Source organism: Ochotona curzoniae, unplaced genomic scaffold (assembly GCF_017591425.1).
Source record: "Ochotona curzoniae isolate NIBS_2020 unplaced genomic scaffold, NIBS_Ocur_1.0 scaffold_4701, whole genome shotgun sequence".
In the NCBI taxonomy this organism is placed as follows: domain Eukaryota; kingdom Metazoa; phylum Chordata; class Mammalia; order Lagomorpha; family Ochotonidae; genus Ochotona; species Ochotona curzoniae.
The window spans coordinates 38,959,653-39,063,380 of NW_024467122.1; the positions used below are offsets into that span (position 1 = coordinate 38,959,653).

Consider the following 103,728-nt stretch of genomic DNA (forward strand, 5'->3'; position numbering starts at 1 on the left):
ATTGGTTTATGTAGAAGATGGGGCTCGAGGCAGAACTGACCTAGCAATTGCAACCACCAGCATATGCATAGGCTGATTGGGGCGACAGTCTGTGCTGGACCCCGTACTAGCAAACTCACACAAGAATTTGGTGTGGGATCACCTCAGACAAAGTTCCTTTGTGGATCCCCCCCAATAGAACTGCTGATCTCAGAACCTCAACCATGAAGAGAATTACAAGTTCCATGGTCTGGCCTTGGAGTGCTTGTGTCAAAGCTGAGCCTCCTCAGTGGCACAGACAGAGCAGTGGACAGCATATCCAGGTGCACATGGAGGATATGGCAGTCCATTGGAGCCTGCACAGGATACCTGTTACCACAACAGAGGACAGAACAAATTGATCAACTACCCCAGCCAAGTGTTGGCAGTGAAATTCTGGGCAAGTGGAGATGCTAACTTGAACTATGTCAGCCAGGGGATTCTGAAGAGATTTCATCTTGGAATTGTGAGATTGGAAGTTGAACTATGGAAACCACTTGAACAGTGCCGTCAGAGCATGCCCCACAACAGGAACTCTGGGATGGTTGGGAAGGTGGGTATGGCTTCTCCCTTTATCTCTCCCCTTTCCAAAGATACAGGAAGAAAAAAAAGACTATGTGGAAACAACAGCCTTACCCAGTTTCCTGTAGCCCTTGACCCTTTGAGCCCTAATCAACTATGTAAAGATCATCAACATTTTTTTAAAAAGTCTTAAATATTACTATTTTAAAAAGAGAGAGAGAACTCATGGCCAGAGAGGAATCAAGTCCTCCCAGCCATTCCAACTGGCCCAGAGAGGACTGCGCTGTGGGAGGAAGGCTCTGCCGACTGGGCCAGCAGACCCATGTGTGTGCCCAGCTGAGACCAATGGAAGACCCACCCAGTGATAATCAAATCGCAAGATAAGTGAGCCATTGTGACTTTAAGCCACGAAATTGGGGTCAGGGAGGTGGTGTGCACAGAGAACAAATGCCGTGCCAAGCAGACATCTCAAGCCCTCAGTTGGTCAACTCTTCAGTGTTTTAAGTGTGTTAAGCAAACGTGTCTTAATGATTTAGATATCTCAGTACTTAGTCCTTAATCTTTTGTGGACAAATAAACTTAGCTATGGGATAAGCTCCTATCCCCCACTGCAGCACCCTCGAGGGGAGGGTTTTGTCTTACATGCGTTTTGAATCTCAACAAATGCTAGCACTTTGTCCTGCATTTTACACAATCCTGTAAGAAGCAGAATCATGAAAGGCACTGTGGTGCAATGGATTAGGCCACAGCGCACGAAGTCATTCTATCAGTGCCAGGACTCCATTCTCATCTCCACTTCCTGCTAATGCACACTGATGGCTCAGATGCTTGGGCTCCGCTACCCACATAGGAAACTTGGATAAAGTTCCAGCCTACTGATCTTGGCTTGATGGCTTGACCTAGCCCGCTATCTGGAGCATTGAGGGACTGGATCAGCAGATGGTAGATCTCTCATTCACTCTGTTTCTCACTCCTCTCTTCCTCTTCCTCTCTGCCATTCAAATAAATAAAAACTTTTTTTCTTTCTTTTCTTCTTCTTCTTTGTTTTTTTTTAGGAGAAAGTTTGGGGTCCAGCACAGTAATCTAGAGGCTAAAGTTCTTGCCTTGCATGCACTGGGATCCCATATGGGTGCCGGTTCTAATCCCGGCAGCCCCGCTTCCCATCCAGCTCCCTGCTTGTGGCCTGGGAAAGCAGTGGAGGACAGCCCAAAGCCTCAACCTGCGCAGGAGACATGGAAGAAGTTCCTGGCTCCTGGCTTCAGATCGGCTCAGCTCTGGCTGTTGCAGCTGCTTGGGGAGTGAACCAGGGAATGGGAGATCTTCCTGTCTGTATCTCCTCCTCTCTCTCCAATAAAGATAGATAAATCCTGAAAGAAAGAAAGAAAGAAAGAAAGAAAGAAAGAAAGAAAGAAAGAAAGAAAGAAAGAAAGAAAGAAAGAAAGAAAGAAAGAAAGAAAGAAAGAAAGAAAGAAAGAAAGAAAGAAAGAAAGAAAGAAAGAAAAAGTTTGCTTAGGGCCAGTGCTGTGGTATAGTAAGTAAAGCCTCCTCCTACAATGCTGGTATCCCATGCAAACACCAGTTCAAGTCCCAGCTTCTCCACTTTGAATTCAGCTCTCTGTTAGTATACCTGGGAAAGCAGTGGAGTACAACCCAAGTGCTTGAGCCCCTAGACTCGTATGGGAGACACAGAAGAAATGCCTGGTCCCTGCCTGACCCAGATTTAACTATTGTGGCCATTTGGGAAAGTAAACCAGCAGACAGAAGACTTCTCTCTCTCTCTCTGCAGTTCTGCCTTTCAAGTAAATCTTTTTCAAAATTGCTCAAATGAAAAACCTTTGTTCAATGATGAATTAATAATGCCTACTGAGTAATAAAATGGAATTTTGGGTGGCTAATAAACACTGAACCATTGAGAACTTAGATAACAACCTGTTACATGCTGGGTGACTAAGAGAAGACCATTTTGACCAAGCATCACAAAGAAAAAACAAGGAGTCTTGATGGAGACAAGAAATATAGCTATACACACTCCAAACTGGGAAACCCCACAGCAGGCAAGTTATGAATAGTTAGCCAATAGTGATCTAAGTTAGGAAATGATAGAATTTTCAGCACAGGGGAAATAATGAGAAACAACCCAAAATGAAATAGAAGCGTAACTCCTCTGCTTTGGCAATCCTTTCCTGCTCATGTTCTTGCCCAGGTTAGAAATGGGGTAAGGGCCCAGCACAATGGCTCAATGAATAAATCCTCACCTTGCATGCCCTAGGATCCCATATGGGCGCCGGTTTGTGTCCCAGCTTTTCCATTTCCCATCCAGCTCCCTACTTATGGCCTGGGAAAGCAGTCGAGGACAGCCCAAAGCCTTGGGACCCTGCAACCATGTGGGAGACCCAGAAGAGTCTCCTGGCTCCTGGCTTAGGATCAGCTAGCTCCAGCCATTGTGGCCACTTGGGGAATGAACCAGAAGATGGAAAATTTTTTTCTGTCTTCTTCTCTCCATAAATCTTATCTACCTTTCCAATAAAAATAAATAAACCTTAAAAAAAGTAAGGTGGTACGTATTTCAACACCTGGTGGAATCTAAGGCCATGGTTTCCACTCCTCAGCCTCAGGTGGGAAGATGGCCAGAGACCAGGGCAGGTGGAAACCTTGACCCTGACTCTTCTCTGCCTTTTACCATCAGAGGAAACATAGGATGATGAAGACTGTCAGCGACATACTTAAAGAATCTAGAGGACAGAGTGAGGAATGGGAGTTGGTGGAACCTGAAGACCAACTCTGCCCTTAACTCTATCCACACTCGGCCCTCAGGTGGGCTGGACGTGGACACCTGTATTGTGTATGCCATCCTCTGCAGGCTCCTGAGCACACTGTCCTTCTGTGGCAGATGCTGCTAGAGTGGTAATATGGGAAGGGAGCTTGGGCATTGCTTGCCCAGTCCAGTCTGATGCCTTCCTTTTACTACTATACAAGTCAGCAGTGAGTGGACATCATCACTCAGTAAGTTAAGCCATTTGGGATGCCTGCATCCTGGCCCAAAGTCAAACTATTTGTACTTCTAACCCAGCTTCTTACTAATGCACTGAATGTCAGCAGAGGTTGGCCAAGTCTGAGGTTCCTACTACCCACATGGGAGATCTAGATGATGTTCCTGCCTATTGGCTTCAGCCTGGACCTGCCTAAGTTACTACAGTCATGTGGGCAAGGGCCAGCAGATGGAAGATCTCTCTATGCCCCTTTGCTTTCAGATAAATAAAATCCTTTCTAGAAATATTTATTTATTTATTTATTTGAAAGGTGAGGTGACAGAGACAGAGATCTTCCACCTGCTGGTTCAAAAGAGAAAGATCTTCCATCTACAAGAGAGAGATTGATCTTCCATCTGCTGTTCACTCCCCAAATGCTACAATGGGTAGGACTGAGCTAGGCTGAAGCCAGAAGTCGGAGCCAGGAGCTCTCTCCAGGTCTCCTATACAGGTTGTAGGGATCCAGGCATTTGGGTCATCTTTTGCTGCTTTCCTAAGCCACCAGCAGGGAGCTGGATTGCAAGTGGAGTAGCCAGGACATGAACCAGTGCTTTTAGAAGAGCAGGCTGTGCCACATTGGCCCCAAGTACCACACTGGCCCACATTAAAAAAAAAAAAAATAGTGCATAGTATCCAAATGGGACAGGACTCCCAGGATCTTTGACCTGAAAGTCCAAAGTTTGCTCCTGGGTTGCCAGGCTGCCTCTTGTGAAGGTTGCCCTGAATGTTGACTTTTAACCTGGTTTCACCTATTTGAGAAGGAATCAACCATAATGCTGGGGGAGCGCTTGCCAGTCCCAGCGTTAGGAAAGACAGATTTTCCTATCCCTGCCAGCATTCTGGACATAATTTAGACCATGTAGCTTCAGTATCCTCCCCTGTGCCACGGGTTATAACCTCAGGATTGCTGGGAGAGAATTCCCAGAGACTAGCTGAGGATGCAGAAGGCTCCCTAAGGCTCCTGGGAAGAGGGGCACTCCTTACGTGCTATCCCTTTGCTGCAGCTCTCTAAGACCTGGCCTGGGAATGCAGCAAACTCCGAGAGGAGGCGTGCCAAGCACTCCTCTCCACACAGCGCAGCAGTGGCTGCTGGCCTTACCCACTGTACAGTCTGCTTTTTAACCTTGCAATCTGTTGGGAGAGACAGGCCAGTTCCCCAGGGGCACTGTCATGAAAGATCAAATAGCAGGTGATTCTGGTGGCTCATCTGAAAAAAAATGAGCAAGAGGACAGAGAGTGGGGAACCCATGTGGGAAAGGGGTATTTCTCTTTGATTCTGATGTTCTCAGAGCAGCCTTCTCTTCATCTATCTCCGAACTGTCATGGCTGCCTCCTGTTGTCGGTCGTTGGTCCTTCTTCCTAGCACTCCTGGCTGATAGCCTCTGGAAGCTCTCCCGGAGTGAGGTTGAGCCAGGGCTGCTGGGAAGCCAGTAAGGGTCTCTTTTGCAGATTTTCCATCATGGAACGGCCGGAGTGCACAGCCTAGCAACACCTGCGCCCAGAGTGTGAGGCCTGGAACCCACCCCCAAATGGAAACAGAGTGCAGTCTCCTGCCCAACCCGAGCTCTGTGAGCCTGCCAAGATCTCAGGCCTCAGCTGCAGGAGGGATTGCCATCGCCACTCCATCCCCACCCCACCAGCAGCTACAGCTCCTTTCCCTTGCAGCTGTCCTTCTCTAAATGGGGGAAGAGGAGTCAGCTCAGGTTGTCGCACATCACAACAGTTGAAATCGCAACACTTTTTAAAGCATTTAGTATAGACTATATATAGATATTTCTATATGTCTATGTAGAGATCACTAGATGTTTACATGCAATTAGAGTTCTAGATATCTGTATGGTATGTGTGTATGCACACACAGATATTAACATAAACACGGTGTGCATACGTAAGGCCAGTGCATAAACATATTAGCCAGTATGGACACTATGTTAGCAACAAACACACTTAGCATCCAGATCTCACTTTCTTGGGTAATTCTTGAGCTAGGGCAGGGAATATACAAGATAATTATGAAGGAACTTGAAAAGCCAGATAGCAAGGATATGCTTACAAAGGGCAGAAGGGATGGTGAGAGAAGCATTGGGCTTAGTGGTTAAAACATCAGTTAAGAGGAGGCAGGCATCGTGGCTCAACAGGCTAATCCTGTACCTGCAAACACAGACATCTCATGGGTGCCAGTTCATGTCCCAGCTACTCCATTTCTGACTCAGCTCCCTGGTTATGGCCTGGGAAAGCAGCAGAGGATCGCTCAAGTTCTCAAGAGCCTACATCCATGTGGGAGACTTGGGAAAATCTCCTTACTTCTAGCTTTGGACTAGCCCAGCTCCAGCCATTGAAGCCATTTGGGAAGTGAATCAGCAGATCGAAGATCTTTCTCTTTCTTCTTCTCTCTGTAAATCTGCCTTTACAATTGAAATTTAAAAAAAAGTCAGTTATGACACCCATATATGACTCCTGACTCCAGCTCCCTGCTAATTCAGATCCTGGGGGCAATGTTTCTCCGAGCTTTCCTCAGGACTGCCACAAGGCATGGCTGCAGGCACCAAGCTAACATGGGAGCCACATCCTCACCTTCACCTCTTGAGGCCCTTTACCTTTATTTAACTTTCCATAGCACAACCAAGATTTCAATGGTTGATGAAGTTTGGCAAGAAAGTTGTTACAGGGCCCAGCGAGGTGGCCTAGCTGCTGAAGTCCTTGCCTTGAATACACCGGGATCCCATATGGGCGCCCCGTTTCCCATCCAGCTCCTTGCTTGTGGCCTGGGAAAGCAGTCGAGAAAGGCCCAAAGCCCTGGGTTCCTGCACCCTTGTGGGAGACATGGAGGAAGTTTCTGGCTCCTGTGCTGGAGTCCGCGTGATGGATGTGGAAGACAGAAAGGTATAAAGAGTATTGTTCCATTGCAGGCAGGGTCGCAAGGAATTTCCCGCTGTATGGCAGGACCCGGCAGATCAACCACCTAAATGCAGCTCCACCTCCCTTTGCTTGGACACCAGACAACCCCGCTGAGAATTCTGCAATCTATTTAGGCATTGTCTACCAACGTGAGCTTGGAAGTTGATGTTGCTGATACCGTTTTTAGCAAAAGGGCCTTTCATTATTGCTGTCTCCCATTGACCATATGCTAATCAAGGGTGTTCTGTCCCTGGGTATATTCTTTCCCTCTTTCTTTGATCTTTAGGTCCTGCCTTCTGTGATGCCTTTCCTCACTTAACTGATTCAAGACTAAGCTGTAGAATGAGGATTGTAGTAGGAATATGTTACTGATTGATATGTGCCGTCTATTGAGAACTTCCTAACCACAGTGCCAGGATGGATAACATCCTGCTCTAGGTGAAATAAACTGCAGAATTATCCTTAGAAACACCCACTTGACCATGACATAAAAGTCTGCGCCAGAGTTCGACTGGTTCTGTATAAATAAAGCGGATAGCTTTATTGCATTGTCCACAATGATCACGAAATCCTAGTGGTCTGTCTCTCTCTCTTTGCACCGCATCCACGCACCCTTCTCGAGTTCTGAACTCAGCTGGAGCTGGACCCCAGCACTCCTGGCTTCGGATCGGCGCAGCACCAGCTGTTGTAACTGCTTCAGGAGTGAATCATCGGATAGAAGATCTTCCTCTTTGCCTCTCCTCCTCTCTGTATATCTGACTTTGCTTCGACTGCTTTCCCAGGCCACAAGCAGGGAGCTGGATGGGAAGTGGAGCTGCCAGGATTAGAACCAGCACCCATGTAGGATCCTGGCATGTCCAAGGCAACGACTTTAGCCATTAGGTCATCGCACCGGGCCCTGTGGATAAACTTTTAGAGAGAGGAGATGGTCTGTGTTTCTTCTCTGAACGCCTAAAACCCATAGGACTCCAGCACTGTTGTACATGGTCCATAAGCATCTGCTGCCGAGCTTGTCTCATCCTCTGCTTGTTCTCCTGGTGATCATCCAGAGTTAGCTCATGGCAGGAAGTGGGTAGATGTTGGTTGGTTGAGCTGAGACCTTTGCTCTCCTCTGAGTCTCTTCTTGGCTCAGCCTGCTGTGCTCAGCTGTGAGTAGAGTCCCACCGTCTCTGATCTGAACTCCTGTTAAGACCCTACTTTGTGGTCTCCCTGCTACCTCTTTACATAGCTTCTCATTCTTCAATCACACACCCTCCATTTGTCCTCTAACAAATGAGTGATTAACTCAGACTTCTTAGCACACCCTGTTAGACCACTTCTGGTTCCTCCCCACCTGTCTGGCCTTGACATCGTACACTTTACTGGCAGGTACAACCCACTCTCTCATTGCTATCTTTTTACATAGGAAATAGTTTTCCTTTATAATCTGTACCAAAATCACCTGCTGCTATGACATGTTCTTGGACCCCTCCTCCTTGGGCTCAGATCCCAACATTTCCCTAGTGACATATCACTTCCAGTGCTCAGATCAAAACATTCTCAATCCAACATGCAGGCAGGAAGCTCTCCTCCACTAGTGGCAGCATCATCCACTCCTCCCAACCAAGGCCCCAGTGATGCTGTCCACATCCCTCACTGCTTAACACAAGACTTGGCACAAAACAGGAACCCTGAAGGGCTTTGTGGAGACTTTGCTAAGAGGTTGCTAAAACTGGCTCCCAGAAAAGCCATCAAAATCCCATTTGCCCTTTGTATCCACCCTCTCTGAAGTATGTGATACCCATTCCATGCAACCTTCTTCTCCATGACTATTTGGAAAGGCCAGCAGTGAGCTCAGAGCATCACAGAACTTGCTCCAAGCAAATCTCAGAACCCAATTGCGAGCCTACTCTGGGTAACCATGACTGCAACCAGAGAAGTAGTTCTAATGACAGCTGCCTCTGCAGCTGGGCTCCAGGCTGCAACCAAGACCAGACAGTGATCAGATGATCTGAACAGCTAAGAAAGCCTGTCAGAGGAGAGGTGCGTCACTCGGTGAGGAATGTATGCATCCTTCCCCTCCCCTCAGCTGACTAGTCCCGGAGGTGGAGCCTCCGGCCTGCCCAGCCCACACACGATTCAGAGAAGGGGCACCAGAACTCTTCTGGAATCTGGACTAGAGAGGAGTGACACTTACTTGGCAGATGATTCCAGTTCTTAAACTTTCCCAGACTAAGGAATCTTCAGAATGCAGATAAGGGAGTAGGTGTTAGGTATAGTGGTTAAACTGCAGATTGGGAAACCCCCATCCCACATCAGGGTCCTGAGTCCTGGGTTCTAGTCCAGGCTTCACTGTTCATATGCACCCTGGGAAGCAACAGGTGGTGGTTCAAGTACTTGGGTCTCTGCCTCCTGCATGGGAGACCTGCTCTTAGACCTGCTCTTCTGTACTCCTGGTTTCCTTGTGCTCAGTCCAGCTGTTGGGCAGTGAGCGAACAGCTAGAAGATCTCTCTCTTTCAAATAAATTAAAAAATTTTAAAGAATGTGATAAGAATAAAACCTAAATTTAAAAAATGCAGATACTCTAGCCCTGCCTCCCAAGATTATAACTAAGTCAGGGTTGCATAGGAACATGTATTTAAAGCAAACGAGGAAAAAAAAAGAGAGGGAGAACCTGTGTGATAGCCTAGTGGTTAAATCCTCACTTTGCATGCACTGGGATCCCCTTTGGGTGCTGGTTCGAGTCCTGACTACTCTACTTCCCATCCAGCTCCCTGCTTGTGGCCTGGGAAAGCAGTAGAAGATGATCCAAAGCCTTGGGACTCAGCCCCTAGGTGAGAGACCTGGAAGAAGCTCCTGGATTAGCTTAGCTCCAGTCATTGTGGCCATATGGGAAGTGAACCAGCTGATGGAAGAGCTTTCTGTCTCACCTTCTCTCTGTAAATCCGCCTTTCCAATAAAAATAAATAAATCTTAAAAAAAAAAATGCCTCCCTAAGGTCTGATCAACTATCTGTTCAAGAAATATTTTCCAAGTTGAATTGGAATGAGTTGTTTACTTATTCTTGCCCCATGATGCTAGGAAGTTGTCCAGGACTCACTGGCTGACATGTACCAGTTACTCAATAAATCTTGACAATGAGCAAAGGGCTGTGTCCCAGCACAACATGAATAACGTGCAGTCTGAGGCCAATGTTGTGGTGCAGTGGGTAAAGTTGTCTCTTGTGATGCCAACATCCTCCATATGGGTGCCAGTTCAAGTTCTAGCTGCTCTACTTCTAGTCCAGCTTCCTGCTAATGTGCCTGGAAAAGCAGCAGAGGATGGCCCAAATCTTTGGGCCTCTTCACCCATGTGAGAGACTCAGAAGAAGTTCCCAACTCCTGGTTTTGGACCAGCCTAGCTCTAGCCATTGCAGCCATTTGGAGAGTGAACTACCAGATGGAAAATCTTTCATTCTGCCTCTCCCACTCTCTGAAATTCAGTCTTTCAAGTAAATAAAATAAATCTCTAAAAATAAAAGTCAAGTGCCCGGTGCAGTAGTCTAGCGGCTAAAGTCCTTGCCTTGTACACGCTAGGATCCCATATGGGTGCTGGTTCTCATCCTGGCAGCTCCGTTCCCATCCAGCTCCCTGCTTGTGGCCTGGGAAAGTAACAAGGATGGCCCAAAGCCTTGGGACCCTGCACCCACCAGGGAGACCTGGAAGAGGCTCCAGGCTCCTGGCTTCTGATCAGTGCAGCTCTGGCCATTGTGGCCACTTGGGGAGTAAATCATCAGACGAAAGATCTTCCTCTCTGCCTCTCCTCCTCTCTACATATCTGACTTTACGATAAAATTAAATAAATCTTAAAAAAAAAAAAAGTCTACCTTGAGGGTAGTTGAATCTCTCTCACCACAGTTTTTCATCCACACATACACATACCCACAGACCTTGGGTTAGGGTTAGGGTTACAGCTGAATAAGTCAGATGTGCAGGGTGCCTTCTGACCAGGCACCCAGGGGAAAAAAAAAAAAAAATTCTGACTCTGGGGTAGGGGCTTGAGGAATCTATCTTTAAGTAGCCAAAACCCAAGGAGCTGGTAACTTGGCTTACAGAAGTGTACGGGGCTCATCCTCCAATCCAATACCCAGGAATGCTTCAGCATTCCAGGGTACCCACCAGGGCCAGGCAAACCAGCTGGGCACAGCCCAGATGGAGGCATTTTCTTCACACTTGACTCACTGAATGTCTTTCGGGTGTGGCCAACTCAAGCCAGTGGTACTCTGTGGCCACATGCTGCAGACTCCAGCTGAGCTGGGGTGGGTGGGGGTCGGGTGTCAGTGGTGATGGGTGCACCATCCCTTCAGAAGGCCAGCACAGGACACGTGCACACCAGGAAATCATACAATGCCCAGTCTCCGGGCAGGTGGCTGGCGGTGTTGCTGGAGAGGCCACCTGGCTTCCCTCTGAAACACAGATCTTTCCAAAACATTTTCATCATCCGCGATGGTGGGCCAGATCTACCCTCATTGCAGGATCCCAGGCCTCCTGGGTCATGATGTCTGAGGGTATTTAGGAGGCAGCAGCTCAGGGACACAGCCCCAGCCTGCTGATGGTTAATCCTGTGCCCCTGGGCAAGCCCCTCTCCTGGACATTTCTCTTTGTAAGGGAAGAAGAGTGACTACACAGGGTTATCTCACCTTGGCTATGAGTCACAATCATACAGGTAATGTTGAGGGTAGGGAAGGGAGCGACAAAGATCACGAGACAAAACATTGCTTGGCTTCATCCCAAAGTTCCACAAGGCTTCGACGCTGCCCGCCTCTCCCCCCCACCCCTCAAAGCCTACCGAGGTCCTGACCTCCAGAGCCCCTCCCGCACCGCCCCAGCCTCAGCCCCAGACACTCCAGCAGAAGCACAACAACCTCGTCTCCGGCTACAAGCTACCCACTCTCCCTGGTCCCTGCCCCCTTCCAAAGAGCTCTGGAGCCCAAAGCACTGGACAGAGCATTTTATTACCCACCAGTCTGCCCTTGCCTCCCAGCACCAACGCCTGCACAGCCTGGACCCTGTGTTCAACCCAGGCGTTCCTGACACCCAGCCGGTCTCCACCCTCCTCCACGCCACCAGCCCTTTGAGACAGCACAGGTCTGGAGGCGAGTCGCACCTCAACCGGGGGTAGGAAAGGGAGACTGGGGAACAGGCAGAAGCTGGGGAAAGAGGAGCCAGTGGAGATCCGTGGTCCAGACTTCCGGAGCCGCTGCTCCAGGACAGAGGGAAAGAGGGCGGGGCCGAGCCGTGGGCGGAGCCGAGCCCGGTGGCAGGGCCCAACCCGGGCCGGGCTGAGTCGGGGGCCGAGGTTGCCAAACGATATTTCAGGCAGGAGGTTCGTCTCCAGGAGGCGCAGGGAAGCCACTCAGGTCTCGGCCAATGATCTCACTCACTGAAAAGGAGGCGCAGGTGAGAGATCTGGCTAGGGAGTGGCTCCATCCTTTTCCAGAGACCCCCCCAATCCATTGCTGACAGGCCTCAGTTTACAAAGCCCCCCGCCCCCGCCAGCTTCACTTTGCCACCTGCTCTCCTATTCGAATCCTGCCCTCATTCCATTCCTGTGAGCTCCCACGCCCCTGGCCCAGCCCACTCCTGCTGGCTTGGCCTCCAAGGTCAAGGTAATCTGTGTCTTTCACAGGTGGGTGGGGCCAGAGAGAGAAAGGAGAGGCAGAGCCGGAAGGCCCCAACTCTCAAGAGCTCAGCGACCAAGTTTAGGGGAAGGCTGGAACAAGGGAAAGAACACTCGAGTGGGACCTCAGCACGACACCACCCTTCTGGGAAACTGTGCGCCCGAGCCTGCAGCTTGAGAGAGCTGACTGGGATGACCTTAGGCTGTGGAATAGAGGGCAGAGGCAAGAAAAAGGTGCCCTTTGGAATAAAGGTCTCACGTGGCTACACACACTGAGCTCTTGCTTCCTGGGACAGGAAGGATTGTGCCTGTGGCTGCGGAATCTCTGGGCAGCCAAGCTCCAGCCCTCAGCAAACATGCAGAGCCACCTCTCACATGCACACACACACATGCGTGCTATCCCCAGGCCCACACCCACCTTCCTCCAGCGTGATGCCCTGGACAGGGGCACTGTCTCGGAAGCCGCTGCTGTAGCCACCCCTGGATTTGTCCTGCTCCGGAGCCCCCTCCCCAGGCCCATAGCCTGGCCCTACCTCATCGTACCCCTCAGCAGGTGGGGGATGGACACCACTTTGAGGAGGGAAGGGGCCTTCAAGTGGTGGGGAGGAAGGTAGTGGAGGTCGAAAAGGGGCTACAGAAGGGAATGGAAGACCCAGGGAGAAAGAGGAGCCGCGCCCTCCATACGGGTCACTGGGGAAGGGACGGGGAAGGAAGGAGACTGTTGGGGGACGGGCACAGCCTGTGGTACCCGCAGTCTCAGGGAACATCCGCAGACCTGGTCTGTAGGATGGTGGGGGCCCCGTCTGGGGATACAGAGGGGGCGTGCCATAGCCAAAGCCTTCCGACACGTAAGGAGTTTCATAGGCAGGGTCTTCGTGGGAATAGGAGGGGTAGGGGGGCCTGGGAGGTGAGAAGTCCATGTCAGTGCCAAAGGGGGGGCCCGGTGCAGAAGGGAATCCTCGGAGAGACGCATCTGGCAGGGGCTCCTCCTTGAAGATCACTGTGAGCAGGGAGGCAGGACACACAGTGAGAGGTCTGGCCATCTTTGCAAGTCACACCTTCCAACCACCTATGCACACCTATGCAGCTCCTTTGCTAGCCTCCCACCCCCACCAAGGTTTCATGCATCCCACTTGCTCTTGCTCAGCTCTCCACAATGCCTGCCAGTCCGCCACATGGGCTGTGCCAGAATGTACCGGGCAGGAACTTGAAGCTCTGTGTAGGGCTGCGCTTCCTTCTCCCATTGGAGACGTAGAAGTAGACCTGGACTGGCCGGGACACCCGCTTGTTGCTGTACTCTGGGACGGTCAGGGTCAAGGTCAGCTGTGGAAGAGCAGAGGGTAAGGCTCTTCCCAGCTTTCCTCCTCTCTTCTCCCATTTGCTAAGGAGCCAAGTTCATTTCTTAGCAATGAACCTGCATCCACAGTGGCCACTGTAGAAAAGGAAGTAGATCTGGGGTGCACTCTGATGGGCAAGGGGTCCCAGCTGAGACTTCTCTGCATCTCCCCGTCCCCCTTCCCAGGACATCCACCCAAGTGGCCCTGGTACCTCATTGCTCTGCAGCCGGTTCACGGTGGCCTCCTCCTCCCATTGCAGCTTTCCATCTGTGGGTAGGGGTCAGAGGGCTCCAGCCCAACTCCAAGGCCCCTGCCCTCTGTCCCAGTCCTTCTCACTCCCGCCAAACCCTGGGCCAAATTCAGAAGGTCCCCTGAAGGTCTGCTATGCAGAGACGCCTGTGGCAAGTTCACTTGATAGAATGGAAAAGGCAGAGTTTAACCTGCTTCCCAAGCCGCAGGAAAACAAGCCGAGATGGAGGGAAATTGGCAGGGCCAGCCCAGGAACCAGGGGCAGTCAGTGACTTAGAAGCAGCTCTGAAACCCTTCCACCCAATGCCGAACATCCCTTTCCGTGCAACCCCATGGGTAGGATGGTGGGGGTCATGGTGGGAAAAGGTCGCAGCATGGAGGGAAGGCATGTGGCTCCTGTGACTCATCACCCTCTGGAGATGCTCTGCTGTGGCCCGGGCTGCTAACTGTGGGACCAGGAGCTGGGTCTTTCTGGGAGCAAGGCTAGAGAAGGACAGAAGCCTCTCTGGCTAGTGGCTTTGCCTGGATAGCCGGCCCCCACTCCCTTTCTCCGCCTGCAAAATTCCATCTTGGAATATCTTGTGAGTTCTTGTAGCTATAATGCAAGGGGCCTTGGGGGAACTTTAAGGGTAGAAGCCACCTTTGTCCCCTCTCCTTAAATACCCTACCAACACAGGGGTTAAAATAACTCAAAGCTGACTGCTCTCTGATAAACACAATGGGCATTTCTCACACCTGCTGAGCAGGCCCCATGTTTCAGCTTGCTGTCATGTGTCACCCCATTGGAAGGGTCACCAAGAAAGAGACAGGGGCTCAGTTGGCTGGACTAGTGACAGCAGTGCCACAGGTCTTTCCTGGGCTGGTCCCAAGGCATTGCGACCTTCCGTCCCTCCCTGGCAGGCACTCACCTGGGCCCCTCTCAATGAACACCACCTTGGAGTCTGGCAGGAAGTTGGAGCCAGTCAGTACGAGCTCCTCACCTCCTCTCACGGAGCAGGCACTAGGACTGTAGGCCTCCACCTGGGGCAGTTCCTGGGCTGAGCGCTGGGCTGCAGGGCCATATAGAGAAGGCCTGGCTGGGGACTGGGTGTGGAGGGAGCCTCTCTCCCTGCCCTTGTGAGACAACTGCCACAGGCCCCTGGGGTAACCCTCTTCAGCAGTGGACATAGAGGTCAATCAACAGGATCCCTGGAGTCGTATGGGGCATAGAGGGGTACAATGCAGCAGGACATGGAGTTTCCCCAGCAAGTGCACAGGGGCCACCCCAGGGGTTGGTAGGGTACAGGGTCAAAGTCAGAGTCTGACAGACACAGATACCACTAGAACAGCAGACCCTGCACTCCCCCAACCACAGTATAACAAAGGACTGAGTCCCCTGTGGGCTACTGGGACCAACAGGGCACAGGACACCACGCGAAGGAGACAGGCAGACAAGCCAGACACACACACAAAGCAGGCCACAAGAGACAGAGGGGTGATGTGGGGTCTTTTTGCTCACAGCACTCGATGGGCACTGATGCTGCCTGCACGGAGACCACTTTCCCGCCGCCCTGAGGCACGTGTACCCGGAACACCAGCCGTACTCGGGTGTTTTTGCGCCCGATGTCTGTCTCACCCTTCCGTAACTCAATGTCTGAATTCCGCAGCTTCAAGATCCCAGCACAGTCGATGCTAAAGGCAAAGGCAGACGGCAAACCCTCCCAGCTTGGCCCAGAGGGGAGCATATCCACCTAGAACAAAACTCCCGCTCTCCCTCCCAGATCCCGGCTCCTGGGGATGACATCTGACCAACTCCAGTGGGAAGAGGAAGTCGTGTGTCCAGTGTGGGCTCAGTGGGGCAGCCTGAGGATGAGAGGAGCTGAGTGGGTGGTACTCACTTGGCTGCCATATTGTTCTCGGGGAGCAGCGTCATCTCCAGCACCTTGGTACCACTGACGACAGCCTCATAGCTGGCTGTGGCCACCATCTTGCCCGTGATGCGGTGCACCTGATAGAAGGCATGAGGCCGCAGGTTCCTTTCATCTGCTGTGCCAATGAACATCTGTAGTGTCAGGGGCTTCTCGCTGTAGCCTAGGAGCTGGCAGATGGAGGGAAAGGGGCCACTGAGTTGAAATCCCTACCAATTTCCCCTTTATCCTTTCCTGGATTTTCAGTCCACCCATGGAGGAGAGGAAGGGGGATGGTGAAAGATAAAGGACATCCTGGGAGGGATTCTCTGGGGGAATCAGGCACCAGTCCACCAGTCGTGGAGAACATGTGGCCTGGAGCTCACTGTTGTTCTTGGAATAAGGCCCAAACTGGGCTGGGCAGAGGGGAGAGAAGCTTCCAAGAGACAGGCCCAACTCAATACAGAGAAAGCCTGACTCCCAGTGACCTCTGGCTTCAGCCTGACCCCTCCCCCACAACTGGCAGGCCATCATTTCCCAGAGCCCACAGGAGGCTGCAGTCTCAGGGGATGAGTCGAGTGGGGGTGGAAAGCACAGAGGAGCAGCAAGTATATCCGGGTGCTGGAAGGGCACCCTCCTCCCCCAGGCTGTCTGCCTGCAAGGGTCAACGCTGAAAGGGAGTGTGGGAAAGGGCAGTGCCATGGGGCTACTCAGCTACAGTAGCCCCACAGGGAGCTGGGATGGGGAAATGGATATCAGGCTGGCTCCTGGTCCTGGCCCCTTACCTTGACCACAGGGTGGCCACCTGGGGCTGCTTTGACAGCTCCACGACTGCCCTCTGTTTCATAATGGGCCCGGTGGTGGGCTCTGGGCTGCACCTCGATCCTCAGCTCCAGCTGCTCATATTGGCTGGGTAGGGGCCAGTCCAGAGGGGGCAGTGCAGAGGTCCTAGGGGAGGGGAGAAAAGAACACTGACCCCATCCCAGCCTCAGACCCCAGGTGGCAGGGACTGCGTGACTGCACTCTGGGAGGAAGCAGAGGGTGTGTGTGAAAGAGGAAAGAAATGCTAGCACCAAGAGCAATGGCAGGTGGGGGCAGAGTCCCTTGACATGAGCTATGGGAGAGGACGGCAGGCCTGGGGCTCCCTTTTGTCTCAGCCCTGAGCACAGGCCAGGATGGAGGGAGCTTTTGCCTGGGTGCAAAGGAACCCCAAGCCCCTCCTAACCCCTAGACACTGAGGAGAACTATAAACAAGTATCATTTTAGCCCATAAAGGGTTTCAGGCATGAACCCCTTTGTTCTACAGATACTAGGCCAGCAGCCACAGGTCCAACTGAGGATGGCCCATTCGGCTCCCAGGCACTAGTGGAAGCTGAACATTTCCAGGGAGCTGAGGGGTTTCTAATGGGGTGGCTCTGTGTTATGTTCACGGGTACCCTAAGCCAGCGGATCTCTCCTGGTAGTGTTCCCCTTGGTGATCTGTGACAGCCTGGGGACATCTTTGGCTGTCACAATGATGGGGAGTGTTGTATCTCATGGCAGAGGCTGGGGGGAGGGCAGGTGCTGCTAAATCATCCTTCAATGCCCATATCTGCCCAGGGAAGCCCAGGGCACCAGTGTTACACAGCTTCTTCCCCTACTCATGTCTCTCTGGATAGAGTCTGACATCTCAAGATTCAAGGGTGGAAGAACTGCCAAGTTTTAGGACCAATTCTTGGACCTACAAGATATATGCTAGTTTATTCAAATCAGCAGTTCCTCTTTCTTAAACTCCCTTACTAGTAGAGGCTGTAGAGTTTAAGAAAGAGGAACTTCTTGTAACAGAGCAGGACCTATGAAAAGACTGGAGCAGAAGGTAGACACACACAGCCCACATGCCCCCAAGCAGCCATGGGCCAGCCCACGGCTGGGAGGGGGCACCCTAGAGAGACCTCCTTGCCTGACCAGGTCCCATAAAACAGAATGGGATAGGGTAGATTTTCTCTAATTGGTTTCTATGGAGCTATGATGTCCCTTAGCAAGAATGGGTGCATTTATTCTCATTTAAAACGTGGGTGGAAAGGCTTACTATCTTTGGAAATTTTTAGATCTTTCTTCAGACCCATCTCTTGTTCCTCTCCTTGTTCCCCTGTAGAATGATTGGAGAGAGCCGGCGGTGGCAGGTGCACAGTCCTCACCTGAAGATGGGGCTGTGTCCCCCAATTCGGGCCTTGGACCATGCCAGTGGGGAGGGCACCGCCAAGTAGTCCATGCCAGCTACCTCCTTCCGGGAACCCCCAGGGGTAGCCACGGCCTCCTCTGCTCCAGATGGCAGCTTCCCGTTGCACGCAGCTGACTCCTCAGGCCGAGGCAGAGCCACCGCCTGCTCGCTGGAAGTCCGCCTTGTCTTCTGCGGAATGCTCTCAGCTGGCGGGGCCCCCATGTAGTCAAAGGGACCAGGGGAGCCAGGGTCTCGGGCCACAGGCAAAGGGGGTGGCGGAGCTGGCTCAGGGCCCTCCTCCCCCAAGCTGCCCCGGCGGGACAGAGCCGGGGATGCTGAAGATGGGGTGCCAGAGCTGGAATAGCGCCGCTTGCCACAGGGGGAGGCAGGCCGTGGTGAGGTTGGGGTGGGCCCCGGAGCGCTGAGCAGTAGCCAGCTGTCCTCCGGCCCGCGACCTCCAGGGCTGGGGCCATACAGGCTCCAGGGATCCTCGGGGGTCCAGGGCCTAGGGGAGGCCCGAGGTGAAGGCAGCGGAGAGCCCAGGCCGAAGCGTGAGGCCGCCTCGTTAAGCTCAGACTCCACTTCGTCGCAGGCCGCGTAAAGGGCCGCCTCATCAGAGGCGTCGGAGAAGAAACTCCACGACGACAAGCTGCTGCTGCCGGGACTCGGGCTGAAGAAGGCACCGCTGCCCTGGGCCCCAGCCTCTCGGTAGCCCCCAAAGCCGTCGGGGGGCGGGTAATCCCTGGGGGAGCCGTCTCCCCAGGCGTCGGGGTTGTCCTCCAACGGGGCCGGCGGGTCGGGCGTGGGGGAGATGGAGGTGATGCGGATGCTTGGACACTCCAGCACTCGGCCGCCCCCCGCACCCCCGGCCCCCGAGCCCGGCCCCCCGAGCCTCACCGACCTAGCGGGCTGGCTCTCCCAGGTGCCAGGTGACGGGGCCGGGCGCGGCGGAGGGGAGTGCATGCCGGGCCGAGGGGGCGGAGGCCGAGGGATGCCAATAGGGGCAGCGCCGTAGGGAGGCGGCTCCCCCAGGGCCAAACGACAGCATGGCGAGGCATCCTCTGGGTCAGGTTCTGTCAAATTGGGGATGCGGGGGTGGGGGGAGAGCGCGAGAGATACGCTGGTTAGACGTCTTCAGAGTGCTTGGGGATGCAAGTTCTGCTGTGACGCCCTCTCACCCCCTGCAAGCAACGGGTCTTAGAGCCAAAAGTGAAAGGGCGGATGCAGGAGCTCCGGTCCCTGGCCCATCCGCAACGCCTTGCACTCGTGGCCGGTGGCCTCAGCTCCCGGTACAGGCCCCGCGTCGGTCTTTAGGTGAGGGAGGTGGGTTGGAGAGGGAGCCGCCGCTAGGCCTTAGAGGCGTGTTTAGCAAGGCGCTGGGCTGGGCTGGGGGCGACTCACACATGAACCCAATTAGCAGCGGTTCCCAAACCCCCAAACGGGGCTGGCAGGAGCCCCAGTTGCCATCGCAACCGTGACCAAGGGAGGGGGGCCGCCAGCGCTGCGGTGACGCGGGAAGGTGGCTCCTCCTTCGCTTCCCCCACCCTACCCCCCAGTCTGGGGCCAAGGGGGCTGGTGCGTGCCGGGCCCAGCCGGAGAGGAAGGGGGGTGAAAGTGGGCAGCGCGGATTCCGTGCGAACGGCGGCCGCCGCCCCCGGCTCGGTCCCCGCCATCTGCCTCTCATTGCGGCCAGACGGCGAGGGGGAGGGGCGCCCCGGCGCGGCCCGCGAGTGCCCCGGACCCCCGGCGTCCGGTCGGCCGGGCCCGCACGGGACAAGTTTCACAGCCCGACCTCCCCTTCCCTCGCACAGCTCCGGGCTCTTGGAGCCTCCGTGCCCGCCCGCTTCCCCATCGCAGTGACAGTCGGCCTGGCCGGGAGGCGGCGCGCGGCCAACAGCACCCCCACCCCCACCCCAGCCACGACCTAAAAAGGAGAAAGTGGAGCCCGGGCCCCCAGCCTCACTTGCGCAGACCAGTGAGCTCCCCCCAGACTCCCCTCAACCTCTGCCTCTCTCATCCCCCAGCCAGGGCTCAGTGTCCCCAGCTTCCCCAGACTTGGGTCCCCCACCCTCCTCTCATTGACCCCAAGACCCCCGAGCCCCCCAGCCCCGCACTAACCTTCCCCCGACCCCCCCGCGCTCAGCGGGGGGGCCTCCTTCTCCTCCCCGAACACCAGCTTAAATTCCAGCTCCTCATCCTCGCAGCTCGCCGCCCCCATGGATCCGACCAGAGCCCCCGGGTCCCGGCCTGGGTGGGAGGGGGGAACTCAGGAAGCTGCTGTCTCTTCACCCGAGTGGCTCCCTCCCTCCCTTGTTCTGAGACGCCCCCTCCTCCGCCGCTGTCGCCTCCCTCCGGACGCCCCCTCGTTATTATAGAAACTTTTCCAAACTTTTTTCCCCAAACTCTTCAAAGCGGGGCCCCCCCACCAGCCTGTCCCTGATTGGCTGCCCAAGATGCTTCAGCCCCTCCTCCAGGGATGAGATGGGAAAACCACGCGCCCCTCCGTCCTTCCCCACCCTCCCTCCTCCTTCGCTCTCCAGTCCCTCCCCCTAAAAAAAAAAAAACCTGAATTGAAAAACAGTCCCTCCAGCGTGATAGGACCGTAATGTTGCCTATTGGCCCTGAATCCTGACAATCACTGTCCACGGGGATCCCAATCCCTCCTCCTCAGCGTGGGTTCCGAACTCCGGGTCCGAGCGCCTTAAAGGGGCCACATTCTGAGTCCCAAACGTGGATGGTCCAAGAAGACTTTTCAGTTCCTAAGACTTTTGTAGTCATCATCTAGCACCGAGGAACCACGTCTCCTCCCCTTTTCCTCCAAGCCTGAGGTCAGGTGGGCTCTAGACTGCAGAGTGGCTCCAAGATGCTCTGAAAAGAAGGCATTCCTTCCTAGTCCCTAACCTGGGCGACCTTCTGGAAAACCTTTGTTCTGCTGAATCAACACCTGTCCTGCCCCAGTTCCCCCATCCTTCCTCCTCCTCCTCGTCCAAAGGTGAATTAGATTTAGCTGGCCTAGATCTTGCTCAGAGTAATCAGAACCTAGAAGGAACTGTCCGTAGCTTCCCACCGCCCCTCGCCCGGCCCAGCCCCTGATGGGCATATATCATGACCAGGCTTTGCCACTGCCTGTCGCAGCCACCCAGAGGGCCACGGGAAGTCAGCTCCCTCCTCCCCGGAAAGAATCAGGTTCGGGGGTATCTGGCTCCCACTCTCAAGAAAATCCTGGCCAGGTTCACCAGGCGTTCAATAACCCAGCGACCCGGCGGGTGTAAGAGCTGGACACCTGTCACCTGGGCAGTGGGATGCGGGAAGACCCGGACTGGAGCTTCCAGGAAGGACAGGCATGGAGGGGCCCAGGTTGTGTTAGACTGGAGCTTTGAGATTCCGAAGGAAACTGCTTGGGGAGGGGGGCGGTTGCAAGTACCACCCCCAAACACACACAAGTAGGCTTCAAGGTCCTCTGAGAGGTCGCAGTGATTTCCAATCTCTAAAATCCTCGTGGTCGAGCCCCCACTGGGGTCAAGCCCAGCACTCGGAGGGTTAAACGACGTCCCTCAGGTCAGACGTTTACAAACACTCGGGAGCCGGGCGGGGACCGCGCCCATTACTCTAATGAGAAACAGGCTCCGAAGGGCCGGGGGACCGGAGGAGGGAGGGCTGGCCCGGCGGGCCCGAGCTGCGCCGCGGCGGAGGCGGCCGTCTTCTGTCCCCTCCCCTGCGTCCTCCCTCGGGCCCGCTCAGGAGACCCCTCCAGCCCCCGGGGACCCCGATGACGCGCGGAGCTGCCCCGGCTCCGAGCCCAGGACCGCGACGCGGGGTGGGCGGGACAAGAGGCCAGGCCGGCGGCGGGCAGAGGAGAATGTTCTGAGGGGGAGCCGGAGAGGCGGCCTGGTTTAGATTTTTTTTTTTCTCTTTTTTTAACCCCACTCCTCTTCCCACCTCTTTGGTTGGTCTCCTCTGGTTACATTTCCCTTCCAGTTTCATCTCGGAAATAAAGGAAGGAGGGACTCCCGGGGAGCTAGGCGCGAGGCACACCTCGAGGCCGCGGGGGAGGGTGGCCCGACGACGGCGGCCGGGGGCTGGGGACCCCGAAACCCGGCCCGGCGCCCCCGCGCGCCGTCCATGCCCGGCCCCTCCCGGCGCAGCACGAGCAGACGCGCACATTCTTTGCAAATGTCATATTTCCTTTGATCCTGGGCACTGTTTCTCCATGTGTCTGGCCCCCGCTCCTGCCCAGCCAGCCGCCTCCCCCTCACCTCCCTTTGTTTTCCAGGAGAACCCTCCCCTCCTCCCAGCATCTGGAAGGCCCCGAGGGCTGGCGTGAGCCCTCCCTCTTCCCCTACCCCCAACTCCCCGTGACTCTGGACTCGCTTCTCGGTGACTCAATTTCCCCTCTGCGGGTATGCCTGTGGGGGTGGGTGGGGGTGGCGGTGGGGGGAGCCGGGGGATTGAGTTGCTTCAGCGGCAAGGAGAGAGCCAGAGAGTGGCGTGTGGATTGCCAAGCTTCTCCCGCGGCGGGGAGGGTATCCCTGGGACCCCGATCCCCCTCTCATTCTCCACACCTCCCCCCCCCCACACACACACACCCGCCCGCCCCAGAGGGGGATGGAACATATGACTTTGGGAAAAGTCCTGCCTGCCAGGCGGCGTCGGAGAGCGCGAGGCGCGCGGCGCAGCAGGCTGACGGGGACCCCGCGCGTCTGCCCCCTGGCGCCCGCGGAGGCTCCGCCACTCTTCCTCCGCGTTCGCGCGAGTTCTCGCGCTGCCGGGCCGTGGGCTGAGCTCGGCTGCCCCCTGGCGTGTACACCCCGGCACAGCGCGGCTGGCTCACCTTGGCGGGGCCCGAGAGGGAGTGCAGCGGAGCTGAGACACAAGTGTGAGTCAACGGCCTTGGAGACATCTGTTATTTTTCAGACTACACAAGATGCAAACTGTTATAGACGTCTCAAACCACACAGATGTGTAGTGAGTCCTGGTTGATAGTTCACCATTTTGTGCGCATTTGCTGTCACAGATGTACAAGCATTTTCCTGGGCTTGCTTCTTTCCCTCGCCACACGTAAGAAAAACAGTGATCCGTGGCATGGAAGCACTCAAGTTTCCTGTCGATAAAGTGGCGTTCTTGTACTATCAGTAACGGTTCTGAAACCCAGGACCCCGGAGTCGGGTCCATATTCAGGGTTTAATTCATTATGCTCACATTTTATACTGTGGGATTCTGTCTCGGATTTTCCCCAACAAAGGCAAAGCCTGGAGCCGAGAATGAGATGCAGGTGGTTGGCAGGTGGAAAGCGATTGATTGTCAGAGGATGAGGGGGCCAACATAGTGAGTGACCCCACAAGACTGCAAAAAAAGAAAAAAAGACTGCAGCAAAGAAGCCTATGAACACAAGACAAAAAGGGAAAAAATAAACAGGTTGTTTGTTCATCATTGAAGCTTAGCAGCAGGCCCAGCACAGTAGCCTAGTGGCTAAAGTCCTTGCCTTGAACTGGATCCCATATGGGCACCAGTTCTAATCCCAGAAGCCCTGCTTCCCATCCAGCTCCCTGCTTGTGGCCTAGTAATGCAGTCGAGGATGGCCCAAAACCTTGGGATCCTAGACCCGCGTGAAAGACCCAGAAGAGGCTCCTGGCTTCTGATCAGTGCAGCTCTGGCCATTGTGGTCACTTGGGGAGTGAATCAACAGACAGAAGATCTTCCTCTCTGTCTCTCCTCTCTGTATATCTGACTTTACAATAAAAATAAATAACTCTAAAAAAAAAAAAACCCAAAGAAATTCCCATGGTCCTTTGCAGGAGACTTCATTTCCTATGCACCCCTCTGTCCCTCTGTCCCTCTCTTCCTGTTTGTTTCCAAACTTCTGGCAGCAGCACATGTGCTCTGTCTCTGTTTCTCAAATCCTGCTTGCTCAAGATAAAACAGAAGCTCTTCTGGCAAAGGCAGCAAAGCCGTCTTAACTGTGAAACACCACCAGCTACATGAGTCCTCATCCTGTTTACGAACCCTGACAGATGGTGTGCTCACACAGAACACTCTCGGGTTCTGGCTCAGTTATAGATCCAAGGGAGTGTGACTCATGTGCACTGTCGGCACATTATCTCAATTCTATACCTTGACCCTAAAAAAAAAAATCTGTTTATTGGAAAAGAAGAGTTACAGAGAAAAAAAAGAGAGAAACCCAGTGAGAGAGAGATCTTCTATCCTCTTGTTCACTTCCCAAGTGGCCACAAAGGCTGGTGCTGGCCCAGGCCAAAGCCAGGAGGCAGAGGCATCATCCGTGTCTCCCACATGGCTGCAGGAGCCCAAGCACTTGGGCTACCTTCTGCTGCTTTCCCAGGCACATTGGCAGGAAGCTGGATCAGAAGTGCAACACTCAAACTGTCATCCATTTGGGATACCATGCTGCAGACAGAGGCTTAATGTGCTGGACCATAGTACCAGTCCCTGTAGTTGACTTTCACATTGCTCCAGGCTTTGTATTAGGGTTCTCAGAGAAGCACCAACATGATGTATACAGAGACAAAGATGTGCTCTAAGGAATTGGCTCTCATGATTATGAATACACAGAAATATAGAATCTGCAGTGCAAGACTGTAGACTCAACACTCAAGAAAGCCAATAGCACAGATAAAGCCCAAAGATTGGGGAGTAGGTAGAGAAAGATCCTTTTTTGCTCCATTATGGCCTCCAACAAATTGTATGAGACTCTCTGCTATACTTAAAGTTGGCCAACCTAGTTGTTTGTTTCCTTCATGTTCAAAGCTCTTCAAGTTTACATGTGACATGAACTTCCGCAAGGGTTTCCCACATGCCAGGGGCTTGCTCACCACACCCTCCTTGCCAGCTCTGATGCAAACACAGCCCAGACAGGTAGGCAAGTTAGCCCACCTGCCCAGATGCAATCCTCAACCAATGAATACAGACACTGACAGAGAGAGGAGTGTTTCAGGCTCCCATTTTTTCGTGTGGCTAGTTCTCAAAGACATTCCCGAAATTGGAGCTTCTACTGGGCTGAAACTTCCATCAGCTACAATCTCATGAAACACCGTTTCCTCCTTCCGTATTAACTCTGTTTCCCTCCACTCCTGCTTTCTGAAGTTCCCTTCCCCAAACATACCTGTGTGCAAATCCACTGTCGGGTGACTTCTCTGGAAAACCTGGATTGCTATGCTTTCTCAGTAGTTGCTGATAGATGGCCCTCTCCTCCCCTGGCTAGCCTGGGTCTGCCATTGCTGCTTCAATTTCTCTCACTAGTTTCTCTTCTACAACCTGAGCTTGAAGTCAAGGCAAGGTTTTCTGTCCTCCAACTCCTTCCCTTCTCCAGCCATAGGCCTTCCTGGTTAATTCTACTCATTCCCTGCAACTTGATTCTTACCCTTCTCCTTGTTCTGGTCTCACACTTTCTCCTTGGAGGGCGGGTGGGAAATTCCCTCCAGGCTTCCACACACGTCTCTCACTCAAATACAAACAGTCTCCAACAAGTTCATGAAAGATATTAAAGTATAAGTTTATTTTGAGGTAGACATTTTGGAACTGCATGCATAGTTTTCTCAAAACACACATTTTCCCAGGACTTTTTGAGATTCCCCGGTTCCTAAGCTATTTCCATACCATTCTGTATCACAATTTATGGCATTGCCATTCTCTCAGTGTCCCAGAATAGAAACTGTTCATGCTTCCTCTCTCTCATCTCCAGATCCTTCTATTAATATTTTGGAAATGTCTCTGCGCTGGCTTTCTTCCTCTCCAGCCTCACTGGCATGAACTCTGGAGCCCCATCATCCTCCAAGGAGTTACACTGACATCGTGCGCTCTGGTCTTCCCCTCCTTCACTTCTCCCATTAGGTCTCTTCAGCATTAGCTCTTTTCACTTTGCTGCCACAAGCCGAAGCACCAGACACAGCAAGCCACACAGGAGGTTTTATTCCATCAGGGAAGATGGAATGGAGGCAGAGAGAGACTGGGAATGGAGGCAGAGAGGGAGAGAGAGAGAGAGAGAGAGAGAGAGAGAAGAGAGCGAGGTCTCCTGCCAAAGTAGCAGGAGGGGACTGCAAGAGAAGAGAGAGGGGGAGAGCAAGAGGAAGGTGGCCCCCACACACCAGGAGTGTGCCTTTATGGCTGGGGTGGGTATCACGGAGCTGTAAGGGATTGGTGGGTAGGGCTGTGGGCAGGTCATGAAGAATTAACAGATAGGGCTCTTGGAAGCACAGATTGGTAGGTGCTGGCGGTGGGTGAGAACTAGGGGGAGAGGCCGTGAGGGATTGGTGGATAAGGCCATCAGGTATGGCACCAAGAGGTACAGTGGATTGGTGGGAATGAGGTTACAAAGTAATTCAGACTGATGGAGAAAAAGGTTGCTAGATTCAAAGGATTGGCAGACAACAAAATTTATTTTTGCCTTTTTTTTTCAAGATTTATTTTGGGGGGAAGTCAGATTTACAGAGAATAAAAGATACAGACAGAAAGATCTTCCATCCACTGGTTTACTCCCAAGTGGCCACAAGGGACAAAGCTAAGTCAATCCAAAGCCAGGAGCCAGGAGCTTCTTCTGAGTCTCCCACATAGGTACAAGGTCCCAAGACTTTGGGCCGTCCTTGACTACTTTCCTAGGCCACAAGCAGGGAGCTGGATGGGAAGTGGAACAGCCGGGACACGAACTGGTGCCCAAATGGGATCCAGGAGCATGTAAGGCAAGGATTTAGCCACTAGGCTACTGTGCCGAGCCCAGACAACAAAATTTGAATCTAGGGCCAGGTGCGGTGGCCTAGTGGCTAAAATCCTCACCTTGAATGCGCCAGATCCCATTTGGATGCTGGTTCTAATCCCAGCAGCTCCACTTTCCATCCAGCTCTCTGCTTGTGGCCTGAGAAAGCAGTGGAGGACGGCCCAATGCCTTGGGACCCTGCAGCCACATGGGAAAGCTGGGGGAAGTTCCTGGCTCCTGGCTTCAGATCACCGCAGCACCAGCTGTTGTGGCCGTTGTGGTCACTTGGAGAGTGAATCAACAGGTGGAAGATCTTCTCTGTCTCTCCTCCTCTCTGCACATCTGACTTTTCAATTTAAAAAATAAAATAAAATCTAATTAATCATTCCTTTAAAAATTGTTTGAATCTAGAGGATGTGCAAATCTTAAGGGAACCAAGACCTAGAGGAAGAAAATCCTTAAAATGGTGCCGAGTCAAATTGGCAGGGGTCTTTGGGTCTATCATTTATTTGAGTTACACCTCACAACCCCATCTTTATCCATGCCACAAGCACCACTGGCTCAGTCTTCCCAAATCAACCGGCCCTACACTATTTTTTTTTAAAAGATTTATTTATTTTTTACTTGGAAGTCAGAATTAGAGAGATAGAGAGAGATCTTCCATCTGCTGGTTCACTCCCTAGGGAGTCACAAGGCCAGAGCCAGATATGGGTCCAGAACCAGGAGCCAAGAGCCTCTTCCAGGTCTTTCCCATGGGCACAGGGTTCCAAGGCTTTGGGCAGTCCTCCACTGCTTTCCCAGGCCATAAACAGAGAGCTGGATGGGAAGTGTAACAGCCGGGACTTGAACCAGTGCCCATTTGGGATTTTGGTGCCACAAAATTTCTGTGCCCTTGCTTCTCTTTCTGTTCTCTCCCTTCCCCCCTCTCCCTCCAACCATCCTAACCACAAAGAAAAGAGGCAGGCTCCTTCTGGTGCCAAGCAGACAGAGACGTGAAGGTGCCTAGATTAGACGCCCCTCTGTAGTCACCCAGCTCGTTCAGGAAGATCTGAGGGGTGAGTCATTAAAGGGGTCTCCCAACCCCCCACCACTCCATGAAGGGTGGGAAGAGTAGGGCTGGGAATTGATCTGGAGAAGGAAGGGCAGCTATTTCACACTGAGTCCTTCAGTTTGTTTTCTCTGCCCACACATTTGTGAACTAGAAGTGTTCAAAATCGCACTTGTCACTTACTAAGCATGCAACTTGCATCAGGACCAGAGCATTTTCTTTCTTTTTTTTTTTTTTTCAGGGCTTTATTCTACTTTTATTTGAAAAGCATAATTACAGAGAGAAAGATCTTCCACCTGCTGGTTCATTCTCCAAATGATTGCAACAGCTGGAGCTTGGTTAATCCGAAGCCAGAAGTCAAGAGTCATATGGATGCTAGAGCCCAAGGACTTGGGCCATCCTCTGCTGCCTTCCCAGACCATAAGCAAGGAACTAGGGCAGAAGTGGAGCAGCCAGGACCTGGAACTGGAATGGATAAAAGACACCCATGCTGCAGAGGGTTAGGCTGCACCACAGCACTGACTCCAAGGGGCAGGATTTTTTCAGGCCTTATTCTATCCTGTTCTCACAATAACCCCATCTAGGAGATATTTCATAAACCATTCAAAAAGCCTGGGGAGGCTTGCATTGTGGCATGGTGGGTTAAACTGTCACATACAACATTGGATTTGCATCCCATATTGGAGTACTGATTCCCAATTTCTCCCTGCTAATGCACCTGGGAAAGCAATGGAAGCTGACCCAGATGCTTGGATCCTGCACCCACATGAAAGCACACACACACACACACACACACACTCACAAGCACACGCATACATGCACACACACATTCACACATATATAACACACACACTGCAAACTCAGGCTTTGCTCTTCTGACAAGGCATTCCATTATTTCTGTATGTTACATAGGTATGCCTGGCGCAGCAGAAACCTGTAGTGGCATCAGCTAGAACCTCAGCACAGCTGTGTGAGAACTGAACCCTAGAGCCATAAAGCTCACCTGGCAGGTGTCTGGCTGGAGATCCCCTGGCAGTCAGCAGTGGGTGTCTGGCCTGGAGGGACTCCTTTCGTGGCACCCTCATTGCCCAGCTACACTTAACCACTGCCTAGGGAGACTAGGAAGTACACCTCGAAAGAGAAAAGCGCTAGTTTTCCTTCCGCCTGGTCCGGGCAGTAGGGGCGGGACTGTAGCTTACAGAGAAGGAAGTAGCTGAGTAATTCCCAGCAGCGCGGCAGGAGGGAAGGGGAATAAGTGCTTGACCTTGACTTTTGCAGACCCCCTTCCTGTCTACCCAGAACCCTGGCCGCCTCATCCCCGAGGCTCGCCACCGGCTCCTACTGGCCTGATGTCTTCCGTCAAACTGTGGTGAGTAGGAAGGGGCCTGAGGGTGCGCCTCACGCTTCCCGCCTCGCCGAAGACACCGGTGCTTCGCTGCACCGGGGCCAGTCCCCTCACACCGCGAGTGGGAGGCTGCCGGGAGCGCCCTCAGCCTGGAGCAGTGGAGGAGCCACCGGCACCCGGGTGGTGAGGGATGGAGACTCGGGCTGCTCGTGGGCTCAGACTCTGACCGCTAGTAGGCGGCTAGGGAACTAATGAACCTCCTCTTCTCAGGCCCAACGGTGCCTCTGCCCCACTGGTGGCTCTTGAGGAACTGGAGAAGACCGCGTTCATTGGCCAAGGCGGCTTCGGCGCCGTGTTCCGGGCGCAGCATCGGAAGTGGGGCTATGATGTGGCTGTCAAGATCGTGAACTCGTGAGTGACCTCGGCTGTTGCCCCTTGTCTGGCCTCGGAGGAAGGCGAGGCTGCCGGGCTCTGGGGACTCCAGGCGGGAGAGGACAGGTCCTTCCCTGACCTAGCGCAACCTCAGTTCTCTTTTGGAGCGCAGGGAGAAGATATCCAGGGAGGTGAAGGCCATGGCTGGTCTCCGTAACCAGCACGTGCTGCTCCTGCTGGGGGTCACGGAGAACCTGGAGTGGGACAATGTGTGCGGACCGGCGCTGGTGACCCAGTTCATGGAGAATGGCTCACTGGCAGAGCTGCTGCAGCCCCAGTGTCCCCGGGTCTGGCCACTTCTCTGCCGCCTGCTGCACGAAGTGGTGCTCGGAATGTGTTACCTGCACAGCCTGAACCCGGTACTATTGCACCGGGACCTCAAGCCCTCCAATGTTCTGCTGGACTCGGAATTCCACGCCAAGGTTAGCCCACCCCCCACCCCTGCCCAGAGTCCCCGCCCAATGGTCACCTTGTCTGATGAACAACCTTAGCTTCTGGCTCTGGTCCTAGGGCTACCCAGGGGCCCAAGGTGCAGCCAGGAGTTTGAGCTTCTGCCATTCCACGTGATATATGCCCTGTAGCATTCAACTGCCCCAGCCACCCACCAGGTTCTCCACAGGTCATAGCTGACCTAGCTCCACCCCCCAGGGCACCTAGACTTCCCACCCCAAGGACCCCCTGATTCAACCTCCATGCCCCTGCCCCATCTTTAAGAAATCAGATGGGCCTGTTCTTGGGTCATTTGGGGAGGAGAGGAAAGAAGATTCTGGGCCCTGCCCATCTCTTTCCTTGTCTCCATCTCTTTCCTTTTGCAGTTGGCAGATTTTGGCCTGTCCACATTCCAGGGAAGTTCACAGTCAGGGGTAGGGTCCAGTGAGCCACGGGGCACCCTGAACTACTTGGCCCCGGAGCTGTTAGCTGATGTAAACCGGAAGGCCTCTATGGCCAGTGATGTCTACAGGTAAGACAATCTACCTGGACACAGAGCCCAGCTGTTCACGCTTCTCTGGGCACTTCTCAGAGGGTGGCACGTGACAGAGGTATAGAGCCAGGGTTGGGCCAAGCCTCAGCTTTGTGTCTCCCGCAGCTTTGGGATCCTAATGTGGGCAGTGCTGGCTGGAAGAGAACCTGAGTGTAAGCCTCTACAGAACCTGGAGGGGTCCTGGGCCCCAAATGTCTCTCTCCCCCAAGCTCTCCCTTACCTGTTCCTCCCCTTTGCCCAATACCCCTGCGAGCAGCGTGGCCAATACTCCCTACTCTCCCACCCCAGGGGTGGGTCCCACGTCCCTGCTGCAGGAAGCCCTGTGTGAGAGGCACAACCATCCTCCACTGAACGAGATACCAGCCTCCGGCCCGGAGACTCCCGGCCTGGAGGAACTAAAAGAGCTGCTACAGCGCTGCTGGAGCCACGAGCCTGGAGAACGGCCCTCCTTCCAAGGTGAGCTGGCCATCGTCCCTGCCCTGGCAGCTGGGGAGGTTGGATCCGGTGGTGGGGGTGGGGGAGAAATTCTACTCACCTGGGATCCACTGTCCCTCAGAATGCCAGCCAGAAACCCACAACACCTTTCGTTCGGTGCAGGACAAATTGGACACTGCTGTCTCAATGGTGAGTGCCCGATGGCTGCCCCAAACCCGGAGTCAAGCCATACCAGTGCCTGCCCCACTAGCTCCCCCTGTCTCCGCCACAGGTGAAGGCATTTCTCTCTGAGCAAAGGAGGCTACCTACGCCACAGCCAGGCTCAGGAGGGACACAAATGGGCAAGCCCTGGGGGACCACGGGAAATCAGTGCTCCATGATTTATGAGCTGGGTAGCCTGACTCTGGAGGAGCCACTTACCTCGAAGCTTGAAGCCTACGCCAGCCTTGCCACAAGGGAACAAGAACAGGCTTGGCCGCCCCAGACAGCAGGGACGTCTCTGGACCCAATGGTCCAGCCATCCCAAACCCCAGACAAGCCAAACTCCAGTGGGACTGAGCCCCCAGACCTGCACCCCCAAGGACAGCAGGTGAGACCCTGGCAGTGCCGCAAGACCCTGGGACACCTGCGCGTTCTAGCCTCTTCCTTAGGGTGAACTTGGAACTGAGCAGGTGAGCATCTGAGGAGCCAGACTTTATGACAGGAGGCCTATGTTGTTTGCAGGAACACCACATGTTCTCCAGGAACCCAAGGGCATATCCAAGAGCAGGTACCCAAGCCTCACCCCATCCTTTTGGCTGCTCAATTCTTCCAGCAGCTTCTTCAGGTTCAGTATGTGTAGATCCAGGATGCCTCAGAAGGGAAATGGGAGGAAGGGTTCGGGATAATCTAAACCAAATAAGAAGCTGAGCCCCTCTGGGAGAGGATCCTGCTGAAGTCACCCTTCAATGCCTGAATTTACACATGGTTGCCTGACACTGCCCCCACCCCCAGCACTCCATCTGTGAGCCCCTAAGTTCCATGGTCTCTAGATTGGTCCCAACAAAAGAACAAAATAAGTGCCAGTTGCTGCTCCTTTTGAGCTTCTGCAAAACTAACTCTGGAGAGGGAGGGACGGGGCAGGCATTGCCCATGGCAGAACCACTGCCAGGCTGAGACCCCATACTTGCACTTCTCCCAGGTGAACACAAGGGGCCACTGTTCACCTGCCCTGTGGTTCCTGCTGCCTGTCTCTTCCTGATTGCTCAAACCGCCCCCTCTTCTCCTCCCAGGGGCGCCGTGTATTATCTTAGACAACTGTTCTGCAGTGCAGATTGGAGACAAAAACACACTGACTATACAACAGACAACACCCTTGCCCAAACAGGGCTCCACACCCTCCCACATGGGTAGGGGCTGGCAGCATCCTCACAACTAGATCAAAAGAAAGCCAGAAGCTGAAGGCTGGAGTGTATGTTGTAGTGCAACAGGTTAAGCCACCAGTTCGAGTCCTGGCTGCTCCACTTCCGAGGCTGCCAATGTGTCAGTAAAGCAGTGGAGGATGGAGGATGGTATGAGTGCTTAGGCATCTGCCAATCCAGGCTCCTGACTTCCACCTGACCCAGACCTGGCTGGGCCTGTTCTAGCCATTTCAGGAGTCAACCAACAGATGAACAATCTCTTGAGCTCCACCTTTCAAATCAATAAATCTTTTTTTGTAAAGATTTATTTATTTTAAAAAAGATTTATTTATTTTTATTGGAAACGCAGATATACAGAGAAGAGACAGAGAGGAAGATCTTTCGTCTCATGAGTTACTTCCTAAGCAGCTGCAATGGCTAGAGCTGAGCCAGTCCAAAGCCAGGAGGCAGCAGCCTCTTCTGGGTCTCCCACACGGGTGCAGGGTCCCAAAGATTTGGGCCGTCCTCAACTGCTTTTCCAGGCCACAAGCAGGGAGCTGGATGGGAAGCCAGGCCACTGGGATTAGAACCAGTGCCCATATGAGATCCCACTGATTCAAGGCGAGGGCTTTAGCCATTACGCAATCGTACTGAGCTCTCAAATCAATAAATCTTTATTAAAAGAAGACTAGAGAGAGCCTGGGGCCAGCTTTCTCTAAACTGACTCTAATCTACACCTAGGAGGGAGGGAGAGGGCAAGGATGCACAAAATGGTGATGGAATTTTGGGCCTAAATGTAAGTTTGGTGTCAGCCAGAGGGATGGAGAGGGGAGGGCCCTCAGAGCTGGCAGCCCTGGGAGAAGAAAGCACCATGGGGTGGAGGCAGGAAGTGTGAGGCCAGGGAGGTCAGTGGGTGGCACCGGGGTCAGGGCACAGCTGTGGCAGGAAGGAATCCCAGATGCCTGGCTCCCAGGGGCGCTCTAATCTCAGGGTGGAGCGCTTCCCCTGGAGCCCCGCCTGCGGCCCTAGCTCTTTCAGCAGAGGCTGTGGCCCTGCAGCACCCTCCCCACACTTCTCCTAGGCCTCAGAGACTGGGCCACAGCCAGGTGTGGGTGAGGGGGGCTGCGAGGGAATCCATGCCCCCATGCCTTCACCTCCCTCCACCACCAGCTCTCACACAAGGCCGTCTGATTCTCTACTGGTGTCCGAGAGTGAAAAGTGAGAGGTCCTCAAAGTCAAACACACACACACACACACACACACACACACACACACACACACACACACACACAGAGGTGTCCCCATATGCCAGTGGCTAGGGAAATGGTGTCCCTTGTCCAATCTAAATCCCTGTGCCATCCCGGCATCAGCACCCACACTCTCTCCTCCAGATTCTCACCTAGCTTCTCTCAGGTCCTTGTTCAGCCTCCGCAGGTGCAAGGCTCCCCCACGAAGGGCTCCCCATTCGGCCCACCCAAGCCCCCTCGTGCTGCTCCCACGGCCTACATTCCCCTTCTCAAGAGGGGCCGAGAAACCAACAGGATGGCCTTACGGGAGCTGATCCGAAGTGAGGGAGGCGGCCCAGGGAGTCAGACCCAGCACGGGAAGGGGCCGGGCTGTCTGCTGGGGGAAGTGGGAGGGGGCCGTGGCGCCGGGAGGGAAGCGTCTGTCGCCCAGGGCACTGGAGCCACTCGGAAAGCAGACCACCCCAGCTTCCTAGCCGGCCTGGGCCACCAGGCTGCTGTGGCGTCGTGGGCAGTGAGTTCGGGAGCAAGGGGGAGCGGGGCTGCTGGGTGCCACTCAGCCAAGTCTCGCCCCCCTGATGACGGGGAGGGTTGGGGGAACTAAGCTGGGTGCGTTGAGGGGGAACCCCTCACCACCAGCCGGGAGCCGGCTGGGAATGGGGCTACGTAGCGCGCTGCACACGGGATGACATGGCTGGGAGCAGGTGAGGGCTGCGCGCCCTAGGGCCTCTCTCACTGGGTGGCGGGCCCTCCCCAGGCCGCGGCGACCATGGCGCGCCTCTTCAGCCCCCGGCCACCGCCCAGCGAAGACCTCTTCTATGAGACCTACTACAGCCTGAGCCAACAGTACCCGCTACTGCTCCTGCTGCTGATGATCGTGCTGTGCGCGCTCGGAGCGCTGCTCGCCGTTGCCTGGGCCAGTGGCAGGGTGAGCTGGGCGTGCGACCACTGCCGCGCAGGGAAAAAAGCTGGGAAGGTCCCTTCCAGACATGGGGTTGGGGAACTGGGAGGGGTGTGTCAAGGGTTCGGACCGGTCTTCTTGATCGTGTTTCTCTTTGCTGGGCACGAAGTGTGGAGCCTCGCTGCCAAGAGCGGAGTGACCCTTGAGACGTCACTGGCAGCTCCGGGCCGGGTTCTCCGCATCTTCAGCGAGGGTCCCGTAGATGCTCCTGTGCCCTCCTTTCTCTCCGGGGGTCTTACAGATCCTGTGAGCTGCTGTGGTCCACCGACTCTAGAATTCAATCCAACACCGGATTTTCCAGCTTTCCAGAGGGGAAATTCTACTCAGGCCCCGGGGGAATTCATTTCCTGGCTTTCTCTCCCTAGTAGGGGATGTGGGGCAGTTGTACCCGAAGTATGCCCGAAGACGCCCTCATCCCACTCCCCTACAGTCCCTTTGCAGTATACATTTGGGAAGGATGGAGCTCGTATATTTCATTTCTGGAAACATTTTTTCTTCCCTCCCTTCTCCTAGCCCTTGGAGACAGGGTGTGTGTGTGGGGGGGGGGAATATATCACCGGGCGTGGCCAGTACTTGTTGATTCACCCCAAAGTCCAGGAAGAGGGTAGGAACGAAGGGCGGGGACGGCGGTGGGAGCACTAAGGCAGCGCCGAGAGCAGGTGGCGAGGTCGCGGCCCCGGGCGGCCGGAGACGCGGCGGGTGCCTGGCGCCCTCTGCTGCGCGAGCGCGACACTGCGCGTCCCGAAGCTGGGAGCCGCCTACCCCCAAGAAGGGCCCTGGTGGTGGCAGGCCTCCGTTCCTAAGTGGATTCCTGTGAGCTGAGGTCCATCCTCTTGCCTGGGAGCCCCACACTGGTACTGTGGTTCCCACGTGACAGAAAAGTCATGGAGTCACAAATAATTGGTATGGGATCTGCTGCTATTCTTCCAGGTAGACGTCCCAGGTTGGGAATACAAATCAGATACAGGGTGAACCACAGGAGCCCCCCCGACCAGCAAAGTGTTGACCTCAGGGGAATGGAAAACATAGCTGGACTTGGGACTTTTCAGAATCGGCCTGGAGGGGCTATCTGCTTCCCTCCCAGGCACTACGTGCCTTCTCCCCGTTGCGGGAGCTCCTGGCCCCATACTGCCTCACGCACCGCCTCCCTGCAGGCGCTGGTCTCAGAGCCGAGCTTCCTAACCACCGTGCTGTGCGCGCTGGGCGGCTTCGCGCTGTTGCTGGGCCTGGCTTCCCGCGAGCAGCGACTGCAGCGCTGGACGTGGGCCCTGTCCGGTCTCGTGTGGGCCGCCCTGCTAGCGCTGGGCCACGGCTTCCTGTTCACAGGGGGTGTGGTGAGCGCCTGGGACCAGGTGAGAGGGGGCACCGCGCAGGGGGTGGGAGGGCACGGCCGCCCCACTCCCCAGCCAGCCCTGGAGAGGCGCAACGCCCACCCCGGCCTTCAGCCTTCCGCTTCTGGCCCTCCCCAGGTGTCCTTTTTCCTCTTCGTCATCTTCACGGCGTACACCATGCTGCCCTTGGGCATGCGGGTCGCCATCGCGGCCGGCCTGGCCTCTTCCCTCTCGCACCTGCTGGTCCTGGGGCTGTACCTTGGGCCGCAGCCCGACTCACGGCCCGCGCTCCTGCCGCAGGTGAGCTCGCATCCTCAAGGCCTGGGCTCCTCCTCACCCTGCGCCCCACCTCAGCGCAGCCCCTCTGCGCGCAGGTAGGGCCATGGGGGGAAAGGCCGGGCGCAGGACACCAACCCAAACAGCCCCGCTGGTTCCCGAGACGGTTGAGGAGCCCAGAAGAAGGTTCTGGGCCCCTAGGGAAAGGAAGCCGTGGCTGGCCAGGATGGGGATGGGGTGTCAATATGTGGGTGACTGGGTGATGGAACCTCCACGGGTAAAATCGGAACTTGGGTGGTTCTGTGCGGCGGGAGCGGGTCGGGAAGGAGGATGGTGAGAGGGAGGGCTAAGAGGCCACGTTGGCACAGCGACCGAGAACGTGGAAGATGGGCACCCCTCGTCCCACAATGCTTAGGACCCTCCCTGGCGAGCGGCGTCCTCCCCGACTGCAGCCCCATCCCCACCCAGTCCCGCGCGCTGCGCTGAGCTTGGCGCTCACCCGCAGCTGGCAGCCAACGCGGTGCTGTTCTTGTGCGGGAACGCGGTGGGAGCGTACCACAAGGCGCTGATGGAGCGCGCGCTGCGCGCCACCTTCCGCGAGGCACTCAGTTCCTTGCAGTCGCGCCGGCGGCTGGACACGGAGAAGAAGCACCAGGTCAGCGGGGCGGGAGGCGGGGCGGGAGGCGGGGCCGGAGGCGGGAGGCGGGGCCGGAGCCGGGAGGCGGGGCGGGAGCCGGGAGGCGGGGCTGGAGCCGGGAGGCGGGGCTGGAGCCGGGAGGCGGGGCTGGAGCCGGGAGGCGGGGCAGGATTGCGGGGTGGGAGGCGGGAACAGGGAGGCGGGGCAGGAGGCGGGGCAAGAAATGGGAGGCGGGGCAGGACCTGGGAGGCGGGGCCGGAGGCGGGAGGCGGGGCTGGAAGCGAGGCCGGAGGTGTCAGGCAGGATGCGGGGCTGGAGGCGGAGCGGATTGAGGGGAGGGATGGGAGGCGAGCAGCAGAGAGAGCTGCCAAGGTGACACTCCTCCGCGCGTGGGCCGGGCTTGGGGCAGACCCTGGAAAAGCGCCATCAGAGAGCAGTGAATGGCTTGGGGGGACTGGGGTTCCTGGCTTTCGATCTTACAGTCACCTTCTCCAGGAGCACTTGTTGTTATCCATCCTTCCTGCATACCTGGCCCGCGAGATGAAGGCTGAGATCATGGCTCGGCTACAGGCCGGCCAGGGGTCACGGCCAGAGAGCACCAACAACTTCCACAGCCTCTATGTCAAGAGGCACCAGGGAGTCAGGTAGGAGGCAGGGCTGCTGGAAGGATTGGGTGGCGGACAGAGCTGGTCCCCGCTCACTTGGCATGTCCTGTGCTTGCAGCGTGCTCTATGCCGACATTGTGGGCTTCACCAGGCTGGCCAGTGAGTGTTCCCCCAAGGAGCTGGTGCTGATGCTCAATGAGCTCTTTGGCAAGTTCGACCAGATAGCCAAGGTCAGGCCTCCCCCGCCCCCTGCCAAATGCCAACCCACTGCCCCTCAAACACGCTAGTCTAGAGAGCTCCTTCCCAGAGAAACCCCCACCTTGAAAGAGCCTCTTCCAAGCTGGGTACTGCAGCAGACGTAGGAAACCCTCCCAAACACCGGCTTCACCTGCTGCTCATCCTAGCCTCCTGTCTGGAGGGACCTTGCAACATCTCTGCAGCTGTCCCAACCCTGGGCGTCTCTGGACTCTGCAACTGAATCAGAGATTTTCAGCTGCCCTCGGCAGCCCCAGCCCAGAGCCCAGGGCTGCCTCTGGGCAAGCTATTTTTGTTCCCTCCCCCAGAAACCGTTTCAATCTCGGGCCACTTCCACTTCCCCAAATCTAGGTACCCCTTACCCTGCCCCAACACACACATACACATACATGCCCAAACCGGGCAGTCACAGAAGTATCTCCTGAGAAAGATGTCTCTATGGAAGACTCAGTCAGCCCCGCGTCAAGTTAAAGGAAATCCCAGGCATGCCCAAACTAGAAAAGCCTTCCACACATCCCTCCCCACTTCCCCACCTTCTGGCCTCTAACCAGTTTCAAATTCCTACACACGGGCACACACGCATACTCCCAGGAGCACGAATGCATGCGGATCAAGATCCTAGGCGACTGTTACTACTGTGTCTCTGGGCTGCCCCTCTCGCTGCCAGACCACGCTATCAACTGCGTGCGCATGGGGCTGGACATGTGCCGGGCCATCAGGTCAGCTGACATGGAGAGAGAGGAGGAGTATAGCGAGATGGAGGTGGGAGGGGCAGGAAAGGTGGTGGAAGAAGCTGGTGGTGAGGAAGGGGTGTGGCCTAGGAGGGTGGGACTGGAGACTACTACTCATTTGGTTCCCCCCCCCCACCCCTACCCCCACTACCACTCTGCTCAGGAAGCTGCGGGCAGCCACTGGGGTGGACATCAACATGCGTGTGGGCGTGCACTCAGGCAGCGTGCTCTGCGGAGTCATTGGGCTGCAGAAGTGGCAGTACGACGTCTGGTCCCATGACGTCACGCTGGCCAATCACATGGAGGCAGGCGGTGTGCCAGGGTAAGGCCTAGGGCCCCAGCAGTTGCCCCAGGAAGCCACCCAGGCCTCCTGCCTGCTGTTGCCCTTTACGCAGCTCCTCAGCAGAGTACAGCCCCAGGAAGATTCTGAAGGCATGGGGTGGGAGGGGGGTGTTTCTTTAAGCCCCTGCCCCCTGCAGAAATGAGAGGTTGGGAGGTCCATCCCGCTGACTTGCACCACCCCCTCCCTTCAGACGGGTACACATCACGCGGGCCACCCTGGCCCTGCTGGCGGGGGCTTACGCAGTAGAGGATGCAGCCATGGAACACCGGGACCCATACCTTCGAGAACTAGGGGAGCCTACCTACCTGGTCATCGATCCCCGGGTAAAGCCTAGCCTGGACTCACTCCACCCTGACACATACACCAGGCTGGCCCACACCAACCAGCCCACAGACAACATACCTGATCTCTTCTGCCAGAGAAGGGGTCTTGGCTCCCAGGGGGCGCTGGGGATGGGGAGCAAATGGAAGGAGATGAGCCTCCGCCTAGGCGTGCAGGAACTGAAGGGCGCCTGTGACTCCACTGTCCCCTCCCTGTGCTGCAGGCTGAGGAGGAGGAGGATGAGCAGGGCACTGCGGGGGGGCTCCTGTCCTCTCTGGAAGGCCATGAGATGCGCCCGTCGCTGCTGATGACCCGCTACCTGGAGTCGTGGGGCGCAGCCAAACCTTTTGCCCACCTGAGCCACGTGGACAGCCCCGTGTCTACCTCCACACTGCTCCCGGTAGGTGCTCCTCCACCATGAGTGCAGGGAAACTTCCTGTGTGGCCCTCAGGCTCCACCCCAGGCTCCCAGTCTCTGCCACCCTGGAGGCACTGGCTTCCTTTTTGACACCTCAAGATCATGAACTGTCCAGCTGCCCCAGGCATGACTCCAGCCCTTCCCTCCGGAGAGAGAACAAAGATGATCATCCCCAGCTTGGTCTGCACAGACACCTCCATCCCCCACTAGACTAGCAGAGCTGCAGGCCCCAGTCAGGCCTCTAACTGAGGCCTGTTGCACTCATGCTTTATTACACTCAGCGCTGGCAACAGCACTCTCTCTGGGGCCCTAGACAGAATCTCCCCTGCCAGCTGGCTCCTGCCAGATCCCTCCTCGCTTCATACAGGGACTGGGGTTCTGTCCGCAAACACAGGTCGCAGGATCAGGCCCAGTCCACTTGGCCTGCTCTCCCCAGTCTTACTCAGTCTCCAGCCAGCACTCCTAGACACTTTCCTGCAGATCGCCACAGAATCTTGTCTTCTGGGCACAGCTGGTTAGTTTCTCCATGTCCCATCCTCTTACACCCAGCAGGCAGTAAGACCAAAGATTAGCAGATGCTGGGGCACGGAGGGGCAACTAGAGCGGCTTTGGTAGTGTTGGGGCAATGAGGTCTTTAATTCTAAGCTCAACAGGGAGTTGGGGAGAAGCAGGGAGGTTAGGCTGGTGGGTGGGACAGAAAGGAAGAACCCAAGGCCCAGCAGACTATGGCAGGAGGGAGCCTCCAGGGTGGGGTGACTCATGTATGGAGTCCCCCATGATCCAAAGGACTGTGATGTGACCTGGAGTGCCATTCCTCCTGCCACAGCCCATGCCAGACCTCCCTCCACTGCCACGTGGCTGGGGCACACTGGGATGAAGGGAGAAAGCCTGGCTTCAAGGGTGTCTCCTGGGATAGAGTGTGGCCAACATACGTGTCACATCTCAGCCCCTGGAGGGTTCAAGCTCCAGAGAATCACCTCTCTCTGCTCAATAGCTGGGCATTCTGGGGAACAGTGTTGGTGGCCATATCGGGGATCAGCCACTCACCCTTTTCATGTCTCGTGAGCACGCACTCCGGGGAGGCACTAGGCTAGTTTTTAATGGCATAGAAAGGAGTGAGGTGTTTTCCTTGCCTCCATATACCTTACAGGCATGGGGCGGGGGCAGGCAGGTGGTTTGGAAGATGTTAGATCTAGGCATAACTGCACAGACAGGCTACTTGGACAAGCCCTTCCCTCCCAGAATTCCTGCTCCTTCTCCCTTCCACACACTCCAGATCTTAGATTTGTGGGTGATGTGGCCCTGGGACACCACTTCTTCCTTCATATGACCCAGAGAGATCTGGGATGATTCCCTATGGAAAAGTAAGTAGGACACTCCAGTGAAGTGATAGAAACTGAAAAAGTAAATGGTATAGACCAGTCAGTGAAGACTGTGGGCAGGATTTGGTAGGAGAGAGAAGACACAGAAGCAAGGGAGGCAGCCAGGTCAGATGCCCATGGTTAAGGGTATGTATAAGGCCTGAAGTGTCCATCTCACAGCAGAGGCAGTGCACACCGGCTCCCCCTCAACACAATGTGCTTTCCCAACAGGAGAAGGCCTTGGCTTCCTTCAGCCCCCAGTGGAGTCTGGATCGGTAGGATGCCATGGTGTCCTTGACAGTGGGGCTGCCTGGGTTACCCCCTCCACCCTCCCCGAGCCTGCTGCTGCTTGGCCAGATGCTTCTGAGGGTCTCCGTGTTGACAGGCTTGGCTGTCACTGTGCAGGAGCCGTACCCCACGCGGACTAGATGAAGAACTGGACACTGGGGATGCCAAGTTCTTTCAGGTCATTGAACAGCTCAACTCTCAGAAGTACGGAAAGTGAAGAGAGCTGGGAGAGCTGGGGGTGCTTTGCAGGAGGGACACGAGGGGCTGCTGCACTGACCCCCCTCCTCCTGCCCCCGCCCTGCTCTCTTCCTCTTGGTGCCGTCTGTCTGATCACCCACCAGACAATGGAGGCAGTCAAAGGACTTCAATGCCCTGACGCTGTACTTCCGGGAAAAAGAGATGGAGAAAGAGGTGGGCTATCATCAGGGGGTGGGGAGCAGCAGAGGATTCCTCAACTTGGCCCTGGGCACAGGACGGTCCTGGAGTCCCTGCTCACCAGACCTTGCTCCCTTGGGTTTCTGGGGTTATGCCTCTCTTTCTCTGAATGGAAAGTCACCCTATAGGCTAGGTTCTCAGGTTATGGGAGGGCAGCTCCTTGGAGAATCTGACCTGGTGTTGGAGGGAGGGGGAAGCCCTCTGATTGTCCTTGAAGGCTTGATGCCCCTAACCCCCTCCCTTCCAGTACCGACTCTCAGCACTCCCTGCCTTCAAATACTACACAGCCTGCACCTTCCTGGTTTTCTTCTCCAATTTCATCATCCAGATGCTCGTGACAGACAGGTGAGGTCATTTGCAGGTGTTAGGAGGGGTAAGGACTTGTTCAGAACCCATCCAGGTAGATGAGCAGTGGTGGTCCTAGGGCCCAGAGAGCCACTGCTGTAATTTAAGTCATCCTCAAGGAGAGTCCCTTCTTGACAGGCTTCTGCTTGTCCCCATCACTGTCCTAGACCCTTCAGCATTTCCAAGTTAACAGGACCTTGTATATTTTGTCAGCCTGGATCCTAGGGCCACTCTCTTCCCATGCCATTTCCCAACCAGATGCCACAGCACCCGCCAACACATAGGGTACCCCAAGGCCTCCCTCTTGTCTCCTTCTAGGCCCCCAGCTCTGGCCATCACCTACAGCATCACCTTTCTACTCTTCCTTCTCCTCCTCTTTGTCTGCTTCTCAGAGTACCTGACGGTGAGTTGGGATGGGGGTGAGAGTGGTAGGATGGGGAATGAGAGTGGTGGGATGGGGGATGAGAGTGGGGGGATGGGGGGTGGGAGTGGTAGGATGGGGGGTGGGAGTGGTGGGCTGGATCTGGAGCTGTGGCCCAAATAAGGCCCCTCACCTCAGACACAGGGCTATGACCTTTATATTCCTTCTGCAGAAGTGTGTCCTGAAGGGCCCCAAGATGCTGCATTGGATGCCTGCACTATCCAGCCTGGTAGCAACACGCCCTGGCCTTCGAGTGGCCCTGGGCACTGCTACTATTCTCCTTGTCTTCATCATGGCCATTACCAGCCTGGTGAGGATTCAGGGGAGGGCCACGTGGGACCTGCCAGGGACTAACAGGGGATACCTTAGGTCAGGAGAGCAGCTGGACTAAGGCCAGGAGAGGCTAGACATGTTCCCAATCCAAGAAAATGTCATTCAGTGTCTACCATTCTAATGGTGGACATCTTTTCCATTGCTTTCTGTGCAGGATTTTTTTTTTTGGTAGGCATTTTTTATTTGATTTGCGTAGCTGATTCTTTTCTAAACTTGGGACCATTCCCCTAATTCTAACCCTGGAAGGTTCCTGGCACTCATTGCCCAGCCAAGTGTAACTTGAACAGGAAGCTAAGGGACTCTGGCAGCACTGAGGCTCCCTTCTCCATCTGAGTTGGCACAGTCTACCCCAGATTGAATGAAGGAGACTGGCCCAAACTTGCCCCTGGCCTGGCCAAAAGCCAGCCCACATCTTCTTTTATCCTCTACAGTTCTTCTTACCAGTGTCGCTGGATTACCTTGCCTGGGCTCCCAATGTATCCTCCATGACTTTCAACCTCTCCTGGGACTGCCCTGGTGCCCTACCTCTTGTCAGTGTCCCGGTAAGTGTTCTTGCACAGAACCTGAAACTCTTTCCCCACACTTCCTTACCTTCCACGTGCATCTGTGTGAGAGAGGAAGACTGCCTATTGCCCAAGGCAGGCCCTGAGAGAAGCAGGCAGGGAACCCTTGGGGGTGCCTGACCCCTGCCTGAGGGGCAGGTGGCAGGTGCACGCCTGAGCACCTTGCCTGGTGCCCTAGTACTCCATGCACTGCTGCGTGCTGGGCTTCCTGGCCTGCTCCCTCTTTCTGCACATGAGCTTCGAGCTGAAGCTGCTGCTGCTCGTGCTATGGCTAGTGGCCTGCTGCTCCGTCTTCCTGCACTCCCACGCCTGGCTATCCGACTGTCTTACTGCACGCCTCTACGTGGGATCCTTGGGGCCCAGGTAGGTGTGGCTACAGCACAGGCCCTCGGGAATGGGTGGGTAAGAGGGCATGTGGCAGAGCCCATTGACTCGAATCACCTGCAGGACAAAAGTGGAGGGAAGCTTGGTGCTGGGAACAGAGAGGGGACAGCAGAAAGGGGCAGAGCAAGGGACAACCCTGGTCCCTGCCTCCATAGGCCGGGAGTGCTGAAGGAGCCCAAGCTGATGGGAGCCATCTCCTTCTTCATCTTCTTCTTCACTATTCTTGTCCTGGCCCGGCAGGTGAGTCACCCAGCTCAGTGGCTACATCCTGGCAAGTCTTTCCTTAGGCACAAGGAGTTGGAGTCTCCGCATTTGGGACTAGGGTTCCTGCATTATGGACTCAGCCACTCTTGTCTCCAGGGCAGAACCCAAGTGGTAGGGTCAATAGAATCTTCTAGGCAGGCATGCCTGCTCCCTTCTTGGTCCTTCACTCCCCAAAGAAATCTGCCCTGCCCTCTCTCCAGCCATCCTATCCCCATCTGGGAAAGTGTGCCCAGACTTCAAGGTCTGCAAACCCTAATCTGGATCTTGCTTCAGGAGCAGTCTCTCACCAAGGACAACTGCCCCCCCATCTTTTCTCTAAATTGGAGGGGGCAAAGGCTGGGAGGGGGGAGATGCACCCTCCATGCACACACACACCTGTCATGACATTCCATAGAATGAGTACTACTGCCGCCTGGACTTCTTGTGGAAGAAGAAGTTGAGGCAAGAGCGGGAAGAGACAGAGATGATGGAGAACCTGACGCGGCTGCTCTTGGAGAATGTGCTGCCAGCACATGTGGCCCCCGAGTTCATCGGCCAGAAACGGCGCAATGAGGTGAATGCAGACCCCAGGTGCCCAGGGCTCCAGATGCTCTGGGATCCAGTGCAGATCAAAGCTGAGACCCTTCACTCAAACTCTCTGGACCTGCCCCACCCCCCGACCCACCATGGGACACAGGAGGCTGCCTCAGCCTCTGCCCTTGTCGGGTACTCTGTTTTCCCAAGACCCCAGGCTCTGTCTCAGGGTTGCTGTGTTTCAAGGTTACTCTTGAAAGGTGTGTTTTTCCCTTTTTCAATTTAGCTATCTGAAAGGCAGAAGGAAGTAAGTAATACCCAACTGGCCAAGGCTGGACTAAGCTCCGCCAAAGCCAGGAGCTTCGTTTGGGTCTCCCATGTGGTTTTGTGGGCCCCAGCACTTAAGCATCTTCTTTTCTAGGCCATAAGCAGAGAGCTGGACTGGAAGTGGAGCAGCCAGGACTCAAACTGGCACCCACATGGTATGCTGGCTTTGTCAGCAAAGGCTTAATCTGTCACACCACATCACTGGCCCCAGAATGATTTTTTCCAGCTGTCAGCCGCTTTGTACCTTTCAGATGCCTAGTCACCTGTAGATGAGAGGTCATCTGTTCCTCTAGACTTGTGCTATGCAATATGGCAGCTACTAGGCAGGTGGCTACTTGAGTTACTTGCAATAAAAAAAAAATCCAGTCCTTCAGTGGCACTTGCCACACATTTCATGTGCTCAGTAGTCACATATGGCTGGTGGCCACCATGTCAGCTGCACGTTTATGAAGCATCTCCCTCATCACAGAGCTTTTCACTGGTACTGCTCTAGACCCTGAACAACTTGCTCAAAGTAACTTGTGTATTTGGCTATCTCATTTGCACCACCCTACCTGGTGATTAGTATGGAAATGTCCTATCCTGAGGGATACTACAAGAGAAACAGCTGGTCACAGCCTTGCTACCACACTGCCTGCCATCTGTGCTCAAGACCTGTATTTCCATTCTCCCAGGTTCTTCTCTTACAGACCCAGGGACTCTTGTTGTTGCCATGCTGTTTCCTCTCCACATTGATTGGCTATTAGAAATCTCAGAGCTTGGGGCCGGCACTGTGGCAAAGCTGGTAAAGCTGCTGCCTGTGGCACTAGCATCCCTTATGGGCATTAGCTCAAATCCTGGCTGCTCCACTTCCAATCCAGCTCCCTGCTAATGCGCCTGGGAAAACAATTGAGACTGGCCCAAGTTCTTGGGCCCCTGCATCCACATGGGAAACCTGGATGATGCTCCTCCTGGTTCTGAACTGGCTCAGCTCCAGTTGTTATGACCTTAAGGGAATGAATATGCAGATGGAAGAGCTCTCTCCCTCTCTGCAACTCTTCTTTTCAAATAAATAAATCTTAAAAAAAAAAAAAAGCTGAGAGCCAAGAACTAAAGCTCAAGAGACTTCATGGGCATACATATTATAAATTCATGTCATGTCTCATTCCATCTTTATCACCCTACCCTTATTTTTCCTCTGCTTGATTGGACTGTGTAAGCTGATTTAACATCCCTCAGCAATTCGAAAGGATATAAGAAGCAACTCCTATCAACACGATCACAGTTGTAGGCGTGACTCCTTTTCTGTGTCTGTGAGGTAGTCCTAGCCCCAGACCTCCAAGAATCACTATGAGACCTAATGTTTGACCACTGAGCCACAGTCCTGGGGTATCCCAGCCCTCCTCCTGTCTCCCCTTTCCAGTCATTCCTCAGCAGGGCACTGGGAATGTGGAGATTGGGAACGGGGAGATGGCAGCATGCAGCCCTCATCCCAGCCCCTGCTGCCCACCCCCAGGACCTCTACCACCAGTCCTACGAGTGTGTGTGTGTCCTCTTCGCCTCCATCCCAGACTTCAAGGAGTTCTACTCAGAATCCAATATCAACCATGAGGGGCTCGAGTGCTTGCGGCTTCTCAACGAGATCATTGCAGATTTTGATGAGGTGACTGATGTCCTGGAGTCCAGGGACCTGGCTCTCCTGGCCAGTCCTCCCCTCTCCTTCTCTGATGCCCCCAGTTGTGCCCATCACCATCCTTTTCCTTCCTGCAACCATTCCTAAGCCCAAAGCCTGATCCTTTAGCTCCCAGGTTACCTGTTGCTGGGAGGGGATGGGGAAAGAAAGAGACTGAAGGTTCAGCCTCTTTCCTGCACAGCTGCTTTCCAAGCCCAAGTTCAGTGGGGTGGAGAAGATCAAAACCATTGGCAGCACCTACATGGCAGCCACGGGCTTGAATGCCACCTCTGGGCAGGATGCACCACAGGGACAGCAGCCGGTATGCATATCCCCATACCCACCGACCCTACCACTTCTGGGCTCTCACCAGTGGTTCCACGGTGGGACCCTCACTAGTGTCCTTCCTTCCTCATGGGCAGGCCCATTGCCAGGAAGCCGAGCGCAGCTGCAGCCACTTGGGCACCATGGTGGAATTTGCAGTGGCCCTGGGGTCTAAGCTGGATGTCATCAACAAGCACTCGTTCAACAACTTCCGCCTGCGCGTAGGTGAGGGCCCTCCTCTGCTGGGCAGTCTGCTGCCTCCTCCCCTCCGCAGGCTCTACCCACTCCAGATCCTCTGTGGGCTGCTCCCAAACCCTTCCCGGACACTCCCCTGCAGATGGGCAGGCAGCTGATGGGCCAGGAGCCTCACAGCTCCCACATGCTTTCCCCCAAGCCACACCCCAATCCAGCCCCAGGGCACCCGGAGGTCCTCTCCTTCCTCCCAATTCCTTGTGCTTCCTCTCCTCTTCCTGCCCTCCTCGGAGCTGCCCCCACCAAGGCTCCCTTGTTCACCACATCTTTTGTCAGGGTTGAACCACGGACCAGTAGTGGCTGGAGTGATCGGGGCCCAGAAGCCACAGTACGACATCTGGGGCAACACGGTGAATGTGGCCAGTCGCATGGAGAGCACAGGCATCCTGGGCAAAATCCAAGTGAGGGGCCCCTGCTGGAGATCTACCTGGAATGGGGATAAGGGCAGGGCTCCTCCCAGGGCTCACTCAACGTCTTCCAATCACAGGTGACCGAGGAGACAGCCCAGGCCCTGCAGTCACTGGGCTACACCTGCTACATTCGGGGCATCATCAAGGTCAAAGGCAAAGGGCAGCTATGCACCTACTTCCTGAACACAGACTTGGCACGAACTGGACCTCCCTCGGCCACCCTAGGCTGAGGCACCGCCTCCTAGATCCTCAATAAAAGGACACTGAGAGGTGTGAAGCCAGTTGGTGTCAGAAGCTGCTGATCCAGCTGGAAAGCACCTTCCCTGAGCCAGTCAGCAGGGCGGCTTTTTCCCCCCAGGCCCAATGAGTGTGTTGGAAGAGAGCAGTCTTTTCACAGGCTCCAGGGAGGGCCTTAGCCTTCCTGCCAAGCCACTTCCTGTCTCGTGCACCCTGGAAGAATAAAGGGATTTGGCTACAAACTCAAGAATCCATCCTCTCCTGCTCCCTGCCCACACAGCCCAGAAGGAAGCTCCAGGGAAATTACTTTTATTCATTGGGCGAACACTGCAGAAGCACCTAGCATAGGCTTGCTATGCAAAGAGACCAGAGGCATGGGGACAAGCTAGGTGCCTGCTCCCACAGAGTACACCTGCTGCTTTCACAATGGCCAAGCATGCTTTCCAGTAAGGACCTGTAGCTGGTGTGGGTGTCCTTTGCTTTGTGCCTTTGTGTACAGATCCTGACATGGGACAGAAGTCTTGAAGCACAGATGTTTCCTTTTCACCTGCTCCCACTTTAGAGGTCCATGGGAGATAACTTCATACCAAAGTTTGTTGCTGTGCTTGCTTCAGTAGCACATATACTAAAACTGGAACGATACAGAGAAGATTAGCATGGCCCCTGTGCAAGGATGACACATAAAGTTTGTTGCAAATGCTGCACATGAACTTCAGTTTTGGTCTTCTGACTGCTTTTCGCCACCCCCCTCATCTCCCCACTCCTTTTTTTTTTTTTTAAACAAGAAAGCTCTCTATCATACATTGTTGTCACTGTTGCCACCTCTTCCTAAAAGGTCAGCACAGGGATGGGCCAGAGTTCTCCAAGGAACAGGAAGCTGTGAATCATCCCTCTCATTCTCCAAAATCTTCATCTCCTGGTGATGACAGTGTCCACAGCAAGGTCCCCAGCCCCGCCTGTGCCAGGGTGTTTCCAGGGACTGACAGATGTCCACTAATCCACTTGTGTGCTGTGTTCTAAGGGATAAGATTTGATGGCCTGGTTCTCTAGAAAGCAGAGGCAGGGCAGGAAGCAGCACAAAGGTGTGAGGGTTGCAGGTCGGGGGCTCAGGGGTACTGAGCAGGGTCTAGAGCACCAAGCACCCCCAGAATGGGAGTCTTCTTGATTTTTTTTTCCCACACCTCTGCTCTGGCTTGAGGCAAATCAGATTGCTAGGTCTGTGTCCCCTCCACAACTGTGACTCATGGGGATCTAAGCGATGTGACACAAGCCTCTCAAGAGGTAGGACACCCACAAGCAAACTCAGCACTACCCGCCCCCCTCCACCCACACACGCAAGAAAATGCCACACCCTAAGGATTGAATTTGATTTTCAGAGAAATGCTGCCAGGCCAAAGCATGCCCTTTCACACATGGGCACAAATCGGTTAGGCCAGCTAGGGCTGGAGGGGGCACACATTTCACCCATTTCCCCACCCTCAACCTTCTCCCTTCATTCCAGAGGGTTAGTGGAGACAGTGGAGCTTTCCACAGGGACGGGCTCTGGGGACATGGGGATATTCTTCACAGTGTGATCCAGGGTGCCCCCACGACGGGAGCTGCCCGCCTCAGAGCCCGTGGCCTCCAGCATCTTGGCGACGAAGCCCATGCCAGTTGAACGCAGCAGGCGAACACTGTTGCATGCATACAGCACGGGGTTCACGCTGCTGCTCAGGAAGGCTAGCGCAATGAGCACATGGCGCGCCAGGTACAGCCGTTGGCCCGTAGGCCCCGTCCCCATGCCCAGGCCTGCCAGCGCCCGGAATGCCTCAGCCACATTTACAATGTGGTAAGGCAGCCAAAAGGCAGCAAATGCCAGGATAATGAGCACCACCAGGCGACCGGTACGACGGCTGCGACGGAAGTGCCGTGTCTGCAACCGGCGCCCAATGTCCGAGTAGCTGGCCACCACGGCCATGAAGGGCAACAGGAATCCTGTGAGGGCCTCGAAGAGCAGATGAAAGACCCTGTGGCTTTCGCTGGGGTAGACTGGGAAGCAGACCTGGCTCCTGTTGTCCAATCTCATGTTCACCTTGCGGTACACAAAGACCGGCGTGGCCAGTAGGAAGGACAGCACCCAGATGCCGGCCAGCAGGTACCTGGCCATTGACTTGGTGCGCAGCTTCTGGGACAGAAAGGGGCGGGCCACTGCCAGTGAGCGGTCCAAGCTCATGGCCGTGATGATCAGGACACTGGCGTACATGCTGACCCCGCAGATGTAGTAGAGCAGGCTGCAGCCAGCCTGTTTGAACCGCCAGGTGCCTTGGGCCAGGAAGTGTAGGAAGAAGGGCGCTGTGAGCAGCACGGCCAGGTCGGCCAGGGCCAGGTTCAGCACCAGCAGGGCAGTGACTGAGCGCTTGTGCATCCTCTTCAGGATGCTCCACACAACAAAGCTGTTGCCGGGCACCCCCACCACCAGAGCCACCGACAACAGGATGATGGACAACTGAGCTATAAAGACGGCAGCCCCTGCCTGCGGGGTGACAGTAGACGAAGTGTTCATGGCTGTGGTGGGCAGAGAGGGCCGGGACCTGGAGAGTGAGGGTGGACCAAGGTACATAATATGAGGGCAGGGGACCCTGGAGCCTGAGGGCTTTGATCTGTCTCCACAGAAGTCTCCCCCCTCCCTCCTTTTGCTGACCTGCCTGAAGGAAACCTGGCTGGCTACAAAACATTAATTTCCTAACTGAACCATGGGGCCCCTTCCTGCCTACAGGCTCAATTACAAAATATGTGTAACGGCAGCAGCAGTGGCGCGCTGCAGCCACCTTCCCTTGGGAGACCTGGTTGGCCAGGGCTGCTCCTCTGTCCCCTGCCAGCTGCAAGGCCCCTCGATCTCACCACTTTCCCCAAGTCACCAGGAGGCCCTGGAACAGCAGTGGACAGAGGACAAGGGCAAATCTTGCCCCATGGCTTTGACACTCAGCCAACATGTTTTGGGAGGCTCCTTTGTACCCTCACTCATGACTGCTCCCGTTACCCTCCCCCCACCGGCTCCTCCCCATCCCTCTCCACCACCCCAATACTTACAAGCTCCACCAGGTGCTGGCCAGAAGGGGTAACCTATCCCTGGATCTGTGGCCCTGGCTCTGGGTGCTGTAAGTTAAGTCAGCCAGAGAGGAAGTACCACAGGACAAGGGAGGAGGCAGCAGTAGAGGAGGAAGATACATCTTCCTGACCGCCTACCCCCTCCCTTCTCAAGTCATCCTCCCTGTGCTCCTGGGGAGCAGTACATGGGAAGAGGACCCGTGAAGGTGGGGCCACATGAGCAGAAGCCAGGAAGGGGCAGTGTGGAGGCAGAGAGGGGAGCAGCCAGGGTGTGGCCTCCAGATGCAGGTGCAGACTGCAGCATTCAGAGTCCCACATGCAAGTAAGGGAGGGAAATGAGTTTGGCTTGAGAAGCCAGAATACTGATAGTCAATTTACAAACATCTCCACTCTTCAGGCCAAGAATGCCCAAGGAGAAAAGTGGAAGCTAGGCTAGTCTGTGTGGAGCAGGAGGACCAAGAGTAGGGGTGAAGGCACAGGGGGAATGGGGAGCAGCCCCTGAAGGTCCCCTTCATCACCCTTCCCTGCATGAAGAGACATCTTTCTAGAAGTCTCCTGTAGGAGGTTTCTCATGCCCCCTTCGATCTCATCATCCTTCACTCCTTGACCATTGTCACTGTCCTAAATCGCTCCACTCTGATAAGAGAAGCCAGAGGGGCATGTACCATCAAACAGAAGAGAGGATGACAAGAAAATGGACTGAAGTTGCAGCCAGAGCTGAAGGCAGAGTCGAGCCAGGGCTTTCCGACTGCACAGGTGCTTGAGATGCAGACAATCTAACAGAAAATTGGGAATCCTTCCCCAACATGCCACCCTGCAGAAGCACAGGCAGTGATAAGTCTGTGCTTGCAATAGAAGTGCCAGGCTCAGAGCTCCAGAGCCACCCAGAGCAGCACTGTCTACCTCTTCTCCAGGCTGCTCCCTGACCCCAGCTCCTTCCACAGCCCTTCTTCCCCTTCCCTGCATGGCTGGGTACTTCAGGCACACTTCCGGCTGCCCCAGTTCAGAGCTCCACTCTGTTCTCAACATTGGTGACAGAGGGACCCTGGGGACCGGATTTCCTTTGCTCTCTTGACCTGTGCCCTGGGGCGGGGGAGGGAGGAACAGAGCAGGCACATGTGTGAACAGTCTCTGCAGGACAAGCTGGGGTGGTGCCAGCCTGGGTACCCACATGGGCGACCACCTCAGTGTGCTGGGGACACTGATGGTGTTGGCACAAGGGATTTTCCGCACTAGAATTGAAAATATTAGGGGCCAACTGAAACAGGTTGATGATCGCACTGACCATGTGGATGTCCTCCTGAGACACAGCTCCAAATCCCAAGTGCCAGGATCAAGGACAGGTTTTAGATTCAGAAGTGGAAAAGGGAGGAGGGGGGGCCACAAGGTGTTGGGGTAGCGGTCAGGGGCAGCCAGCAGCCTTGGCAGAGAGAAAGAAGGGGTGGCACTGCCTGTCCTCTTCCCCACACCCTCTCATCACCAATTAGTGTCCACCCCTGAGGTCATCTGCAAAGCTCTTTTGACCTCTGGGGACAAGGTCAGACACATTGAAGAAGTACAGTCTCCCAGGCCCAGGGTCCCTACATCTGCCCACTCTTTACAGGTTCCTCTCACAAGCACATCATATAACAAGATGGACAGGAAAACCAGCTAATTGCAAATTCGCTTTCTAGGTCTGGAGCCAGTGTCTTGCAAACCGCTGCTTCCCCAAGAGCCCCACCCTTGCCACCCCCCCACCCCCCGCCACGTCCTACCCAAGCCCCAGTGCTTTTGTGTCTTCTTTCTCCCTTTCCGTCCAGAGGCAGGGCCAGACTCGGAGGCCTGAGTGAGTGGCTCACCAGGGAATCAGGTGGGGTGAGTATGTAACTCAGGAATGATGAGCCACCGCAAGGAACACACTTCGGTCATCACCTTATGGCTTCCTGAAGTGTTTCGCAATCATGGCTACTGGCAGAGGAGCCAGCGGCTTGGGCACGTGGATACTCACCACCCTGCAGGCAACGGGCCTGTCCCAGACACACAAGCCAAACCTCCCTCAGAGGAAGGTCCTAGATACTCGCAGACCGGCAGGGGGTGGGGAAGATCAGGGGTGGTTGCATGGGTCAAGGGTCCCATTCCTGACTGGCCCTCTGCTGGCCGCCCCCAGGATCCCCGTTGCCCTGGCCCTGGCCCACCACTTGTAGCCGAGGGGTTGTTCGGAGCTCCATGGTCCCCTCCCTGGAACGGCTGGCCCCTCCTCGGGCCTCCCCAGAGCCTTCGAAGAACTTCATGAGGAAACGCGGACCGGCGCGGGGCAGTAGGTCCCTGGCGGTAAAAACGTAAAGTAGCGGGTTGACGCTGGAGCTGAAGAAGGCCAAGGCCGTGGTGCCAGCCCGCGCCGCCTGGCCCGCGCCGCCCAGCCTGGCCAAGGTCCCCTCGGGTGGAGCCAGCGCGGCTGCCACCTGCACCAAGTTGACCGCGTGGTAGGGGGCCCAGAGCAAGCCGAAAGCCAGCACGATGACGCTCACGAGGCGGCCCACGCGGGTGCCACGCCGGCCGGAGCGCCAGCGGACAGCCCGCAGCCGCGTCAGTGTCACGCCGTAGCAGCTGAGCACCAACCCGAAAGGCAGCACAAAGGCCGTGAGCGTCTCCAGGCCCAGGTGCGCGGCGGCGTGCTTCCGCGACGGGTGGCATAGCTGGCACACGCGGTCCCCCCAGAGGTGTCGGTAGAGGGCGGCGGGCAGGGCGAGCAGCAGGGCTGCCAGCCAGACGGCCAGCAGCAGGCGACGGGCCAGGGCCGGGCTGCGCAGCCGGGGCACCAAGAAAGGGCGCGTAACGGCCAGGCAGCGCTGCAGGCTGAGCAGCGCTGTGAGCAGCACGCTGGCGTACATGCTGAGAGCGCACACATAGTACACCGCTTTGCAGCCCGCCTGGCCCAGCGGCCACGCCTGCCCGGCCAGGAAAGCCACGAAGAGCGGCGTGAGCAGCAGCACCACGCCGTCGGCCAACGCCAGGTGCAGTACGAGCGTGGCCGCCAGCGGCCGCCCCTGCGCGGGACGCCAGCCTGCCAAGCTCCACACCACGAAGCCATTGCCCGGCAGCCCGAACAGCGCGGCCAGCAGCAAGAAGGTCATGCCTGTGGCCCGCGAGGCCTTCCAGCTCAGCAGCGTCTCGTTCCCGGGAGGACTGTAGCAGGGCGTCATCCTTCTGTGCCAGCAGGGGGCTGCAAGGGGGCACAGCAGGCATTCAGGGCTGGGAGCCGGGAAGGAAGTCCGCTGGCCTGTGAGGCAGCTCCCCACCTGCTGAGTTAGGTAGGGACTGCGCCTCCCCTCTGTTCTGTGCCTCCTCCCTCTCTTCTGGCTGGAAGCCCTGTCTCCCCTGAAGACTCTGGCTCCCACCCTGCTCCTTGGAGCCCAGATCCCCAGCTCTGGGTTAGACGAGTCCTACTGCACCAGGCTCCTTCCCAGAATTCCTAGCCCTCACCCACATTGTCACTAGCTCCATCTCCCCTTCCTGCTAGCCTGGGCTTTCCTTCTTGCCCAGCCCTGTCCTTTAAACCTCAGGGCCAGTGTGTGTGGTGGGGAGTCAGGGAGCATGGGCAAATCCACTTACCCAGCCGTCACAAACAAGGACAGGGGTCCAGCAAAGGGCCTGAGGCTGCCACGAAGCAAAGCTGCTGTGAGTGAAGTGCCTACTTGTGCTCTGTGCCTGTCACGTTTGCAAGAGGGTGAGGCCAGCAGAGGGAGGGACAAGATGGGGCTCATTCCTGGCCTTTCCCACGGGGCCCCTCCCTCATCCTGGCCCTCCTAAGGCTTACACACCCAGGCCTGTAGGAGCCTGCCTCTCCAGGGAACAGGCTGAACTGGGGGAGTGCAGCCCAGTTTCCCTGGCCATGGAGGAGGCAAACTCTACTGATGCCTGAGCTAAGCGTCTACTTCTGCCCTCATGCCTGCCCACTCCTCCAGCTCTCTTTCACTGTTTTCTGGCCCCTCTGGCCTGCAACACAAGGCCCGCCCGTTAGCAGCCTCCGTTAGCAGTTCCCCCTCTGTCCCCAGCTCCCTCCTACACCTCCCATCACTTGATGTAGTCACTCTACCCTCAGAGTTCCCCCTAGGCTGTTAAGGGCAGACTTTTCTTTTTTTAGATTTATTTATCTTTATTGAGAAGTCAGATTTACAGGGAACAGACAGAAAGATCTTACATCTGACCATTGGTTCACTCCCTATATGGCTGCAACGACCAGAGCTGAGCCAATCCAGGAAGCAGGAGACTCTTCCGGTTCTCCCATGTGTGGGTGCAGGGTCCCAAGGGTTTGGGTCGTCCCCAGCTGCTTTCCCAGGTTACAAGCAGGGAGCTGGATGGGAAGTAGAGTAACTGGGATACGAACCGATGCTCATATGGGATCCCAGCACATGTAAGGTGAGGACTTTGGCCACTAGGCTATCACGCCAGACCCAAGGACAAACTTTTCAGTCAAAGGCATGGTGCTAGGTGCTGGGGAGGACAGGGCTTCTCCGGCATGCAGACCACAGAAAGGAAGGATGCTATGGAGGAGACGGGCTGAGATGTCCTCTCTTGTGGAGTGCTCAGGCAAAGCTTGGATGTGAAGCCATTTGAGGGAGAGTTAGCTGGTGCATACAGCTGAAGCAAAAGGGAACACTAAGGTCTTGGACCAATCAACAGCCAAAATCAGTGTTCCATGTGCTTGAGGACACCAGGAACACTACCTTACTTGGGGTTCCCCTGACCAAGAGCTGGGGGCAAGGGTCTGAGGACAGGAAAGCCTCGATCTGAAGGCTCAGCTCCAGGAGCAGGGCAACAAGACAGTAGCGGGGACAGCAGGTGTTGAGTCCCTTCCATAAGTCTTAGGGACCTCTGATGGATGCAGAATGCTCAGGACAGAGAAGGGAGATATTCCACAGGTTCGAGAACTACCCTGGAGGCGTGATCAGCCCTATTCTCTCGGCCTGTCAGGGGCTCTCTGAGCTTTCATGGCTCCCAACAAAGCACTTTCCATCTAGGCTGCCCCCACTAGCAGCAGCTGGAGAATTCTTGTGCCCCAAACTGTTCCAACATGGAGCTAACAAAGAAAGAAGCGCTAACTGCCAGGGTGATTGGTCCAAAGCACTGAATAGAGGAACTCAGAAAGTGGCCTGTAGTTGCCTCACCACAGACAGTGAGAAAAATGAGAGTTCCACTGAGGTATGTCTGTGGCAAGGAGGTCAGGGCAGGGAGTTTAAGGGATTGGCCTCAAGGTTAAAGCTAGTTTCTTTCAGTGTTTTTAGACAATGACTATACATGTTTATCGGGCACTGGACATGTTCAAGGACCTGGCTTGGGCTCAAGGCTGCAGGGGAAATGATGTTGGCCACAGACACAGAGAAAGCAGAGAACTGTGCTTCCCAGGCAGGGCACAGACAGAAAGCACAAGGGATCCAGAAGACCCAACAGGCTCCCAGGGCAGGAAAGCAGAGCTGGCTCTCATTTGAGGAGTTCCCTGCCAGTGAGTCAGAGTGTCCATGCAGCTGTTATCACAGCTGCAGATGAGACCAGACTTGGACCCTGGGGTTGGCGTTGTGACACAGTGTGTTAAGCCACTGCCCGCAAAGCCTGCATCCCATATCCAGAATGCTGGTTCAAGTCCCACTGCTTCAATTCCCATCCAGTTCTGTGCCAACGTGTCTGAGAAAGCAAACAAGAGGCCCAAGTGCTTAGGTTCCTGCCACTCACATGGGAAACCCAGGTGGCTTTCCAGGCTCCTGCATATCGCCCAGCCCAGCTCCAGCCTTTGCAGCAATTTGGGAAGTGAATAGTGGGAGGGGAAGATAACTCTCTCTCTGTCTCTTCCTCTCTCTGTCTTTCAAATAAATAACTTTTTTTTTTTAATTGGAAAGGCGGATATACAGAGAGGAGAGACAGAGAGGAAGATCTTCCGTCCGATGATTCACTCCCCAAGTGAGCGCAACGGCCGATACTATGCCAATCTGAAGCCAGGAGCCTCTTCCGGGTCTCCCACGCGGGTGCAGGGTTCCAAAGCTTTGGGCCATCCTGGACTGCTTTCCCGTGCCACAGGCAGGGAGCTGGAAGGGAAGCGGGGCTGCCGGGATTAGAACCGGCGCCCATATGGGATGCTGGGCGTGCAAGGCGAGGACCTTAACCACTGCGCCACTGTGCCGGGCCCTCAAATAAATAACTTTTTAAAGCTGAAGTTCTAAATGCAAAAGGAAAAAGGTCAAAGAAAGATGGCTACTCGATTTGCTGAGATAGGCAGTTTTGGAGAATGAAGCCAGGAAATGTGGAGCCAGTTCCTCTCCTCCACTAAGCAGGGAGGCCAGGATCCCGGATGGGATCCTGAACTCTGGATCCGTGGATCAGATCCCTCCTTTCCCCTCAGTATCCCAGACACTGCGGATGAGAAGGAGCGCTCATCTTCTCCAAGTCCTGTCCACTCCAGCCCATTTCCACACTCCCAGCCCAGCCTCTGCCAAAAGCTGTAGTTCGTGGCTTCCCCAGTAGGCAGCAGCCCCAAAGCCACACAGATCAGATCACACACGACCACAAGCCAGAGGCTGTCCCTAGAAATGCCCTCCAGAGAATTAAAACCCGTGGTCACATTCCAACCTTTCACTTCATTTCTGTCAGCCCCCCGCCCCACTAGTTACATACACAAGCCTTCCCAGCTTTGGCTGGACACCCCTTCTACCCTGCTGCTTCCCCTCCCCCTGGACTTTGTCCCTCTGCCTGGCTGAGCAGGAGGGTCAGAGTCCGGGTCTGACTCATCGGCACCTCACCAGGGCTGACTCCAGCTTTGTCACAGAAAATGCCACTTGGGCCCCAGCACAGCGAGAGCCACGGAGCCCAGCATTTGCAAAGCCGCACCACTCCTTGGTCCACCATGGAGTATCTTTCAGCCCTGAAGCCCTCCGCTGGAGGCCTGCTCAGGTAACTTGTAACCCTCCTGCCCATCCCACACAGCTGGCACAGACAGCTTGCTCCATCCCCTCCTTGCCTCCTCACAGTAGGCTTGGTCCAGCTCACACCCTATGGTCTCCCCAACTCCTTTGGCTAATCCACAAGCCTAGCCCCCGCCCCATTCTTTAACCCTCCCAGCTTTATCATCCCTCTCTTCTCACCAAGTCCCTGAAGTTCCCTCTCGAACCTTTTTCCCAACTACTAGGTCTGTATCCAGCATGAGCTCGGAGCTTGGCCGGCGGGTGTGGACCTCAGCACCCTCACCACGGCCTTTCCGTGTCTGTGACCACAAGCGTTCCTTGCGGAAGGGGCTGACAGCTGCCACCCGCCAGGAACTGCTTGATAAGGTGAGTGCCTGGGTTTTGGAAGGAGGGATGGCTTAAGATGACAATTTGGGACAATGATGCAGGAAGGGCTTTAGCCACCCAGGGGCTTTAGCTGCTCCTTTCTGAGAGCTAAGAACAGTGAGGTAAACCCAAAACTTCCACTGTTAGTTCACTTATTTTTCTAAGTAGAGCCTTATACTTTGGGAGTAGGAAAAACAGTGGGCAGAGGGTTGGAGGCATGGAATTCCAAAGTCATTATGGAATAGTAATTTGTATGACAACCCAAGTTCAAACCTTGTTGCTGCCACTTGTTAACCAGGAAGTTACTCACCCCATTAAAACCTCAGCTTCTTTTTCTACAAAATGGGTGCAACAATGCACAGCCTATCAGGGTCATGAAAAGGAGTGCAAGAGGAAAACATATATAAAGTGCTCTTAATGGATACTGGTGAAGGCAGGATTCAAGCAGTTTAAACATAATTGTTACCGAAAACGGCTCTAGTGGGAGAGGAGGGAAGATGACAGGACGGATTCAGGGAACCCAGCTGGTTTTTCCTTTCTGATATAGGAGTGGTTGGGGGGAGTGGGGCAGTAGAAGGAGATAGGGTGGCAGGGTACAAATAAACAGGATAAAGCGTCAGCCCCTAGTGAGGTCCCCCCAGGAATCAGAGAACTTTGAGAGTTTCAGCCTTCAGAACAGATGGCAACGCCCTGGGAGGCAGAGCTGGGCTATCAATGGGTATCTAGAGCCAATCCATGGATGCTGGGTTGCAGGTATGGGCATAGCACGAGACTGGTCACTTCCCTCTCATCTCCTGCCACTGGACAGGCCTTAGAGACCCTGCCGCTGAGTGGAACGCTGACACTGGTGCTGGAGGAAGACGGGACGGCTGTGGAGAGCGAGGACTTCTTCCAGCTCCTGGAGGATGACACGTGCCTGATGGTGTTGGAGTCAGGCCAGAACTGGAGCCCCCTCAGGGTAAGGCCCACCACCCCTTTATAGCTCCCTAAACCATTTATCACGCATGATCTTGACCCTGAGAGCAGAGGTACTGGAAGAACTATGGCATGGTCAAGGACAGCACACAGTGGACATGCAGTCCAGGCAAGTGTGGGTGTGACTCAGTGCTAACAGGCATCCATGTTGAATGTCTGGGTTAATGGTTCACTGTGTGGCCTGGGGGCCTTGCAGGGTGGGGTGCTGTCCTACGGCCTGGGCCGGGAGAAGCCAAAGCACAGCAAGGACATAGCGCGCATCACCTTTGACGTGTACAAGCAAAACCCTCGCGACCTCTTCGGCAGCCTCAACGTCAAAGCCACCTTCTATGGGCTCTACACCATGAGTTGCGACTTCCAAGGCCTTGGCCCCAAAAAAGTTCTCAGGTCAGAGATCAGTAATGTCATCCCTGACAACTGGAAAGTCCTCTGATTGCTTCTCCTGCGCCCACTTGGCCCTCAATCACCTGTCCTGCTCCCTGGCCTCCTGTTGGCTTCCCCTGACCATCTGAACTCTCCTCATCTGTCCCGCAGGGAGCTCCTTCGCTGGACATCCTCGCTGCTGCAAGGCCTGGGCCACGTGTTGCTGGGAATCTCCTCCGCCCTTCGTCAGCTGGTGGAGGGGGCTGAGCAGTGGCCGCGGCAGTGGCACGGTCGCCTCCATTCCTGAGAAGGGACTCGGACGTCTGCCTCCAGGCTCATTCCCAGGATGGCACTGTGAGGACTGTGACAGCGGCAGGTTTTGTCACCTGCAGGCAAGAAAACTCACCTAATGTCCCACCATCCTCTGACCCAGCAGTGAGAGAATCTGCTAACATAACGCCTCACACCCGCCCTGTATACCTTCTACCAAAAAGATGTAATCCTGGCCTAGCCATGTTTCCAGCCGCCCACTCTCCTGCAAGGCTACAGGATTGTCCCTGGCATCTGACCCCGTCTCAATGGCTGCCACACCTAGCTCCCCTCCGACTCCTTTTGCTCTAAGCTCCCCAGGAAGCTGGTCACAGCCCTTTCTGATTTCACCTTCAGACTTTCACTTTGCTGTACTCTTCCCATGGAAACTAACAAAAGCATCTTCAATAAAAATATCAAAATATTTACTAGTAAGAACTTTTGTCTCCGATGCTGGATACCTCTTTGCACCCTCCCTAGCCCAGTTCCAAAGGCCTCAGTCTTCCAGTATGGAGTTCAGTGCCCGCCTGCGCTTGGCCACTGCACTTTGCTGCTGCTCCCAAGCCTCTCGCCGCTTCAGGAAAGTGGTCAGAGACACATTTCGAGCCACATGGTGGCCAAAGGGGTCTCTTACTAGCTCCTGGTTCCGCTCCCCTGCAAAGGAATGGTTCATGGTTAGCATCATCCCACTCCCACAGAGACAGGATGGGGGAACACCCCATTCTCTAAAGGACAGAATGCTGGGGGCAGAGGATGGCACAAACAATCAGAGGAAGGGCAAGAGCAGCCTGCTCAAAAGCCATGACCAAGACCACTTGTGAAGCCCTCTCACTCCTCAGTCACCCAGCTATGTGGGTAAGAGAACACAAAGTCTGGAAACGCACCAGGGTGTGGGTACTCACCCAGTTCAGCTGCAATCTCCTTCCGGGCCCCCAAGGCTGCTCCACTCCAGATGGCATCCAGTACCCGGCTGCCATGGCGACTGCAGGCCAATGCCACATACTGTCCCTGCATTGAGACAAGCAAGGTAGGTTTCTTTAGAGAAGCCACAATAGTGGTGTTTGAGGCAGAGGCAGAGAAAAGTTTCAGAAGAATTTAGAGGATGGGTTAAAACAGTCTAGGAACTACATCTCTTCTTTGTTCTGAAGGTACATCATGGGGGCAGCCCGTGGTCTCTGAACAGCAGATAGTGGGGAATCAGCAGAAGCCAGAGTCTAACCTTGAGGATCTGCAGCACGCGGCGCCGCTGTTTGCGTGTCACCGAGGGGCTGGTGAGGATGGCGTCGAGCACATGGGAACCAGCAGGGCTTTGGGCCAGAGCCAGAAGCTGTGGTCCAGTCATGGCACTCAGACTCCGAAGTATAAGAGCAGGGTGGGAAAAGTGCAGCAGACGCTGCAGTAACAGAGATCCCAGGACTGTCACCTCTCCCAGTGCCCTGGCTGCAGCTGCTTCCTCCTGGGAAAGCAGAAACAGGAAGTCACAAGGCAGTCACCAAACTGGGGTACAAGGGCGCCTAACAGCACAATTCCATCCGGGGGCAGTTGAATATCTCACCACCTTCACCTCAGGGGTGACAGGCTTCCCACGCCAGGCGGGGGGTGCCTGGCTCCCAGGAGTCAGGGCTGGGCCTCTCCCCTACCTCACCTGGTGCTCCGTGGGCTCTGACCCCTCCTCCTCCACCAATCCATAGTACACCTCATAAGCCATCAGAGTGGCAAAGAGAGGCACACAGGCCACTTGCCGGGATGAGGGCTCTGCGCAGTGGAATGCCTGGAGGGAAAACACAACAGCAGGAATTTAAGAGCCCCCCTACCCCTGACCTCAACTTTCTGAACAGGGCAGACATTCAGGAAAGATGAGAAGGTCCAACTCCACAAGGTGTGAGCTCCATGAGGACAGGATCCTTCTGGCCCTGCTATGTGCCTGGCTTCAGAATGCACAACAGGGAGTGAATAAAGAGGCATCCCTTATAGAAACCCTCTCTCCACCCTGGGAGATCACTTTCATCCCCAGGCTGTGAGATGGCTTGGACCTCTCTCTCCCCAGGCTTGTGAAGTCTCTCAACATAGCCCTCTTGTGTTCCCAGAGGAACAGTGACTGAAGAATTAATTCAGTCCTAGCAGTAGGTTTGGACAAAAGGCACAGATGGACTGCAGGTGACACCCACTCACCTCCAATAGCAGCTCTAAGACCTTGGCTTGGTGGGCTCCAACTCTGCAGCAAGCCCCCACCAGGGCAACGACCACTCCTGGGTGACCCTGAGCAAGTATAGCTTCCAGGGCAGGGCTCAGCTCCTCAAACACAGCAGACAGCTGAGGAGAAACAGGGATGAAGAATGCATGGCATTCTGTATAATCTTCTTGGCTGAAAACATGAAAAGCACTGTGGCCTCGCTTCCGCTGGGTGCCTAGGTGGCCTCTGGGGGCCTGGGGGCTTTGTGCTGGGGGCTGGTGAAATGGAGTGGGTCTGGAAACTCCCACACATATTTGGGTTCCAGGCAGGCGAGGGAGGAGGTGGGGTTAGGGGCCCAGGCTGGCATACTTGTACGATATGCTAGAAGATTGGGCTTGGGGACTCATTAACATACTTGAATCCTGGCTGGGTGGAGTGGGTAGCGTCCCAGGCTGTCATGTGTGCCAGAGGACTGGATCTGGGGTCCTGGGCAGGCGGGCAGGGCATTAGGCCAGCATGTCACCCTGCCAGAAGACTGGGTTGGGAAACCCATGCACTTATGAGCACGGGGGCTGTGGCTTGATCACGGAAGGGAATATAGGATGTATGGGAGGGGAGATTGCTGAGGGAGTACATTACAGGTGAAAAATCACTTCTGCCAACAAGGCCACTGTACTTGCAGGTTAGCAAGGGGGCTAAGGCTAAGCAGTTCAGAGGGAAGCTTGAGGACTTTTCTGGGTCATTCATGTGGGAGACCTGAGCTGGACTAGGTAGCATCAACTACTGCTGACCACCACCCATCGGTGCACACAAAAGTTAGGGTTGGGGGCATACCTGCCAGTATCAGAATAGGGGATGGGTCACATTAGGCTTGGCCACAACACTAACCAGCTGGGCTGGGCCAAATCTTAGCACACTGGCAAGTGTAGGAGCCACGCTGGAACACAGGCCATGCTGGACTAGGCTATCACACCTACCAGTCTGCAGGAAAGCTAGGGGTGAGGGCAAACTGGGGAGGGCAAAACTGCAGCGTGGACCCAACAGTGAGAGTTGGGACTGGAGGTGGGCTGGGCCACGCCAGTCTGTAGCACCCAATGGTAAAGGCCAAGACGGAGGATGGGTTATGTTTTATTGGGTCAGAGCAACCATCAGCACATGCAAGATCTGTGGCTGGGAGCAGGCCTGGTCAGGGAGCTAAGGGGACGCCCAGCTGAGCTATGGTTCCCGCTGGTGAGCACAAGAGCCAGAATGGGGGTTGACTGGGTCTGGGGTATGCCAGACTGGGCTAGGCTCCTGCACCCACTGGTGCTCACATGAGCCAGAGTAGGTGTGGCATGAGCTGGGCTAGGTCTCAGCACCCGCTAAACCATACAAGAGCTGGGTCTGGGGGATTGGCTAGGCATGGTTGGGCTGTAGCACCCAACAGTAAGAACCAAAATGGGTGTGGGACAGACAGACAAGGTCACTGTTCCTGCCAGGACAGGAGGTAGGACAAGTCAGGCTAGGCCAAGCACCCACTGGTATGCACAAGATCTGCCACTGGGAGAAGACCTGATAGAGATGCTTAGGGAACTCCTCTGTCAGGATCCAGTCCCCACAGGTGAGTGCAAGAACCAAGGCTGTGGGCCTGGCGGTGTGACCTAGTGGCTAAAATCCTCGCCTTGAACTCACCGGGATCCGATGCTATGCCAATCCGAAGCCAGGAGCCTCTTCCAGGTCTCCTGGGCGGGTGCAGGGTCCCAAAGCTTTGGGCCGTCCCCAACTGCTTTCCCAGGCCACAGGCAGGGAGCTGGATGGGAAGCGGGGCCACCGGGATTAGAACCAGCGCCCATATGGCATCCCGGGCGTGCAAGGCAAGGACCTTAACCACTGCGCCACCGCGCCAGGCCCAGATCTTCCTCTCTGTATATCTGATTTTATATTAAAAATAAATAAATCTTAAAAAAAAAAAAAAAAAAAAAGAGCCAAGGCTGTGAGTAGCCCAGACCAGGTCATGTTACAGTACCCTCCAGCATATGCGTGAGTCAGGTCTGAGAGCAGGCCAGGCTGGGCCAGTTCATAGAACCTACTGGCAGACAGGAGGAGCAGGACAGAGTACAGGAAAGGTTAGGTTGGGCTACAGCAACAGCTAGTTCAAATTAGGGCCAGGAGTGGGGGCAATCCAGACTGGGCTAGGCTGCAGCACCCACTGGCAAATGCCGAGGTAAGGCAAGCCATGCCATACTGGGCCACAGCACTCACCAGTACACATAACACTAAAGAGTGGGGTGGGGGCAGGGGTTGAACCTGGTAGGGTGCAGTGTGGGTTCTTCTCCTGAGCCACTGCTCCTGCAGGTGAATGTGAGAACTGGGGTAAATCAGGCTGGGCAGGGCTACAACATCCACTGGCCTGTATGTGAGCTGGGTTAGGAGGAGAGCCAGGCTGGGCTAAGTAACCGTACCTACTGGTACATGCCTAAGTCAGAGTAAGTGCAGACTGGTTGGTTGTCACAGTATCAGCTGGCAAATGCTGGGAATGGGGGTACCTCCTGTGAAGCTAGACTGCACAACCACCTGGACGGTGCAAGATCTGGGGCTGAGAGTGGGGTTTATTAGGGAAACTATGAGCACCTCTCTGATGGGCTGCAACACCCACTGGTGAGTATGAGAACCAGGGATTGGGGTGGACCTGGCTAGACAGGCAGTTGCACCCCCAGCATAAGTGTGGGCTGGACAGTGAGGTCAATTGGGCTGAGCTAGGTTGCAGCACCTATTGGTGTATATAAAAGCCAAATGGGGGGGGGGGGGCAGCGCAATAGCTCAGTGGCTAAAGTCTTCCCCTTGAACGCACCAGGATCCCATATGGGCACCAGTTCTAATCCTGGCAGCCCCACTTCCCATCCAGCTCCCTGCTTGTGACTTGGGAAAACAGTAGAGGATGGCACAAAGCCTTGGGACCCTGCACCCACATGGGAGACCTAGAAGAGTTCCTGGCTTTGGATCAGCGTAGTACTGGCCGTTGCGGTCACCTGAATCATCAGACAGAAGCTCTTCCTCTCAGTCTTTCCTCCTCTCTCTATGTATATATATAGCTGACATTACAATAAAAATAGATCTTAAAAAAAAAGCCAAATGGGATACAAGACAGACTGGACAAGTCTGCTGCACATACCATCATGTTTAGGAACCAGGGCTAGGGGGCAGGCCTATTGGGAGTTGTTGGGGGTCACAGTGACTGGGTTGAAGTCCTGCTGGTGTCAGTGAGTGTTAAGCATGTGGTGGGCAGGGCCGGGATGGGCCACAGTATCCATTGGTTTATGTAAGAGATGGGGCTGGAGACAGAACTGACCCAGCAACTACAACCACCAGTGAGTGTGTAGGCTGATATGGGTGATGGACTGAGCTGGCACACACAGGAGTCAGGTTGGAGTTACCTCAGATGAGGTTTCTTTGGGGACCCTTCCAATGGATCTGCTAGACTCAAAACTCTAACCACAAAGAAAACTGCAGGGTCCGTGGTCTGATCATGGAGTGCAGGCCTCAGAACTGGGCCTCCTCAGTTGTTTAAGATGGTGCAGTGGATAGAATGACCAGATGCAAATAGGGCATATGTAGTTCATTGGGGCCTGCAGAGGACATCTAGTACCATAGCACAGCATGGAGAACAGAAAAATTGGACAACTCCTTCAGTCAAGTGTTGAGAGCAAATATTTGGGCAAATAGAAACTACGGTGAACTATGTCAGCCAATGGACGTTGGAAGGATTTTCTCAACCTTGGAACAACGAAATCAACAGCATTTCAGAACTATCAAAGCCACTTGAGCAGTACCCTCAGAGCATGTTTCACATTAGGAACCCTGGGATGACACTGGGTGACCATCCACCATTCCCAGGTTCTGATGTGATTTGGGGATGCTGGGTGTGGCTTCTCCCCTTCTCTCCTCCCTTCCCCCAGACACAAGAAGAAGAAAAAGAAAAATTGGAAACAATGGTTCATCCACTTTTCCCTACTCCTCCACCTTTCCTATACTAATCAGTGGTCTACATGGCCATACATCCTTCTCAACTATGCAAACATCATCAAAAGTAAAGATGAAAAGCACTGCCAATACCAGGACTCTGTTTTGGCTGAGTAAAGCTTAGGACTAGGGAACTCTCTTAGAGATGTCACCTCATGAAGAGAGGAACCTTAAATGCACAAAGCAAAAGCAAGGGTAAGATCTGCCCTTCTACTCCAACACTCATCCCATGAGACTGCAAGGAAGTCGGCTTCGGGAATGAGCAACGAAGGGAAAGTGAAACTCTGATGACTGTCCAGCACTCCTGTGGATTTGCAGTCCAATACTCAAGACTCGAGTGGCTCATGGAACCTCAAGTTTAAAACTATGAGCCAGTCCCTTGCTGGGGCTCATGCCTCAGAGAAGTCAAAACAAATCCTCTCTGAGATGGGAGTCCCTTTATCTTCAGCTCTGGTTCCTAAGCCAACATCCAACACATCATCATGGACACAAAGCAGAAGGGAAGGCACACAGTAAAATAGGGCCCCAGTGAGCAAGGACTAGCAGAAACAGACTAAGCACAGGTTCTTGACTCACCAGCTCAGGCGTGGAGATTGCATCCAGTAAGCGCTGCAAAGGGAAGTTGGCAATGGGATGTGCAGCCAGGGTCTGCAGCTGGCCCTGCAGGTGGTCCTTGAAGAGGCTCTGGAGCTGAGAGGGGTCCAACACCAGCAGCACCTGCTCCAGGAGCCTGGAGCTTGTCTGATCTCGCAGAAACAGCAGGAGGGGGCTGGGAACAGGAGCAGGGGGCCAGCCATTTTATCCCCATTTCATCCAAAATACAGGTGCACCACCTCATTCACAGCACACAGTCCCATCAACCTTGGCTAGTGCCAAGGTCCTGACCATACCTGCCATCTGCTGATGCATTGCGAGTACTCAGGTAGCCAATCACAGCACTGCAAAGATGGGCACAAGACTGGGGCAGTTTGCGGCATAGAATCTGTAAGGCCACTTGAAGGCAGAAGCTGGAGATCTTGTTGGTGATGAACACTATGGGCAGAAACAAGAAAATCCGCATGATCTGTACACCTCCACCAATCAACAACCACATGCAGGGGACCATGGACACAGGGGCTCCACACAAAGGGCCTCGGCACATCCAATCAGGCCACGGTCTGAAGAGGAACAACCTGCTGGGTGGGAAACATCTCCAGAAACGGCTTCTGACCCTCCCCACAGTCCTCTCCTTACCAGCAATGTCCTTCAGAAAGCAAGAGCTCATGTCCTGAAGGCAATTCAAGAAGGTTCCAGGAACCTCAAAATCAGCTGGCTTGCACTCCCGGGCTGGAGTCCTTTGAGCTTCTGGATCAAGATCAAGAACAAGTGCAGGCTATGGCAGAGCACTAGGGTTCTTTTTACTTTTCCTCCTGCCACTATGGCAGGAGGTAAGGGTCTTTTCTATCTCAAAACCCCCTCCCGTCGCTAGGACGGGAGTCTTCTTTTCTCAGCCTTTCTAATAAATCCTGCTTTAAAACTTAAAAAAAAAAAAAAAAGAACAAGTGCAGGGAGGAGGTCACCAACTACCCTCTGGAGGAAGAATGATTCCACAGAGCAGCAGGCACCCAGCTTGGTGAAGCAGAAAGATGCGATAAGGCCAGCCACCCAAATGGGAGCTCTAGACAATGCTTCTGCTTTTTTAATGAGAAACCTCCAGTTTTGGTCCAGTCCTCTACCACCCACACAAGAGAGTTTAAACTCCTCAGCCGAGTACTCCACACATCCCCAAATCAGGCCTTGTTCCAACTCTCTACTCTTACTTCCTAGAGTTTCTCAAAATACATGCCACAGCTTACGAATGTCTCATAAAACCAACCTAATGATCTTAACCTGTGTTCTTCCTAATAGAGCAGAACAAAATGAGAAAAGAACACCGCAGTAACAGTATTCTCTCTTAAACTTTTGCCTTATGCCAGTATAGGTACATAATCACACACACACACACACACACACTCATGTCCATGTTGAATCATATTAAAACAAAAACCACACACATTTCAGGGATAGTGGTTTAGCCTCGCAGCTGGGCCTGCACCTCACCCCAGAGTGCCCGGGTTCAACACTCAGCCTGACTCTGGTTCCTGCTGAATGCGAGGCAGAGGTAGCGGTGCCAGCTCAGCTTGCTGGGTTCCCACCTACCGCCTGGCAGACCTATAATGAGCTACTACACATCTCTAATCTCACTGCCAATTCTTCCAGCTCAAGCTCCCTCTGAAGACTTACTTCCCAGCTTACTCTCTGCTCCCTAAACTCTCCTTCCTGCTCCTGTAATACTTACCGGAGGCCTGGGAGCTCCAGGGCCTAGCTCGCTCAGATTCCACGAGAACTCCTCCTAACACCTGAAGCAGAGTCCTCACCATGAAGCTGCCATGTGTGTCTCCACAGTAGAAAAGAAAATCATCACACACTTCGGCCGCGAGGCCCAGGACCAGCTCCTCCAAGGTCTCCAAGGTACAATCCACCCCAGCCGTCACCTTCTCCTCTTCTTCCTCCTCAGGTTCATCATCTTCCTCCTTCCGTGCAGGACTCCCCAGCAGCCGAGGCAGCTGCAGCAAAGCACTCTGTAGGACATGGACCCCACACCGATGACAGGCCACAGAGCGTAGATTGGGGCGCAGGGCAGCCCATATTCGACAGAAAGGTTTCAGGGGACTGAAGCCCAGCAGTTCCTGTAGCACCTCGCTGCCAGTCCTGCTCGTGGCCAAGGCTAGGGCCTGAGTCTCCACTTCCTTCAGAATGTTGTGCACCATCAGCTCTGCAAAGGCAAGAAAACAAATACAGGCATTTAAAAGAAACTAAGGGGAGCAGGTCTGGTGGTGCAGCACATTGACCCTCCAACTTGCAGTGCTGCACTCCCATACAGGCACCGGTTCATGTCCCAACTGCTCCACTTCCATCTGGCTCCCTGCTTGTGGTAGCAGAGGATGGCCCAAAGCCTTGGGACCCCGCACCCACTCAGGAGACCCAGAAGTTGTTCCTGGCTTCTAGCTTCAAACTGATCCAGCTCTGGCCACTGCGGTCACATGAGAAGTGAACCAGCAGTTGGAAGAGCTTATTTATTCTGTCTCTCCTGCTCTCGGTAAATCCACAATTCCAGCAAATACAGAATTCATAAAACAAAATAAAACAGACAATAAAAAAACTGAGGTTCTGGCATTGTGGAGTAGCTGGGAAAGTCACCATTTGCAATACCAGTATCATTTCTAGGTCCGGGGTCCAGTCTCAGCTACCTCACTCCCTACCTGACTCCCTTCTCAGTGCTTGGGACCCTGCAGACATGTGAGTGATCCAAATTAAGTCCCTGGCTCCTGGCTTCAACCCAACTCAGCCCTGCCAGTTGCGGCCATTTAGGGAGTGAACCAGCAGATGGAAGGTCTCTCTCACTCTCAAAGTAGGAATACTTGTTTTTTTAGATTTATTTTTTATTGGAAAGTCAGATTTACAGAGAGTGGAAGATACAGACAGAAAGATCTCCCATCCACTGGTTCACTCCCCAGTACTCCCAACGGCCAGACCTGAGCTGATCCGAAGCCAGGAGCTTCTTCCGGATCTCCCACATGGGTGCAGGGTCCCAAGGCGTTGGAACATCTTTGACTGGTTTTTCAGGCCACAGGGAGGGAGCTGGAAGGAAAATGGAGCAGGCAGGTTATGTACCCTCAAAGCGTGCAAGGCGAGGACTTTAGCCAATAGGCTACCACGCCGGAACCAGAAAGGATACTTTAAAATAAATATGTAACATAATTTTTAAAACAAGATTTTGAGAAAAGGACAACGTTACGTTCCATCACAAAGGGCTCGCACTGAGAACCAAGAGGGCTCGCAAGGGAACCAAGAGAACCTGGGGATGCAGATAAAGTGCCCACACCCTAGGAACTCTCCAAAGCTTCCCCACCCTCCCGGACTGTCTGCTAACCTCGTTCTTCTCCGGTCTCAGGCGCCTCTTTCAGCGCCGACAGGGCCCGGCGGAAATAACCCAGGGCTTCGGAGCTCAGGTGGGGGTGCGCATCCGAAGCCGTCTCCGAGCGCCCGCCCGGGACCTGCTGTCTGCGACCTGGCGCGGGGCGCCCGGACCCCTCAGCCACGCGTCCACGTCTGCGGCCATCTGGGAGTCGGCGCCCCGCCTTGTTGTGGTGAGGGGAGCGCGGACCCAGCCCCATGCGTGCTCGGATCCCGCTAGGCCTTCCTCAGCCACACGATGATCAAGCCGCCGGGAACAGAACCCCGCAGGCAACCAGTTCACACAGGCAGCCACTCTGGGTGCCGGGGAAACGTCATAGACATGCGACGTCCCGGTGTGGGCGTGTCCCGACAGTCGCCCCGCCTAGACCCCGCCCCCGACAGCCGCCTGCAGCTGTGGGAACCCCGCCTCCTCCTGGAGGAGAGTGCTTCCACAGCAGCACTGCGCGCTGACCCCGCGCTAGTCCCTGCCCTGGTTCCGCCCCTGCGGCCTAAATAAAAGTTCGACGGCTGCAGGAGCAGAGAGCCACTCCAGGAGAGACCCCGGAGACAGCTGCCACGGGAAGGCAGGTAAGGGGCGCGAGCCGTCCACGCTTGGAGCTAAGGGTTTCGCTGCAGCTCTGCCTGGAAGCCCAGTTCTACACTGCACCCCGAGGGTCCGGTCTGCCACAGTCCTAACCTGTTGGCCCTTTGGTCGCGGTAGGTCTTCCTCTATGCTCTTTGCTTCTCTAGGAAGCCACAGTCGCCCTTGACCCACATCAGACTCACTTGTTGCTTCTGGAACTTTCCTGTTTTCATAGTGGTATTCCCCTGCAAACATGCCTTGCCTCCTTCCCTCAGGGCACTTCTCTGCTCCCTCAGGTTCTCCCCCTTGGCCAGTGAACCATGGCTCCTCCCATGAAGGGTCAAGTGTGTGTGGTGACTGGGGCCTCCAGAGGTATTGGCCGCGGCATTGCCCTGCAGCTCTGTCAGGCAGGGGCTACTGTTTACATCACTGGCCGCCACCTGGACACCCTTCAAGCCACTGCTCAGGAGGTGAGTGAGGGACCCACTTCTCAGTCTTCAGCTGCCACCAAGTCTTCACCAGGGTGAGATGAAGGGCCCCAGAAAAACAAGGGCACTCCAAAACCTCAGGGAAAGTGGAATTAGAAGATGTGCTTGTGTTGATAAAAACAAACAATAAAATGAGCCCATCAATGTGGCCTCGATGCAAAAGTCCACGCGTTGAAAGCACCCGGGTCCCATATGGGCACCGATTTTAATCCCAGCAGCCCCGCTTCTCATCCACCTTCCTACTTGTGGCCTGGGAAAGTAGTTGAGAATGGCACAAAGCCATGGACCCTGCACCGGCATGGGAGACAAGCAGAGCTCCTGGCTTTAGATAAGCTCCGCTCCGGCCATTGTGGCTGCCTGGGGAGGGAATCATTAATGGAGGATCTTCCTCTTTGTCTCTCCTCTGTCTGTATCTGACTTTGCAATGAAAATAAATAAATCTTAAAAAAAGAAAGAAATGCCAAAAAAAGAGTGTAATCCCTGTGTAGGTTTTTGGGATAATGTTTACTTTCCATTAACATTTTGGAATTGTTCTATTCATGCTTTTCAGAATGTTTTGCAAAGTCAAATTAAGTCTCTTTAAATTCCATTTTCCCATGTACTTTTCACTGACCTACTGGGTTTAGTGGGGCGAACCTTGGATGACTTGATTTGGGCAAACGCTGAGGCTCTGATAACTAACAAAGTCATTTCAGCAGGAGGTCAGGTGGTAAACCAGGCTGACAAAGGGGGTTGTGACAAGGAGTGTGTGTGCAGAGTGGCATGGGTGAGGGGTGGCACATGCAGGTGACAGGGGCAGTAGTTGAGCAAGGTGTTCTGGAAGAAGTGGTTCTTGCCCTGAGTCTTGAAGGCAGAAGTTAGGTGAGGAGAAGCAGTGAAGCACAGGCTGGGTAGCACAGGCTGGACAAGCAGAGGGAAGGAGGTGAAAGGTGTTCATGTTGCCACCTGAGGCAGGCAAGGGAAGTGTGGTGGGTGAGGGGCTGGAGAGGAAATGAGGGTCTCAGGAGACCCTGCAAGAGAACTTTGGTTTACTCTCTGAGATGCTGGTTCGGTTGGAAGGTCACACTCAGGTTTGTGTTTCTGACGGCTCATGGTGACCGTTCAGACAGGAAGAGTTTGTTTAAGGCAGAGAGCCCTGGGGGGCCAGGTGACCATTGGAAGACACTGCAGTGGCTCAGGTGAGGGAGTCAGAGGGAAGGAGCAAGAAGGAGATCTGGGAGTAGGAGGATTGTTCTGGAATAAGGTCCTGTTGCTATGCAGTGGGAGGTAGGTGTACAGAGAACAAGGGTGCCTGGGCAGTGCAAGTGGTCCCGGCCTGAGAGCTTGGAGTGTCCCATGACTGTGTGAACAAGCATAAGGGGCTCCAGGAGAGCAAAGCTAAGGACCCAGGACCAGGACACAGAGAGCAACTGGGTTCTCAGGAGCAGGCTCGGAACCTCATTGACTCTTAACTCAGCTCACAGAGAGCAAGGTGACGCACCACAGACACTTGATATCAGTCTTTTTTTTTTTTTCTTAAGATTTATTTGTTTTTATTGGAAAGGCATATATACTGAAAGGAGGAGAGACAGAGAAGTTCTTCTGTCTGTTGATTCACTCCCCTGGGGCTGCTACAGCTGCAGCTGAGCCAATGCAACTCCAGAGGCCAGGAGTTTCTTCTGGGTATCCCACACAGGTACAGGGTCCAAAACTTTTGGGCCATCCTTGACTGCTCTCCCAGCTCACAAGCAGGCAGCTGGATGGGAAGTAGGGGCATTGGAATTAGAACCGATCCCTATATAGAATTCCAATGCATTCAGAAAGGTGAGAACTTTTACCAATATGCTATCACACTGGGCCATTAGTATCAATCTTGACTACTTTTTAGAGAGGAAATGGTGGCTAAGAGCCATTTTCTATATTTTTACTTTTTATTGACTTTTGAAAACAATTTGTTTGTTTTACTTAAAATCAGAAATACAGAGAATAGGAGAGATAGAGTGATCTCAAAACAGCTGACTCACTCCCCCCAAATGATTAACGTCCAGAGCTCATCTGATTCAAAGCCACGAACCAGGAGCTTCTCCCAGGTCTTCCACATGGCTACAGGCTCTCAAGGCTTTGGCCCATCCTCCACTGACTTCCCACTCTCTTAAGCAGGGAGCTGGATGGGAAGTGGAGCATCTGGGATATGAACTGGAGCCTATATGTGGTGCTGCTGGTGGAGAATTAGCCAGCTAAACCATCCTGCTGGCCACAAAGCTTTTTTTTTCTTTCCCCTTACATATGAAAATGAATCTCTGCTACAACCCTGGTGGGGCACATGTAATCCTGCTCTTTTATTATTATCAGTAGTGGTATTACCCAGTCTACCCTGCCAGCCTGTGAAGCTTCCTAAGCAGGCACCAGAAGGCAGTACGGAATACTGTGTGTCCTCATGGGCTTGCTGCCTTGGATCCCTGGGCTGCCCCCTGGGTTGGGAGCCCCTCAGGAGGACTCTGAGCTCCTGTCCTTTCCCCCTGCAGGCTCAAGCCCGAGGTGGCCGCTGTGTGCCTGTGGTGTGTGATTCCAGCCAGGAGAGTGAAGTGCGGAGCCTGTTTGAGCAAGTGAATCGGGAACAGCATGGGCGTCTGGATGTGCTGGTCAACAACGCCTATGCTGGGGTTCAGGTGCCTTTGAACTTTGATCCTAACTCCACATTCCAGACCTCTCCTCTCACCCAGAGTCCTGGTCACCAGGCTCATTATGCCCCTCTTTCTGCCTGCCTTCCTCTTCATACCTTCCTGCTTTCAGATTCATGCAGTTGATTACCTTCCCTATACCTTGCAGCCCATCTTGAATTCTTGGAATAAAGCATTCTGGGAATGTCCTGCCACCATCTGGGATGACATCAACAATGTTGGACTCAGGTGGGTGACCTAAATGCCCACATTTGCTTAGCCATCCCAAGGGCCCAAGATCTTCCTTCGGGCTTCCTCTAGCCAACTCTTTCCTCTCCTTTCTGATCTAACCTGACATACCTCGTGTCACAATTGCCATTCAGGTAAGGCTCTGTCTGAGAATGATGAGTCCTGAAAATGGCAAGTACTGCTGTGTTTCCCTCTGTACTTTACACTCATCTGACACTCTGCCTGTCCCAATGGGAGACCTGAAAGGCAGCCTACCCTCACCCGCAAACACACACCCCTGTCAGCCTGTCCACACACTGCTTGTTGTCTGTAAATTTGCGTCAGTTAGAGGATGAGTTGCTTATAAACCAGGATAAGATCAATAAGATCAGCACCAGCCATACTTGATCACTCCACGCCCTCCCAGGACAGAGTATTAAGGGCACTGAGCCACAGAGTCACAAGTACACCTGGAATGGGACTGAGATATTAGGCATGTAGAATCAATCCTAGTGATGTGACACTTATATCTCTGTGCGTCACCATGGAACCGTGGTGACCTCTCTACTATGAACCCATGCCAGATGTATGTGAGGGTCACCTGGGAAATCCAACTCTGTGTGCAGACCTGTGACTATGACACCCACAACACACACTGGTCAGTTTTCACCCCAGTGATAAGCCCAATGAGAGTAAGAATGCAGAAGTGGTGTCAGAAGTGGGCCAACAGTGAAGTCAGAGGGGCACAGTCAGCTCAGAGGCAAGAAAGGAGAAGCCAACACTGACAGCTCGCCAGGACCCGCAACCACAGCTCTCCAGAGAGGCCTCAGCCCCCTTTAAAAGATGATTATGTAGTTATTTGAAAGGCTGAGTAAGAGAGAGAGAGACAGGGACATACACACACACAGAAACAGAGGCAGGGAGAGCAAGAGAGCATCTCTTCCATCTGCTGGCTCACTCCCCAGATGTCTGCAACACCCAACACTGGGCCAGGCCAAAGCTAGGAGCCTAGAACACCATGTGGGTTTCCCACATGGAGAGCAGAGACTCTGGCCCTTGGGTCCTCTGCTACTGCCTTTGCAGGTGCATCAGCAGGGAGCTGGCTGGGAAGCAGGGTAGCTGGGCTTGAGCTGGCACTCCTATGGGATGCCAGCACTCTGGGCAGCAGCTTCCCTCACTGCACTACAGTCACCTGGAGTGGCTCCTTTAACGCCCTCATGATGGCGGGCCAGGGTTATGAGGCTGAGATGGGGGCTCCAGGCAGAGCCCAGCCCCTGAGCCCTGATGAGTTCTCCATTGTCCTGACAAGGCACCAGTTCTTCCTCTCACCTCCCTGCTCTGCTTGACCTGGGACTGAGTGTCCTTGTGCAGTTATAGTTCAGTTCTGCACTCCAGTGTGGGTGGCAGGAACCCACCCTTGTGAGCCACCACTGCTGCCTCCCAGGGTGCACGTTGTCAGGTGAGTGGAATCTGGGGAAGGAGCTGGGACTGCCTCTAGGCAGCCAAATGTGGGATGTGGGTGTCCTGCCCACTAGGCTAGAGACCCTCCCTGTGCAGGGTAGTGTGAGAGAAGACGAGGTGGAGGAAGATAATCCCAATCACCCACAAGGTGTTTTTATTCTTGTAGAATTTTCCTGGCCTCCTTTTCAGTTTATTTTGCTTGTTCAGCTTAATCTTGTCAGTTCATCTAAAAAGTCTGATTAAACATCTGTGATTGAAACAAAAAAAAGTCTTACTGGGCAATAAGTCCGATGGACTAAATCAATGGGTTAGTTTGCACAGAGCTTGTGTGTTACAGGTTCCTGTGTTGAAGTACTTGGTTTCCTATTGTCTTTCTTTGTCAACCTTATCCATTTTTAAGTGTTTCACAACTAAAACATGTTACAATATAACTGCCATTGTTTCAGAGTCTTTCTCTGATTCCCCCTAGACTGCATTCTCACACAAGTGGATGAGTGGGTGTTTCATATTACCCATTTTCCCATCAGCATGTGTCCTCAGATATTCTATCCCTCTGATCTGCAACCCCAGTACCCTCCCCTCACCCTGTCTCATGCTGCCTCCCCAGACAAGTCCACCTAAGTGCAGTCAGTAGGGGGTGCTGGATGCTGCTGGGTGCTGGAGCCCCAGGGCTGCACTTACATTGTGCCTTCTGTGTCCACCTTCCAGAGGCCACTACTTGTGCTCCGTGTATGGGGCACGGATGATGGTCCCAGCTGGCCGGGGACTCATCGTGGTCATTTCCTCTATGGGTGGCCTGCAGTATCTGTTCAGCGTCCCCTATGGCGTGGGCAAAGCTGCGGTGAGCATGCAGTGGCATGGGGGTCAGGGAGGGATAGGGCAGTGGTAATACCTTGGAGTTCAGAAAGTACTGTCCCTGGTGCTCAGAATGTTGGGACTGGCTGTACCCCACTCTCTCCTGCTCAATCAAAACAGTTCCTTGGCTGGAGCTCGCTTCAGTTGACAGAGTAGGCAGCACCAAGGGGGAGCAGGCAGCTGAGATGGCAGGGCTCCTGGAAAGGACAGGGGCTTGGGACATGCCCCTTGGGAGCAGGGAGGGTACAGGAGGAAAGTGACATGACCCCATGTCCTGACTCTCACCACCCCCATCTCTTCTCAGTGTGACAGGCTGGCTGCTGACTGTGCCCATGAGCTACGACGCCACGGGGTCAGCTATGTGTCCCTGTGGCCAGGACTGGTACAGACGGAGCTTGTGAAGGAGCAGATGGAGAAGGGGCATCTGAGCAAGGATCCCACAATGAAGCTGGTTGGCAGTAGAAGCAGGGGTGTGGGAGGAAGAGACACTGGGGAATAGGTCTGTCCTTACTCAGAGACCAGACAAGAAGCCACAGGAGCCTATGGTGCTGCCTACAACAGCACAGGGCTGAGCCCTGGACCCACACCATTTCATTTCCTTCCTCCTGTAGGTGGCTTCTCTGAGACTCAGGTCACCCAGCTTGTTCAAGGTCCTAGAGGTCCCCAGTGGGAAGGCTGTGTAGCTCTAAGACCCAGGCACTTGCCCTCACAATGAACTCCCCTGGGATGCAGGGCACCCACTGGCACTACCAGATCCTTCCACTTGGAGGCAGTGGGGCCTGCTGCCAGGGTACAGGGCTCCCCTGTGTGGGCAGCTCCTGCAGAAGGGCTCTGACATCTCTTTGCCTTGATGGAGGAGAGAGGTGTGAGCAGGGCTCTCAGAAGCTCACCTCTCACCTCTCTGCCCTCTGTTGCAGCTCCAATCTCAGTTCTCATCCGCAGAATCCACAGAAGTGAGTGGCAAATGTGTGGTGGCTCTGGCAACAGGTGAGGAGCTTGGAGGCCCCTGGCAATTGGAAAGGACATGGGGAGTATGCTGGCTGGCACAGCCTCTGTCGAGTTCTGGGTGGGGAGGTGGTTGGGCACTGTGCCCTTTTCCTCTGGCTCTCAGAGGAGGCTTTCACCTTTGTTCCTTTGGAGGCCCAACAAGTCAGGATTGTCAGTTGGATATACAAGGTACGGTCATGAGCCTTGCTAAGAATGGAGGACAGTTGGCCTGGCCTCCTGAGCCTGACTCAGTGGCCCTGTCCAGTTGTGCTCATACCCTGGCTCCCTCCACCGCTCCTTCATTGCCATCTCCTGCTGTGTGTGTGCCTACAGACCCCAACATCCTGAGCCTCAGTGGGAAGGTGTTGCCCTCCTGTGACCTGGCACGGCGCTATGGCCTTCGGGATGTGGATGGTGAGAACCATGGCCTCACAGTTGCTCTTGGATGTTCCTCCTTTCCTCCCACCCTCCATGTCAGCCTCTTCAGCTAACTTGTGGAATCTGGGTGTGGAGAATAGAGTTCTGACCTTCCAACTCCTGTTGCCCCACAGGCCGTCCTATCTACGATTACTTGTCTGTGAGCTCCGCATTGTTACAAGCTTCCCCCTTGAGCTGGCTGGCCTCCTACCTGCCCGGATTTTTGCGTATGCCCAAGTGGCTCATCACACTGTATTCTAGCAAGTTCTGACCATCCTGGCCCTACGTTACAGCTGTTCTCTCCTGCTGCCTGGAGGGTAATGGGGCCTATCCCTGTGGAATTAGGCAGGCTTTCTTGCCTTCCCTTGCCCTTAACATGAAGAGAAGACCTCTGTTCTGTGTCAGTGGTGAATTTAAAGTCCCTTCTGGGTGTTTCTTTGTGCCTTTGTTTTCCTCAATCTTCCACGTTTTGCTGCATTTAAAAGTTCCCTATGAGTTAATAAATATCTGGCTTCTCCTTCAGTGTACTTTCATTTCCTTCCTTTTAAAAAGAAAAGTAAAAATTATTTCATTTCAAAGGCAGAGTCACATGGAGGGAGAGATGAAAGAGATCTTCCACTCATTGATGCATTCCCCAAATGACCACAATAGCCAGGGTTGGAACATGCTGGAGCCACAAGCTCTGTCTGGGATCTCCCACGTGGGTGCAGGTTACACTACTTTCCTAGGTGCATTAACAGGGAACTGGATCAGAAATGGAGCAGCCTTGATTCAGAACAGCATCGGTATGGGATACTAGCATCCCCGAGGGAAGCTTAACCCAGCATGCTCATCCCAATTCTTTTCTTCTTTACTTGGCAAAACAGAAAGAGATTTCCCTTCTGCTGGTTCACACCCCAAAATGCTAGCAGCTGCCAAGGTTGAGCACCAAATCCAGGAAGCTGGAACTCCATCTGCGTCTCTCATGTGGGTGTGGGGACACATGTCCTCAAGCAGTTTCCTTCTGCCTCCCTGTGTTAACATGAACAGGAAGCTGAAGCCAGAAGCAAAGGAGCCAGGACTCAAACCAGCCCCACCAATATGGCACGCAGCTGTCCCAAAGAGTATCTTGCCCACAGCACCACCTGAAGACTCCCTGCTGTGTGGGCCTGAGCCCTGATTCTTTGACCAGCAAAGTGTCAGTGGATCAAGGCCTCCTCTCACCAAGTCTGTTCCTTTTCTTCATTTCAGAGCCACGTGCCATGCTCCCACTCGGAAGCTGGGCCACCTCCTCAGCCAGCACCCAGCACAACCACCCTCACACTGGCCTTCCAATGCTTCCTTCCACCCCCTCTTCAAGGAAGCTTGCAGCCTAGCTGAGTGTGATCTGTGGGGGAGGCCCAGTTCCATGAGGGTGGGTCCCTTGCTGTTTGTGATTTCCTGGATTCAGGAAGAAATTACTGGCTGAGGAGTATCAGGAGTACTAGGGAGTAGTATAGCAACAGCTGATGGCACATTCTACCTCAGCCCTTCTGTTGGGCTGAGTTGAATTCTGCAGAAAGACAACTCAGCATTGCATGAGCCCTTTCTGGAAGCCTTGGCTGCAGGGGCTTTGTCCCAGCCTGAGGCAGCAGGTGTGCTCCCAGGAGCAGCTGTCAAGGGCAGTTCCAAAGAAGACTCCTTACCAGCAGCACAGAGGAGCATTGGAGGTGAAGGCTCAGCTGCTGCCAATCAGAGGGCCTGAGACCACTGCCCTTCTGCCAGAGCTGCAGGGCGAGAGCTTCTAGAAGCTGCCGCTGCCATGGCCCCTTTGGGATGACCCCAGGGGCCGCTGGAGCAGCTCACTGCCTTGTGAGAGCTGCTTGTGGACACTTCCTTCAAGTCTGCATTGTTTCACTTCAGGTGCTGCTAAAACAGCCACAGTGAGAGTCTGAGATCCATGGGTGCCTCCTACAAGTTTATGTGTGTGTATACCTTTGTCTTTTCTTTTTCTTTTTTTTTCTTTTTTTTTTTTAGTATCTAACTTGTTCATTTTTATTTATTATTATTATTTGTAATCTTACATAGTTTATTAGGGTACAAAAGGTCAAGGGCTACAGGATAGTGAGTAAGACCATTGTTTCCACATTAATATAATGATTTTTCCCCCCTGTATCTGGGGTCAGGGGAAACAAAGGGAGAAGCCCCACCCAGCCTCCCACCCATCCCAGGCCCACCCCCGCCCCGATGTGGGGCTTGCTCTGAGGCTCCTGCTCAAGCAGTTTTGGTAGCTCAACAGTTGTGAATTGCTGCCAATCTCACCGTTCCAAGCACCTTGAAATCTATTCAGAAACCACTGGCTGACATAGTCTCTCCATGGTTGGGGTTCTGAGATCAGCAGTTCAGTTGGAGGGATCTCTAAAGAAACTTAGTTTGTGTGATCCTATACGCAATTCTTGTATGTGCTTGCCAGTACAGGGTCCAGCACTGTGTCACCCCAATCAGCTTATGCACAAGCTGGTTCTTGCAATTGCTGGGTCAGTTCTGTTTTCAGCCCTGTCTTCCATGTGAACCAATGGTTGTTGCATTGCAGCCCAATCCTGTCCACTTCATACTTGGCCCTCACACAAACCAGTAGCCTTGTTGGGGTGACTCCCCATAAACCCCACCAGGCCTGCCCCCTACCCTGGTTCCCATGCTTGCCACTATATACTGTGGACTTGTTCAGTCTGTCCCACATCCCATTTAGCTCTCATACATGTCAATGGGCATTGAAGCCTAGTTCAACCCAACCTGCCCTACTATCCAGTGCCTTTCTGTCTAGGCACCACTACCCCAGTCCTGGTTTTCATGCTGTCCAGTGGGAATGGTAGCCCAAGAGGGAGGTGTCCATTCTTTCCCTACTTGGTCACTCCCACTTCCTGCACTCTTCAAGAGGTTCTGGAGCTTAATTTGACAGATTAGCTCCCAATGCCAGCCTCTGTCACCTGATGCTGCAGCAAAGCCCAACCAACCCTCACCCACTCTAATTTGTGCTTTCACCAGTCAGAACAGTCAGCCCAACCTGGCTTTTTCCTGATCTAGCTCACATGAGGCCCACAGGTGTTGTAGCCTGCCTGGTCTGGTCTGCCCCCATCCCAACTCATGCTCTCCAGCAGGAATGATTGTCCAGCAAGGGAGCCCACATTCCCCCTGCCAGCTTTGCCATCTCCCTCCCTGGTTCTCAATGTGCTGTTTGGGCACTGCAGCCACATAGGGAATGGGTCACCTCATCTTGGCATTCTGTAAGGTGCACTGGTTTGTGTTGCAACTGAACCTGACCCGACCCACACTCTGTTCAGGTGCTCAGATTGGCCAGCGGGTGATGTGAACTGGTTCAGCCTGGTCTGCTCCCCACCTATGCCAAATGTATGCCAGTGGGTATCTTTCTCTGGCCTGATCTGGGTTGCTCCCTATCATGGTTCTTGCATTCACCTGCAGGGACTCTGTCCCGACAAAGGAGTTTCCCAAGCTCTCCATCAGAACCTCTGCCTACACCAGATCTTGCACATACCAGTGGGTCTATGTGTCAGCCCCATTTAGTTCACCCCTTGTCCTGGTAGAAACAATGGTGTTGCCTTGCTGGCCTTCAGACCATTCTGTTGGATGTTTCAGCCTAGCCAAGGCTCATCCATACCCAGACACAGCTCACACATAGCTCAGCAGGGGCAGAGACCTAGTCTAGTTCATTCTACATCTACCCAGGTTCTCCAGAGCACGAGATGGTGCTGGCGTCTAGCCCAGTTAGGTGTACCCAGCCCCAGTTCACACTTGTGCCAAGGGAGATTGCAGCCATATCCAGGCCAGAATGCACCCCCTACTCCAGCCCCAACACTCTCCCATGGGAAACCCAAACCAACCAGAGGGTACTCTCACAGCTCCCCAACTGAGCCTATTCCCAGTCAAGGAACATCCTGCAAACCAAGTCACTGGTGGAGGTTATGAGCTTCACAAATGCAGTGGGCAAACGCTGCCCTCCCTGCTTCACGTGTGAAAGGAAATGATGCCACAGGAAAAGCACTCAACAAACAGGCAGCCTTCGCAATCTTGACTTCTTCCTGTGAACAACTCAACATAGAGGTCTGCCCTGGACCCAGCACTCTTCCTGGCTTTGGGGCAAAGCAGAGAACCAGACACACCAGGTCACAGCCCACACAAGACTTTCATAGCAGCCACGAGAGAACTGAGGGGTCATCTGCTCAGACAAGAGACAACACAAGGTGGCTGGGCCCAGAGCTACCACAGCCTCCTTCCACACAGCAAATCCCTGTGCCACCTGTAACCCCTGAAGGCCTAGACACTGCCCCTGAGCTGTCACGGGAGGCATATGGTGCCTTTGGATGTTTAACCTCCTCATATACCACCACGACCTCAGAAGTCACTTTGCTGCTGTCCCTCCACCAACCCAGGGGCAGAGTCCCTAGTCCTCACCCCTAGGCTGGTCCATCTTGCCCCCACCCACAGGAAAGTTTCTCCTCCCTGTGTCTGCCAGGCTCCCTGTGCTTCCACTGCTCCCCTGGTCCCCAGACCCACACCTGCCCTTCCCCCACAGAGCCCTGCACTGGTATCTTCTCTCTGTACTTTCTTCCACCAGCCAGCTATGGCCTCCTCAATGCCCAGCTCAGGACTCAGAGGGGCACGCAGCTGCAGAAAACCCTGTGCATCAAAAGGTGCAGCTCCCAGAGTGTCATCATGAAATGCTAAGACGAGGGTAAGGGATGGTGGAGTCACTGGAGGGCAGCCCTTGTTCTTTGCAGGCCCTGCTCCCTGGGCCTGAGGCATCTAAAACCCTCCTTGTCTGGGCAGATCATGCCCCTTGGGCACTCCTCTAATCTCTACCCTACACCCCCTCTCAGTCACAAACACACACAGACCTGCTCTTCTCTGCTTGACATCCCAGCAGCCACCCAGCCACCCCTAGGCTCAGCTCTCAATCCCACTGACCTCTAGTTTGATCCAGACTAACTTCTCACCATGTTGAACTATAGATGAGGCCACATTCACCCCAGGTCTGGGCAGGGACTGAAGTGGGGAACATACTGTAACTTCTGTCAGGTGGTTTCCAAGGAAAATACAGCCAGGTATCTGCTAAAGTGGGGAAATTGGGGCTCGGCACGGTGGTACCCTAGCGGCTAAAGTCCTCGCCTTCAAAGTGCTGGTATCCCATATTGGTGTCAATTCTAAACCTGGCAGCCTTGCTTCCCATCCAGTTCCTTGCCTGTGGCCTGGGAGAGCAGTTGAAGATGGCCCAAAACCTTGGGACCCTGCACCCATGTGGGAGACCCAGAAGATGTTCCTGGATCCTGGCTTTGGATTGGCACAGCAGCAGCCGTTGTGTCACTTGGGAGGTGAAACATCAGACAGAAGATTTTCCTCTCTGCTCCTGTCTGTGTATTTCACTTTGTGATAAAAATAAAATAAATCTTTTTCTTAATAAGTGGGGAAATTGTATTCTGGTAAGCAGCTGCTCACAGGAGGGAAGGGACTGAGTCCAACTGGGAGCAGTTTGTGTCCCAGTGCCCCACATCAAATCCAGCCACCTTCTATGGGGATGGGAACAGCAACAGAAGGTAGCCCAAGTCTTTGGATCTCTGCAACAAAGCTGCTGGCTCCTGGTTTTTGGCTGAGCCAGTGCTGGCTGTTGTGGCCACATTGAGGGCCAGGGAGGGTGCTCAGCTATGGCCCAGCTCTGGGAAATGATTAGTTTATCCTGGCCATGACCCAGGTGCAAGTTCATTGGGGAGCAAGGTTGAGAGATTATAGCCCTGTCAGGAATGGAATGAGCAAAAGCAGAGGAACAGGAAGCTGTGTGTGCTTCCCTGGTCATAGGGAATCAGCATTGTGAGATGATGCTTTCTTAGGCCCTTGCACATGGAGGAAGGAACGAGGAATGCTAGGGAGGAGGCAGAGGTAGAAGTGAGCTCAGCTTTGGGCCAGCTCTGGGAACAAGTCCCAACAGGCATGATACCATCAACAGGTGCAGAGGTTGTGGGTTCCTAAGACTATCCAGGCCTGCTGAGGTCTTGGCCACAACATCAGATAGGTGATACAAAGCATTTCCCACCCATTTCTTAACTGGTTAAGAGACCCACCAATGGGGAATATTTTACCTGTAGGTTCCTGTCCAACTGGGAGGGGATAGGGGAGTCTAAAAATCACAAGACCTTTTCTCAAACCTGTGGTGTTTCTCCCTCTCCTTTTTAGAGACACCCCACCTCCGGCTTTCTCTTGGGAGGTGCTTTTCCCTTCCCTCTACTTTCCCTGCTCACCTGTCCCTACACAAATAAACTTTCCTATCTGCAACCAGTTCCCAGCTTTTTACTTCCATATTAACCCAAGGAAAGAACCCACCGGGCTTTTCTACTAACAGGTCTCGCCTAAGACACAAGCAAAGGTGAAGCAGACACACCCGGGCTCCCTCAAGGCCTTGCCCAGGTGATGGCTGGGAGCCCAGGGGATGGCTGGCCGGGGCGTTTTTTCATCACTTCAGCACAGCAGAGCTGACCATGGCATGCACGCTGATTGGGCCTCTGGAATAATGAAGCAGCCAGCTGCAGTCTGAATCTGGCCTTCTGCCCAGTGAGGTGAGCACACTACTTTTTTTTTTTTTTTTGGCAGACCCCAGTTTTCATTGTTTCATTTATTTATTTTTATTGGAAAGGCAGAAATGCAGAGCAGAGAAGAGACAGAGAAATGTCTTCTATCCACTGGTATACTCTCCAAGTGGCCGCAGTAGTTGGAGCTGAGCTGATCCAAAGCCATGAGCCCTGAGATTCTTCTGGGTCTCCGGTGCGGTGCATGATCCCAAGGGTTTGAGCCATCCTCGACTGCTTTCCCAGTCCTCAAGCAGGAGCCAGAAGGGGAGTGGAGCAGCCGGGACACAAACTGGCCCCCATATGCTATCCCAGAGCACACTAATTTTTAGCTCAGGAAACTGATGCTCAGTAAAGCTGGTTAATTCCCCAGCACAGGAAATGTCACAGCAGAAAAGCACATGCATTCAACTATAGGAGTCAGCACCTGGGAAGCCCTGAGTCATGCTGACTGGCAGCTCTGTCCCTGGCTTGGCTCTCTGGGTTTGGGGACACATTTTATCTTCTGTTGATGGTTTGTGGTGCAGGGCAGAGCAGGGAAGGACTCCAAAGGTCATGTAGACTGGGGATTCAGTCCCTTGCACCACACACACACACACAAGTCCACTTACACACAAACACACACAAGCCCATATACACACACACAAACACACACAGATACAAACACACACACACAAGCACCCTTCCACACACACACTGCCCTTAAAATTAGCCACAAGTACTTTCCTTAAACTTTGTATGCTTAGCTGTCTAGGGACTATGTCTCTAGAGCACCCTCCACTGTCCTCCACCCTCAGTCCCATTTCAGCCTCCCACAGATGATTCCCTAGACCCTACCCAGCCTCTAAGTCCTTGCCACTGGACCCTTACTACTGTCCTCCTCCAACACAGAGCCCTTGAACCCTGAGCCCAGAACTGAGTAAGCCTGCAGTGTCAAGCACCAGACTTGGTGGTGCTCACAGGCTCTGGTGGGATGCAATGGGGTGGGCCCACTCCTTGGTCTTTTGTGATCTGGGTTGACCCAAAGCTGGCAGCTCTGTGTGCCTCCATGGAACCAATCCAGTCCACCACCACCCATAAAATGTCAGTGTTATGCCAGGCCACTGGACCCCAAAGTCAGTCATGATGGTTACATTGTTAGGGAAGGCTTGACATGGACTCACCTGTGATGGCTTCCTATTCCCTGAGACCCCAGAAGTCTCCTACTAACTGCTCAGCCACGTCTGGAGCAATTGCAGCTTGTCTCAATCTGGCCTCAATAGATCATTGCACATTTAACCCACAGTGCTTCATTTCATTTATTTTGCTCTCTCTTTCTTCTTCTTTTCTTTCTGTTTAGGTTTGGCAATGGCTTTCTTTCATTTTAAACTGAATTAATGGATTTTTTTTAAGCAGAAGGTTAGAAATGAGCTTCAAAACCTATTTTCCATTTTGTAATTTACTCCCCAAATGGCTATCATCACCAGGGCTGACCTACCCTGCAAGAAGGGACCCCAAACTCCATGCATGCCTCCTAAATGGGTCTTCTGCTGCTCTCCTAGGCGCATTAGCGGTGAACTGGACCAGAAGTGAAGCAGCCAGGGTTCAAACCATTACCCATGTAGGATGTGAGTTTAGCCAGAGCAGTGGCTTTTAGGCTTTACCCGATGGGCTCCAGGTAGTGTCTCCCTTCCTCTGGCTCATCCTGCCTGGATTGTTATGACTCTGAAACTGATCTGCGTATTTGTTCTGGCTGGGACTCCTGGCCCACTGGAATGCACCCCTCTGTGCTGGCTTTTGCCACACTTGCTCCATGCTGTGCTGGTGTCGCTGCTCTATGCAGGGTGGTGTATATTTTGCTAGCTACCTTAGCTTGGTAAGGGGGAGCACAGGCAGAGGTGGAAGTGGGGTGCCACACATGAATGCAGGCATGGCAGGCACTGGAACAGAGTGGCCCCCAGGCTGGATTCCTCTTTCTCCTCTTACCCTGCAAGCCAGCTCTGGAAACCCCAACAAAATAGGGCAGATTCCGGGCAGACACTCATGCATTTTTTCCATCAATCAGAAAACCCTTGTGGTGGTGCTGCTGTTGGAAGTGTAGGCTCCCTGAGAGCAGGAGCTATGACTGCTGGCCATTCAAGTCTCAGACCTAGAGCGAGGCTCTGCTTTTCTGTGATGTGAATGGAACACAAGAGAGAAGGCCAAGTCCCCTCTACTGCCTGTGCTTAACCACCAGCCAGAGTGGGTGTCCCCACACACTCACCATCACCATGTCCCCACAGCTCCTGCCTGTAGCTTGGCATACAACTTAAGGGGTGCTGCTTCCTATACCTCTCCTGCCTCATCATCTCTAACACAATGGCGCCCCCTGGAGCTATGCAGGCCCCACTGCCACGTAGGCAGTGTCCCTGCCCCAATCCCCCCCCCCACCCTCACCCCCCCACCCCCCCACCCCCCGGTCAGTTTGAAGTCACTCAGCCTGCAGGGCCTTCCTCCTAGAAGGAAGCTTCAGTTCTGGCTCAAGAAGTCTTTCCAGCCTTTCATTCCATTGCTTTTCTTGTCCATTCTTGCCCGCAGAGTCAGCAGCACCTGAATCAGCACCCACTCCACCAGGGAACCAAGATCAGCTCATTGTGGGGATTTTTCCCCATGGGACCCTTCTTTCAGGCTCAGCCTGGAGCCTTGCCAACTCCTCTCACCAGCTGACCTGGTCCTGTCTCTTCCCCAGGCAGGAAATGTGCTCTGGGCAACTGGCAGCTCCTTTGACCATTGAGGAATTTCCTCAGCCTGTCTGACCCAGAGGCTGTGGAGCGAGAGCAGAGCAAAAACTCTAAGCACCCAGTCAAGTGTCCGGGCACCCAGGACCCTGGGGAGCAGGACCCTGGGGAGCAGGCAGTGTAGAAGACATTGTTCAGAAGCTTCCAGAACTTCAGGGCAGAAGGCCTGGTTGTTGAGTGTCTTCTGTGTCCTCTACTACGTTCTCACAAATTGGGTGACCAACAAACACTTGATCACCACCAATGATGATGAACTTACCACCACTCATTCATGCCCATTTTTCCTTTGGGAAGCTTAAAATATATATAATTGGAAAGGCAGATTTACAGAAAGAAGGAGACAGAGAGAAAGATCTTCCATACATCTTTCACTCCCCAAATGGCTGCCTTAGGCAAGGCTGAGCTTACTTGAAGCGTCTTGCTGAGCTGATCTGAAGCCAGAAGCCAGGAGCTTCTTCAAGGACTCCTTCGTGGGTGCAGGGTCCCAAGACATTGGGCCAGCCTTCACTCCTTTACCAAGTGGCAGTTAGGAGCTACATGGGAAGTGGAACAGATAAACTAGAACCCATGCCACATGGGATTCTGACACATGTGAGGGAGAATTAGCCAAAGAGCCTTGGCGCCAGGCCAGGGTGACTTTGATTACTGAAAAATTACTGAAAAATCCTTCCTTCTCACGAATCCTGCCAGGCACCAGGTGGTAGGCACCAGGTGGTTAACATCCTAGCCTTAGGTGAAACAAATGGCAGTTATCTTTAGAAACAACCACTTGACCATGACGTAAAAAATCTGAGCCAGAGTTTGACTGATTTTGTATAAATAAAGCGAAGAGCTTTTGTACGTGGTCCATTATGAAGATCAAGAGTTTCTAGTGGTCCTTCTCTTTCTTTCTTTGTGCCTCATCCACGCACCCTTTGCGAGTACCAAACTCAGCTGGAGCTGGACTCCGGCAGGCTCTGACCGTTGTGGACACATGGCAAGTGAAACAGCAGATGGAAGATCTTTCCCTCTGTCTCTCCTTCTGTAAATTTGCCTTTCAGTAAGAATACAGAAATCTTTAAGAAAAAAAGATACTAAATATCTTTCGTATAAGGGAGACAAAACAAACAAAAAAAAAAAGACAAAGACAAGGAAAGAGAAGAAAAAATTGTGAGCAGGAATTGTACAGGATCTGGGAAAGTCACCCTTTGCATTACCAGCAAAACAATAAGGGCCCGGGGTTTGTCACTTAAAACCCATTCCTTGGGAAATACACTAGGGCTTCGGGGCTCTGGTGGGAGTGCGCATCTGAAGCCGGCTCCGAGCGCGTGTCCCCCAACGCCTCAGCCCCGCTACTCATTTACGGCCAGCTGGGAGTTGGCGCTCCGCGCGTGGGCTGAGGGGAGCGCGGACCCAGCCCAATACGTGCTCGGATCCCGCTAGGCCTTCCTCAGCCGCCGGGGACAGAACCCGGAAGGCGACTGGTTCACACAGGAAGCCACTCTAGGTGACAGAGGAACGTCATAGACATGCGACGTCCCGGAAGAAACCTGTGGGCGTGTCCCGACAGTCGCCCCGCCTAGACCCCGCCCCCGACAGCCAACTGCAGCTGTGGGAACCCCGCCTCCTCCTGGAGGAGAGTGCTTCCACAGCAGCACTGCGCGCTGACCCCGCGATAGTCCGTGCCCGGGTTCCGCCCCTGCGGCCTGAATAAAAGTTCGACGGCTGCAGGAGCAGAGAGCCACTCCAGGAGAGACCCCGGAGGCAGCTGCCACGGGAAGGCAGGTAAGGGGCGCGAGCCGTCCACGCTTGGGTTGAGGGTCTCTGCTTCGCAGCAGCCCTGCCTTGAAGCCGAGTGCGCTGGACCCCGTGGACACGCCAGAAGGGGCCACTCTGTCAAAAGTTCTGCACTTGATCTTAGCCAAAAGGCCCAGAAGCGATTCTGTCACAAGTTCTGACCTGTTGTCCATTAATTTGCTGTAGATTTCCCATGGTGGACCATTGCGTTCCTCCTGCCCGTTATCTTTTTTTTCTCTCTGCACCTCTCAGAAGGCATAGTCACCCTTAACCCACATCAATACTCACTTGTTGCTTCTGGAACTTTCCTGTTTCCACAGCGGTATTCCCCTGCACACATGCCTTGCCTCCTTCCCTCAGGGCACTTCTCTGCTCCCTCAGGTTCTCCCCCTTGGCCAGTGAACCATGGCGCCTCCCATGAAGGGTCAAGTGTGTGTGGTGACTGGGGCCTCCAGAGGTATTGGCCGCGGCATTGCCCTGCAGCTCTGTCAGGCAGGGGCCACTGTTTACATCACTGGCCGCCACCTGGACACCCTTCAAGCCACTGCTCAGGAGGTGAGTGAGGGACCCACTTCTCAGTCCTTACTGACCTCAAACCAGTCTCCACCAGGGTGGGATGCAGGAGTGCCATAAACACAAGGGCACTCCAAAACCTCAGGGAAAGTGGAGTTAAAAGACAAGCTCATGTTGATAAAAAAAATAAAATTTTAAAAAAAGAGAGAGAGAAAAAAAAAAAGAAAAAACCCAAAACACAGAAATAAACTATAACCCTGTGTAGGATTTTGGATAAAGCACACTTTCCATTAACATTTTGGAAACTCTCCTATTCATGGATTTGAAAATGTTTTTCAATGCCAAAATGAGTAGCTTTCAATTGCATTTTCTATGAGCTTTTCACTTTCCTACTCGATATCAATGGCTTGAACATTGGATGGCTTGATTTGGGCAAACGCTGAGGCTCTGATAACTAACAAAGTCATTTCAGCAGGAGGTCAGGTGGTAAACCAGGCTGACAAAGGGGAATGTGACAAGGAGTGTGTGTGCAGAGTGGCATGGGTGAGGGGTGGCACATGCAGGTGACAGGAGCAGTAGTTGAGCAAGGTGTTCTGGAAGAAGTGGTTCTTGCCCTGAGTCTTGAAGGCAGAAGTTAGGTGAGGAGAAGCAGTGAAGCACAGGCTGGGTAGCACAGGCTGGACAAGCAGAGGGAAGGAGGTGAAAGGTGTTCATGTTGCCACCTGAGGCAGGCAAGGGAAGTGTGGTGGGTGAGGGGCTGGAGAGGAAACGAGGGTCTCAGGAGACCCTGCAGGAGAACTTTGGTTTACTCTCTGAGATGCTAGTTCAGTTGGAAGGTCACACTCAGGTTTGTGTTTCTGATGGTTCATGGAGACCGACCAGACAGGAAGAGTTTGTTTAAGGCAGAGAGCCCTGGGGGGCCAGGTGACCACTGGGAGACAGTGCAGTGGCTCAGGTGAGGGAGTCAGAGGGAAGGAGCCAGCAGGTAGATCTGGGAGTAGGAGGATTGTTCTGGAATAAGGTCCTGTTGCTGTGCAGTGGGAGGTAGGTGCACAGAGAGCAAGGGTGCCTGGGCAGTGCAAGTGGTCCCGGCCTGAGAGCTTGGAGTGTCCCATGACTATGTGAACAAGCATAAGAGGGCTGGGCTTGAGGAGGGCCTCCAGGAGAGCAAAGCTAAGGAGAAGACCCAGGACCAGGATGCAGAGAGCAACTGGGTTCTCAGGAGCAGGCTTCAGGGCCTCATTGCCTCTTATCCCTGACACACACTATGGACACTTGGTATCAGATTTGACCATTATTTTAGGAATGGAAATGGTGGCTAAGAGCCACTTTCTATATTTTTTTCCTTTTATTATCTTTTGAAAACAATTTGTTTGTTTTACTTAAAATCAGAAATACAAAGAAGAGGAGAGATAGAGTGATCTCAAAACAGCTCACTCCCCTCCCCCCTCCCCAAATGACCAACATCCAGAGCTCATCTGGTTCAAAGCCAGGAACCAGGAGCTTCTCCCAGGTCTTCCACATGGCTACAGGCTCTCAAGGCTTTGGGCCATCCTCCACCGACTTCCCACACCGTAAGCAGGTAGTAGTATGGGAAATGGAGCATCTGGGATATGAACTGGAGCCTATATGTGGTGCTGCAGGTGAAGAATTACTCAGCTAAACCATCCTGCTGGCCACAAAGCTTTTTTTCTTTCCCCTGTACATATGAAAATGAGTCTCTGCTACAGCCCTGGTGGGGCACATGTAATCCTGCTCTTTTATTATTATCAGTAGTGGTAATATTAGGATACTTGACATTTTGTACTTAAAAACTCCCAACTACCCTGCCAGCCTGTGAAGCTTCCTAAGCAGGCACCAGAGGGCAGTATGGAACACTGTGTGTCCTCATGGGCTGGCTGCCTTGGATCCCTGGGCTGCCCCCTGGGTTGGGAGCCCCTCAGGAGGACTCTGAGCTCCTGTCCTTTCCCCCTGCAGGCTCAAGCCCGAGGTGGCCGCTGTGTGCCTGTGGTGTGTGATTCCAGCCAAGAGAGTGAAGTGCGGAGCCTGTTTGAGCAAGTGAATCGGGAACAGCATGGGCGTCTGGATGTGCTGGTCAACAATGCCTATGCTGGGGTTCAGGTGCCTTTGAACTTTGATCCAACCCCACATTCCAAGCCTCTCCTCTCACCCAGAGTCCTGGTCACCAGGCTCATTGTGCCCCCTTCTTCCTGGCTGCCTTCCTCCTCATACCTTCCTGCCTTCAGATTCATCCAAGTGATTACCCTCCCTATATCTTGCAGCCCATCTTTAATTCCTAGAATAAATCGTTCTGGGAATGTCCTGCCACCATCTGGGATGACCTCAACAATGTTGGACTCAGGTGAGTGACCAATCCCCCAACACTCCCTTAGCCAACCAGAGGACACCCACCTTTCCTCCTGGCTTCCCCCTAGATCTCTTTCTCCTCCTTATGTACTGTTCTGTCATATGCTCATGTCCACAGAAATGGGATTCATGTGAAGCTCTGCCTCAGTTAGCGAGTTCTGCTGTGTTTTCCTCTGTACTTTCGTCCCACGTTTCACTCTGCCTGTCCTAATACCAGACACCAAAGGGAGTCTCCCCTTTCAGCAACACACACTGCTTCTTATCTTTACTTTCGCATCAGTTAGAGGGTGAGTTACTTATAAACCGAGAAGATCAATAAGATCAGTACCAGCCATGCTTGCTCACTCCACGCCCTACCATGCCAGAGTATCAAGGGCACGAAGCCAACAGGGTCACAGGTACACCTGGCATGGGACTGAGAAAAATATGGCATGTAGAATCATTCCCAGGGATGTGACATATATACCTCTGTGGGTCACCATGAAACAGTAGGCTGCCATCTCAGACTACAAACCTATGCCAGATGTATCTGAGGGTCACCTGGGAAAGCTAACAGGAAACTGTCTGCAGACCTGTGACTGTGACACCCACAACACACACTGGTCAGTTTTCATGCCAGTGGTAAGCCCAATGAGGGTAAGAATGCAAAAGTGGTGTCAGAAGTGGGCCAACAGTGAAGTCAGAGGGGCACAGTCAGCTCAGAGGCAAGAAAGGAGAAGCCAACACTGACAACTCACCAGCACCCGCAACCACAGCCCTCCGGAGAGGCCTCAGCCCCCTTTAAAAACAATTATTATTTGAAAGGCTGAGTAAGAGAGAGAGAGAGAGACCGGAACACACACACACACAGAAACACATAGTCAGGGAGAGCAAGAGAGCATCTCTTCCATCTGCTGGCTCACTCCCCAGATGTCTGCAACACCCAACACTGGGCCAGGCCAAAGATAGGAGCCTAGAACACCATGTGGGTTTCCCTCATGGAGAGCAGAGACTCAGGCCCTTGGGTCCTCTGCTGCTGCCTTTGCAGGTGCATCAGCTGGGAGCTGGCTGGGGAGCAGGGTAGCTGGGCTTGAGCTGGCACTCCTATGGGAAGCTGTAATGCAGCTTCCCTCACTGCATTACAGCCACCTGGAGTGGCTCCTTTAACGCCCTCATGATGGCGGGCCAGGGTTATGAGGCTGAGATGGGGGCTCCAGGCAGAGCCCCAGCCCCTGAGCCCTGATGAGTTCTCCATTGTCCTGACAAGGCATCGGTTCTTCCTCTCACCTCCTTGCTCTGCTTGACCTGGGGCTGGGTGTCCTTGTGTAGTTATAGTTCAGTTCTGCACTCCAGTGTGGGTGGCAGGAACCCACCCTTGTGAGCCACCACTGCTGCCACCCAGGGTACACGTTGTCAGGTGACTGGAATCTGGGGAAGGAGCTGGGACTGACTCCAGGCAGCCAGATATGGGATGTGGGTGTCCTGCCCACTAGGCTAGAGACCCTCCTTGTGCAGGGTAGTGTGAGAGAGGACGAGGCAAAGGGAGATAATCCCAATCACCCACAAGGTGTTTTTATTCTTGTACAATTTTCTTGCCTATTTTGTATGTGTATTATATTATTGAGCTTAATCTTGATCATTTTCTCTTAAATTTTTACTGAGATATAACTCTAAAGGTCTGAATTTGTGAAATAATTTTTCATTGAGCTGATGTTTTAAACAAAATTGGTTTTGAAGTAATTGGTTGCCTTTTTTCCCCACAAAGACCTTATAGCTACTTAAAGTATTTTTTTATTAAACATTTATTTTTACTGGAGAGAGATAAACATGGAGAAGGAGAGACAGAGAGATAGATCTTTCCGCTGGTTTATTCCAAGTTTGGTCTCAACAGCCAGAACCGAGCTGATTCAAAGCTAGGTGCCAGGATCCTCTCCAGGTCTCACACACAGGTGCAGGGTCCGAAGTCTTTGGACAATACTCTACTGCTTTTCAGGCCAAAAGCAGGGAACTGGCTGAGATTTGGAGAGTCAGAACACAAACTAGCACCCATACGGAATCCAGACACATGCAAGAAGAGGAGTAAGCCACTAGGCTATCACACCAGTCCATATTTAACTAACGTGTTCAGTGTTTGAACTGTTATGTTGTAATAGCTGTCGTGTGAGTCACTTTCTCCCTGTATGTCCTTTTCAGAATGCTCTTTCCGTATAGGTGGGTGCTTCATTTTACACATTTTCCTATCAGCATTTGACCTCACACCATGCATGAGAGCAATGATCCCAGAGCAAAGATCAGATGGGGGGACTGACTGTTCCCCACTCTCCTTCTGCCTTATCAAACAGTAATCTGCAGCAACCTCCCCTCACTCAGTCTCTGCGCTGCCTCATTGCACGGGTCATCAGCTAACTGCAGCCACAAGGGGACGCTGGAGGCTGCCGGGAACTTTGGCCTAAGGCTATGTATAATTCACGTTGTGCCTTCTCTGTCCACCTTCCAGAGGCCACTACTTGTGCTCCGTGTATGGGGCACGGATGATGGTCCCAGCTGGCCGGGGACTCATTGTGGTCGTCTCCTCTATGGGTGGCCTGCAGTATCTGTTCAGCGTCCCCTATGGCGTGGGCAAAGCTGCGGTGAGGATGCAGTGGCATGGGGGTCAGGGAGGGATAGGGCAGTGGTAATACCTTGGAGTTCAGAAAGTACTGTCCCTGGTGCTCAGAATGGTGGGACTGGCTGGACCCCACTCTCTCCTGCTCAATCAAAACAGTTCCTTGGCTGGAGCTCGCTTCAGTTGACAGTGTAGGCAGCACCAGGGGGAGCAGGCAGCTGAGATGGCAGGGCTCCTGGAAAGGACAGGGGCTTGGGACATGCCCCTTGGGAGCAGGGAGGGTATGGGAGGAAAGTGACATGACCCCATGTCCTGACTCTCACCACCCCCATCTCTTCTCAGTGTGACAGACTGGCTGCTGACTGTGCCCATGAGCTGCGACGCCACGGGGTCAGCTATGTGTCCCTGTGGCCAGGACTGGTGCAGACGGAGCTTGTGAAGGAGCAGATGGAGAAGGGGCATCTGAGCAAGGATCCCACAATGAAGCTGGTTGGCACTGCAAAGCAGGGGGTGTGGGTGGAAGAGACACTGGGGAATAGGTCTGTCCTTCCTCAGAGACCAGACAAGAAGCCACAGGAGCCTATGGTGCTGCCTACAACAGCACAGGGCTGAGCCCTGGACCCACACCATTTCATTTCCTTCCTCCTGTGGGTGGCTTCTCTGAGACTCAGGTCACCCAGCTTGCTCAAGGTTCTAGAGGTCCCCAGTGGGAAGGCTGTGTAGCTCTAAGACCCAGGCACTTGCCCTCACAATGAACTCCCCTGGGATGCAGGGCACCCACTGGCACTACCAGATCCTTCCACTTGGAGGCAGTGGGGCCTGCTGCCAGGGTACAGGGCTCCCCTGTGTGGGCAGCTCCTGCAGAAGGGCTCTGACATCTCTTTGCCTTGATGGAGGAGAGAGGTGTGAGCAGGGCTCTCAGAGGCTCACCTCTCACCTCTCTGCCCTCTGTTGCAGTTCAAGTCTCAATTCTCATCTGCGGAAACCACAGAAGTGAGTGGCAAATGTGTGGTGGCTCTGGCAACAGGTGAGGAGCTTGGAGGCACCTGGCAATTGGAAAGGATATGGGGAGTATGCCGGCTGGCACAGCCTCTGCCGAGTTCTGGGATGGGGAGGTGGTTGGGCACTGTGCCCCTCTTCCTCTGGCTCTCAGAGGAGGCCTTCACTGTTGTTCCTTTGGAGGCCCAACAAGTCAGGATTGTCAGTTGAATATACAAGGTGCGGTCATGAGCCTTGCTAAGAATGGAGGACAGTTGGCCTGGCCTCCTGAGCCTGTGTCCCTGAGGTCACACCCAGCTATGCCCATACCCTGGCTCCCTCTACCTCTATCTTTTACCATCTCCTGCTGTGTGTGTGCCCACAGACCCCAACATCCTGAGCCTCAGTGGGAAGGTGCTGCCCTCCTGTGACCTGGCACGGCGCTATGGCTTTCGGGATGTGGATGGTGAGGACCCTGGCCCCACAACTGCCCTTGCCTGCTCCTCCTCCCCTCCCACCCTCCATGTCAGCCTCTTCAGCTAACTTGTGGGGAAAGGGAGTGGAGAACAGGGGATCTAACCCTCCAACTCCTGTTGCCCCACAGGCCGTCCTATCTCGGATTTTTTCTCTGTGAGCTCCGCGTTCTTACATGGCTCCACATTGGGCTGGCTGGCCTCCTACCTGCCTGGCTTCCTGCGCATCCCCAAGTGGCTCATCACACTGTATTCCAGCAAGTTCTGATCCTCCTGGCCTGATGTCATGGCTCTCTTCTCCTGCTGCCTGGAGGTAGTAGGGCCTATCCCTGTGGAATTAGGCAGGCTTTCTTGCCTTCCCTTGCCCTTGACACGAAGAGAAGACCTCTGCTCTTTCTGTGGTGAAGGAAGGCCTCTCTGGGTGTTTCTTTGTGCCTTGGTTTTCCTCATATTTTCATTTCACTTTTTGCCTCATTAAAAATTTCCTGTGGAGCGATAAAGATCTCATTTCTTCTTCAGTGTACTTTCATTTCTTTCAGCGATTATTTTTGGTTTTTTTTTTAAGAATTTGTTTATTTTTGGGCCCGGCGCAGTGGATCAAGTGGTTAAGGTCCTCGCCTTGCACGCCTGGGATCCCATATGGGTGTCGGTTCTATCCCGGCAGCCCCGCTTCCCTTCCAGCTTCCTGCCTGTGGCACGGGAAAGCAGTCGAGGACGGCCCAATACTTTGGGACCCTGCACCCGCATGAGAGACCCGGAAGAGGCTCCTGGCTTCAGATCAGCATAGCATCGGCCGTTGCGCTCACTTGGGGAGTGAATCTTCGGACGGAAGATCTTCCTCTCTGACTCTCCTCTCTGTATATCCGCCTTTCCAATAAAAAAATAATAAAAATAAATCTTTAAAAAAAAGAATTTGTTTATTTTTGTTTGAAAGGCAAATTTATACAGATGGAGAGATGAGTGAAAGATATACCATCCATTGGTTCCCATCTTAAGCAACCACAATGACCGTAGCTGAGCCAATCCAAAGCCATGAGGCAAGAGCTTCTTCCAGGTTCCCCATTTGGGTGCAGGGTCTCAAGGATTTTGGCCCTCTGTCACTGATTTCCAAGGCCACAAGTAGGGAGCTGAAATGGGAAGTGGCATGCCTGGGATATGAGCTGGCCCCGAAGACCATCACAGCACATGCAAGACAAGGACTTAACAACTAGGCTACCGTGCCAGATGCCCCCAATCTTTTCTTTCTTTTTATTTCCAGATAAAAGTTTGTTTCATTTGAAAACCACAGTCACAAAGAATGTGATATAAAGGAGATTTTCCATCCACCAATGCGTTTCCCAAATGACCACAATAGCCAGAGTTGGGCCAGGTTGAAGCCAGGAGCCACAAGCTCTGTCTGGGTCTCCCATGTGGATGCAAGAGCCCACGGAGTTGGACCATCTTCCACTGCTTTCCCAAATGTAATAGAGGGAACTAGATCAGAAGTGGAAGAGCCTAGATTCAGAACAGCATTGATATAGGATACTGGCATTCCAGGGAAAAGCTTAACCCACCATGCTCATCCCATTTCTTTTTTCTGGGAAAGGAAAAAAGAGATCTCCTTTCTGTTGGTTCCCACCCCAAAATGCTAGCAGCAGCCAAGGTTGAGCACCAAATCCAGGAACCTGGAACTCCACCTGAGTCTTTCATGTGTCTGGAGAGATTCTGAAAATAATCCTGGTAGAGAATCAAGATGGCGAAATAGGGAAAGGACATGTTTAATCAGACGGGGAAACATTTAATCAGGATGAAGCAGAGAGGACATATTTCAGGAAATAGGAAAGGACAGAACAACAGCAGAGTGGTATCTGGAGACTGACACACACAGGAATGCAGTGGGCACAGCAGTGTTGTGTTGCATTGAATGATACTCCAGCACGGCGATCTGAACTCCAACAGCAGACAGAACTCCAGCAGCAACCAGGTGGGAAGGGACTTTCACTGGGAGCTTGGGACGTGAACCCAGACAAAGTACTGTTCGTCCTGCTGGTCCGTTTGATTTGACCAGGAGCAGAGACAGAGCAGCAAATCTCAGGCAGTGTGAGAACATAGTAAATTTCATAGCCCAGTCAGCCCCCTAGAGCTGAATTGGGCGCCATTTTGAGTAAGGAGGAAAGGGCAAGGGAAAGGACTCAGCATGCTCTGAGCAGGGAGTGAGCTCATTTCTGACTTGGTGAACTGCAACGACGTGGCATTCTATGGGTTCCATCCCGGGCATGTCTGGGTAGCCCTCGGATCAGATGGCCAGCAGATCAAGAACTGTTGTGGTAGCACATCGGGCACCATTTTGCGCACTGTGCAATAGCTTTGGGACTGCAGGGGACAACAGAGAACTGCGCATGTGCTGAGCTCATGAGAGTTTGCTGAGGTCCCGCAGGAAAATAATACCGACTGTGACATTGTACCGGTCAAAATAGGTCCGTGTGGCACCCAGACCTAACGTCCAACAGGTTCCAACAAGATCAGCGCCACCAACAACCTAACTAGATAGGACACCTGGTGTCTCTCTAATCCTGGAACCCACTCCAACTGGAAGAGGGAGAAAGGTTGCAGAGACAACAGTGCAGCCTCAGCACGGTATCACAGGAGGTGGAGAGTGGTGAGCCAAGAGCTGGGGCTGTGGAGACCACGGTGGATATCTGACATAGGAACCCAGACCTGGAACTCGCTGGAGGTTGTGGCACAAGTGGCTGTAAGCAAAAAGTTGTGTGCCAACTGCAATAAGTAAAATCGCATTGTAGACCTGTGGGTGACACAGCTTAGAAACCTGTCCCAAGAAGAAGACTCTGCTAACCACAAGTACAATGAGCAAGAGCAAAAGAAGAGACAAAGGCACAATGAATATTACTGAGCACTCCCCTGCAAAGGAGCGAAACCCTATGCCAACCTCAGAGTTAACTGAGGAAGACATCGAGAAAATGGGGGACACAGAATCCATAAGACTCATTTTGAAGATTCTGGTAAAAAATGAGAAGCTCATGCAAGAGTTCAAAGAATTTAAGGAAGCAGTAAAGCAAATAAAGGCTGGTATATCAGAAATTAAGAACACAGTAGAGCAAATGAAAAGTACAGTGGAGAGTCTCCAAAATAGAATGAAGCAAGCAGAAGAAAAAATATCAGAATTGGCAGATATCTCCTGTCACCAGGGGGAAGCAAACAAAAAGCTGGAAGCAGAGCTGGATCAAGCCAAAATAAAAATTCAAGAATTGAAAGACATTATTAAGAGGCCAAATATAAGAGTTATGAGAGTCCCGGAAGGTGCAGAAAGAGAAGCTGAGTTTGCAAATGTATTTAATGAAATAATAAAGGAAAATTTCCCTAATCTAGAGAAAGAATTGGGAAACAAGATCCAGGAGGGACACAGAACTCCCAAAAGGCTTGATCAAAAGTGATCTTCACCAAGACATATGATTATCAAACTCTCTTCAATTGAACATAAGGAAAAGATCCTTAAATGTGCATGTGAAAAACATCAACTGACATATAAAGGAATACCAATTAAGCTCACAGGAGATCTCTCACAGGAAACTCTACAGGCAAGAAGAGAATGGAGTGACATATTCCAAATTCTAAAAGAAAAAAATTGTCGGCCTAGGATAACATACCCAGCAAAGCTTTCTTTGAAAATGAAATAAAATTCTTCCACAGTAAAGAAAAGCTAAAAGAATTTTCCCCTTCCAAACCTGCCATACACATGATACTTCAAGATGTTCTCTTGACAGAGAAGAGGAATAGCACCTACCAAAACCAAGGGCAAATGGGAAGAACATCCCAGTAAAATGGCAACAGAAGATTAAATCAATGAACAACCCATTGCTAAAATGACAGGACCAAAGTACCAGCTATGTATATTTAACTCTAAATGTAAATTGCTTAAGCTCAATCAAACATCATAGATTAGTAGACTGGATTAAGAAACAAAATCCATCTCTTTATTGTCTGAAGTAGACATACTCCAACAAAGATCAGCGAAAACTCTATCACATGGGGTTTTGTTTTCTGTTGTTTTCATCTCTTCAAAACACTCTCTTCTGATTACATCATTCAATGACTCGTAGATCATACAGTGGCATCATTTTCTTCAAGAAGGTTCTTGGGGCCTGGCGCGATGGCGCAAGTGGTTAAGGTCCTTGCCTTGCATGCCCAGCATCCCATATGGGCGCCAGTTCTATCCCGGCGGCCCCACTTCCTATTCAGCTCCCTGCCTGTGGCCTGGGAAAGCAGTTGAGGACGGCCCAAAGCTTTGGGACCCTGCGCCCGCGTGGGAGACCCGGAAGAGGCTCCTGGCTTCGGATCCGCATAGCATTGGCCATTGCACTCACTTGGGGAGTAAATCATCGGATGGAAGATCTTCCTCTCTGTCTCTCCTCTCTGTATATCTGCCTTTCCAATAAAAATAAAATAAATCTTTAAAATTAAAAAAAAGAAGGTTCTTGATTTTCACTTCTTCAGCTACACCTTAGACATTTAATAGCATGTTGTTTAACTTCTTGGTGTTGTTAATTTCTTTTTTCTCTCGGATGTTGTATTTGTTTTGTGGCTCCTCATTTAAGGGGATGTATAGTAGTTGTGTAATGGAGAATGTCATATCTAGTAACATGTCATTTAACTTCATGGCATTGCAAATTTCTATTTTTCTTTCTATTGTTGATTTTGTATCATGACTTTTCACTTAAGGGAATGTACAGTAGTAATGTAATGGAGACTAACAACCAGATGTGAGGATGCAGTGTGGTATGCATTTCTGTTTCCAAAGATGGACTTACAGTGAAACTGTTTATATTATATTTTGACAATAGGATTCTGGACTCTCTGCCATTGTCCATGCCTGCAATGAAGAACATATGACTGAGTATGAAGAACTATATGTTAGTAATGATATTAAGGAACGGGGGGGGAGGGAATTGGGAAGGGGATAAGGGAATATGGAACTGTATCATAAAATGATAGCAATAATAATAAAATGTGGGGAAAAAAAAAGAAAATAATCCTAATGCCCGGTTCTCCAGGGCCTGTGTCCTTTGCATCAAGCCCTCCTTTCACCAAGTCTCTTCCTGCTCTTCATTTCAGAGCCACGTGCCATGCTCCCACTCGGAAGCTGGGCCACCTCCTCAGCCAGCACCCAGCACGACCACCCTCACACTGGCCTTCCAATGCTTCCTTCTACCCCCTCTTCAAGGAAGCTTGCAGCCTAGCTGAGTGTGATCTGTGGGGGAGGCCCAGTCCAATGAGGGTGGGTCCCTTGCTGTTTGTGATTTCCTGGATTCAGGAAGAAATTACTGGCTGAGGAGTATCAGGAGTACTAGGGAGTAGTATAGCAACAGCTGATGACACATTTTACCTCAGCCCTTCTGTTGGGCTGAGTTGAATTCTGCAGAAAGACAACTCAGCATTGCATGAGCCCTTTCTGGAAGCCTTGACTGCAGGGGCTTTGTCCCAGCCTGAGGCAGCAGGTGTGCTCCCAGGAGCAGCTGTCAAGGGCAGTTCCAAAGAAGACTCCTTACCAGCAGCACAGAGGAGCATTGGAGGTGAAGGCTCAGCTGCTGCCAATCAGAGGGCCTGAGACCACTGCCCTTCTGCCAGAGCTGCAGGGCGAGAGGTTCTAGAAGCTGCCACTGCCATGGCCCCTTTGGGACAGTCCCAGGGGCTGCTGGAGCAGCTCACTGGCTGGTGAGAGCTGCTTGTGAACACTTTCTTCAAGTCTGTATTTGGTCACTTCAGGAGCTGCTGTAACTCAGCCACAGTGAGAGTCTGTGAGATCCATGGGTGCTGCCGCAAGTGAGTGAGTGTGTTTGTGTGTGTGTGCGTGCCTACTTTATAAAGACTCATTTATTTTTATTGGAAAGCCATATTTAGAGACCAAGAGAAGATCTCCATTGCTCATTCACTCTCCAGGTTGCAAAAACAGCCAGAGCTGAACTGACCCTGAGCTGGGATCTAAGACCCTATTTTGGATATCCCGTGTGAGTGCTAGCTCCCAAGAACTTGGGCAATTATTCACCACTTTCCAGACCATAACAGAGAGCTGAACTGAAATGGAGCAAGCAGGACATAATCAGCACCTATATCAGAAACCATCACTTGAAGGTGGAGGATTAACATGTGAGCCATGGCACTGGCCTTTAGGTGTTATTGAGACAGAGAGAAATTGATGTACCTTAATGGGGTGTGACTGGCATAGGGAACTTTGGAAATATGTACTAACCTTCACCATGGGCCAAGGCATCAGCTATCAGTCATCAGACTTCCAAAACTTCCTCTCACACCTTGAGGCTGCTGAGGGGCTGGGGACAAGATCCCTGCGCATCCCCAGTCTCCCCGTCCTTCAACAGAAGCCATCCTTGCAGGATAACATCCTGCAGACCAAGTCACTGGTGGAGGTTATGAGCTTCACAGGCCCAAATGCAGTGGGCAAACGCTACCCTCCAAGCTTCACGTGTGAAAGGAAATGATGCCACAGGGAATGCACTCAACAAACAGGCAGCCTTTGCAATCTTGGCTGCTTCCTGTGAACAACTCAACATAGGGGTCTGCCCTGGACCCAGCACTCTTCCTGGCTTTGGGGCAAAGCAGAGAACCAGACACACCAGGTCACAGCCCACACAAGACTTCCATAGCAGCCACGAGAGAACTGAGGGGTCATCTGCTCAGACAAGAGACAACACAAGGTGGCTGGGCCCAGAGCTACCACAGCCTCCTTCCACACAGCAAATCCCTGTGCCACCTGTAACCCCTGAAGGCCTAGACACTGCCCCTGAGCTGTCACAGGAGGCATATGGCGCCTTTGGATGTTTAACCTCCTCATATACCACCACGACCTCAGAAGTCACTTTGCTGCTGTCCCTCCACCAACCCAGGGGCAGAGTCCCTAGTCCTCATCCCTAGGCTGGTCCATCTTGCCCCCACCCACAGGGAAGTTTCTCCTCCCCATGCCTCTCAGGCTCCCTGTGCCTTGACACTGCTCCCCTGGTCCCGAGATCCATACCTGCCCTTCCCCCACAGAGCCCTGCACTGGTATCTTCTCTCTGTACTTTTATCCACCAGTCAGCTATGGCCTCCTCAATGCCCAGCTCAGAACTCAGAGGGGCACGCAGCTGCAGAAAACCCTGTGCGTCAAAAGGTGCAGTTCCCAGAGTGTCATCATGAAATGCTAAGACCAGGGTAAGGATGGTGGGGTCACTGAAGGGCTTCTTTGCAGGCCCTGCTCCCTGGGCCTGAGGCATCTAAAACCCTCCTTGTCTGGGCAGACCATGCCCCTTGGACACCCCGCCAATCTTTCTGCCTGACACTCTCTCAGCCACACAAATACACACATTGACCTGCCCATCTCTGTCTGCCATTCCCCCACACACACACACACAGAAGCTGCTGCCCAAATTCACCTCACACCCTCTCAGCCACACACACACACATGCCCCTGCCCATCTCTTCCTGACACCCCATCAGCTACACACAATATACACACACAGACTTGCCCATATCTGTGTGCTTGACACCCCAACAACCAACTACCCACTCCTGGGCTCAGCCATCAAACCATTGACCTCCAGTTTGGTCCAGACTAACTTCTCACCATGTTGAACTATAGATGAGGCCACATTCACCCCAGGTCTGGGCAGGGGCTGAAGTGGGGAACATACTGTAACTTCTGCCAGGTGGTTTCCAAGGAAAACACAGCCAGGTATCTGCTAAAGTGGGGAAATTGGGGCCCTAGCGGCTAAAGTCCTCGCCTTCAAAGTGCTGGCATCCCATATTGGTGTCAATTCTAAACCTGGCAGCCTTGCTTCCCATCCAGTTCCTTGCCTGTGGCCTGGGAGAGCAGTTGAAGATGGCCCAAAACCTTGGGACCCTGCACCCATGTGGGAGACCCAGAAGATGTTCCTGGATCCTGGCTTTGGATTGGCACAGCAGCAGTCGTTTTGTCACTTGGGAGGTGAAACATCAGACAGAAGATTTTCCTCTCTGCTCCTGTCTGTGTATTTCACTTTGTGATAAAAATAAAATAAATCTTTTTCTTTTTAAGTGGGGAAATTGTATTCTGGTAAGCAGCTGCTCACAGGAGGGAAGGGACTGAGTCCAACTGGGAGCAGTTTGTGTCCCAGTGCCCCACATCAAATCCAGCCACCTTCTATGGGGATGGGAACAGCAACAGAAGGCAGCCCAAGTCTTTGGATCTCTGCAACAAAGCTGCTGGCTTCTGGTTTTTGGCTGAGCCAGTGCTGGCTGTTGTGGCCACATTGAGGGCCAGGGAGGGCACTCAGCTATGGCCCAGCTCTGGGTAATGATTAGTTTATCCTGACCATGACCCAGGTGCAAGTTCATTGGGGAGCAAGGTTGAGAGATTATAGCCCTGTCAGGAATGGAATGAGCAAAAGCAGAGGAACAGGAAGCTGTGTGTGCTTCCCTTGGTCATAGGGAATCAGCATTGTGAGAGATGCTTTCTTAGGCCCTTGCACATGGAGGAAGCTGCGAGGAATGCTA

At 53.6% G+C, this 103,728-nt stretch overlaps 8 protein-coding genes, 1 long non-coding RNA gene and 2 pseudogenes across 15 annotated transcripts; 7 read left to right on the forward strand and 4 right to left on the reverse strand.

Moving 5' to 3' along the window:
• Positions 1-11,764: 11,764 nt before the first annotated feature.
• NFATC4 (nuclear factor of activated T cells 4) lies at positions 11,765-21,104 on the reverse strand. Of its 4 annotated transcripts, none has more exons than XM_040968776.1 (11): positions 21,068-21,104; positions 19,896-20,024; positions 17,755-18,850; positions 16,363-16,525; positions 15,569-15,768; positions 15,190-15,362; positions 14,600-14,740; positions 13,654-13,709; positions 13,302-13,428; positions 12,845-13,105; positions 11,801-11,868 (listed from the first exon to the last, which is right to left on the reverse strand). In XM_040968776.1, exons 2-11 carry the CDS (start codon positions 19,993-19,995, stop codon positions 11,801-11,803), a joined length of 2,385 nt encoding a protein of 794 aa, XP_040824710.1. In that variant the 5' UTR covers positions 19,996-20,024; positions 21,068-21,104. The 4 variants fall into 4 exon arrangements, with proteins under 4 accessions (XP_040824708.1, XP_040824707.1, XP_040824710.1 ...); XM_040968775.1 differs by having other exon boundaries at positions 12,524-13,105; XM_040968774.1 differs by lacking the exon at positions 21,068-21,104 and having other exon boundaries at positions 11,765-11,868; positions 19,896-20,190.
• Positions 21,105-22,247: 1,143 nt separating this feature from the next.
• On the forward strand, positions 22,248-33,997 carry LOC121149209. The gene is made up of 3 exons (XR_005882625.1): positions 22,248-22,260; positions 32,999-33,007; positions 33,660-33,997. It is a non-coding gene; the product is annotated as an uncharacterized LOC121149209 (long non-coding RNA).
• RIPK3 (receptor interacting serine/threonine kinase 3) lies at positions 28,761-32,239 on the forward strand. The gene is made up of 10 exons (XM_040969693.1): positions 28,761-28,898; positions 29,145-29,285; positions 29,419-29,728; positions 30,122-30,267; positions 30,394-30,440; positions 30,577-30,744; positions 30,845-30,912; positions 30,995-31,312; positions 31,447-31,492; positions 31,995-32,239. The coding sequence occupies exons 1-10, from the start codon at positions 28,879-28,881 to the stop codon at positions 32,138-32,140; spliced, it is 1,410 nt and encodes a 469-aa protein (XP_040825627.1). The 5' UTR covers positions 28,761-28,878; the 3' UTR covers positions 32,141-32,239.
• Positions 33,998-34,044: 47 nt separating the features above from the next.
• ADCY4 (adenylate cyclase 4) lies at positions 34,045-47,526 on the forward strand. Of its 2 annotated transcripts, none has more exons than XM_040969024.1 (25): positions 34,045-34,274; positions 35,462-35,659; positions 35,777-35,938; positions 36,420-36,569; positions 37,047-37,195; positions 37,275-37,386; positions 38,003-38,130; positions 38,306-38,464; positions 38,676-38,808; positions 39,030-39,206; positions 40,816-40,859; positions 40,990-41,076; positions 41,214-41,283; positions 41,555-41,652; positions 41,971-42,055; positions 42,246-42,383; positions 42,838-42,960; positions 43,148-43,332; positions 43,509-43,593; positions 44,012-44,170; positions 45,953-46,099; positions 46,311-46,430; positions 46,543-46,657; positions 46,961-47,085; positions 47,172-47,526. In XM_040969024.1, the coding sequence occupies exons 1-25, from the start codon at positions 34,116-34,118 to the stop codon at positions 47,322-47,324; spliced, it is 3,261 nt and encodes a 1,086-aa protein (XP_040824958.1). In that variant the 5' UTR covers positions 34,045-34,115; the 3' UTR covers positions 47,325-47,526. The 2 variants fall into 2 exon arrangements, with proteins under 2 accessions (XP_040824958.1, XP_040824957.1); XM_040969023.1 differs by having other exon boundaries at positions 42,838-42,948.
• A 406-nt stretch (positions 47,527-47,932) lies between these two features.
• Positions 47,933-48,033, forward strand: LOC121149543 (annotated as a pseudogene).
• A 42-nt stretch (positions 48,034-48,075) lies between these two features.
• LTB4R (leukotriene B4 receptor) lies at positions 48,076-52,068 on the reverse strand. Its single transcript, XM_040969025.1, has 2 exons — positions 50,401-52,068; positions 48,076-49,901 (listed from the first exon to the last, which is right to left on the reverse strand). The coding sequence occupies exons 1-2, from the start codon at positions 50,538-50,540 to the stop codon at positions 48,824-48,826; spliced, it is 1,218 nt and encodes a 405-aa protein (XP_040824959.1). The 5' UTR covers positions 50,541-52,068; the 3' UTR covers positions 48,076-48,823.
• A 158-nt stretch (positions 52,069-52,226) lies between these two features.
• On the reverse strand, positions 52,227-57,687 carry LTB4R2 (leukotriene B4 receptor 2). The gene is made up of 2 exons (XM_040969102.1): positions 57,531-57,687; positions 52,227-53,620 (listed from the first exon to the last, which is right to left on the reverse strand). Exon 2 carries the CDS (start codon positions 53,598-53,600, stop codon positions 52,521-52,523), a length of 1,080 nt encoding a protein of 359 aa, XP_040825036.1. The 5' UTR covers positions 53,601-53,620; positions 57,531-57,687; the 3' UTR covers positions 52,227-52,520.
• On the forward strand, positions 57,214-59,787 carry CIDEB (cell death inducing DFFA like effector b). 2 transcript variants are annotated; one of them, XM_040969103.1, is made up of 5 exons: positions 57,214-57,339; positions 57,575-57,716; positions 58,525-58,674; positions 58,888-59,078; positions 59,226-59,787. In XM_040969103.1, exons 1-5 carry the CDS (start codon positions 57,218-57,220, stop codon positions 59,359-59,361), a joined length of 741 nt encoding a protein of 246 aa, XP_040825037.1. In that variant the 5' UTR covers positions 57,214-57,217; the 3' UTR covers positions 59,362-59,787. The 2 variants fall into 2 exon arrangements, with proteins under 2 accessions (XP_040825037.1, XP_040825038.1); XM_040969104.1 differs by lacking the exon at positions 58,525-58,674.
• NOP9 (NOP9 nucleolar protein) lies at positions 59,767-69,811 on the reverse strand. Its single transcript, XM_040969101.1, has 10 exons — positions 69,488-69,811; positions 67,853-68,329; positions 66,769-66,879; positions 66,426-66,567; positions 66,112-66,304; positions 61,536-61,676; positions 61,009-61,134; positions 60,583-60,819; positions 60,266-60,371; positions 59,767-60,017 (listed from the first exon to the last, which is right to left on the reverse strand). Exons 1-10 carry the CDS (start codon positions 69,729-69,731, stop codon positions 59,860-59,862), a joined length of 1,935 nt encoding a protein of 644 aa, XP_040825035.1. The 5' UTR covers positions 69,732-69,811; the 3' UTR covers positions 59,767-59,859.
• A 130-nt stretch (positions 69,812-69,941) lies between these two features.
• On the forward strand, positions 69,942-77,693 carry LOC121148658 (dehydrogenase/reductase SDR family member 1-like). 2 transcript variants are annotated; one of them, XM_040968872.1, is made up of 9 exons: positions 69,942-70,101; positions 70,372-70,566; positions 73,089-73,232; positions 73,393-73,472; positions 75,621-75,753; positions 76,072-76,218; positions 76,685-76,754; positions 77,088-77,168; positions 77,306-77,693. In XM_040968872.1, exons 2-9 carry the CDS (start codon positions 70,417-70,419, stop codon positions 77,440-77,442), a joined length of 942 nt encoding a protein of 313 aa, XP_040824806.1. In that variant the 5' UTR covers positions 69,942-70,101; positions 70,372-70,416; the 3' UTR covers positions 77,443-77,693. The 2 variants fall into 2 exon arrangements, with proteins under 2 accessions (XP_040824806.1, XP_040824805.1); XM_040968871.1 differs by having other exon boundaries at positions 70,393-70,566.
• A 10,471-nt stretch (positions 77,694-88,164) lies between these two features.
• On the forward strand, positions 88,165-95,708 carry LOC121148963 (annotated as a pseudogene).
• The last annotated feature ends 8,020 nt before the right edge of the window (positions 95,709-103,728 follow it).

Bases quoted from the DNA above. Each gene is read 5' to 3' on its own strand.
- RIPK3 (XM_040969693.1), top strand. From the start codon at position 28,879: ATGTCTTCCGTCAAACTGTG. The intron at 29,286-29,418 runs GTGAGTGACCTC...TTTGGAGCGCAG, and splicing joins GCTGTCAAGATCGTGAACTC to GGAGAAGATATCCAGGGAGG. The intron at 30,441-30,576 runs GTAAGCCTCTAC...CTCCCACCCCAG, and splicing joins GGCTGGAAGAGAACCTGAGT to GGGTGGGTCCCACGTCCCTG.
- NFATC4 (XM_040968773.1), bottom strand. From the start codon at position 19,995: ATGGGGGCGGCGAGCTGCGAGGATGAGGAGCTGGAATTTAAGCTGGTG. The intron at 13,710-14,599 runs GTGAGTGCCTGC...CCCTACCCACAG, and splicing joins GTTCATTGAGAGGGGCCCAG to ATGGAAAGCTGCAATGGGAG. The intron at 11,869-12,523 runs GTGGGTGTGGGC...CCTCCTTTTCAG, and splicing joins GGGCATCACGCTGGAGGAAG to TGAGTGAGATCATTGGCCGA.
- CIDEB (XM_040969103.1), top strand. From the start codon at position 57,218: ATGCCACTTGGGCCCCAGCACAGCGAGAGCCACGGAGCCCAGCATTTG. The intron at 57,717-58,524 runs GTGAGTGCCTGG...GCCACTGGACAG, and splicing joins GCCAGGAACTGCTTGATAAG to GCCTTAGAGACCCTGCCGCT. The intron at 59,079-59,225 runs GTCAGAGATCAG...TCTGTCCCGCAG, and splicing joins GGCCCCAAAAAAGTTCTCAG to GGAGCTCCTTCGCTGGACAT.
- LTB4R2 (XM_040969102.1), bottom strand. From the start codon at position 53,600: ATGACGCCCTGCTACAGTCCTCCCGGGAACGAGACGCTGCTGAGCTGG.
- NOP9 (XM_040969101.1), bottom strand. From the start codon at position 69,731: ATGGGGCTGGGTCCGCGCTCCCCTCACCACAACAAGGCGGGGCGCCGA. The intron at 66,880-67,852 runs GTAAGTATTACA...ATCTTGATCCAG, and splicing joins CTGGAGCTCCCAGGCCTCCG to AAGCTCAAAGGACTCCAGCC. The intron at 60,820-61,008 runs GTGAGGTAGGGG...CTGCTTTCCCAG, and splicing joins CAGAGCCCACGGAGCACCAG to GAGGAAGCAGCTGCAGCCAG.
- ADCY4 (XM_040969024.1), top strand. From the start codon at position 34,116: ATGGCGCGCCTCTTCAGCCCCCGGCCACCGCCCAGCGAAGACCTCTTC. The intron at 37,196-37,274 runs GTAGGAGGCAGG...CTGTGCTTGCAG, and splicing joins AAGAGGCACCAGGGAGTCAG to CGTGCTCTATGCCGACATTG. The intron at 43,333-43,508 runs GTAGGTGTGGCT...CTGCCTCCATAG, and splicing joins GTGGGATCCTTGGGGCCCAG to GCCGGGAGTGCTGAAGGAGC.
- LTB4R (XM_040969025.1), bottom strand. From the start codon at position 50,540: ATGTATCTTCCTCCTCTACTGCTGCCTCCTCCCTTGTCCTGTGGTACT. The intron at 49,902-50,400 runs GTAAGTATTGGG...CTCACTCTCCAG, and splicing joins GCCAGCACCTGGTGGAGCTT to GTCCCGGCCCTCTCTGCCCA.
- LOC121148658 (XM_040968872.1), top strand. From the start codon at position 70,417: ATGGCTCCTCCCATGAAGGGTCAAGTGTGTGTGGTGACTGGGGCCTCC. The intron at 76,755-77,087 runs GTGAGGAGCTTG...GTGTGCCTACAG, and splicing joins TGTGGTGGCTCTGGCAACAG to ACCCCAACATCCTGAGCCTC. The intron at 77,169-77,305 runs GTGAGAACCATG...GTTGCCCCACAG, and splicing joins TGGCCTTCGGGATGTGGATG to GCCGTCCTATCTACGATTAC.